The 141,565-nt window shown below is 48.6% G+C and overlaps 2 protein-coding genes and 1 long non-coding RNA gene across 7 annotated transcripts; all 3 read left to right on the top strand.

The window, feature by feature from the left end:
• The first annotated feature begins 9,456 nt into the window (after positions 1-9,456).
• On the top strand, positions 9,457-10,897 carry LOC127693767 (uncharacterized). Its single transcript, XR_007979752.1, has 3 exons — positions 9,457-9,928; positions 10,114-10,257; positions 10,649-10,897. It is a non-coding gene; the product is annotated as an uncharacterized LOC127693767 (long non-coding RNA).
• A 605-nt stretch (positions 10,898-11,502) lies between these two features.
• Vezf1 (vascular endothelial zinc finger 1) lies at positions 11,503-28,062 on the top strand. 3 transcript variants are annotated; one of them, XM_052194878.1, is made up of 6 exons: positions 11,503-11,857; positions 16,121-16,815; positions 17,744-17,807; positions 19,519-19,720; positions 21,653-21,796; positions 22,602-24,757. In XM_052194878.1, exons 1-6 carry the CDS (start codon positions 11,825-11,827, stop codon positions 22,613-22,615), a joined length of 1,152 nt encoding a protein of 383 aa, XP_052050838.1. In that variant the 5' UTR covers positions 11,503-11,824; the 3' UTR covers positions 22,616-24,757. The 3 variants fall into 3 exon arrangements, with proteins under 3 accessions (XP_052050838.1, XP_052050836.1, XP_052050837.1); XM_052194876.1 differs by lacking the exon at positions 22,602-24,757 and adding an exon at positions 24,766-28,062 and having other exon boundaries at positions 11,504-11,857; XM_052194877.1 differs by lacking the exon at positions 22,602-24,757 and adding an exon at positions 24,766-28,062 and having other exon boundaries at positions 11,507-11,857; positions 19,537-19,720.
• A 15,189-nt stretch (positions 28,063-43,251) lies between these two features.
• Positions 43,252-136,089, top strand: Cuedc1 (CUE domain containing 1). 3 transcript variants are annotated; one of them, XM_052196195.1, is made up of 11 exons: positions 43,252-43,355; positions 113,274-113,898; positions 119,533-119,660; positions 125,053-125,179; positions 125,814-126,006; positions 127,531-127,614; positions 129,585-129,656; positions 130,547-130,640; positions 131,276-131,334; positions 132,320-132,390; positions 134,478-136,089. In XM_052196195.1, the coding sequence occupies exons 2-10, from the start codon at positions 113,545-113,547 to the stop codon at positions 132,385-132,387; spliced, it is 1,179 nt and encodes a 392-aa protein (XP_052052155.1). In that variant the 5' UTR covers positions 43,252-43,355; positions 113,274-113,544; the 3' UTR covers positions 132,388-132,390; positions 134,478-136,089. The 3 variants fall into 3 exon arrangements, with proteins under 3 accessions (XP_052052155.1, XP_052052154.1, XP_052052156.1); XM_052196194.1 differs by lacking the exon at positions 43,252-43,355 and adding an exon at positions 43,660-43,914; XM_052196196.1 differs by lacking the exon at positions 43,252-43,355 and adding an exon at positions 44,267-44,329.
• The last annotated feature ends 5,476 nt before the right edge of the window (positions 136,090-141,565 follow it).

The raw sequence follows: 141,565 nt of genomic DNA, 5'->3' as shown, positions 1-141,565 counted from the left end.
AACCACTGAGTCATCTCTCCAGCCTACCTTTCCTTTTTTTTTTAATCACTGTTAAATCATGCCCCTTTGACATGTGAATGCTAACCTTAGGCTTTGATTTTGTGGATCACTTATTTCATACATCTTCCCCATTACTAGTCTTAAATGCTTCAAAACATTTTTTCCTTTTTGTTTGTTTTGGTTTTTTGAGACAGGGTTTGTCTGTATAATCTTGGCTGTCCTGGTACTCAGCTGTAGATTAGGTTCGACTCCAAATAGAGATCCACCTGCCTCTGTTTCCCAAGTGCTGGCATTAAAGGTTTGTGCCACCTCTGCCTGGCTGGTTCTTCAAATCTTAATGGTCCTCATGAGTTCAGCACAGGTTATTGTTGATCTTTAAAAATCAGCAAGCTAAACAAAGCCTTTGCAATTAGAAATAAAAAAAATAATTTATGTGCATGAGTGCTTTGCATGCATGTCTCTGTACCACATGCGCTGTGTCTGTGAAGGCCAGAAGCAGGTGTAAGATCCACTGGGACTAAAGTTACATGTGAGCCTCCATGTGTATGCAGGAAATCAAACCCAGATAACTCTGGAAGAACACCGTACTTTAAACTGCTGATCCATTTCTAGCACTTGCTAAACACTTGCAAGTGGCTCAGCAGTTAAGAGCACTGACTGCTCTTCCAGAGGTACTAAGTTCAATTCACAGCAACCACATGGTGGCTCACAACCGTCTATAATGAAATCCAATGCCCTCTTCTGGTGTCTCTAAAGACAGCTACAGTGTACTCGTGTAAATAAATCTTAAAAAAAAAAAAAAAAGGAAATTGCACTGTCTAAAAGCTAAGTAATATTAAGTCTTATTTTTCTCATTTCCCCCAAGTTTGATTCTTACAGAGGAAGCCTAAATACAGCCTTGTGAATTTAGTGGCCCTTGGAATCCTTGCAGATTCTTCAGTATTTTTCTCTTTGTTGGACTTGAATAGATATTTTTACAGCAATTCATACATTAAACATACAAGGTTGTATTGGGGTTGGAAAACTCTTACTTCAGGATCCTGGCACTAGTCTTCAGGCTAATAGAACAAGAACAAACCGGCAGTTAACTCAAAGCCACACAACCCAGAATATAGACATTTAACTCCTCACACTCAAATCTCCACAGCAGCCCATTCCTTAAACATTCTTCCATCTGACTGGAAAGATGGGTCAGTGGTCAAGCGCACTTAATGCTCTTCCAGAGGACCTGCATTTACCTGTAACTCTACCTCCACCTCCACCTGAGACCCTCTTATGGCATACACAAAAGGCAGAGCTTTATACAAAATTCAGATGAAACCACAACTAAGTGGAGTGTAAGGCATGGTTGGTAGCAGTAGATGAGAGAACTCAAAGATGGGTCTTTTGAGTTCTGGAACAGACCAATCTACATGGTGATGTTCAGGATCACAGTGAGCTTCTTAAATCACTATCCCTGGATTAGTTAATAGCTGAAGAATATTTGAAGAATTTTCTGAGCTAATGGTATTCCTGCTTTTTGCCAGTTAATTATGACATATATTCATTAAGTGCATTTTCTTTAGATTACTCTAGTTTTCATGGGTATTTGCTCTTTGCCAGCTATGAAGCTCTTGGAGGCCTGTTTTGGGTGTCTCTTTAAAATATTTTTTATGTATATCAATGTTTTGCCTCTGTGCGATGTATGTGTGTCACATGCATGCTTGTTGGAATCCCTGGAACTGGAGGTCCTGTCCTAGAGTCATGGATGGTTTTGAGTAAGACCTATATTTTAAATTTCTTCATTTCTTCCAAGATGTCCAGTTATACCAGTAGGCACAACAGTAAATAGGGATATATTTACAAAATCTGAGGCAAATGGCGTGCTTAGTTAGATCTGAGATGCATGTTTTCCTCTGGTCAGAATGGGCTTGTTTCCAGAGTAGTAGCCTCAGGGTCATGTTCTTATCTTTTTTTTTTTTTTAAAGATTTATTTATTATATGTAAGTACACTGTAGCTATGTTCAAAAACTGCAGAAAAGGGTGTCAGATCTCATTACGGATGGTTGTGAGCCACGATGTGGTTGCTGGGAATTGAACTCAGGACCTTTGGAAAAGCAGTCAGTGCTCTTCATCCCTGAGCCATCTCTTCAGCCCTCTTGTTATCTTTTTAATAGGAAAATGGATAGGATGGATAAATGATATTCCTTGTGGTTGATTTTTGTTTTGATTCTATATAGGGTTTCATAACCCAGTTTAAGTCCAGCCTTAAACTCTACCTATATCCATTTCCCGAATGATAGGAACATGAGACATGGACAGTCAAACCTGGATTTAATGACTTTTTTTGTCATTTAATTTTTTCACTTAAATACTGTCTAACTTCATTTTGGAGTTTGAAGAAACAACACTCAAGATGTTAAAGATAGTAGAGCCAAAACAATCCAGGTCTTCTGCTTACTGCAAGCTCTCTTTCTAGCCCTTTCCCTCTCTTCCCTTCCCAGTCTCCCTCCCCCTTCTCTAGACCTCCCTTCCAAAAGGGAGTTTCTTCCAAAGTAATTGAAATGAATACCACCTGTAATATCTACTTAATACCACCAGGGTGTCCCATGGTGCTGTCTGATCTGTGTTCTCAGCCCTGGCCTTGGCCCAGAGCCCAGCTCCAAGACAGTGAAATGCTTGACTTCCTGGCTTTACAGTGTGCAGTGTACAGACAGTTCAGGAAAACCTTTGCCCTTTTCTGGCCCCATGGAAGGACAACAAGTCATTCAGAGGTTGGACTAAGCCAGCCAGCCACTCAGTAACTAGGCAGCAGCCCTATAAAAGCAATAGGATGCCAAAGAACCCGCCAATGGTAAATGTCAAAAGATCCCTACTTGGTGTTTTTCTTTATGATAGGGTCTTCTGCTGTCTAGCCTGATCTCAAATTTGCTGTGTGATTGAAAATAACTTTGTATCTTTCTGCCTCCTCCCCTCAAGTGCTAGGATTACAGGGACTAGAGACTACCATGCTCAGTTTGTGTGGTACTGGGAGTGGAACCAGGACTCTTAAGATGTTAAGCAAACATTCTACCAAGTGAGCTACATCCCCAGCTTCTACACTGATTGACTATACACTAAAGTTTAGTAAATAGATCTACAAAAGCAAACCCAAGGTGTTTTTTAATTTTTTTAAAAGTTGTATTGTTTTTTGGTTTGGTTTGGTTTTTTTGAGACAGGATTTCTCTGTATAGCCCTGGCTGTCCTGGACCTAGCTCTGTAGACCAGTCTGGCCTCTTAAGTTAGAAAGATCTTGCCAGGCGGTGGTGGCACTCACTTGTAATCCCAGCACTCTGGGAGGCAGAGGCAGGCAGATCTCTGAGTTCAAGGCCAGCCTGGTCTACAGAGTAAGTTCCAGGACAGCCAGGGCTACACAGAGAAACCCTGTATCGAAAAAACCAAAAAGAAAAAAAAAAATCTGCCTGCCTCTGCAAGTGCTGGGATTGGAGGCCTGTGTCACCATTGTCCATTCCAAAATTGAATTGTTATCATTTGAGATAGGTGAGTTTTTAAGTTGGTATGTTGAACTTGGCAATTTTCAGTATGCAGTCAAAATTTTTACATTCTATATCCTACAACTGATTAAAATTTATATCACGGAAGGTTGTCCTTGAGATGCCCTGACTAGCCGTTCAAAATGTTCAGTGCGGGTTTTTCTATTTTGAATTCTGATCATAGCCTTATTGGGGACTTTGTCTAAACAATTTCTTTTTAAATGATACTTTGAGGGCTGGGTGACTCTTCAAGCTGCTGGGAGAGACTGTCTGAGCATGCTGTTGTTGTGATATGCTGGAGTAACGTCTCTTCTTGAGTTCCCTTAAATGTGTTTCTGCCCCAAAACACTTCAACACATTGTTAGTGCTTTTGGTTTTGTTCTAAGTTTTATTTGATTTTATGTGTATGGATATTTTTGCCTGCTTGTGTGTCTGCATTGTGTGCGTGCCTGATGCCTGAAGAGACCAGGAAGGTGTCTGTCATATTCCCTGCCACTAGCTTTGTAGACAGTTGTGAGCAAGATACAGGTTCTAAGATTTGAACCTCAGTCCTCTGAAGTTCTCATGAAGTTCTCTGCCAGTGCTCTTAGCTGCTGAGCCATCTCTCCAGCCCATTTTAATTTTTTATTACATTATATGTATATGTGCCATAGTGTAAGTATGGAAAGTCAGACAGCTAGTGCAGTTTTCTCCTCTATTCTCAATGGGAGCCCTAGGGATAAGACTTGGGCTGTCACACTTAGCAAAAACAGTACCTTTACCTACTGAGCTGGCCCTGCCCCAACCTCACACACGCCCTGCCCTTTTTTCAATTCTGGGGATCAAGCAAAATTTCTTATCTATGCTAAACAACTGTTGGATCTCTCCCAGCTATGAACCTCCCATCTTATCACTGGTCAGGTTAGCTTGAATTTTCAGTTCTCTGATGAGAAGATTAGTCAGATCATATGAGATGGGTTGTAGTACTTTTTTTGGGGGGGGGGGGCGTTTGAGACAGGGTTTCTCTGTAGTCCTGAACGTCCCGGAACAGTATTTTATTTTTTTTTTAAGACTAGTTCTCTTATATAGTCCTGCCTGTCCTGGAACTCACTATGTAGACCAGGCTGGCTTCAGACTCACAAAGATCTGCCTGCCTTTGCTTCCCAAGTGCTGGGATTAAATACCTGTGCTACCCAGGTATATGCCTAGCTTATATGGAGGTTTTAAGAGAGCAGAGTAATTGTTTCATTGAAATAGAGTTGTGTATTGAACATATATGGGGGCTTTCTCAGGTGTTAGCATTAGTTTTATTAAGTATATATATGTAGGTGGTCATTGACAAATTTCTCCAAATTACCAATTCTAACACATAAGAAATTTCACGGGCTGGAGAGATGGCTCAGCGGTTAAGAGCACTGACTGCTCTTCCAAAGGTCCTGAGTTCAAATCCCAGCAACCACATGGTGACTCACAACCACCCATAACGAGATCTGACGCCCTCTTCTGGAGTGTTTGAAAACAGCTAGTGTACTTACATATAATAATAAATCTTTAAAAAAATTTTTTCACTAAGGGGTGTTTTCCATTCCAAACTATATAGTTTAATTAATTTGAAATAGTTTTCATATAAGGAGCATAACTACATTGTGACATTCTTATCTAAAGTGAATGCAAAGAAAAAGCAGAAATAATGTGTATCACAAAGCTAGCAGTGGGCTTTTACATGTAATGCACAGGAAGCATTTGCAGTGCCTTGGGTTGACAACTATCTGTTCCCTGTGCTTTCAGTGCTGAATGAAATTGGGGAAAAAGTGAAAGGAGAGGTGGGAAGGAAAAGGAAGTTGGGTAAAAACAGCTATAAGGTAAGGAAGGCCTTACATAGATTATAAAACAGAAGCAGAGGGCTAGATCAGGCCCTGAGACTAGATAGCTAATTAACTTCTGTCAATTGAGAAGCACCTGTATACTTTGAGACAATAGGTACTTCAAAAGCAATAGCTAGTCTTCTCTGTGTACCATAGTAGCTAGTTCGTTGAGTCAAAAGCTATCCTATCCTAGAATTTCTTCAGACTGAGCAGAGAGCCTGTTGCCAATGTTCACACAAACTGAGGATCAAATATTTTGACAACAGCAGGTACACATTTTCAATTTAAAGATTAAATGGGGTGGGGGTGAATGCTGAGTACAGCTTCTGTCACTGTGTAGCAATAGCTACTACACCTGCCCTCTCATATCATTTATGACTGAACTGGATAACAAAATGTAGTAGCTTATAGTTCAGAGACTTATGGTCAAGCTTTTTCAAGATTTATTTTTATGAGTGCTCTATCTGCATATATGCCTGCATTCCAGAAGAGGGCATCAGATCCCAGTATAGATGGTTGTGAGCTACCACATGGTTGTTGGAACTGAACTCAGGACTTCTGGAAGAACAATGCTCTTAGCCACTGAGTTATCTCCAGCCCCAGAAACAATTTTTTTTCTTAAGATTTATTTATGAGTACAGTGTAGCTGTCTTCAGACACACCAGAAGAGGGCATCAGATTCTATTACAGATGGTTGTGAGCCACCATGTGGATGCTGGGAATTGAACTCAGGGTCTTTGGAAGAGCAAGCAGTCAGTGTGCTCTTAACAGCTGAGCCATCTCCCCAGAAACATTCTTAATTCTGGGGAGTTAATTCCCACTTTTGGAATTCCGCCCCCCTCTCCAGTCAGGGTTTCTCTGTATAGCCCTGGCTGTCCTGGAACTCACTCTGTAGACCAGGCTGGCCTTGAACTCAGAAATTCATCTGCCTCTGCCTCCCAGAGTGCTGGGATTACAGGCTTGCGCCACCACCACCTGGCTCACTTCTGGAATTCTTAATTCTGAGGAGTTAATTCCCACTTCTGGAAGCTGAGCCAGATCTTAGGTTTACCTGGTTTTCTGATACCCTCAGTTGGCTTGTTTTCTAGATCAGAAATAACTTTCAGATCCTAATCTGACTAGTCTTCTGATGTCACATCAGGACTTAGGTTGCCGCTGTTCACTTCTTTAACCCAGAAAGAGAACTTGCATAGGTTCCTCAACACTGTTTTCATGATTCCCTGTTTCTTTCACTACCAAAAATTGAGGGACAACTTACCTCAGCAGAATGAAAATTTAATTGGCTCAGTAGAAGAGAAACTGAAGAGGACTGTTGAAGTAAAGGCTGTTCACTAAAAAGCTTGGTTTTATTCCACTTTTATAGAAACATTCGGAGAGGCATTACAATTAGTAAAAATCTTTATATGTGAATAGCTTTTTTAGATTGGTGGCACAATACTGATTAATTTCATGTTATTCTCAGTATATTTGGTGTAGAAGCAATAGCCACTGAGAAGGGTTCCATCTCTAAGCAACTTTGAAGGTTTTGATAACAACTTTGTGGTTTAATCAATCCCACCAGTTTGTAGGACAGTTATATCATCCATTGCTCTAGGGACCTAGGGCATCTAAGGGCAGTGAGGAACAGGTGTCCAAAGGAGAAATGTTGGTGCCCTAATGTGTTTTCCAGATATATTGAATTTCACTCAGTGTATTTTTGACCTGTCTTAGTTTCTTTCCTGCTGTGACCTATGCTATTTTGCTTGTGTTCAGTATTCCTTTTTGCTTACTGTTGCTTACTGAGGATTAAATCTAGGTCTTATCACATAGTAGGCAAGTGCTCTTTTTTGGGGGAGTGGGTTTTGTTTTTTTTCCAAGAGAATAGGGTTTCTCTGTGTAGCCCCCACTGCCCTGGAAATCACTCTGTAGACTATGCTGGCTCCAAGCAGAGACTCACCTGTCTCTGCCTCCCAAGTGCTTGTATCAAAGGCATGTGTTACCACTGCCTAGCTTAGAGAAGAACTCTACTGAGTTATATCCCCAGCCCTTATTTGTTGGACATTGTATCATCCAGGAATAAAATGGAAGCTCGCATTTTGACATAAATGCTTTATTGGTGAAAGTGACAGGTATGTTGTTGACTTTTGACAGTCAAAAAGTTAAGGTGATGTGTTTCTGTGACCTTAGACTCAGTTTTTGAAGTCTTCTTCTTCTTCTTTTTTTTTTTTTTTTTGTTTGTTTTTTTTGAGACAGGGTTTCTCTGTGTAGTCCTGGCTATCCTGGAACTCACTCTGTAGACCAGGCTGGCCTTGAACTCAGAAATCCACCTGCCTCTGCCTCCCAAGTGCTGGGATTACAGGTGTGCGCCACCACACCCAGCTAGTTTTTGAAGTCTTGAGTCATGACCTTTGTAAAAAATTTTAATTAACTTTTAATTAAGTTCTCTCAAATTCCAGCTGGACTCTACTAGACATGTGAGTAGATTTGTTCCTTGTGACTATTCCAGCTGTCAAGGAACTTAAATAGGTATTCAGGAATAAAGAAATCTTTATTGTTTCCCTTGCCAGTTAAAACAGACAACTAGCAATGACACTTTAGAGTGGTTATCCAGTAGAAGGGGAGGAGAGTACTTCTGTCCTTCCAGGCAAGCCTTCCCTTTTTTTCTGGCAGGGGTACACTTTCTTTCATGGTTTTGTTAAGGCTGATGTTGAGGAGGGACAATTCTTTATGGCCAGTACTTTTTGGTCCTCCCTCTCTCCCTCCCTCCCTCCCTCCCTCCACCCCTCCACCCCTTAAGCAGCCCTGGCTGAGCTGCACTCACTCTGTCACCCAGGTTAGTTTCAAACACTCAACAATATTCTTTCCCTGGCCTCCCATGTAGAGCAATTGTAGATCTGTGCCTTTCTTTTTCTCTTCCTTTTTTCTTTTTTCCTTTTTTGTTTTTGTTTTGTTTTGTTGGTTTTTTTGTTTTGTTTTGTTTTTTGGTTTTTTTTTTTTTTTTTTTTTGGATTTGGGTTTTTTTTCCGAGAGACAGGTTTCTCTGTATAGCCCTGGCTCTCCTGGAGCTCACTCTGTAGACCAGGCTGGTCTCGAACTCAGAAATCTGCCTGCCTCTGCCTCCCAGAGTGCTGGGATTACAGGCGTGCGTCACCACCGCCCAGCTTCTTTTCTATTTTTTTGAGACAGGGTCTCTACCTCTGTCAAGATGATAAGAGAGAACCTGCCTCTTTCAGAGTAAGTTGGAAGACTAATGAATTGGCTGAGTTTGCATGTTCAAATTTTCAGGCCCAAATTTAACCACTGAACCAGTAAAAATATTTACCTTGCATTTGTTACATTTAGGAGTATTCTAGGAATTTTCTACATACATTTTTCATTTAGTCTAGAGGTTGCCCTCATGGGATAGGTATTTTGTTCTCATTGTTTAGAATTGGGTGGGTGACAGGTTATATAGCTTCAGGTGAAAGGGGAATCTATCTGAACAGGGTGAATTTGGAAGCTGACTTGTTTGGGATGGATGCAGATAAAATTGTTGGTTTGTTTCTGTAGACACTGAAGAGTTCAGATTCTTAGTCTGAAAGTAATACCATTGATACATTCACTGAAAGCTGATTTTAATGTATTATATGCAGACATTTGTTATCTTGACTGAACTTCAGTATAAGGTCTGTGGAAATAGGACTTAAGGGGGACTTGTTTTGTTTGTTTTAAAATATTCTCCTAAAGATAGAAATTCCCATTCTAAGGATGGATTCCCTGATCATGCTTGGCTTGATTATATCCCTGTAACAGTTGAATCTGGTTGTTTTGAGTACATGTTCTGAACTTTAAAATACTTTTCCTTAATAAAAATATCTAATATTTAAACTCATTAAATTCATAAAAGCGTTGGAACTGAAGAGATGGCTGAGACGGCTCAGTGATTAAGAGTACATACTACTCTTGTAGAGGACCTAGATTCAGTTTCCAACATTCACATGGCAGTTCACAACCACTTGTAACTCCAGTCTTGGGATTTAACACCAGCTTCTGACTTCTTTGGGAATCTGCTTTAAAACACACACACACACACACACACACACACACACACACTCACTCACACACACACACATTCACACACATTAAAAGTACAACTTAAACTTTTAAATTTCATTTTAAGGCAAAATTTTGGGGAACAACCAGGAATTCTGGTTTTACCTTATAGATAGAGATGTAATTAGCCATTTCACCTAAAATCCTAGCTCTTCTGTACGATAACTTAACTGTTTTCATTTGACCTCTACTTCCTGTTTATGGGGAAACCACTACTGATAGGTGCTATGAGAAAAACTGGGGAAGGGGTTTCTGGATCCCAAAATAAGTATAAGAAATCTTACAGTATTAGCATAAGAATCATACTTATTAATTATTAGTTTTTATAATCCTGAAGTTTCATTTTGATTGCAGTTTGAAAGAGCTGCTAAAAAGAAGTGGCTATACATTGGAGGAGAGAGCAAACATACATAGAGACCTTGAAGGTGAATCTTCTAAGGCAGGGAAGAAGCAGAGACTTGTATCCATTGAATCAAAATACAAGAACATAATATGTCCAAGGTCAGAGCAAGAACATATTTTGTCTTGTTCCTCGGGTTTGCAATTTAGTTCTTTCCTTAGTTTACATGTATATGTAAACATAAGCTTCCTGAAACATCAAATGAGACTGACAGACACAGGGGACATGTAGCAGTTTAGCTCAAGGATATATCAGAAACTCATTTTCTGTCCCCCTCCTGTCTTAGGATGACCAGTTCTCTGGTGGTTACTGCTACTGATCCATCCAAACTGCTGGACTTCTCCTTCATTCCCAAGGTCTTCAGGCAGTATCTAATGGGAAGTCAGCTCTAAAAGGAACCAGACCATCATTTCCTGGCCCTTTTATTCTGGTGACTGATGGAAGAATGGGAGGGAAATATATTTGTTTAATGGTTGGGAAAACATCAAATTACCATACCTCTTTAGTTTCTATTCCCATAGAATTTTGCAACTATGCTATTTGGATCCGCCATTCATAGATATATGTATATATGTATATATTGGAGGAAATTGAAGATATGTCTTTTATTAGAACTGTCTGGAGGGTATAAGTCATTTTGAAATATGTTGAAGCTCTGAAATAATGTGCCCATCTGAGTTTTTCAAAACATAAAAATACCATAGAGCCATCTGAGTTTTTCAAAACATAAAAATACCATAGAGCCTGCCCCCTCATTTCGCCACCACAGATTTCTTGGACTAGATACATGTTTAATAATAGCTTGTCTCTGATATTCACAGTAACTACCTCTATGTGAGGAAAGGATAGAAAACATTCAAGACATCATCATACGGGCTTACGATCTACAGATTCCAACCAGTAGCAGTGGCTGGCTCCTTCACAGAAGACTGGGAACTGCAAACAGGCTGGGGTCACCTCAGTGACATCTGACGCTGTCCAACCAGAAGTCTGACTTGTGTGCGTGTGCTGCAGGAATTGAAAAATGTACTAAAAGACTAAAATATTTCGTCTCTATACTTTCTCGTTTGTTTTTATTGTTTGTTTTTAATCCTGCCGGGAGAGGGGTTTTCACGTAGAATTTCCTATATCTGGAATGAAAGGGAAGGATGGGGAAGCACGGTCCCGTCACCCAAGAATAACCCAGTAATGACATCTGAACGCGTGGGAAGTGTTTCCCTCCACACTAGGAGGATCTAAGGCTGTACCCTAGTGGAATTCCCTGCTCAAATCGGAAGACCACGAAAAGGGCGATGGCAATATCATAGCAAGAGCGGTGAGGGCTTAGCTTGTCAGGAATGAAAACACCCGAAGGTAGGGAGCACTAGAAGCCAGCATCCCCCTAGTTCGTAGGTGGAAGCTGTGATGTGCTTGACCGACTGAAAAGCCAGGTGACCAACCGGAGCTCTGACTGCCGCTGGGGGTATGAGAGGGACGCGACGCCGCTGGGCACAAGTCAAGAGTCACGAGAGGCAGCCCAGCTGTGCCCAGCGGGCCAGCGCCAGACCCTGGCGTCCTCCATCTTCTCTCCTGAGCTCCCCCTGCTCCAGCTGCCTGAGCCACGGACCGCAGCATCACACACCCCCGCGGGGGGGGACGCCGCGCCCCATCCCCGCCCCCGGCCCCACCCCAGCCCCCGCGCGGGCGCCCTGACCCCACCGCCCGCGGGCACTGGCTGAGCTCCGAGGCGGCGCGCCGACAGCGGGGACGCCCGGAGGGGGTCCGAGCGTCTGGGGGCGGCGGCGGCCGGGCCGGGGCTCCCCCCCCGCCCGCGCTCGCCGCCGCGGTGGTGCGTCCCGGAGGTTACCGGAAGTGGCCGCGCTCGGCGCTGCCATGTTGAGGAGCCGCCGCTGCCGCTGCCGCCGCCGCCGCCGCCGCCGCTTTGTTGTCGCCTCCTCCGCCTGAGGAGGCTCCCCGAGCGGGGGGAGTGGGGAGGAGGGGGGTCGGCCGCCGCAGCCATGGAGGCCAACTGGACCGCGTTCCTGTTCCAGGTACTGGGGGCCCCGGGGGGGCCGGGGGGCCAGGGGGGCCGGGCCGGGCTCGGGCGGGCGCTCCTCCCCTCCCGGCTCCGCTCTCCGGCCCGGCCTTAATCCCCCTTTGTTTTTCCGCCCGCCCGCTCCGGCGGAGCCCGGCCGCTGAGGTGAAAGGAGGCGGCCTCGCGGGGTGCAGGGGAGAAGCAGGCCTCGGGGTGAACCCGGGCCCCCCCAAGCACACACGCACACACACACCCTTCCCTCCCGCCCCGAAGGGGAAGGGAGGAGGCCGGCCGCTGTCACCACCCCGCGGCCCAGAGAAAGGAGGGCGCCGGGCCGCTGTGCAGCGCTAGCCGCTCGGCCACTGCGCGCCCGACCGGGGCCGCGCGGCGCGGCGAGGGGGTCTCTGGGTCCCGCTCCGAGTCCCCATCCATCTTTCGCTCGCGCTTTTCGCGTCACCGCTCTTTTTGTGTGTGTGCTTGTGTGTTGACTTTCTGACCCTCCTCCCACATCCCGCGAATAGCGGGTATCTCTGGCTTCGCCGCCACTCCCCCTTCTCGCCGCCCCCCTCGGTGTACCCTACGGGGGTGTTGCGAGCGTGGTTCCCCTCTGCAAACTTTTCTCTGTTCCTAGCCCAAGTCCTAGGCGAGCCCTGGCAGCTGGTCCCCTCGCCTCTGTCCAGCTCCTGCCATCCCATTGAGCTTGGGGAATCCCCGCGCCAGCGGGGCCGGGCGGGGGCGGGGAGCGGCGGGGGCCGGGACTCCTGCAGGCCCGACCTTCCCCGGAGCGCGTCTCGCCAGTCTCACTCCGCGGCCCGCTCGAACGTTAGCTCCGGCCCAGTGGGCATCGGGAAGCGGAGAGGGAGCGCAAAGTCGGCTTACAAAGCCCCCAGATGAGTCACTCGTGGAGTGTGTGTGTTGGGGGTGGGGGGGGGTCTTCGCTTCTTCTTCTTCTTTTTTTTTCTTTTTGCCAGAAACTTCAAAGCTAGTGTTAGCCGGATACTTCAGCCATACTCTTCCCCTGCCACTTTAATGCGGGACCCCTGTTTGGAACTTTTTCCCCCCTGCTTCCTTTCTGTTTGCAAATGCATTGATGATCAATAGAGATGAGCACACGCAGAAACTTCAGAACTGAAGGGTAGGAAGCTAGTTTTCAAAATGTGTCCTTCCCGCCCCCCCCCCCCCCTCTTTTGAGTTTTCCTAAATACTTCGTGGAATTCCAAACGGATAGTTTGGGCGCTTGAGACTTTTGGAAATGCAGAATCTTCAAAAGATTATACTCTCAGCATCTGGTCCCATCCCGGTGGAGTTAATATAGGGATTTGGAGAATTTAAAATTACCCATTGTGTAATCTGGCTTGTCCTATTAAGACATATTTCAAATGTGGGCATTTTTATTTTAAGTAATTATTGGAATAAATGGGCTTACTAAAGTTGGAAATTTTTAGGATTTTACAACTCCTGATTGTAATTTACAACTCCTGTATTGTGATGAGCTTGTTAATAAAGTGATGGTCAACTTCAAAATGTATTGGCAAAGAAATACAGAACTAGCTGGCATGGGGGTTAGCGCAAAGATGGCAAGTGCTTTCTTTAGAAGAAGCTTAAAAATGCTCCTTTTACAGTAAAGGACTGATGAGCTTTAGACTTAGTTTAAACAATATTAGACTGGGGATCTGTAAACTTGATGGAGGCTGAAGAAAGCAAGTCCTTGATGTGAAGGAGAAACCGATAGTTCATCTTTGGAAAGTTAGTTGAAAGATCCTAGAAAATAGTTTTAAAAGGTATTTAAACTATTCTTTTCTGGATAAAGCTAATGCCAACCTATTAATTTTTTTTACACCTGATGAGGAGATGTGAAAGCTCATATTTAATCCTGGAAATGCTGTGTGTGCTGTGAGAGTCTTTGAAGAGCTGAAATTTAGAGCTGAGGACTGTGAGTAAAGAAAGCCCTTGGTATGGAAAGGTAGCATAGACACACAGTCTAGTTCTCAGTGACCTCCACCGGGGAACTGCAGAGTTAAACTCTTTGTCTCAGAGCACCATGTTGAATTTATATCTTTAAGCAAATTTTAATAACCTGCCTGCTTACCAGATAACATGGCGGGAAGTGAAAGTGTAGCTCTTAACATATTTGATGGATGATTCGTACAGGACATTCAGAGATGACTCACCGATGCTAATTCGTTTCAGTACAGAATCTTTTACCCTCTGGCAACGGAGAGTTCATGGTTCCACATCCTACCACCCTGGGTGATGAAATAACATTTCTGGTTTTGTTGTTGTTCAGTTGGCTTTGTTTTGCTTTGTTTGTTTGTTTGTTTGTTTGTTTGCCAGTCCCAGAGAAAGGAAAGCTTGGGCAGGGCGAGAGCTGTGCACTTGAGTTAGAAGATGAAATTCACACTTTGATGTGATGATGCTAGTCCAATAAAAGCTTACTGAGAACTTATTCTTCACTGAAAGGCAGGCCATGGTTTTTATTTAACTCTCCCTCAGAGAACAAGTTGAGGGAAATTCTTAGCCAGTGGGGAAGTGTGGTCTCCTAGCACTCTTTAGAGACTGACTCTCCCAGTGGCTCTAGGGCATTTTACTCCCGACTCGGACCTGGTGTGGCCCTCGTGAGTGAGCATCAGTTATGGATGCTGTAAACCAGTTTGGACCGCACTGACGTCTGAATTGGTGGATGACAGGAATTTCTTTTAGTATTCCATCCTACTAATGGTTGTTTAGAATTGAAAAATAGCTCAAATGTTATAAGTTTGAACTTTGTCCAGAAGATTTGCATTCCGCAGCGTCTGATCTGTTAGCCTTTGAAATTGTATATCCTGAGCTAGCTTCGGCTCTTAACTGTTTGCAGTCTGTGTGGAAACTTGGGTATCCTGCTTAGCTTGAAAAAAAGAGTGAGATCAGAGACCAAATTCTGCTATCTCCTGGGTGGGTAGACCCCACGATCTAAGTGCCGCACAAATTAAATGGGAATGAGCTATAATTGAGCAACCTATTAGCTACAGTTTCTCAGCATCATTCTAGAGCTTGGAAGACATTTAAGTCAAAATTGTTCAATTCAGACCACTACCTTTGGACACCTTGCCTCCTGACCTTTTCGGGAGACTGGTTCCGGGCACAGCCTCTGACCTCTCATTAAGTGAATTCATGGGGTAGATATTCCTGACAGTCAGAGGAGGAGCCCTGCCAGCCTCCTTGGCATTTGCTGTTTTGTTTTCTGTGTCTTTAATCAACTTAGCTAATCAAGTGACTAATCAAGAGTATGAAGATAAGAAAAACTGAAGTGCCAAAGATGCTGGAATAGGCTCTTCCTCAATGTTATATGCTTAAAGTATGTGGGACTTTTAGCTTTATCCTTTTAGGATTATAAAACTCAAGTATGGGAGCCTGGGTTCACTGTCAAGCATTTAAAAAATAATGTTGGTAAAGAACAACATATTAGGGAGTTCTATTTCAAGAACTTTTCCCATAATTTTCTAAAATTTCCGAACAGTGGTCTGGCTCCAGTCTTGAAGTAGAGGAGCACATCATGACAGCATGTATCTAATTCAAGCCAGTGGTGTGCTTGGGTTTTCTTTTACTAGTGTTGGTTAAGGACGCAAACTCTAGTGGAGGATGCATGATCGGAGAAACTGGCAGGTGTTTGTTACCTTCCCGGATGCCTTCCCCCGATAAATGGCAGTTTTCATTTCTGCAGCAGCTTTCTAAGCAAACATAGTGGCTGGCATGTGTCTTCACCCAGCTCCTTTCATTGCTTAGCAGTCCCTTTCTCAGTCACTAGTTCTCTTCGTATAGAGAAGGAGAGCCTTGCTGCTTTTTCTGTCCTGAGTAACAGACAGTAGATGATTGTGTTAGTCATATACAGAGTTTGTATGCTGATGCAATCTCAGGGACTGTTAAATACTTAATCTGGCATTTCTTTTTCTTTTTTCTTTTTTGACAAGTTATTTAAACTTGGTTTCTGTATTGACAGTCAAAATGCACAGTGGTTTCATCAACTAACATGTTCCTCCTGAGCCAGGGCACTGTATACTTTAGTCAGCTGTTTGAAGGTACGATTGCTGTCAGCAGTGTAGATGCAAAACCATTTGATCAGCTGCAATTTTCATTGTTTTGTACCCAGAGCTCTTGAGAGTCTCTGCAGCTCTGTTGCAGAGAACAAGAGAACAGCTCATAGGCTCCTGGATTGTCACTTCTGTTCTCCTGTCTGGAGCGTGTTGAATGGTTAAGGTCACTGTGGAGACTCAAATTCTCAAGTGTAAATGTTTGGTTTTAGGCCCACGAAGCATCCCATCACCAACAGCAGGCAGCACAGAACAGCTTGCTGCCCCTCCTGAGTTCTGCTGTGGAGCCCCCTGATCAGAAACCGTTGCTTCCAATACCAATTACTCAGAAACCTCAGGCTGCACCAGAAACATTAAAGGATGCCATTGGGATTAAAAAAGAAAAACCCAAAACTTCGTTTGTGTGCACTTACTGCAGTAAAGCATTCAGGGACAGCTATCACCTGAGGCGCCATCAGTCCTGCCACACAGGGATCAAGTTGGTGTCTCGGGCAAAGAAAACCCCCACCACGGTGGTTCCCCTTATCTCCACCATTGCTGGGGACAGCAGCCGAACTTCGTTGGTTTCAACTATTGCAGGCATCTTGTCAACAGTCACTACATCTTCCTCGGGCACCAACCCCAGCAGCAGCTCCAGTACCACAGCAATGCCTGTGCCCCAGTCTGTCAAGAAACCCAGTAAGCCTGTCAAGAAGAACCACGCCTGTGAGATGTGTGGGAAGGCCTTCCGGGATGTGTACCACCTCAATCGGCACAAGCTTTCCCATTCGGACGAAAAGCCCTTTGAGTGTCCTATTTGTAATCAGCGCTTCAAGAGGAAGGACCGGATGACTTACCATGTGAGGTCTCATGAAGGAGGCATCACCAAACCCTACACTTGTAGTGTTTGTGGGAAAGGCTTCTCAAGGTACTGCATTTTGCTTTGGTTTTTCTTTATGGTATTTGCTTCAGTTTGTGTCTGTGATCAAGGCTTTTGTGAAAAGATGCATGAGCAGGTCTGCATTGTTAGAGGAGGTTGCTGATCAGTATTATGTGCTTAGGCCTAACTCTGGTTTGGTGTGATTGACAAGTGGAGACACAGCATTTAACCTGTTACACCATTTAAGGAGTTACTTTGGTAGTTCCAGGCCTTCATTTGGCACGTGATTTCTTATAACTCTAATTATCCCACCAGCATTTAGTTCCATTGGAGAATTGGATATAAGGATCACTATGCAAATCAAAGAAACTTTCCTGTTAGTTGGGATGACCTTGGATTTTCTTTTTTGCTTATATTTAGTTATTATATATACAGTATTCTGTTTACACTTATGCCTTCAGGCCAGAAGAAGGCACCAGATCTCATTATAGATGGTTATGACCCCCTATGTGGTTGCTGGGAATCGAACTCAGGGCCCCTGGAAGAGCAGCCAATGCTCTCAACCTCTGGGCCATCTCTCCAGCCTGACCTTGGATATTCTTAATGCAGCTTTTAGGAGCATCATCCTCTACTGTGCCCCCACCTTCCCCATTTTTTTATGTGTGTATTATTTCATTAAAGAGAAGCTATTAGAGTTGACACAGTGATAGTTACTCCTGATATTGGAACTAAAACGTTGAATGTTTGTGATTGTAAAGAATCAGGACTTAGTATAATCTGAAGAAAAATAACAGGTGAGGGATTAAGGTTTGTGTTTGTGATGTGAGAGGTAAGGAGATTTGCACTGAGGGCTGAGGGAGTTGGTAATTCTTGCTTTCTGCAGACTGTTCCCTGTAGTCTGCCAGAGAGCAGTGTCACATAAGTAGCATTCTCTCTGAGGGCTCCATTACATCTTCTGTTTGAAACTCTTTTACAGGCCTGACCACCTAAGCTGTCATGTAAAACATGTGCATTCAACAGAAAGACCCTTCAAATGCCAAGTAAGAGTTAAAATGACTTATCCTCACATAGCACTTGGTGCACATTATCCAACAAGTCGCAGCTAGCCAGTCTTCAAGTCACTGATTGGAGTGAATGTGGGTCATTGGAATTCTAGTTTTATAATATGTATGACAGTATATTTTTATAATAAAAGATGTTTTTAAAACATAAGTAGCCGGGCGGTGGTAGCGCATGCCTGTAATCCCAGCACTCTGGGAGGCAGAGGCAGGTGGATCTCTGAGTTCAAGGCCAACCTGGTCTACAGAATGAGTTCCAGGACAGCCAGGGCTATACAGAGAAACCCTGTCTTCAAAAAACCAAATCCAAAAAACCAAAAAAAAAAAAAAACAAAAAAAAACCCTAAAAACAGAAAAAAACAAAAAGCATAAGTATATTGTTTTGTGCAGCTACATTTTGTGTAGCTCCCTTTCCTTAAGCAATGGCAATTTTTGGTGTTAGAGGGGAAATATTTTTTGTAAATAAAAGTGTATGTGTATATACCCAAGTGTATGATTGTGTACCATATGTGTGCAGAAGCCCGAGTAGGTTAGAAGAAGGTATCAAATCTCCTGGAATTAGAGTCACAAATGCTTGTGAACCACTGCGTGGATGCTAGTAACTGAATTTAGGTCCTTCACAAGAGCAGGCAATGCTCTTAACTGCTGAGCCGTGTTGTCAGCCCCTTTTGTAATTTTTTTTAAGATTTTTTTTTATGTTATGCATATGAATATTTGCCCTATATATACTTATATCTGCACCATGTGCATGCCTGATGCCCAAACAGGGCAAAAGAAGTTGTCAGATCCCCTGGAACTGGAGTTAAAGATGCTTGTGAGCCACCATGTGAGTGCTGGACGCTAAATCTGGGTCCTCTGCAAGAGCAGCCACTGTTAAACTACAGCCATCTCTCCAGCCAAAGAAGGGGATCATTTTATAGTGCATTTTCTGTTATCACTGGGATAACTGTGTTTTCTGGATTTTTGTATGCTGTTACCAAGTTGGAAAATTAAAAAATATATATTTAGATTAGTGATTTTATTTGATATAAATTGTGATAATGAAAAAGCTAAGAATTTTGCTAAATCAAATGACTGTTCTAGGCATTCCTGATCTTAGACTGTTGCTGGACGTTGTTTAGTTTGCCTTTCAGTTGTTCGTTAATAACTGGTTTTATTAAGTAACTGACTTGAATTCTAAGAAAAATCTAACTGGAGGAAGGATGCAGGTGCCATTGAGTGCGTACTAGCCGTGAATCGGGCTCTTAATCTGCCAGGATCTCTGTGATCGCTGTTAGCCCTGTTCCCTGAGACGTCAGATAGGCTAACTGCCTTGTTCAGGATTGCACCGCTTAGTGATTTGTGCAACTCAGTTTAAATCCAGACTTTTTGTTTTGTATTGTTTTGTCCTTGCAGTGCTCTGAATTGAACCCACGAAGCAGGTACTCTATCACAGAGCCCCACCTCCAGCCCTAAATCTAGGTTTAACTGAGTGTGGGCCTCATGTCTTTTCACTTCTCTGTGTTGCTGTTTTCTTCCTCCAAATAGAAGCATCTAAAATTCACCAGATGTTTTAGTATGCTCTGTGATTCTCAGTAACACATGCAATGAAAATTATACTAGTTCAGCCAGCTTGCTGATATGGGTAGGGGTAATGTGTAAAATATACGTACTTTAAAATGAGTTGAACAGGATAGTCTATATTTAAAAAAAGTTTTCCTCCCTCATGCAGACGTGCACTGCTGCCTTTGCCACCAAAGACAGACTACGGACACACATGGTGCGCCACGAAGGCAAGGTGTCGTGTAACATCTGTGGGAAGCTCTTGAGTGCAGCGTATATCACCAGCCACTTAAAGACACATGGGCAGAGCCAAAGCATCAATTGTAACACGTGTAAACAAGGCATCAGCAAAAGTAGGTGATGCTTCAGATTGTTTTGCATTTCATATTGATGAAAGTCTAGGGTTTTTTCGATATATCAAAGATAATTGTGACTGTGCTGTCAGGACTGTATTAATATTTCTCTCATTTCCTCCTATCACCAAAATAGCGTTGGAGAGAGCACATTGGTGTTGGAACAGTGCTTTAAATGCATACACACAAACAACAGTGTACACTCTCCATTCATACTTGTCTACTACTAATTACACCACGGAGCAGAATTTCCTCCAGCTGTTTTCAGTGTGGTTGTTTGAGGCTTGATAAGAGCTCTGGTGCTTAGAATGGCAGCATCTGGAAAGTGTGGTCTTCACACCTGTATTCCTCGAGCATGGGAGGTGGGGGCAGGAGTATCAGAAGTCCAGAAGCAGAGCTCATTATAGAGTTCATTTGAGGCCAGTCTGAGCTACGTGAGATTGTATCCTAAAATAATAAGTATAATTTAATATAATAATAATAAACAAGCCAAGGCTGATGGCACATACTTAGAATCCTAGCACTTGGGAGATGGAATTTGGAGGATCAGGAGTTCAAAGCTAGCATTACCAACAAAGACAATTTGAGACCAGCCTGGGCTACATGAAACCTTTTGTCAAAACATGCATGTGCTCACGCATGTGGGGGTGCATATCGTAACATTTGAGGGTCTGAATATTTGGCTTGCCTTAAATTCAGAATAGAAGACAAAATATTCCTGAGACTTATGGATAAAATTTAATACTTAATTTACCCAACTTTTTATTTTAAAAATTTCCCTAACCACTAGAAAGTTACTTTCATAATTCTGTATACTATTACATGTGTATTTCATGCAATAGAAATGCCATATTCTATAGATAAATATTCATGAGTGGCTTAAATAAATTGGAAGGTTTAATATGTGTCTTGTTTTATGTTTTTGTAGCCTTGGCTGACTTGGAACTCAGAGATCTGCCTTCCTCTGCCTCCCAAGTACTAGTGGTAAAGGTGTGTGCCACACCTGGCTGATTTTAATGTGCTTTAGTCTCATAACTTGTGCACCTTTGTGAGTATATGGGGTTCATTATCTAGCATGCTATACTTTATGAAAATTTACTTTTAATGTGTGTCTTTGTAATAAATATGTTTAATAGATTATTAATTATTGGACCCATGCTAACATCCAACTTCCTTTTTCAAAGATAATTCCTTTTTAATATAGCTAAGAATTATTTTCTTTCTTATAGTAGTTTTCTCTAGTTCTATAGACTATTGGAAATGATATTTAGTGGGTGTACACACACACATCCCATAGTGCAAGTATGGGATCAGAGGGGATGTTGGGAATTTGGTTCTCTCCTTCTACCATAAATCCCAGGGATTGAGGTCCTCAGGCTTGGTGCCAGGTGCCTTTACCCACTGAGCCATCTTGTTGGCCTTAGTTTCCTGATTTTCAGTGAACTTATTTGTCTTGCTTGATATTGATAGAAGCGGGGGAAATACACTCTATTAAGAGCTGTTGGTTAAATGACAGTGGTTACAGAGGCACAGGAAGTCGAAGCATGTGGGCTTAAGAGTGTTTGTTAGGTTTTGGAACAGTCTTAATGATATAGTCTTGGCTGGCCTAGAGCTCACAATGTAGATCATCAGATTGGTTGAGAACTCAGAGATCGATCTGCCTCTGCCTCTGCTTCTGCCTTTGCCTCTGCCTCTGCCTCTGCCTCTGCCTCCTGAGTCCTGGGGTTAAAAGTGTGCCACCATGCCTGGCTTGGGTTTCTTTGCTGTTGTTTTTGACAGGATCCCATGCTCAGCATGGAACCCAGGCCTTCCTGCATGTTAGCTAAGCACTGGTACAGTTGACCTAGATCTCTGGCTCCTAGGTTTGGATTTGAAAATGTGTCTACACTTTTTCAAGGTAAACACAATGTCTGTGCTTTGTCTTTGGAATAGCATGCATGAGTGAGGAGACCAGCAATCAGAAGCAGCAGCAGCAACAGCAGCAGCAGCAGCAGCAGCAACATGTGACGAGCTGGCCAGGGAAGCAGGTAGAGACACTGAGACTGTGGGAAGAAGCTGTCAAAGCAAGAAAGAAAGGTAAGAAGGGGCTTCCAGTGCTCTAGGTGTGGCTCAAAAAGTGTTAAATTTAGTTTTCCAGGTAACGGAAGTGGGGGTGGGGGTACAACAGTGTAGGGATCTAACTTCACAATGCTGCTTTACTAGACAGTGTTTAGTACAGTCTAGTTATTGGCAACAGAGCTTCCATTTAGGACTGTTTACTGGGAAATGTCCTCAGTGCTTCCTGCCTTGTTCTTCCTGTGGATTTATTTTTTGTTAGATATACAGTCAGAGCTAGGTGCCTCCCCCCCATTTTGTTTTGAGACAGGGTCTCTCTCTTTCTAGGCCTGACTGTCCTGGGACTCTGTATGTAAACTAAGCAGGCCTTAAAATCACAGAGCCAGGCCTGCCTTGCCTCCCAAGTGGTGGGATTAAAGGCATGTACCACGATGCCCATTATGGGCTCCTTTTTAATTTTTAGAATATTCCCACTTTTTGAGGTGAATGAGCTATTCTTGTATAAGTTCATTTTTTCATAGCTGATAATTTACTTCAGTGATTACTTGGTGCATAATTCAGACCTTACTGTCTTGTTATCTTTTCTCTTGGCTTTTGATCTCTCCTTTAGACCTTTGAAGGGCTGGCCCTACCTTAACATGTCTGCACCTCTGATGTTGAGCACTTTATATACAAGTTGGGAATAATGATGATTGTGTGGTACTTGAAAGTAATATTGTTAAGGATATTTTCACTAGAGAAGGAGTCAAAGTGTTTGGAGTCTTAGTAAGAGGTTGCTGGAGGGCGGGGCACAGCTCAGTGGTAAACATCTCCCTTCTGTGTACAGTACCAAAAGTTTGATCCTCTAGAGTGAAAAGAAGACTGGAGGGGAGGCAGGGAAGTGGCACCCGAGACAGAACATGAGAAGAGATGAGAAGAGCCTCAGCAATGGCGCCGTCACCCGGGAAGCAGAAAGCCGTGTGCCTTCTCCCAGCCCACTCCACGCACACTGTGTGCCTGGTGCATCTCAGTCTGTTCTGTTTGCCTTGCACAATAAGACTTGTTCAGCTCATCTTCCGACCTGCATTGAACAGAATGCCATTGTCTTCCTGTTTGTAGCTGGGGTTGCTCTCTGTTAGTCATACCACACTTTGGGAGAGAGGGGACTGCTATATTGAAAAGCTAATGAAAATCTAAACATAAATCAGAAATGTCACTTCACTTTTTTGTTTGTTTTTGGTTTTTTGAGACAGGGTCTCACTGTATAGCCCTAGTTGTCCTGGAGCTCCCTGTATAGACTAGGCTAGCCTCAAATCCAGAGATCCACATCTAGCCAGAAGTGTCCTTTAAATATTATACCTGAATAAATTTTAAATTCCCAAACCTGGATAAAAATCAGATAATCATTGAGGAAACTTTAGTTTTATAAATTTTCCAGACTCCAGACTCCATTTCAATTTCTCTATTGACTATCCCAGCAATCTATTTTTTTTTTTTTTAAAAAAAATGAAGCCTCCCTTGCTGGTTTCCATTGTGAGTCTTGTGTGGCAACTCCTGATGTGTAGTGTGAAGCATACAGATAAGTCCAACCAACCACAGAGGACTGCTCACTGACATGAAGTGGTTTGACTGTGCATGGCTCCGGCTGTAGATTTGAACAGCTGTTTAAGGTCTGTTGCCTTACTGCCATTTTACAGCATATTGATAGGTGGCACTGTGTTTTCTTGAGGGGAGGGAAAGGAACTGTCACCTTCTAGTTTTTTTTTTAATTAAGATTTATTATGTTTGTATATGAATGTTTTGCCTGAATGTATGCCTACGTACCATGTGCTTGCCTGATGCCAGCAGAAGCCAGAATAGGCTTCAGAGCCTCTGGACCTGGAGTTACAGATTGTTCTGAGCCACCATGTAGGTGCTGATAGAACCCAGGTTGCCTGCAAAAGTAACATGTACTCTTAACTGCTGAGCCAGCTCGCCAACCCCAGGAATCTTTTAAAGAACTATTTAGGCCTTGCTGGGTAATGAGGACCAGGGTCCTCAGCATGCTGCAGGACTTCCTTGCTTTACTTAGTCCAACTTGGTGTGCTTAGTGGTGTGTGTGATGTGTACAGTTAGATGATACCGGGCATGAAATGGATCATTATATCAGCATTCGAAGGAAACGGAAGTGGGGGTGTGAAGGAAAGATGATAGTACTGAGTAGGCGCTTTTCTCGTAATATAAGAAGCTTTATAAATTAGGCGTGGTGGTACTTTACTCCCAACCCTGGAGAGGCAGAGGCAGGTAGAAGATCTCTGTAAGTTTGAGCCTAGCCTGGTCTACATAGCCAGTTCCAGACCAGCAGAGGCTACATAGACCCTGCCTCGAAAAGAAAAGAAACATTACAAACTACATTGTTTAACTTAGTTTTCCTCTGAGCCAGACACACACTGAAATAGTGTTCATCATGCTTTATCCATTTTTAAAACCTCAACAGAATGTGGCTTTACATCTAAGGAGCCCTAAACATGTTGTGTGCATGAGTACACCTCTGCTAGGTACAGTGTGCCTTCTGACACCTCACTGCACAGCTCTGGGTAGACAAGCAAGTGTAGACTGCCCTGCTGGTGGTTGACTCTTCACAGGAAAGGCTTTAGAACTCAGGAGACTTGCATGAAAGAAGTGAGAACATTTAGCCCTACTTAAAATCTCTGCTCCCCAGAATGCCTTGCAGAAGTTACCTGATCCTCTCAGCATCTCTGGGAGGTAGGTAAGTAAATCTGAACTGAAGTCAAAAGCTGAGGGCTAAACAAGTCGCTCAGATCTTCCCAGGCGTCAGAGAAGAGATCCATGTAGTGGGGTCCCTGGTCCAGGATGTGCTCAGGACAGCCTCGCTTTGTATTTGATCACTTGGTAGAAACTGTGATTTGATTGATTAAATGTTCTTTTTAATTAAGAGAAATTAGTTTAGAAGCTGAATTTTGCTTATAGCTTTGAGAGTCTAAAGTCCCCCTTTTGTCTTCTCCTTTTAGAAGCTGCCAACCTGTGCCAAACCTCCACGGCTGCTACGACACCTGTGACTCTCACTACTCCATTCAATATAACGTCCTCTGTGTCGTCTGGGACTATGTCAAACCCGGTCACAGTGGCAGCTGCAGTGAGCATGAGAAGTCCAGTAAATGTTTCAAGTGCAGTTAATATAACCAGCCCAATGAACATAGGGCATCCCGTAACCATAACCAGCCCCTTATCCATGACCTCTCCCTTAACGCTCACTACCCCAGTCAACCTCCCCACCCCCGTGACTGCCCCCGTGAATATAGCACACCCTGTCACCATCACATCTCCAATGAACCTGCCCACTCCTATGACATTAGCTGCTCCTCTCAATATAGCAATGAGGCCTGTAGAAAGTATGCCTTTCTTGCCCCAAGCTTTGCCTACGTCACCGCCTTGGTAAACAGTATTATAAAGTCAAAATTTGGATTAAAGTAAATATTTACCAGCAACTTACCTTTAGTTGATTAAAGCAAAAAGCAGACTATGAAATTGGGAGGTTTTATTATGTTAGTTAATAAGAGTGTAGTAGCTCCAATTTTGCTGGGGTTGTTCAAAGTAGGGTATATATGTAACTTATCACTGGACCACTTTAGTTTAATCAGAAACCCCTTTAGCTGACAGCATTGCTTAAACAGGATAGCAGCTGGCAAGGTGAAATGCCAGAATTAAAACCAATCATAAACCCATTTCAAAATAAAAGAGCATTATTTGTTTTTATTATTGTTTTTAATACAACAGAATCATTTTATTGTAAACACTAGCAGAGTTCTTCCCTCTGTACAAGGTGGATGGGTCTAACCTGGAGTTCTAAACCCACAGACCGGGAGCTAGCTAGTGTAGCATTGTCTGTGCTTTTGTTTGTATGAGTGAATAGAGGCATTGATATAATAAAATGCATTTCAGAGAATATGCATTTTACCTTTGGGAATATGTTAATTTCAGGCAGCATTCCCTATGGGAAAGGTGATACCAGCTCTGATATGCAAAGCATATGATAATTTATCATTCTAACTTCAACATTTAATAGGGATTGTGACCTGATATTTGGAGATGTAAATATTGCTCAGCATATTAATCCTGGATATAGCATTGTAGTTGACTTTTTAAAAAAAAAAAAAACAACAAAAACTTAAAAAAAAAAATCCAACAAATTGTGTTTTGATGAGAAAAGGCCGCAGCTGACTGAGGAGAAGTCAGGTGTGCACGCAGCAGGCTCCTAATGGGTTAGTGGATCCTGTTCAGGAGTAGTGACAACTTCGGAACAGTTTAAAACTATTGCTTTAAATTGGAAGACATTGGAGGCACTGGGATGTGATATGCCCCCCTCTCTCCCAATCAGCGTCTGTTGATGTTTCAACAGGCACAGATGTGTTAGATGCTCCCTAGAGTTTATGTCTTATATTAAATTGTATACAGTTTTTATTCTAACCACTAACTAGGTAGTATGCCCCTTCAGAACAAGCAGAGTGTATCTTTTCCCCCTCCTTCTGTTTAATCAAGTATTGTGCAGATTTGTTCAACTTTGTAAATATGGACATCACTTTTTTTTCCTTTGGGAAAAAAAAAACACTTGTATCCGCTTTCTGGAGTTTTCAGGGAGGCAGCTGTCTGCATGCTCCATGGGAACCCTGCAATGATCGTGCACGTTGAGACATGTGCTTTTTGTTTCGTAGTGGGATGCTTTATCCCTGTACATACGGTAGAAACCAAAAGCTAGGGAAACAGATAAATACACCATCATGCCACACTTCATGTTTTCAGGGCGTTGTGTTAGAGGAGTTCATTCAAACCGAGAGGCTGTAACTGTGTTTTATATTGCAATATGCTTTGGGTCTTTTTCATTTTTAATCTTGCAGTTAAGAGATATGGAAATGAGTTTTAGCCTTGCAGAATGTATGCAGGACTGTCACACAAGATGACTTCCGTTTGTTTATACCCCACTGTGTCAATACAAACATCAAATACCATACGTCTGAGACAGATTTCCTACATCAGGGACAGGTATCTGTGTGTCATTATACAAAACAGTTCTAGGGGGATGAACTACATAGTAAAAAAAAAATTAAAATAAATAGTACCTAGTGTAAAATAATTTTATAAATGATCTTTTGTACTTTAGGACATTAAATTGTACAACTTTTGTATATATAAAGCTTAGGAACTTTCTGTTTAGCAGGAAGGCAACACATTCCTACACTTTTAATGTATATGTTTGTTATAATGTCCATGTAAACATGCCCTATGTTTGTGCCTTTTAATTAGTTTGTCTCAATAAACAAAATGTAGAGAAAAATATGTAGCTATGACTTTGTTACAACAGTTCTTATCCACAGTTGAAAAATGGTTTGTTTTTAAGTGTAGATCATTGTGTGTGAGCGCCTGCAAGGGCTCATGGGGGAAGGCCTAGGAATGGCACTGCTGAGACCCAGGAGGGCAGTGGTCACATGTGGAGGAAACCCTCGTTTCCTGGCATGTGCTCTGCCCGCTGGGCTTTGTCATCTGTGTGCTGGCAGTCATGGTCCTTATGGTCAGACAACCCAGGCCTCCTCCAGTGGCCAGGAGCAGTCCTCAGAGTGGGTGGGTGTGGGCCCTTCCCCCAGGCTATGGCGTGGTCATAAGATCCTGAAAGTATTAGTTCTTACAGAAAAAAAAAAAAGATATATACTAGAAATGATTGTTTTACCAATTCATTGTAAACAGGGGTGAGTCTTCACTGTATGACTTCAGTTAAGTGCTGTTTTGTATGCATACTTTCTTAAGCTTGTCTGCAATAATAAAGCCACGTTGTGTCTTCTCTGGGGAGGGAGAGAGTTGAGGCAGGATGGGTGAAGGTAGGGCCGAGGGGGCACAAATAGGCCGTGTGGTGACATCCTCCTGTGTCTTGGAACTGAAACTGAGTTGTGATGCTGACGAACAGATTCAACCGTGTGTCGAACGCACCAACGGCCACCGTTCTCCAGAGAGGCAGAGTATGCCCCCCTCCTGGTTGTAACCCGGTGGAGACCTTTCCTTTATCAGAGTGGCAGCTAAACAGTTGTATTAGATAATCTTCAAATCTGACATCCAGCCTGTTGTGCTTGCTCTAGGGCTCGCTGCTTGGCCTGCATCTGCCTTTTACTGTGTATTCATTTCCCTCCTAAGGTGTGTTCCTAACGAAGGTCTCTATGTACGCGGATGATGATTTACCTGTCAATACCAGCACTGTATTACTAACATGCAAAATACTGCAGATTTATTTTGACAAATTAAAGTTAACCAGTCACAACTGTTATGATGGATTACTTAATGCCACAGAAGCGTCCTCAGTTCACTGTGACAGTAGAAAGTTATTGAAGTTATTACTTCCCCAGGCGTGCGCCTCCTTCCCAGGTATATACTTCCTGTTCCTGGGCTGGGAAGGGAGGGCTGGTTAGTACCTGGTGCCACAGAAAAGGACGGGTGGAAAGGCACCAGACTACAGAAGGGAATACCCCTGCCACCCAGCTCCACTAAGAACTAACAACAAGCCAGGCAATGGTAAACGTCTGTAAAGCCTGGGGGATGTGTGTGGTTAAGGCAGATGTGACAAGTGCCCACAGGACAATATCACCAAGTAGCAAATCAAGATTCTTGACACTTCATTCTGACCTCCAGATTTCCTGTGATGGTTGTTTTAGTCTCCTTATTGATTCTGAATACAGCTAGAGGAATCATGTTCCTTGTAATATGATTTTTTTGGGGGAATAAGGGAACTTTCACTGAGTTGCTAGTTGATCCAGCCCCATATGTCTGTTTCTGTTCTTCAGGGGCCTCATAATTTGGTCCTCTGGAGAAACCTGAGGTCAGGATATAGAGGGTAGAGGTTTGCACCTCATTATCCTCAAGGACTACTGGACAGAAGGTGTGATCAGTCCTTGGGTCGACCCAGCTTCCTGTCCATTTCTTCTCTAAAGTGTTTTATAGCCTCAGAGCTTACTGTTCACACCCATATGGGTCTGTGAATCTTACCTCTGGCCTGGCCCCGCAGGTGCTGAGTTTGCAAAGTAGAGTTCCTCAGGGCTGAATGCTGAGTGAACCTGGGGAGTAGAGCCCAGTTTCTCTTAGTAAACACCTCTGAGCACCTAAGGTGGGTCCAAAGGACCCAAGTTCGATTCCCAGCACCTGCCTGTGGAAGCTCACAGCTGCCTTTGACTCCAGCTCTAGGGCACCGATACCCCTGGCCTCTGGGAACACCCGTACTCAAGAGCACATGCTCACACACAGACAAATACACGTGCATATAATTAAAAATAATTAAAACTTAAAAACACTTTTAAAAAAGAGAATGGGGCCATTCATAATAGGTGGGTCTTTCTACTTGGGCATAATCAGGATAGTCCCCTCCCAGACATGCATAGCGACCTATCCCCCAGATGATTCTAGATCCTGCCAAGTTGGTAAGTGACATTAGTTACAGACCTAACTCAATTTTGATCTAAGTGAATATAAAATGCTTAGCACGAGGCCTGATACAGAGGGTGGGACCTCGAAGACTTTATTTGATATATAAGGTTGTCTTGCCTGCGTGTATGTTTGTACATATGTGTGCCTAGTGCCCTCGGTGGCTCTCACCACTGACCATTTGCAACTGGAGTCACAGTTGATAGACTCTGTATGGGTTCTGGGAATGGAACCTGAGTTCAATGGAGGAACAGAAGAGCTCTTAGCTGCTGAGCCATCTCAGCACCTAGAACCTATCTTTACCTAGGCCTCTTGCTTGGCTTTTGTTTGGGCGATGCTGGGCATCGAGCCACATACATCGTGATCAAGCACTCTGCACTGAGTTACACGGCCAGCCTCTGATTTCCTGCCTCCTTTATGAGGATATCAATTGGGGCACTGGACTGTCATTCAGCCCCATCTCAGGAATGAGAAAATCGGAGGGAAGACATGTTGGGAAAGCTACCAGTTGGAGATTAGCTTGATATGTGGCCTAGGGGTTCATGCTAGAATCCTGAAAGAACCAAGAGGCCAGGAGACAGGCTATGTGCCTGTCTGGGTATGGTGCATCTTGGGGAGGAATTCCTTTCTCCCTCCCCTTCCCACTTTCTATCCTGTCCACGGGAGGTACTGGGGTACAGGTCTCTTGAACAATCCCATTCTGGGGAACAGCAGTTTCTCCCCTTCTTCCCAAGAAGAAAGGGAGCGCCCCCACCTTTTCAGGTAGGATGAAGGAGGGGGCTGCAGCCTTTTAGACCAGTGGTTCTCAACCTGTGAATCAAGACCCTTGTGACAATCCACCCTCCAAAAATATTTACATTACGAGTTATAACAGTAGCAAAATTGCAGTTATGAAGTAGCAACGAAAGTAATTGTATGGTTGGGGGTCACCCTAACATGAAGAACTGTATTAAAGGGTCGCAGCATTAGGAAGCTTGAGAAACCACTGTTTCAGACCCTCTTACTCCTGAGGCAGTTTCCGCTCTCCTAGGATGCCCTGGGTACAGTGCAATAGGCAAATGCGGCGTTGCCATGGCTGCAGCAGTTCAGGTTTAGCGTTCTCTGCCTGCACCTTTGGTTTAATCTACTTTGCTGGCTTCTCTGCGGCTTCCAGGCCTCTTTCTCCCTAGAACTGAATGCCAGGGCGGTGGGGGAGGGGCACCAGGCCAACAAACAACTCTTTCGGAGCGTCAGCCCCGCCCTGCCTAGAACATCTCTGAGCTGGGATTGGCTGAGGTATACTGAGCCCTGATTGGTTGGTTTTATCCTCTTGCTCATTCACAGATTGCGGGCAACTGCGTCTACAGAAGCTTGTATGTGGAAAGCTACATCGCTTCTACACTTAGTAAGATGGTTTGTAATCATATCACGTAGACAGGCAAAATTCAATGCAATGGTTTCCCAAATCCAGCGCTAGCTCTTCTGAGGATGGCTGGCTGAGTGAGTTTATGTTTCTTACTTCCAAATCCTTTGAGAGCAAACTAGGAACCAGCCTGGGAGAAGGTTGGAGGAGCACGGTTTGCAACCCAGACAAGAGCATGGCTTGTCAGGGAAGGTCGACTGCGAGGCTACCCTTGCACCCCCTTTGCCAGCGACATCTATACTTACCACGCCTCCTTCCTTTAACTACACTGTTCCATATGCTCGGAATGCTTTTCCTTCCCATTTATCTGTTTTTATAACGCGGCTAAATGTTTTTGCTCCTTTGGAACTCACTCCTTACCCCAAACCCCAGAGACAAAGATGATGCAGAGTTTATGCAAAAACAAAACAAAACAAAAAAGTAAAACAGGGGTGACGTGTTTTCAAATTTACAGCAAACACCTATATGCCTTTTACCCAGCATTACAGAATTAATATTCTTCCTTATGCTCAATCGCCACGGATCTTTTACTTTTTTATTTTTATTGACTTTCTTTTTTCTTTTTTACTACTTTTTATGTAGACCTGGCCTGGTCTGGCTTAGAACTTGCTATGTAAACTTCCTTGGCTTTGACTCATAGATATCCCCCTGTTCCTCCTGCCTTCTGGGCGCTGGGATCAAGGCCTGAAACACCACAGAGGGCTCTTCTAACTTTTGTTTGTTAGCTTGTTGTTGCTGTGGACTTTCCAGGTTTTATACATCATAGCTGTGACCTGTAAAGACCTCTCTATATGTTTCCAAACACTTTTGTACCACAGCTTAGGCATTAACTTCACACATTTATGGGAAGTTATACTTTCATTTTTTTTTTTTTTTTTGATTTGGTTTTTTCGAGACAGGGTTTCTCTGTGTAGCCCTGGCTGTCCTGGAACTCACTCTGTAGACCAGGCTGGCCTTGAACTCAGAAATCCGCCTGCCTCTGCCTCCCAGAGTGCTGGGATTACAGGCGTGCGCCACCACCGCCCGGCCTATACTTTCATTTAATCAGCCACTCGTATTCCTTTTTTTTTTTTTTTTTTTTTTTTTTTTTTTTTTTGGTGATGGTTAATTTCATGGTCAACTTGACCGAACACAGTGTTGACAAAGCACACCATTGGGTTCTGTGAGGAAGTTTCAGAGAATGACTCTGAATAGGGATGGTATCATCCTTTGAGCTGGAGACCTCAACTGAATAAAGGGAGGAAGCCAGATGAGTCCTGTCGCTACTTTCTTCTCTGCTTGTTGGTCCGTAGACAAGCGGCCGTGATGGACTGTGATCCTCCGAACTGTGAGCCCCTTCCTTGGAGTTGCTTTTTACAGGTATTTGATCACAGCAAAGATATAAATAACTAATGTACCTTTTTTCCTCCAGCACACTACATATTATATAGCTGATATTTTAAAAAGATACAGACTCCAGACCCCTGTGGGGCTGGAATGATAGCTCAGTAGTTAAGAACACTGATTTTTCCAGAGGATCTGGGTTCAATTCCCAGCACTCATATGGCAGCTCATGACCACCTGTAACTTCAGTTCCAGGAATCCAATGCCCCCTTCTGGTGTCAGTGGGCAACATGCATGCACATGGTACATGGACACACATGCAGACCCAACACCAATACACAGAAAAAAATTAAAATATATATGTGCACAGACCTCTGCCTTGTTTTTGTTTTTACTTGAAAGTTTTTCATTTGTGTCTGCTTGGTATTGTCTCATGACATTCTGCAAGGGCAATGTCCCCAGGGTGTCACATCTGAAAGCACAAAATGTCCCTCTGACCCACAGAGATAATATTAATTCTGATAGAATGCCTACCTAGTTTCTTCTCTCTCCCTCCTTCCTCCCCTCTCTCCCCACAACTAACATACAGTGATAGGGGTGTCCATTAGGACTATCGGAAACTCCTATTCTTCCTCTGGGCTTCCATCTGAAGCGCATGAATTGGCTTAATTCAGTCTTTACCATAGTAGGCCAGGCATCTCTGCACAAGGAAGTAAGGAAGAGACTGATTGTGGTACACATGCCTGTAATCCCAACACTTGGGAATAGGAAGCAGTTAGATGAAAGCACTAATCCAGGATGCACATGCAAATGAATCAGTGCTCTCCCTCCTCCTCCTCCTCCTCCTCCTCCTCCTCCTCCTCCTCCTCCTCCTTCTCCCAGTCTCAGCTCCTCCAGGCTGACTCCAGACCTTCCCCAGAGGACTAGCTGCGGGAATTCGACACTTTTCTAGCCAACAGACTTGAACTGTGCTGTGGAGGAGCAAGCCCTGTAAGTTAAGTGTGGAGGCTACTGAGGGGCTGGTTCCCAGGACCCCCGTCCTGTCATCTCCTTGGGGTCCTTTTGTCCCCAAAGGACTTAGTATTACCTCAGGAAGAGGAGGCTCTCTCTCTCTTTCTCTCTTTCTCTCTTCTCTCTCTCTCTCTCTCTCTCTCTCTCTCTCTCTCTCTCTCTCTCTCTCTCTCTCTCTCTCTCTCTCTCTCTCTCCCCTTTTCCCCCTCTCCCTCCTCTCCCTCCTCCATCTCCAGTCTTGCTCTCCAGCCCTGACTGGCCTCAAACTATGAGCCATCATACCTGACTGGTTTGTCTTATGAAGAACTACCTGCTGAAGGAGCGCTCCCTTGGGCACTCACTGCTTTGGAACTATGTCGGACAACCTAAGTGAGGCTCTTACACAAAAGAAAAAGACATTTGCCAAGTGGTGGTGGCACATGCCTTTAGTCCCAGCACTCAGGAGACAGAGGCAGGTAGATCTCTGAGTTTGAGGCTAGCCTGATCTACAAAGCTAGTTTCAGGACAGCTAGTGCTTCACAGAGAATTCCTGTCTCAAAAAATAAAACAAACTAAAAAGGATAAGGCATTCCCCCTCCCCATTTCTATTAGTGCTCAAGGGCCAATGAGAGCATCGGGAAGCAAGAATTGGAAGGAAGGAACTTTCCTCCAGGGTGTCATAATCTCTGTGGTACCCATTCCAAGTCTCAGTCAAGAATGTTCATCCGCCCACCCACCGTCACTCTATTTTCTCTCCTCTCTCTGTCTCTCTTTCTCCCTCTGTCTCTCCCTGTCTCTGTGTGTCTGTGTCTGTGTCTGTCTCTCTCTCTCTCTCTCTCTCTCTCCCCCTCTCTCTCTCTCTCTCTCTCTGTGTGTGTGTGTGTTTCTCCCTCCATTCCTCCCTTCTTCCCTCCCTCCTTCCCCATGTTCTCATGTACCTCAGACTGGCCTCAAATTCTCTAAATAGCCAAGGATCACCTTGAATATTCTTTCTCAGAACAAAATAAGAACGGCAAAAAGCAGAACAGGCATCCGTTGTTGACTTATCGCGAGCAGTAAGCTACCCAGCCCGACTACCCATGACTGTGCTAAAAAAGCAGCAACTGATTTAACCTCTTTGTGCCCAGCCTCCTTGTCTGTGAAACGGGGATGATGGTGGTGGCTGCAGCAGGTCCCTGAGCGGTGAGTCACCATGTGGTGGCCAGCTCAGAAGCTCTGTGTGCTTGCTATGAGTGTTATCAGCAGAAGCGCAGTGAGGTGCTGGGCTCTGGAGTCCGGATGAGTCTGGATCTTTCTCTAGGACTTCAGAAGACTTAGTTGATTTCCCTGTATCTCAGTTCCCTCATCTGTCATGTCTGACAAGCTTTTTCCCTGAAGATTAATTAGCATATGCCAAAGTGCTTAAAACAAAGCCAGACACACTGTAAATGTTCCAGAAACATCAGGACCATCAAGATGGCTTAAAGTTTACTTTTGACTTCCACATACACACTGTGAACCACATCCATGTAGGTGCTCACTTACGCTAACACACATGCACACACACGATAGATAGACAAATGTAATTTTAAAAGCTTTTTCAAAAGGAAAATGAGAGGTTATTCTCCACTATTCCTACTAATATTCCAAGCTATTGAGATGGAACTGTCTATCCCCTTTGCCATTTATAGATTATAAAAACAGAGCCAGGGCAGGAGAGATGGCTCAGTAGTTAAGAGTGCTGGCTGTTCTTCCAAAGGACCTGGGTTCAATTCCCAGAACCCACATGGAAGCTCACAACTGTCTGTAACCCCAGTTCTAGGGGGTCTGATGCCTTTATACAGACATACATGAAGGCAAAATACCAATGCAAAGGAAATAAAAATAAATAAATCATTTAAAAATATTTGATGACTGAATGAATGATAGAAAAGGAGGCCAAGCCCCTCACCGAGGAGGTGGTTCAGCAGAGCTTCACCTGTGCCTTGGCCTGGCCGTCATTTCATCTTCATTATGTTCTGGGTGACTAGATGGAATTCAGGAGGTATAAACCAGGCAGAACCTCCCCACCCACAGGACCAGCAAGTTCTCTTGAATCTGTGAATTACTTGTAGCAAATTCTTGCCTCCACGTTGGTGTAGCTACCTGGTATGGGGCCTCATTGCCTTAGCTCATGATGTCTTCAGGAAAGTTAGAGTGAAAATTCCTGTCAATTTAAAATTCTTCTTTAAAAGCCCTGGGTGCCCCATCCACACCGGCTATAGAATTGGTCCTTTGTTCCACATTCTAGACCATTCCCCATTGTCACATCCTCCTAAGGCTTCCCAGTGTGCTTTGATATTCACCAACCATCTGCCTTACAGACCTCTTTGCTGCTATCTCCTCCACCCCCCTACATGTCATCCACCCACATCAAACCAGCGCACACACTCACTGGTCATCAGCTGTTCCCTAACCTCTCTTCCTCGCTTCCCCTACTCATGTTATACACAGATCAGAGATACTCCCATGTCCATTCAGTCATTTCTGTCTCTCAAGGCTTAGCTAGCACCTCTGAGGTACCCTCCTTGGACACCCCCCACCCCCCACCCCCCCCACCCCGCTAACCACTTCCTCCCCGTGCCCCCCCACAGATATGCATGTCAGATGTCATCAAGTGACATACACTTTGTGGTATTAGTTACCAGTTCCTTCATAGCTGCCTTTCCTGTAGACTTAGTTGCAGCATCAGGGAGGAAGTACTACATATTTTTCATCTTTGGAGTCTCAGTGGGGGCATATGTGAGAAACACAGAAGTGGTTATGAACTCAGTTAAAAGCATTCTATGGTAAAGATAATCATTCAGGAACTAGGGATGTGGCTCATTTGGTATGGTACTTGCCAAGCAGGGATGAAGCACCGAATTCTGACGTGATGCTGCAGACATATAATCCTACACTGAGGATGCTGAGACAGAATGATCAGAAGTTCAAGGTTGGAGCTGGAAAGATAGCTCAGTGGTTAAGAGCATTGTCTGTTCTTTCAGAGGACATGGCAGCTCACAATTGTCTGTAACTCTAGTTCCAGGGGATCCAATAACCTCACAAAGACATACATGCAGACAAAATAACCAATGTACATAAAAATAAATAAACCATTAACCAAAAAATAAAATTAAAAGTATGTTAAAGCCATGCCTAGTGATATGCACCTATAATCCCGGTGCCTGGGAAAATGGAGGCAGGAAGATTGTTGTGACTTGCTAGTCTTGTCTTTTGTGTTTATAACTAACTAGAAGAAACCAAATGGGATCATCTTGCAGTGAATCTTTTGAAGCATCTTTCACAAAACATTAGATCAGAATGTTCTAGACACTAAACACAGTCCGAAAACAACTTTAATGGTTACATGGGATTCCTCATGTATGCTCAATCACCCCCAGGTTTTACTGAGAACTATCTGGACAGCTTGTGTGCAGGAAGGCGGAACCCAGGGCCATCAGATTGGTTGCCACTCAGTACAAAAGCACAAGGCTTTGTTGTCAGGACAAACCAGGCACGTCTTGGGGCTGGAGAGGTGGTAATGGTTAAGAGCGCTTCTCTTCTATAGAATGTGAGTTTAGTTCCTAGCACCTTCGCTGGATGACTTTTGGTTGCTCGCATCCATCTGTAACTTCAGCTCCATGAGAACTGACAGCCTTGTCTGCTCTCTAAGTAACTCCATTCCCATGTGGCACATACTCACACAGAAACACAAAACTAAAATGAACAACTGACTAACTAAATATTAGGAAAACAAAACAAAACAAAACACACACACACAAAAACTGGTTATGTCCTGTGCACCAAGAAGTTATTCCTGAGCCAGGCAAGGTGTCACATGTGCCTTTAATGCCAGCATTAGAAGGCAATCAAACTCTGTGAGTTAGAGACCAATCAAAGCTATATAGTGAGATCTGCCTTAAAAAAAAAAAAAAAGTCAAGTTAGACATGGTAGCATCAATACTCAGTTGGTGGACATCTGAATTCCAGCCCAGCCTGGTTTATAGTTGAGTTCCAGAACAACTAAATAAACAAATAAATAAATAAGTGAGTAAGTAAAATCAAGAAACAATAGAGATGTAGAGACCCAAAGAGGGGTTGGTCCTGAGGCTGGAGAGATGACTCACTGGTCAAGAGCCAACGTGGCTCTTCCTGAGGAGCAGTCAGCTCACAACTGCCTGTAACTCCATCTCCAGGGAGACCAGCGCCTGTGGTCTCCAGAGGCATCAGCATTCACGTGCACATACACATCCAGGAACATAATTAAAAATAGTAAAATAGATCTCTTTTAAAAGTTGGTCCTTAGGTGAATAGTTTCCATGTCTTACAGGCTTGGCAGGCCAGTGGCCAGGGAGGGATAGCAACGTTCCCCTCTTTCTGGGAACTCTGAGGAAACTGATACACTGCCACTGGGCTGTCCCATCTCTAGGCTGCCTAGCTGGATGCAGGGACTACCAGGGAGGAATGGGACTTACAGGAGGAGATGGTGAAACTCTTGGGGTGTTTCTCCAGAATTAGAATAGTAATCTAAACCAGTAATCCATTTAGTTATCATCCCCTAAAAGGGACAGTGTCCTCCACCTTGTTTTTAGACACTGCTTCTCTGATTCAAATCCTCAAGTGATGTCACCGATGATTTATGTCTCCTTTAGTTTCTCCATTAAATCAGCCAAGCTGTAGAAAGAGATGGGATTATCCAAGTGACCAAGTGGTCATACATACCCTCCTCACCCCCATCCCCACGCTCCGGCCTTGTTAATGTCTTTGGTGGTGCTAGGAGGAAGGGAGGGTCTCATGGTGGCCGGGATGATACAGTCACTTTCAAAGCCACAACTGCTTGTTCTTGTGCAATAAATCCTGATGGTGAAGCATCCTGTCTTCCCCGGAGCCCAGCTGTTGGGCAACAGCTGTCCATCAGCCTCATGCATAATGATAACATGCATAATGATATATGCCTCAGTGGCCTGAGCTTAGCATGGACAGAGTCTAGACAGAGGCTCCCATCACCCCCTGTTGCAGTATGGGAGCTGCAAGCATCCACAGCTGGTTCTAGCACAGGTAGGTGGGTCGGAGTAGGAGAGGGAGGGGAATAGTTGAAAGGCACACTGGGAAGACCTTACATCAGGAAGGTTAATTTGGATGCTCAGTTTACCAGGTTCCAGTCAATGATGGTGGTTTTTGACTGTGACATATCACACCTCTGTGTATCTCTTAGGATGCTCCCTGAGAAGACAAGCGCACACAGTGGTGACTGAAGAGAAAGACCCACCCTCCATGTAGCCCAGGTCAAGGTGAAGTCTGAGGGAAAAGAATGCATGCTAGCCTTTCCTTCTCTCTGAGCAGTGTCCCTGCTGCTGAGCCCAGACACCGGCATCACAGGCCTTTCAACATGGATTCAGGTTAATCTCCCCAGAGATTTCGGTTTACATCCTCAGGACTACTGTGGCATCCCACTTCTGGGTCTGAGCAATTGCTGGGTTCTTGGTTTCTCTAGCGTGCAGACTGCCATTTTTGGATTACCCAATTCCTATCATGTAAATCAACCTAATAAATCCCCCCTTTTAAATTATTTATCTTACTTTTATTTTTTTGCACTTTCAAGTCAGTGTTTCTCCATGTAGCCCTGGCTGTCCTAGAACTCACTCTGTAGATCAGGGATCCACCTGCTTCTGCCTTCCAATGCTGGGTTTAAAGGTGTGAGCCAGCACCTTGGCTGTGAATCCCCTTTTATGATATGTTATATAATACATAATAATCCACACACTTGCTCTATTGGCCCCGTGCATCTTAGCCTGTAGGTCACAGCCCTAGATTGGGTTGTATAACTGAATATGAAAGTTGCAAAATATTTGGAAATGGTAAAAGGTTTCTGAATGCACAGTGACCCAAAATTAATTTGAAATTAAACACTCAATGAACCTGAGTTTTCCTGGCAGCATTCACGCATGTTGTATCCATGCTTCACCAGAGGCTTTGTTCTGAACATACAACACACATGTTTTACACCACCAATTCCACTGCAGAAGAAAACAACAAAAACCAAAGCCAGCTAATGCGTCCAGAAACACATTGGCTGGAATTCAAGTCTCTTAGAGTTGCAGCATTTTTAATATATGCAAAGTTTCCTGTTTGTTCTTTTTTTTTTTTTATAGAAACAAAGTAATTTAATTATAGAAAACAAAGAGTTTTAATTTGTCACTCCCCTGCATGGATCAAATTATTGTGATTTGTTAGAGTTTGACTTTTAAAATTGCTGTTTGAGTTGCTGACTTGACTTTCATAGAAAGTATTAAGTGACCCTAGGCAGAGTGGCACCAGCCTGGCCTTTAATCCCAGCACTCAGCAGGCAGAAGTGGGTGGATCCCTGTGTGTTTGAGGTAGGTCTGGTCTACACAATGAATTTCAGAACAGCTAGTGTTATGCAGTTAAGACCCTGTCTCAAGAAAACTTAAGTGAATTTTTGCTTGGGATTAGAACAGATTCCAGGTTTTTTAAAAATTTTTTTTTATTTTTATTTTTGATTTTTTGATTTTTCAAGACAAGGTTTCTCTGTATAGCTCTGGCTGTCCTGGAACTCACTCTGTAGACCAGGCTGGTCTCAAACTGAGAAATCCTCCTGCCTCTGCCTTCCAAGTGCCAGGATTAAAGGCATGCACCATCACTGCCCTGCTCCAGAAAATTTTGAAATGGCCCTAAACATACCTTGTCAACCTGTACTCTGTATTTATTTAAATCTGTTCTCAGCATTGATGGTCATAAACTCAATATATCAAATCTGAAAGCAACTCTGGAAGATGCCCTGCAGCCTGCAGTAGCAAATATTCAGCCAAGATTTGATTGTTCCTGTAAAAACAAACAAGCACGTGCATTTCATTAGTGTACAATTTTGATTTCACCTTTAAGAAATGGTAAAAGTGCCGGGCGGTGGTGGCGCACGCCTGTAATCCCAGTATTCTGGGAGGCAGAGGCAGGCAGATTTCTGAGTTCGAGGCCAGCCTGGTCTCCAGAGTGAGTTCCAGGACAGCCAGGGCTACACACAGAGAAACCCTGTCTTGAAAAAAACAAAACGAAAAAGAAGAAGAAGGAGAAGAAGAAGAAGAAGAAGGAGAAGGAGAAGAAGGAGAAGGAGAAGGAGAAGGAGTCAAGAGTTTAAGAAGTCTTGTTCTAGGGAGCCTTCACTAACACGGAGTCCACCATCAACCTACCTGTTGCTTTGCAGGCTCTAATGAGGCGACACATTGTGGCAGGAGAGGGAGGTCAGCACAACTACTCATCTCCTGGATGGAGAGGGAAAGAGAGGAGGACTGGGATCTAGGCATCACTATCCTCTTTGAGGTCATGGAAAGAGTATTCACTGGATCCCACTTCCTGATCTCCATGACCTCCTAACTATGCTAACATGGTAGGGACCAAGGTTTCACACAGAGGCCTTTGGGCAGCACTCCAGATCCGAACTGGAGCAGAGTTTAAATTTTACCCTCTACAGGGTTTGAATTTGCTTGGCTCAGGGGGTGACACTATTGGAGGTGTGGCCTTGATGGAGTAGGTGTGGCCTTGTTGGAGGAAGTGTCTTCCTCTGGGTGTAGGCCTTAAGACCCTCTGCCTAGCTGCTTGTCTTCTTCTGCTTGCCTTTGGAACAAGATGTTGAACTCTCAGCTCCTCCTGCACCATGCCTGCCTGGAGGCTGCCATGCTCCCACCTTAATGATAATGGAATGAACCTCTGAACTTGTAAGCCAGCCCCAATTCTATGTTGTCTTTATAACAGTTGCCTTGGGTGCCTGTTCACAGCAGTAAAACCCTAACTAAGACACCCTCCGAGGATTGGGGCATCACCAGTCATACTCAGCAGGGAGAATCACCAACTCTATGCTTCAGAACAACAGTCTGCCAAGTGCTGTTCTGTATGTTTCAGAATGTGTGGACTAATTACATTCTCACCATGGTCCTTTGAAGTAAATGAGTCGGGGCTGGAGAGATGACTCAATAGTTAACAGCACTGGATGCTCTTCCAGAGGACCTGGGTTTGATTCTCAGCATCTACATAGTGGCTGACAACCATCTGTCACTCCAGTTCCAGGGGATCTGGTGCTCTCTTTAGGTAATTGTGTGCACATACACAATTTATGCAGGCAAAGCACCCAAATACATTAAATGAAGTAGAACTAGACCTTAATTGGCATAAGTAAGGAAACTGAGGCACAGAGAGTTAAGTGCCTAGCCCAAAGTCATGTAGCAGGTTGAAGAAGACCTGAGGGTTGGTGCCCACTGGAAACTATTAACCTATGTGAACCTAGAAAGTAGTTTGTTGGAAGAGCGAGAAGGAACTGGGTGCTGGAGAAAGCTGCTGAGGAAGTGTGGGGGAAGTCGGGGAAAGCCTTGTGGAATGGGCAATCTGTGGGGTGGGAGTCATTTCAAAGAAGCCTCAATAGCGTCTGGGGCTGCATCAGAGCCAAGAAGTGGGGTGAGCAGGAGGTTCATGGGTTTAGACAACCAGGTGCCTGCCAGGGCCTCCCACTGAGTATAGCTCCTGGGATGACCGGGGAAGAAGGCCAGACCACAGGAAAGAAAAGCTAGACCGAGTCTGGAACAAGTGAGAGATGTGTGTCTCCATTTTAGAGGAAGTCTATTTCGAATGAGAAGACGATGTTACTAGGGCGATGGCTTGTGGGCAGGGCAGGATCGGGACAGGATTTGTTTAAAAGGGGGCATCTTGAAGCGTTGGTAGGCTTGAAGCAGAGAGGGGGCGGTGCAAAAAAAGAAGGATTGGAGTCCTCTGAAGTAGGCAGGAAGTTTGGCTAGAGAGCAGAAGGGGTCTCTCACCAGCTGCGGAGAGCAGGGAACATGGGCTGGAGCCAGGCAGCAGCTGTGGGAAGAAGTAGAGGAAAGGGAAGATTGGATGGCTACAGCTGGAAAGCGATAGAATACCCGGAAGGGGGAGAGCAGGGACTGAGCTGGTTAGCCTCCCTGCCAGGTGGTGTTTAGATGAGGGAGGAATGGTTTTGAGTTTGTCCTTAGCCTCCATGAGATCTCCAAGGGACGTGCTGCTGGAGACCTGAGGCAGGCAGCAGATAGGAGGAACTGGGCTGCAGGAGAGACCTGGCCTGAGCCTCCGGTGCTCAGGAGAAGCAGTAGGAATGAGTGAAGTTTCTTTGTGTACGAGAAGCAGAAGGGGGCGGGGCGGGGGCGGGGGCGGGACTGAGAAGAAGCTTCTGGGATCGACCCCAAAGGAGAAGGACATTAGCGAAGCCCCCAAACAGGGTGCTTCTGCGGTGCCCATCAGAGCGACTAGCTGGCTTTGCTAATGACTTTAACGAAAATACATTTTACAAGCAACCCAGAGGCACGCAAAACAGGAAAATCTCCATATTGGCGGCCCTCACCCCAACTCCAAATCCTGAAATGTCCAAGTGGCTGGAACAGATTAGAGAAAGATTCTGCCAATAAGCAGAAAAGTGACAGGTGAAGTTAACACTATAGTATAAGGTGACAAACTCGATACCATCATCAGGCTTTACTGGCCGAGAGGATAAATCCTGAGCGCTTGGTGACAGCGCAGAGTCAGCAGCCACATCGGAGCACTCCAGATTCAGAGTCTTTAACATGGGGTCTAGGAACCAACTCCTGGTAGTTTGAGGTTCCCGAAAATCGGATGAAGGGGCAAGGGGCCTGAGGGGAACAAGAGATTCTCAGAGGTGGGCTTTCTCTCAGGGTATCCTCAGATTCTACCTTGCTGAAGAAATTACCCTTGACATGCAAATGATGGAAACTCTGAGGCCTTGGTTTGTGGTTTTTACCATCAGATGTTTCTTGGGTGAGCATGCCCAGCCTTCTCAGCAAAGCTTGCAGATTGCGAGCCTTCAGAAGAGGAGAGGGCTGTTTGTAGGGCTACACACACACACACACACACACACACACACACACTCCTCCACACTGGGCAGACTCTTCCAGTGGGACGGTTTAGATTATTCATCCGATGTCGCTGATTTGACCTTCATCCTCTTTTGATTCCCTCCCAGGTAGCTCCACTTCAAAGGAGGTCTTGGTAATCATCCCTCTCTGTTCCCTCTTCTCATCTCCAAATTAGTGCACAAAACCAAACCACTTAGAAAATTAGCCAAAGTTGATCGACCGTTTATTAAACCGTTTGTGGAATCCCTATCGAGGCTCAGAAGCCTTGAAGTAATGGCGAATGTTGGGTGGAGATAAGATGTTAGTGGGTGGTAACTAGAGGGTTGAACCGGCTGTGACTTTGATTTCCCTCATCAACTCCACAATCCTCTGCCTTCGATATTAGACTTTATTTCCTGTATCCTAACTCCACAGAGCTGCCACTTCCCCCACACTCCTGGTGTCCCACGGCCCAGAGGATCGTGCACCTTCTGCGGCCCTCACTTGGGGCTCCTGGTATATGTCTGCAAACTCTCAGGTCAGCCTTGCGTTTAGGTCCCCCCACTTTCCCAAACCTCCCATGTCTCGGGTCTCTTTGCTTTAACAACCTCTTAAGATGCTCCCCAAGTCGGCAGAGCCCAAACGCACCGCACCCGGCCATAAAGGGAAGATCACCGGTCCTCAAGAGGAGCGGTCCGTGTGGGAATGCACAGAGGAGGCTGTCACAATGTCCTTAGATGCCCTTTGCCCCTTATCCCTTGCAACCGCATTGGCCTCGCGATCGCTATTCCTGCTTCCCGTCCTGGGGAGAGGGTCTGGGGGTGTCGCAGCCTGCGCCCTGCCGCGCGCGCAGCCCCGCTCCTCCCCGCGCGGCCCCACTTGTGGCCCCGCCGGCAGCTTCGCAGGGACAGCTGCATTTCTCGCCGCCCGCCGCTAGGAAGCCGGCCTCGCCTCGCTTTCTCCGCCTCCCGGCGCCCAGCCGCGCCGCCGCGCCACCGAGCCGGGCCCGCCGCCGCCGCCGCCGCCGTGGGACCGTGCCCCTCCCCCGCTGCCGGGCCCCAGCGGCCCCGCGGGAGCGGACGCGCGTGCGGTGCTCGGTAAGACCCCGATTCGCTCTCGCCGCCCCCAGCGCGAGCTCGCGGGCGCCGCGCTCCACCCCGGCCCGGTGGCCCCACCTTCCCCGGGAGCATCGCCGAGGCGCGGCCGCGAGGGCCGGGCCGTCGCGAGTTTGAGTCCTCGCTCCGTGGCCACGGCTGCCCGGGAGCCTGCGGCAGGTCCCCGGCCGCCCTCCCTCCGCGGATGCCCGCCTCGTCCCCGGTCCTGGGTGCAGGGGGCGTGCGGAGCCCGGGACCGCGATCCGAGGGGTGGTCGGCGGCCAGCCGGCGCCGCGAGATAGGGACTCGAGGCCTTGGGCAGCCTGCTCGTCCGGGGTCTCTGCTCCCTGGTTCCCTGCTTTGTGTGGACACCCTCCCGGCTTCGCCCCGGCTTGGGGGCGCAGCCTGAATGGCGATGGTGAGGCGGGGGCCTGGGCTAGGAGCTGAACTCCTTTTAGGGGGAGGGGAGAATCGTTTCCTGCTCCCGCCGTGGTCACCGGTCGGCTCAGCCTTTTCTGGTCCCACCCGGTCCCCTGGGAGCTGCGTCTCTCTGCGACCCGGCTGGAGAAAGTTCAGAATGCGCTGTCCCCGCCCCTGCTCCCCCCCCCCCCCGCCCCTCGGACTCTAAGTGCCTGGGGCGCTGAGCTCCAGGGGGCCGGGGCTTGCCTTTATTCCTTCCGCACTCTTGGTTTTCTCCCTGAATGGTTGGTGGCTTTGCCCCCCAGCGTGGGCTTGTCCGTTTTCTCTCCTTAATAAAAAGTTTTAGCTTCAAGAAATTTATACTGCTATTAAATTCCTGAAGAGGGTGTTTTAGGAAGAGAGATTTTACATTTCCTTTATTTGTTTATTTGCTTATTGTAAGAATAGAGGCTGGGGGATAATTGGGAGTATAGTGATGAGACATCCTAGAGGTGATGTTGGATAGAAGACCATATGCCTTGCTCTTCACCTGTTCCTCAGGTGGCCTGAAACCTGGGAAATACACCTTGCAACACCCTGAGCCACCTAGCCTGGGAGAAGGGGGTTCTGGAGTTGCTCTGGGCCTCCCAGCCCTGATGTTCTTTACAGGCGATGGAGTTCACTCGCTGTTTGAAGGAAGTGTGTGATACTAGGAGCCTCCTTATAGTTGTCATCTCATTATGAAGTTTGGCCCCTGCTGGATCAAATGTGAAGCGGGACCTCCGTTTGAATGGAAGGTGGTACCTTTGTGCCTTTGACTTGGGCCACCAGAGGTTCGTCCAGTAGGGTTAGTTTGGAAATCGCCCGTCCACGCTTTCCTGCTGGACAGAGCAGGAGATAAGGAAACAGCTGGGTAAAGTCTTGAAAAGCAGAGGCTCTGGGTGCTTAGGGTAGCTCAGGGCTGGTGAGAGGTGGAGAAGGCCAAGTCTGAGAGATGGACCAAGGGCCTCTTTGGGATCTGGTGAAAGCTATACCCTAACCACGCTCCCCAACATGCACAGTGCTGGATCCATTCATGTGCACTGCCAGAGGGGTGATAACCCTTGGAACTAGGGTTCTAATTAAGACCCCCGTGCTAGAGTTTTCGATCTAATTTAGGTCTTTTGGAGCAGATTCCGCTTTTGTGCCTAGTTTGTACATAATCCCAGAGGGCCCAAAGTAGAAATATTGTGAGGTTCTTTCTCATGCCACTTTGAACTTGTGGCCATGGAGACCTGGAAGCTCTGGCCCGGCTCCCAGCTCCCTCCAGTTAGCTAGAGGACAGGGGCAATTGAGGTGGCCATTCTCCCAGGACTGAGTTTGCTGTGTGTTTGGTGGGGAGGCCCTCAGCAACTGTATTAGGACCATGGGGCTATTGAATTTGAGGGAAACAAAAGGACAAGTGCGGGTAAGTATAGGAGACATTTTCAGGAGCCCCTGTTTGTCTTAGGAACATGAGGGGCCTTGAGGAGAGCATTCGTAAGTGTGGAAGGAAGCCTTGGAACAGATTTTTCCCAAGAAAACAATCTGGGTATTTGCAGTTCTTTCCATATCTTGAGACTTCAGAACATACGTGGAGGACAGACAAGCCACTGGGGGTTCATTCCCTGTACAGTCCCAGAGATGGCGGTTCTCCTATCCTTACCCATAATGCTCTGGATGCTGTGCTGCTGTGCAGGTGTCTGCTCATCTACACCTGCTTGGGATCTGGGGGAACCCAGGAGCTTCCGTGCCAGACTCATCTGCCTCAGCACTGAGAAGTCTTTCTTAGGTTCCCACGACCTCTAATGGACCAGAGCACCCGAATGTCCCTTTAATGATGCTGCTAATGTTGTCTTTAAAGTCAGTCACAATCAGTAAATGCAGAAACAAGGCTTGGAAATGGAACTCACATCTCAGAAAATGAGGCAACAATGGCAGTTTTGGTTTGAGTGTGATAAGCCGTTCTGACTCCATGGGTCTAACCTGCAACCCACCGCACCCCCTGCCATCCAGCTCATGGGGAGTTCTCTTTAGCTAGTGAGTACGGGGCTTGGTGTGCAGAACCATCCATTCTTTCCTTCAGAGTTCCCTAAAGTCACCCCGCTGTTACTAAGCAACAGAACTGAGAATTTCTCAGAGCCTTGGGCTCACCTCTGACCAGGAAAGGTAAGCTGGAGCAGGAGGAGCTGGGGTTTGCTGCCTCCTGCATCATGACAAGTAACAGTTAGATCTAAGGACCCAAAATAACTGTGGTCTAGCAGTCCCTGATATGGGAGTTGGAAGATGTCTTGGTGGCATGCAAGGCTCTTGTGACAGGGTTCACCTTCTCTTGTGGCCAGGACTTACCTTTCTGCTGAAGCTCTCTCTCTGGCTGTCAGATATTGGTGGGTGGACTCAAGATGTGAATTGCTTTGGCTGCTCTGCTGTCAAATCTTCTCTGCTTTCAGCCACCCAGAAATACTGCTAATGTGCCAGAGCAATGCAAGAAAACAGCTAAAGCTCTCATCTTCAAAAGAAGCCACGGGGCTGGATGCAGCTCAGTTGGTAGAGTGGTAGTGTACTTTCCTAGCATGCGCAAAACCCGGGGTTCAACCCCCAGCATCCTATAAACTGGGTATAGTGGCATAAGCTTGTCACCCAAGCCCTGGGGACACGAAGGCAAAGGGACCAGAAGTTCAAGGCCATCCTTGGCTACAAAGAGAGTTTGAGACCTGCCTGGGTTATGTTAGACCCTGTCTCAAAAAAGTTAAAAAATAAAAACAAAACCATTCATAAATATAGCTAGGAGGTGGTGGCAGCACATGTCTTTAATTCCAGTGCTCAGGAGGCAGAAGCAGGTGTATCTTCAGGTTCAAGGGCAGCCTGGTCTACAGAGTAAGTTTCAGGACAGCCAGGGCTACACAGAGAAATCATGTTTTGAAAAACCAAAACCAGCCAGGCAGTGGTGGCGCACTCCTGTAATCCCAGCACTCTGGTAGGCAGAGGCAGGTGAATTTCTGAGTTCTAGGCCAGCCTGGTCTACAGAGTGAGTTCCAGGGCAGCCAGGGCTATACAGAGAAACCCTGTCTTAAAAAAAATAAAAAATAAAAAAATAAAAAAGGAAGAAGAAAGAAAGAAAGAAAGAAAAAGAAAAACCAAACCAAGCCAAACCCCAAATCCCCAAACCAAAGCAAACCATAAATCCATTTATAAGCAATAGATGGAGGAATTGCTTGGGAACATAACCCCCTTCTTTAAACACACACACACACACACACACACACACACACACACACACACACACATGGCACTGCTTTTCTATTGGGGGGGCTGTCCAGGGTCTTCAAGGAGTTCTTAGCTGGATACGGATGTCTAACCTGTTCTTCAGGAAGCAATCGAGCCATTTTTATGCCCATTTCTACTAAGAAATCTTCATGGTTTGGTTTTGTGGTGCTGGAAGTTGGGTTCAGGGCTTTGCCCATGCTCTCCCGCTGAGTTCCACCCCTAGCACCATGGCTTACAGGGTTCCCAGTACTTACTTAGACGTCCCTGCGGGGTTCTCGATCTGACTCTGAAGCTTTTATAAGTGCTTCTGCATCTCGTTCTTAGAAGATGTTGGAGGATGTCTCACATTTGCACCAGACAGAATGAGTTCCTTTGCTAGTTACTGTTATTTCTGCACGTGAGCTCAAGCGCTCCGATACTTACTGCTAAGGAAATAATCTTTGGTCAAAACTGTAGAGGCTGGGACAGATGTGGTGTTAGGGGAGGGGACAGTAAGTGGAGGCGATTGGTTGCCGAAATGTCAGAGTGAGATAGGAAGCACGAAATGACTCGGTAGGGTTGAGTGGCTTTTCTTTTAATGTCAGTGTTGGTCCCGAGGGACAAGGCACCTAGTGAGGGCGTGGCAAGTTTGGAGTGGAGTGGAGTGGCTAGAAAGATTTTCCTTTCTATGAAGGAAGAAGCATGGGGACTGGGAATATGGTATAGTGGATAAAGGTCTGCACACACACACGTACACACATATGTACACACACATACACACACACACACACACACACACACACACACACACACGAGTAAAAACAGAATCTCACTCCACCAAGAAGCCAATCCTTCCCATGGTCAGATGTGCTCTTTTTGTTTGTTTGACAGTCTCGCTCTATAGCCTTCAGTGGTCTGGAACTTGCTATGTAGACCAGGCTGGCCTCAAACTCAGATATCCACCTGCTTCTGCTTGATGGGGTGTATGAGCCTTCATTTTATGTGTCTGAGTGTTTTAGCTCATGAACACTACTGTGCCCCTGGAACTACAGTTATGGATATTTGTGAGCTATCTTGTGGGTGTCATGAGCGGAAATTCGGTCCTCTGCAAAAGCAACAATTGCTTTTAACTCCCGAGCCATCCCTTTAGCCCATGCTGTGTGTTCTTAATTCTCGGGCTGGAAAGATGGCTCAGAGGTTAGGAGTACTAGCTTTCTCATGAGACCCTGTGAGGTGACATTCATTTCTCAGGTGAAGAAATAGAGACCTGAGAGGTAGCAAGAGGCTAAGTAACATGCCTGAGGCCAGGTATCTCAGAGTGGCAGAGGCGGGGAAGGTGGGGGTAAGGTCACTGTGCTGTACTCAAGGTCTGCCAATGTGGTGGCTAGTCACTGGACTAGGTCTGGTAGGTTCTGCTCAATAAGTTCTGCTAAGAGCTGCTGGCCAGGCGAGCCAGTCAGGCCTGACCCAGGACACAAAGCTCACCAAGGCAGCCCTGGCCTCAAGAGGCCTGCAGTCCAGGACAAACAGTCCAGTGTTTCAGTCAGCCTGACAAGGACTGTGAGGCTGTGAGGAGATGAGACTTGAGGCCAGGGGTGTAGCTCAGGGGCCAACTGCTGATGTGAAGCCAGAAGAACCCACGCCCAGCCCCCATAAAAATGAAAACGAGGTGAAACACTGAAGAAAGGGGTAATTGCCGGCCAGAAGAGCTCCTGGAGCAGACAAGGCTTGTTGGGGGAGGGGACTTTTGAGGGGAGTTCGGGTAAGCGGCAATTGTCTTCCAGGCACTGGATCTGGCCCCAGCATGTTCCTGCTCTGAGATGCTAGTACAGCCCTGTGGCTGACCTGTGGCATGTGAGACATGTTAGGTGTTTTTTTTGGTTTTGTTTTTGATACTGTAACATCTTTGCCAGGTGAGGCAGGAGCCCTGTAGTGTTGTCAGCTTCCTAGATACATGGATATGTTTTTTTGTCTTTGTGGTTTTTGTTTTGTTTCTTATTTTTGGTTGTTATTTATTTATTTTGTTTTTAAATTTTATTTATGAGTATACTGTTGCTCTCTTCAGACACACCAGAAGAGGGCATTGGATCCCATTACAGATGGTTGTAAGCCACCATGTGGTTGCTGGGAATTGAAGCCAGGACCTCTGGAAGAGCAGTTGGTGCTCTTAACCACTGAGCTATCTCTTTAGCCCTTTTGTTGTTATTTTTGAGACAGTATCTCATTTTAGCCCAGGTTGACCTGAAACTTACTGTAGACTTACTATAGACTTACTTACTAGACTGGGCTTGAAGACACTCTTCCCAACTCCGCCTCCAGAGTGTTGGGATTATACAAGTAAACTACTATGCCAAGCTTGAATTTATTTTATTATATTATTTATTTATTTATTTATTTATTTATTTATTTTTGAGGCATAGTCTCACTTTGTAGACTAGGCTGTCCTGGAACTTACTCTGTGGCCTAGGCTGGGCCTCAAACTCCTTTTACCTCTTTCCTGCCCTAATGTGTTGGGCTTATAGACATTAGCCACCTCACCTGACTGCTTTTTGTGGCTTTTCTTTTTAATGCTTATTTTTATTTATGTGTACGGATGTTTTGCCTGCATGTATGTTGGTGCACCACATTCGTGCCTGCCACCTGCGGATGCCAAAAGAGGGCCTTCTAGTCCTTGGAACTGGAGTTATAGATGGTTGTTAGCAACCATGTGGGTACTGGAACTTAATCATGGAAGACCTGCCAGAGCTTGTAGCTTCTGGGCTGTTTCTCCAGGCTGGTTTTTGTGGTCTTCAATAGCTAAACAACAGTCACTTCTCATAATGCCTTCAGCGAACACACCGAAGAGACAGCCGCCGTCTTACAAGCTTTGAGGCTAAGAACACAGCTATTCACTAGACAGAGGACCAGAGGTGATTCAAGTTGTGGGGGAGGGGTAACCTGAAGAAGGTAGAGGGAGGATGCTCCAGATAAGCTGTAATGAGCAAGAAAAGTGACTCATTGGAGCAGAGGGGAACGCCCCTCCCCCCCCACCCCCCCCCCACCCCCCCCCACCCCCGCCTCCGAAGGGCTTAAGAAATAGGAGCAAGATTCGTTTATCTTTGTGGTTTAAGAAGTTCATCTGCAGACAGGAAGATGAAGTGGAGGTCCCTAGAGGTCCTTGTCTGCTCAGTGATAGAGGGATGAAAACTGGAATTTTTGAGGTAGAAGATTGCTCAAATCTGGCTTAACTTCTCCTTGTGCTGTGGAGTCGTTGAAGACTGCTGCGTGACAGAGGGCAGTCTGTCCATGGACTTAGAGTCAAGACATAAAGCCTACGTGCTCAGCAACTGGAACCCGTGCCCTGCCTGCATCCCTGCGACGGGCATGCTCTCTGGGAGTGACCTGCAGCCACACAGGGTGGAGTCCAAGCCTTGGGAGAGAGGCGAGGAAGCCGGAAGTAACTGGACATTTGTCAGTTTCTATTCAAAAGAGTTTCACTTGAGGCTTCTGGGTTATCGACTTCACTTTCTAGTCAGCTCGCTGAGCTCTGCAGAGAGACAGGGGTCCTCAGTAAACCCTGTAGAAGGAATGAGCAAACAGTAGCTAATCCAAGTTAATTCTCTGTGACCACGTATTTGCTGGGCCTGTGGTACAATCCCTTCATGATTGCTCCCACTGGCAGAAAGGGATCCTGATAGACTGAGGGGAGAGGGCAGGGTTAACAAAGCGCATCTGGAGAGCCTTCTCAAAATGCATAATTCTTCCAAAGATCATCAAGGGCAGGCATGCTCACTTATTACGGCTTTTCCCCTCCCCCACCCCCCGCCTCAAACATAAAAAGGCTTCAACGTTTAGGGAAAACATGTGTTATGACCATCTCAGCACACTTAACAAGATAGCTGCAGAAGTCCCAGAAGAAAACAGGCACAGTGGTGCACGCCTTTAATCCCAGCTCTTGGAAGGCAGAGGCAAGTGGATGGATTTCTGTGAGTTTGAGGCCAGCCTGGTCTATGTAGTGAATTCCAGGACTGTCAGAGCTTAATCAATCAAGGAGGCATGGTGGTGGGAGTCTGTAATCCATGCTAGGGGCAGCATAGCCACCTATAACTACAACTACAGGTCAGATGCCTCTGACCTACACACACACACACACACACACTGATTTAAGCAGGGCTGGAGAGATGGCTCAGCAGTTAGAGCTTTGCCTTCTCCACAGCTGGATTAGGAGCTTTGTTCAGGCACAGATGCTTTGTGGTTGTGTAGGGTGACCAGGCACAACCACAGATGTGGTTGTGTAGGGTGACCAGGCACGGGAAATGAGTTCACTTGGTTTGGGTCTGAGATTGGTTTCAGTTCCAGGCTGCACCAGGAGCTGAGTGCTGTGAGAGTCAGGGAGAGGCCCACGGGGAGGGGATTTCCCTGTTGTCTGTGTATAGAAGTGACGAGGTGGGTGGTCAGAGGACTCCTGGGCTGAGCAGGAGAAAGAGGTGAATCTGAGATGCAGCCAGAAAGGAGCAATGAGTGACTGGAACCCCCACAATTGGTGTGGGGGGTTAATCAGGCATATGACGATATATGTGCAGGTCAGAACCCCACGTTGTAAGACAAGAAAGCCACAGGCTTAGGCCAGAGGGAAATCTTACTCACAAATGACCTGGGTGAGGTAGCTTCCCCACAAGCAGGTGGAAAAAGCAAGCTCAGCATGGTAAAAGGTCAATTACATCTTGTTCTGGCGGGCATCCTTAAGACTAGCCTCTTCTGGTCTACAGAGATGGCCCAGCAATGAACAGTTCTCCAGAGAACCCAATTCCCAACTCCTGTGTCAGATGGCAGCTGCAACTGTAGCTGCAGGCAAATCTGATTCACTCCTCTAGCCTCCGAGGACACACATGTGGCATGCTATCACACACACACACTGGACATACCACACACACACACACACACACACATACACCTGAGATATACACACACACACATTTTGTAAAGATTATGTATTTTATGTGTATGATTGTTTGCCTAATGGATATATGTGTACCCCATCTGCTTAATGCCCTTGGACATAAGAGGACATTAGATTCCCTCAAACTGGAGTCAGTTGTGAGCGGCTGTGTAGGAGCGATCTTGGGTCCTCTGCAAGAGCAGAAAATGCTCTTTAACTGATGAACCATCTCTCTGGCCCCTACAAATCCTTTTTTTTAAAAGAACTTTTTAAAGATTTGTTTTATTTGTATGTATGTTTGCACATACAAATGTGTGTATGTATGTGTACTATATGTGTGCAGGGGTCCTTAGAGGAGAAAAGATCGAATCCCTTGGAGCTGGAGAAGGAGCTGTTTATAAGCCACTGTGTGAGTCCTCTGAAAGAGCAGTACATGCTCCTAACCTCTGTTCCATCTCCCTAAGCTTTGAATTTAAAAAAAACAAAAAACAAAAAACAAAAAACAAAGGAAGGGGACCAACCCTTCCGTGGAACACAGTGACACACGCATACCTGTAGTCCTAATTCTCAGGAGGCTGATTAGTCTGAAGCCATTCTGGGCTGTAGGGTGAACTGCTGTCATGAACAAATGTGACTAGCCTCTGATTTTCTTGCATTTGACTCTCTGTATAAGAAAAGGCGAGCACATGTCGAAGGGCTTGCAGACCTGTGCATGCTGCGGATCCTCTGAGACCTGAGCTGACAATTTTTCCAAGACAGTTTGGGGGCCAGCCTGGTGCTTTCATAGAGGCAGGCCATCATTACCCTCGGAAGTCAGAGGTTTTCCTCCTGCCTGGTTCTGGGTGAGGCATACACAGATGTTTTTGTCCATCTTAGTTATAACATCCTGCATTTGATCTTTCACCTTTTTCTTGAGACAGGGTTTCTCTGCGTAGCCCTGACTATCCTGGAACTTGTCCTGTAGACCAGGCTGGCCTCAAACTCAGAGGCCTATCTGCCTCTGCTGCCCAAGTGCTGGGATTAAAGGCATATGCCACCATCTGTTTCTTTCTTTCTTTCCTTCCTTCCTTCCTTCCTTCCTTCCTTCCTTCCTTCCTTCCTTCCTTCCTTCCTTCCTTTTCTCTCTCTCTCTCTGACTTTAATCAGGATTTTAAAGTTTAATCAGGATTGCTAGCATGAGCTGTGTGTGTGTGTGCCAGAGCACAGGCAGCTTCCCAGTGGCTACACCACTGAAGAAAATGACTCTTGCCCAGTCACCATTAACACCCACAGCTCCTCAGCTCGTGCTGAGCCACCTCAGTCTTGAAGTACAAGGGAAGCTTGTGACAGAGTATGCACAGAAGCCTTCTGCTAGGTGTTGACAGTGGACCTGGAAGGCGTGGCTGGACCCCTTTGCTAGATCCGGTGAGACCTGGGTCATGAGGGTGTCCTGTGTTTAGATCGTTTTTTCTCCACACACACCGTTGACCAGCATTTAGAGGTTTCACCAGATTCTTTGCCTCTGCTGGGAAGTTTGGAGGTTCATTGAGTTCACCTCAGACTGGGCAGATTCCACAGCAGAAGCAGCAGGGCAGCCTTTTGAGCATCAGGGAAATGCCCCTGTAGTTAGCTTACTCTGAACCCAGGGTGAAGACAGTGCAGATGTTTTCAGAAATATATGGGTTTGGCAGATGTGCATTTGTGAGAGACCATGCCTACACAAACGTTTCCCAAGTGATTTATGCTGACCTTTTACAGAATTGCTGACAGCCGGGGACCCTCCCGAGAGAGTCTGAGACATCGTGGAAGCTAGTTTGGGCCCTGGCCTTGAGTTGTCTTGTCACTTTTGGAGGGTGGCATCCGTTCCCTGAGGATTCTCGGGAGCAGTTTTCCTAGAATATGAAAAAGAACAGAAATTAATTTTGTTTGGCAAGCCACACATCACTCCCTCGAGACGCCCACTCCTTTCTGGGGCCTCGAGACTGGAAACTGGCTTTTCATGCGGTGCATGAGACCGCTCAGATCTCCCTGCCAGGAAGAAGGAGCACATTAGTGCAGCGGAGTTCCGAGCGTGCAGATTGGCGTGCACAGCCCTTGGGCTCCCGAGTAGCTAGCTGGATTTCAGGCCTGGCCACTAGGTTCAGCTCTGGTGTATTGTTTTTTCCACAACAGCAAATGATTGTCAAACAGAAGTAGAATTAACATCTCCTGTGGCACAGGTCTACAACCACATTTGTTGTATGCTTACTGGAAACCAGGAAGCTTTCTACCCATGTTGGAGTCCTACTGTACTTATTATTATTTTATTATTTACTAGAGGAGATAGTATTGTTATCAAGATTTATTTAGAGAGACTCTGTGTGTGTGTGCATGTGTGTGCGAACACATACATGTGCACTTGCATATGAACCTTGGCATGGATGTGGAGGTCAGAGGATAATTAGTTAGGAGTTGCTTTTCTCCTTTCCCCTTGGTGGCCTTCTGTTGCTTTCTTTTGAGCTAGGGTCTTTTGTTTTTGCCAATTTTTAGCCCATCTTGAAGTCAGAATGTAGGATTACCTCTGTCTGGCTTTTTTTTTTTTTTTAATGTCTGATCCAGGGATCCAACTCTTGCCTTCAGGCTTTAGGGGTAAGAGCTTTTACCTGCTGGGCTCCAGAAGGTCACTGAAGGTTAAATTAACTTATCTAAAGTTATCTCCCTAGGTAGTTGAGAAGGTGGGATTTGAACTCAAAAAGCCCCTGCTGGGTCTGTATACATCACCGGGGTGCTTTGTCATGCAACTGTGCTGGGGCTCTTCCTAGAGTTGAGGAAGGGATAAACTGAACCTGGGGCAGATTAAGTGTTCAGATCCTAAGTGTTTAGCACTAGGAGGATGGAGGAGCTGAGCGGCGTAGGAGAACTGTTTTTGAGTTCTGAGGAAACAGCTGTTTCTAAGTTTGGGATCGGCTGAGGAGATTGTGCAGGGACAGAGAAGGGCCCTTGTCAAGTAGTTTTTTACTCACTGCCGAGAGGGGTTGCACCCCTAGAGGTTTAAGACCCACCCATCTCCCTCCCCCGATGGTTCTGTATTTGGAAGCCTGTCTTTAAACTGGAGTTAGCACAGCTTCCGTGGTAAACTGCCAGAAACAGTGGGTTCTTGAGACAGGAAAGGAATGATGGTCAGGACATGTAGGTGACAAGCCACGGAAGAGCTTGTGTCCAGTGGATGGAGGGCTGGGAACACAGATGACTTCTCTTTCCTTAAGAGTTGATTTAATAATAGAATGAATCATCCTGTTAGTTTTTGTCCTTGAAAAGAAAGAGTTCTGGTGATGGTGCTTGATTGAAGCCAGAAACCGGCTGTGTCTGTCCCTTAGACAGATGTCTAGGCCTTGGCGACCCCTGGCCAGGATGCAGGCCCTCCAGAGGCATTGGAAGGGCCCTTCACTTCTTGCTGTTACTGCTCTTAGTGGTACCATCTCCTGGTGGGGTTCTGAGACCCTGGGCCTTAGAGAAAGGGATAGAGTGTCATTAGAAGTGAATGACCAGGCCTGGAAAGATGGCTCCTATTAGGAGCCACACACCAAACAGCCAGGGGTCAAAAAACAAAACAAGGCTGGAGAGCTAGTTCATCGGTTAAGAACACTTGTTACTCTTACAAAGGACCTGTCTTTAGGACCCAGCATCCACATGCTGGCTCTCAACCATCCATAACTCCAGATCTAGGGGATCCAGAGCCTTCTGACTTCCACAGCCGCCACATATAACGGGCAGAACGCTCACATATATAAAATTTAAAAAATGAAATACCATGAGATAAGAACAAAAAATAGCCCCGCGTGATGGCACACTCCTGATCCCAGCATTTGGGAGGCCGAGACAGACTCTGTGAACTTCAGGTCAACTCATACTAAATAGTAGAAACCTGTCTCAGAAACAAAAACAAGCCAGGCATGGCGACATGGATTTATAATCTCGGACCTGGGGAAGTAGAGGGTCCCTAGGGCTTGTTAGCAAGCTTCTGCCAGTGAGGGAGCTCGGCTCAGTATGGATAAAAAGTAGCCGGCAGTGGTGGAGCATGCCTTTAAACCCACAATTGTGAGATCACAATGATAGTTATGTTGAAGATGTTGGTATAAAAAAATCATCCTACCATGAATTCTATAACCTTTGCCTGTAAGCAAAGCCCAAGGCTCAATCCTCAATACTAGAAAAAAATCATTCTAAATGTTTAAAACTAGACAATGGAAAAATAGTTTTGACTTTCTGGGACATGAACAGCCCCCATCCCTGCCGATGGAGGCAGCAGACCCCTTCTGCGTTAGTGCCGGATTCCCTGGGCTGTCTGTGGGGACATGCTGTTCTCTCAGACTCCGGCTGCCAGCCTTCCACTGTCCTGCCTGGCCTGTCATCGGCTGTGGGAGGCTGAAGAGCACATCCTGTTCTGAGCCACTCTCTGTGACCTCTTGGTGGAATGCTGACCTGTGACCTCACCCCAGACTCAGAGCTGAGAGAGGCACCCCCACTCCCCCCCAGGGAATGACAAAGGTGCCCAGGCGGAGACCTGAGCATCCCGTGAGAAAGCCCAGAGGTTTAGGAACACTAGCAGTGTGGTTCTGTCTGCAGACTCCGGCGGCTGGTCACACATTTCCCAAAGTGCTTTTTTTCCCCCTCCGTGTGTCCCATTTGCCTCTGCTTCCTTCCTGTCCCCAATCCAGCAGCAGTGGCCACTTCCATCTGGAAGAAGACCTGCTCTGTTCAGACATTTTTACTTATATAATTCAATTTAGTTCTTACACCAACCGGTGGCCAGGGACTGCTGTCCTTTTGTATATGGGAACTGAAGTTGGCAGGTGGAATTTGTTCAAGTAACACACCTACTTTCTGGGTGGAATTTTGCTTGCTTGAGTTTTTGCTTTATTTGTTTGTTTATTCATTTATTTTGTTTCGGTTTGCTTGCTTGTTTATTTTGAGACTAGGTCTCTATGTAGCCCTGGCTGTCCTAGAACTTGTTGTATAGACCAGGCCGTTCTCTAAGTTAACTCACAGAGATCCACCTGCCTCCCTGTCTCCTGAGTACTGGTATTAAAGAGGTGTACCACCGGGGCTGGTTTAGGGCTTTGAGTATGACATAGGAACACACCCCTGGCCCCTTGACTCACACTCTTATTATAATGAATGTCAAACGTAAACAGAATATCAATACAATGAATTAATTCTCTGGTTCCCACCACCAAGCCCTGACGTACACCTTTGGGTCAGCTAGAAGAAGGTCCCCTTCCTCAGGGTCCTCAGCCTGGTAAGCGGATGGTGGGCTGTATTCCAGCCCTCTCTGTCCCTCCGGCTGGGCATTTTGTGCTGTGAACAGCCCATGTAACTGTATATGACAACCCTGCCTAAGAGTCTTTCTTCTCAACTTGCTTTTGGCCTAACAAAAAGCACCGACAGCCAGACACCTGGCAGAGTGTTGATTGCGATGATCAGTGCTTTGCTAAGTGGGACGCAGGGAGATAAACTCAGACGTTGGGGATTTGTCCACTTGGTAGTAAGTCAGGAGACCATTCCAGAGGAGGCTGCTTATATACAGAGGAGGGAGGAGACAGATGAACTGTGTCCTGCTGCTCCCACTTCCTGCCGCCCTCCTGAGGTCTCCAGGATGCCCCCTCCCCCCCCACACACGGATGCTTCCCCTTCCCTCCTGTGCCTGCGGGACAAGGGAGGGAGGTGCTTGTCTGGGGCCACCACAGTCCATCCTGGGCTGGCAGAAGGAAGTAGGTGGAGCCCAAGGTGTGAAAACCCAGTGTGAACTGCTGCTTGGCAGCTACCCTCCTGGAGTTCCTCACTGGAACACTCTCTGCCCCCAGGGCGGGCGGCTAGCTTGTCTGAGGCTTTGCTTAGCCAGGGGCTGGGTGGGAGCTCTACTTTTGCACCTGAGAGCTGGTTCTTTGAGTCCCAAGCAGGCCCTGGGAGTCATCAGATGTGGGGCTTCTTCAGGGTAGTTAGTGTGTGTGTGTGTGTGTGTGTGTGTGTTTCACTGCTGTGTTCTTGGCTATGTCCAGCGCCATACCTGATATTAGTGGGCAAATACTCTTCAGACAGTTGTATGTTATACAATTAATGTTACCCAGCATCCCATGGAACACCCATGGAACAGAGAAATGTGTCAGAGAGTCTAGGCTGCTGCTTCATGCATCTGACTGCATCTCAAGGATAACCAAATTCTGACGTCCAGTGGCTTGACACAGTTGAGGTGTAGGATTGTTGTTGCTTTTTGAAATAGTGTCTGTCTATGTAACCCTGCCTCTCCTGGAAATTGCTAAGTAGATCAGGCTGGCTTCTAACTCACCTTCTTTCTGCCTCTCAAGTGCTGGGATTAAATGCACTGGGAGCCACCACATCTAGCAGTGAATTTTGCTCATGGAGAATCTGATGTGCCTGAAGTAGTCTTGACTTGTGACAACTCTGTCTAGAACCTGGGACCTTCTAGGTGGTGGCAGGAGCAGAAGGGGGAGGAAGAACCATTTATTTAGTAGGCAGAGGCAGGTGGATATCTGCAAGTTCAAGGCTAGCTTAGTCTACATGGAGAGTTTTAGGCCAGACTGGACTACACAGTGAGACTTTGTCCTCTCCTCCCCATTTCTAAAAAACATTTACTCATTGTATCTGTATGTGCGTGTGTGTTACAGCACTCTCACCTGCTCAGATATCTCAGGCTTTTGCTTTGTTTTTGAGACAGCCTTGCCATGCATCCCAGCCTGACCTGGAACTCACTCTTTGCCCAAGACTGGTCTGGAACCCTTGACCCTCCGCCTTCAGTCTCTGAAGCAGCTAAGGTTAGAGGCAGGCACCACACCTGTCCTGTTACTTCTATTCATGCTTCTCTGACCAGAGCTGGTCAGGTAGCATGGGGAGATGGAAAGGGAGAGGGACAAAGGGTTATCTTCAGCTTCCAAGGGACAGATTTCTATATTCCCATCACCGGTGGTAGGTCTACGGAAGTGCCTCTGGCTGAGTTGCTTGCCTAGTCACTGTGTTTTTACTTGGACAGAAAGAGAACACCTGCTACTCAGGCCCAGAAAGGAGGTGGGAGATAGCATTGAAGAGATGGTCACATGGCAGGGCTGTTAACAATGGCAGAATGACTTGTTGGCATTGACATTCATTTACGAATGTCATGTCTGGAACCCTTTTCTTATCTGTGTAGGGGAATGGTAAGACCATCTGCCTTGGTTCAGACTCCCCTGAGTGTAAGGAACAGAGCTATGGAAGCCATGGGAGAACTGAGGAACTGAGAGCAGGGAGCACAGCCTGCCTCTCAGGTGCCTGGGAGAACAGGTGCCTCTGCCTGCTGGATGGCCCTGCTTTTGTGAATGTGAATTTGGCATCATAGTTTCTTGGTTCTCAAATATATCCCCCTCTTTCTAGTAACCAGAGAGCAAACAGTACCTGGACCTTAAATCAAATATGTTCCTGGGGGAAGAATCTAATCGACTCACGTGAGTCTGCCTCCTGCTGCTCCAACCAGTTATGATTTGTAGACATGGTCATATGGCACCCATATCACTACAGGATTTTTCCTTATGAATGGGCGTGGAGGCAATGCTCACAGTAGAGACATGAACTGGGGACGTACTCAGAAGCATGCCAGACTTACCTCCTTGGACCAGGTTGAATAGGATTGGTTGGATGATATCTGGCAGAAAGACGAGAGAACGCTAAGGGACCATGCCAGTGTGAGCTGGTATGTTGAATTGGGACCTCACTGAGAACCTTGGGACACTGCACTATCCGAACAGGGGCATGGGTAGGTCTATAACACTATGCGATAGAACTGAAAAGTCTTGGTCAAGGCTTGGGAGCTGTTTGTGGGAAGACCGTGGAACAGGATGTGGGGTCAGGTGCCCGGGGCCAGTCAGGTTACTGCTGGAGGAGTTGAGGCAGGTTTATAGGCTACTGGATCATAACCGTATAAAACAGAGAGCAAATGTGTATCTCTTCCCTACATAAACACAGCTGCTTCTGTGGTTAAAGTGGTGTCCCCAGGAGAGGATGCAGGTCCAGATTTAGAGCTCTGGTCCTTGTCCCTACTCTACCCCAACTTGCTGTGTACCTGTAAGGACATTGTCTCAGCCCTTTGGGGGCTTGCTTTGCTCGTTAAAGACTGTGTGAGCATTTTTATACCAAGAGGGTGAAAACTGAACAGCTAGGTTTGGGTCCTTGTTCTTCACTTGCTGGTGATGTGACCTGGGCAGACTTCCTAATGGCCAGTGTTTCCTCCCCTCCTGTGGGGGGCATTGTGAGGATCTCCGGAAATGGGTGCTCAGTGAGACATTAATGTTATTATTAGAAACCAAGGCCACAGGGCTAGCGATATAGCTTGGCTGGGAGAGTGCTTCCCTACTGTGTACAAATTTCTAGGCTTGATCCTCACAATCAAAACCCTACATACGTGGGGAGGTGGAGGCAGGAGTTCAATCAAGTTCACAATCTTCGTCTCTATGGGGAGTTCCGGCATGGTATATAAGATAGCCTATCCGGGAGAGAGATTACAAGAGAAGGGGGAGAACTGGGCAGTGGTGGCGCACGCCTTTAATCCTAGGTTTTAGAAAGCAGAAGCAGGCAGATTTCTGAGTTCGAGGCCAGCCTGGTCTATAGAGTGAATTCCAGGACAGCCAGGGCTACAGAGAAACCCTGTCTCGAGAAACCAGAGGGGGGGAGGGAAGAAACCGGGGAGGGGAGGGGAGGGGAGAGGAAGGGAGGGGAGAGGAGGGGAGGGGAGAGGAAGGAAAACTGAGACCAATTCCAGGACAGGTGTAGAGCCTCAGACTTGGGAGCTGGGGCAGGAGCAGTAGCAGAGGAACGGAGAGACTGTCACAGAGGCAGCCTGGGCCTCTCAGAGGCTATGAGTGAGGATCTTCCTATTAATCCGGCCCCGTCTGGGGTGTTAGTGCTGGGGTGGACACTGCCTCGGTCTCAGGAGCCAACTCCAGCCACCTGTCATCCCAAGCCTCATCCCTTTCCCTGCTACTGCCATGGAGCCTACATGATGGATCTCAGGGATGACTCTGCAGAATTCTGCAAGTTTTAGGCTCTTTCTTTCCATCCTGGGTCAGGTATATGAGGTCTCCTGCTGAACTTGAGAGCATTTCTTTTTTGAAATGCAGAGCTCACAGTTTTTGTTTATGTTATTGGTGTTTGTTTGTTTGTTTGTTCAGACAGGGTTTCACTGTGTAGGCTTAGCTGTCCTGGAACTCACTCTATTGAGTAAGGCTGTCCTCGAACTCACAGAGTTGCCTCTGCCTCTGCCTCCTGAGTGCCAGGCTTAAAGGCGTGTGTACCACTGCCTTTTTATTTATTTATTTTTTTTGGAAAGGGGATTTTGTTTTAGATGAGGCCCTTTGGACCACAGAGCAGTTTAAAGTCAAAAGTATGTTAGGCCTCTGCTTCTGATGCAGTCTCTAAGGGCAGAGCTAGTCTCTGGCCACTTGTACTATCAAGAACCCCATAGAGCCCACAGAGCCCTGTCCCCTTTCCTCATTGCCTTTGTCCTCCTCCGGTCCCTGAAGTCTCCAGCAGCAAGCTCTGTGGCTGCCAGGTCCAGACTGAGCCCCAGGACAGCCCCTCCCTTTCCTCCCTCAGCAGCTGGGGCCTGGCCTCCACCCATCTCTCTTGGATCCAGGCCCCAGTGATAATGAATTACATAAATAAGTCATTCCCATTAGCAACACAGCCAGGCTCTGGCCCAGGAGGCAGGGCAGGTCCTGAGGCAGTAAGTATGGCTCTGGCAAGCTGTCCCTCAGCAAGGTGGCTCTAAGCCCTGATGTTTCTGGGCTGATGTCTTAGGGAGGGGCTTCAATCCTCTGGTCCCTTCCGGTGTTAGGTTTTCAGTCTAGAGGTTCCCCCAATTATGTCCTTCCAACAGCCGTAGGGACTCAGGACAGGTATGTTTCACAATAGTTGGCCCCCTAGACGGGGTTAGAGGTGGGGTGTCTGGTGGCTTCAGCTGCTCTTCTGGGCCTGCCTGGGCTTGGCTGACAAAGGTGCACAGTGACCATGGCAACCCTTGTCTGCAGGCAGCCCCAGGCAAACACTGGCTTTCAAAGGGGGCCTTGTTCCCAGTGGGAGCCTTTTGGTTTGCTGGGCCTTTCAGACCTGGGAGGAAAGGGAAGGGGGGCGTGTTTAGGCGGTGCCTGGGAGGAGAGGACACTCCTACCTCTCCTCACCCCCTTGCCCTGGCCCCAAGCGTATTTCCTGGAGGCCACTGTTTTCAGACCTGCTGCTGGAGAATGAAAGGAAGAGTGAACAGGAGAGTGCGCCCAGTCTCCAGGCAACGGGCTGTCTGTGCAGTTGAAAGGAGGGAGGGGAGCCATACGCCACCTTACTGAGGGAAGTCCTGTGCTGATGGCGCCAAGCTGGCAGCCATGGCCACCTAAGCAGATTCTTTGTTGGGTATCAAATGTGTAACCTGTGTAACCTGGAGCCTGGAGGTAGCTCTGTTGGTAGCCTAGCTGCCTAACACACAAAAAGTTTAATACCCAGCATAGCATAGAAGTTGGGTGTGGTGGCACACATGTGTTATATCAGAACTGGGGAGGTAAAGGCAGGAGGAGGCTCAGCATTCCAAGATCATCACTGGCTACTTAGGGTGTGAGAAGGAAAAGAAAGTTGGGCTTCAAGGGGGTTGGAGAGAAAATGAGAGGAGAAGAGAAGAGAAGAGAGGGAAGAGACAAGAAAGAGGCACTAAAGTATTCATCAAATGTAAGGCGACTACACTGCCAGTCTATACTCTGGTGCCAGTGTGCCACTGCCAGTGGATTTAGGGGAAATGCTGATCATTGGCTTTGCTGTCTTTGCCGGCTTGGGGGGGGGGCGGCTCAGTTCCAGAATTCTCCCCTTTCACAATTTATCATTATACTCCTCATATATAAAAAACAGGAAGGCTGGAGCCAAAGAGATGGCTCAACGGTTAAGAGCACCAACTGCTCTTTGAAAGGTCTTGAGTTCAAATCCTAGCATTCACATAGCAGCCCACAATTGTCTGTAACTCCAATATCTGATGCTATCACATGACATACATGCAAGCAAAACACCAATGCTCATAAAATAAAGGTAAATAAAACAAAACAAAAAACAAAACAAAAACCCAGGAAAGCTGTCACGTCTGTCATTTGTTCCCAAGCCACTGTTAGTCTGAGGATGCGGCATTCAGCCCAGTGATCTACAGCTCATTGCTGGCCCTGAGGTGCCTGCCTTCCGGGTCTGGTGCGAGTGTGGCGAGTCTGGGAAAAGAGTGCTTATGGCCATTCTCACACACCCAGGAAAGCAGGGTCGTCTCACTCAGGGCCAGACACTGGGACCAAGGTCTGGCAGCCTGATTCTACTCCTCCACATCTCTGTCACCTCCTCCCTTTGTGACTCTTCTTTGTCGTGTGAATTAACTGGCCAAATTCACGTCGTTTAAAGGGCCTTCATCAGCTGGGGTTGGGGTGGAAGGCACTCATGAACTTTCCAAATTTTTCTTTCTTTCTTTCTTTCTTTTTTTTAAAGATTTATTTATTATTATATGTAAGTACACTGTAACTGTCTTCAGACACTTGAGCAGAGGGCGTCAAATCTTACTACAGATGGTTGTGAGCCACCGGGTGATTGCTAGGATTTGAACTCAGGACCTTTGGAGAACAGTCAGTGCTCTTAACCACTGAGCCATCTCTCCAGCCCCCAAACTTTTTTTTTTGGTAAGCATAAACTAAGAGGTTTCAGCTAGTAGTTTCTGCTAGCATCAACTTGCAGCAATTCTCCTGCCTCAGCCTCCCTAGGGCTGGGATTTTAGGCCCAGTGCCTGGATGAGATACACACCTAGGATTGAGGACCATCCTTCCAGTGCACTGGGTCACAAGTGCGGACAGTTTTGCCTTCGAGGAAACACGGGCGTGTTCCGCGTCATTTTTGGTTGCTCCACTTTGCAGAAAGGGGCACTACTGGCATCTGCGGCTGGAGGTGAGGATTGCTGTTAGATGACTTCCACTGTAGAAGACCGCCTCGTCCAATGGGGAGCGATGTGGCTTCAAGTAGTGTCCGGGATTGAGAACTGCTGTAGTGATTGGTTCAGGCCTGGAGAGGAAAGGATGTGGAAGAGTCAGGAGGGGCATTGTGTAGGATGCTGTGCACTTCCGGCTCTGGAGGTGGCATGATGCCATTGGGTTTCTCAGACAGAGGAGTCACCCGAGATCCCAAGGAGGTTTCCAGCCTGGTGCTCCCGGGACCTGGATGGGTGTCTTCTTGAGACATCTTCAGCTGGGAACTTTAAGTCCTCTCTACTGTGTTTGCTTGGCATGTCTGTAATCTCATGGATTCTCAGGCAAGTTCCCATCCTCACCCTTTGCGGATGTAATTAAAGGAGCTCTACTTAGGCACTCCCGTCACCAAAGGCAGAGTCTCATCCAGCTGTTGTCCTCTAAGTCTGTGTCTTTGTGAGAGTTACTGCCCAGAAACTCACTCTTTTCTGGCCCCAAGTGAGCCTGTCTCAGGTAAAGACCATGTGACCATCCTATCTTTAGCATCTCCCACCCTGCCCCCAATCTTTACTTTGAACAAGGGAGTGAATCTTCTGAATGAATGGGGGACCCTTTAACTGCAAACTGCCTGTTTAATGAACCCCTCCCTTCGATCTGTTGCTGCTGCGTTAACTAGGTTGAATCCTGAACTCCTCACGCTCTAAGCAGGTGCTGTGCCCATCATTGGCATCCGTAGCCCATTTTTTTACTTTTGATTTTGAGGCAAACTCTAAGTTGTCCCAGGCTGGATTTGAACTTGTCATCTTGCTGCCTCAGCCTCCTGAGTAGCAGGTTCAACTCCTGTGCCATAGACTGGATTAGGAGACACTGGTGCCGCCTTGAAGGGCAGCCTCTATTGTCAAGAATCTCCAGGGACAACAGCAGATGCCAGGAGGGCCACCTGGGAAGGGGAGGGCATTCTGTTTGCAATTACTTGGCTGCTTGTGCTCTTTCTGCCTGCAGGAATTACCACAGAAGAATGGTTTCTACCCTCCTGCTTTGACCACAGCGTACCCCTTCCTCTGAGGCTTCCAGCTCTTAATTAGATTTCTTAGGTCTCATAGCAGATGTGAAATGTGAATATCTTTTTTTCCCCCGTTCTTTTTAAGTAAAAAAAAGTTGTGCCTAAATGTGTTTGAGCAGTTATCCTCATGGGCATGGCTGTCTGAGACGCAGCCGCTGTCTGGAACCTAGGAAGTAGGCATAGCATCTCACAAGGCCTCACCTTGTAGGCAGGCCTCGCACTGATACTCCTCTGAGTGGATTCCACTTTTTTGTCATCCCTCAAGCCCTTAAGGCAGAAAGGCTATGGTTTCTGCCATTAGGGGAAAAAGGGTCCCCGGTTATCCCAGGCTCAGCTTGGAGTTGGGGGAGGTGTTTTGTAAGAATTGCCCTTGAGCCACACCCAGTGCTGAAGCCTTCTGCTCTCTAAGAACCAGGGCAAGTGACAAGGCTGGTGCAGACCATTTACTACACCAGTTCACCATGAGGTGGAGTTCCCAGCACCAGGCTGTGGGGGCCTCTTTATACACATTCAGGTAGAGGGTGTGTGTGTGTGTGTGTGTGTGTGTGTGTGTGTGTGTGTTGGGGGGAAGGTTGTCTCAAGATAGGGTTTCTTCTGGCTGTCCTGGAACTCACTCTGTAGACCAGGCTGTCCTGGAACTCACAGAGATATGCCTGTCTCTGCCCTCTGAGTGTTGGGATTAAAGGTGTGCAGGTAGAGCCTTGATGCTGGAAGTCAGGTCTGCAGAAAGTGTCACTGACAGCGACTTCCCCTGGTTAGAAATGGGCATTGGGCACACCTTGGACACTGGAGTCACAGCAGAGTCTGAGAAAGCGTGGGAAACTGAGGAACTCCATTCTCATCTCTCTGTGCATTATTTTTTACACCTCCCGGCTTTGTAGAATGCTTTAAAGCCTGGATGCTCTGATTGTCTCAGTAGAAGGACTTGTTTCTTCAGTGAACATGACCAGTCTGTGCAAGCCTGACAACACCCAAACTGGTCTGTACTGTGTTGAGAGAGGGAAGTCTGCAGAGCAGATGCCTGGATGTTGTGGAATGTGAACTATCTAGAAAGGGTTTAATCCTCTCGACTTCCCTTCCCTGTTTGTAGACTCAGGGTTGAATCCTGGCGCTCGCTCGCTCGTTGTGTGTTCTCGGGAAGCCCTTGCTTGATCTTCACTTTTGTTGTCTTTAAATTGGTGATAGCAATGGCCCTGCCTCCTTTAAACGATTGCCATTTAAAAGGGGGGCAGGAAGAAAAAAAAGGACACAGATTCACTCTTAATAATCTTGGGTGTCAGGCGTTGACTCCTGACAGTTTGGGGCTGTCATTTTGTCACTGAGAAGGTGCAAGCAAAACCTTAGAGCAGACTGCAGACAACTTAGAACATGTTTTAAGTGCTGGGACGAAGCAAGGAACACGTGTAGAAAATCGATGCCCCAGGACCCAGCCGTTAACCCTTTCCCTCCTCTGTCAACCCTGTTCCTCCTCCGCCCACGGTGTATCCTGGATACCATCTCCCGAGCAGACTGGCTTCTCCATTAATTGCTTATGACTCTCACACTGCCAGCATGCCTCCCTTTCTGGAGCAACTCAGACTTTCTTTTTGGTTATTTCTTGAGCAAGAGGTGCAGTCAGATGTATGTTCTGGGGTATTCCCCATTGACATTTGGTTCTTAACTTTTCATTTTTTTTTTTTACGTATTTATTATTGTGTGTACATATACCACATGTGTGTGCATGGGGTCGGGTCTGCGGGCAGCTTTCAGCCGTTCCTTCCCCCACTGTGGCTTCTGGGAATCAAACCCAGGAGCCAAGCTTGTGCAGTGAGAGGGATTTTGTTTTTGTTTGTTTTTGTTTTTGTTTTTTTGAGACAGGTTTTCTCTGTGTGGCCCTGACTGTCCTGGAACTCACTCTGTAGACCAGGCTGGCCTCGAACTCAGGGATCTGCTTGTCTCTGATTCCCTGAGTGCTGGGATTAAAGACATATGCCACATGCCTGGTTGTGGTGAGTGTTTTTGGTTTTTGTTTGTTTGTTGTGTTTTTGTTTTTTGTTTTGTTTTGTTTTGTTGGATTTGGTTTTTCTCAAGACAGGGTTTTTCTGTATAGCCCTGGTTGTCCTGGAATTCACTCTGTAGACCAGGCTGGCCTCGAACTCAGAAATCCGCCTGCCTCTGCTCCCAGAGTGTGTGGTGAGTGTTTTTAACAGTTGAGCCATTTCACCAGCCCAGACCCTTAGTTCTTATAATGTTCCTGATCCTAGACCCCCTTTGATAATTTCAGTGCCATTATAGTTTGCTGGCTTTCTTTGATTATACAGTGCTGGAGCTTGAACTCAGAGCTTTGTGCAAGCTTTAGAAGCACTTTATCACACAGCCCCACCTCCAGTCCCTCTGACAGTAAAGAAATGTACACATGAATATGTGAAACCGTGCATCCAGCTTCACGGGAGACCAGGAGACCTGCCAGAGACCTCCCTAGCTCTTCATGGAGGGTTATAAGTCCCACCACACTTGTGCCTGCTCTCCAGCATGCATTTAGGGGCTCTTGGGAGGCAGTGGGGTGAAGTCCTCAGGCCCACGAGCCAAGTACTTGGCTTTGTATACTTCTTCCTCCGCTACTTGTTCCTCTCTCCCCATGTTAATAAACACCTTTTTGAGGTCATTATAGCAGGCTCATTTCCGGCTGAATGTGATTTGCTGGCTTGTTGACCTTGGGTACCGTTACCTACACTATCTAAGCTACAGGTTCCCCTACCCTCATTTGTAAGTTGACCTTCCTTGTGGCTGGAGAGATGGCTCATCAATTAACAGCACTGGCTGCTTTTCCAGAGGACCTAGACTCGATTCCCAGAACATGCACAGGGACTTGCAATGTCTATAACTCATTCCAGAGAATCCAGTGCCGTCTTCTGACTTTGGTAGGACTAGGCACACACATGGTACCCAGATACACATGCAGACAAAATACAAAATAAAATAAAAAAACTAAAAATGCTTCAACTGTAAGACTGACTATTTAGCTACAGAGGAAGCCCACTGTGGTAGCAGGAATGTGTTCGCCCTGTGCAGAACTACACGTTATTGGACCGTAGTGAACATCCAAGGCTCTCCTTCGGATGAGCGAGGAACAGTATCCTTGCCATATCTCTGGGAAATTGGAAGGGGATTAGATATCTATGTCCTCTAGACACCCTGCTTCTGCCTAGCTAGTCCACCGCTATTGGGTTTGGGTTTTTTCCTTCTAGATATGGAAATTCTTGTCTCTGGGGCTTCCCTAAGAGTAGCCTCTCAGCCCAGCGTGGGGAGGTAGAGGGAATCCTCAGTACAACCCAGAGGAGAAGGCATTGCTTTCCTTAATTGACTCTGCTTCTTCTGCTCCCAGGATTTCAGGTCTCTGCAGTTGGGGGTGGAGTGTTAAACTGTGGTCAGGGCAGTATCAAGATTGTGGCTGACTTCTGGGGACAGTGCAGAAAAGCCGGAAGTACCTTCAGGTGCCCCTGCTGCCCAGGCCCCTCCATCCCTTGTAGCTGAGCTGTGGACACCTAGCCTCACCCTTGTCTCAGCCCTGCACCCTCTCAAGCTTGTGAGTGAGATTGGTCAGAGTTAAAGAATTCCAAACATTGACCCCCCACTGGACCCTTAATTACATTAAGGCACAAAGTGGCAGTGCCAGCAGCGGATGGATTCTGATGGCTTCTGGCCGGCTGTCCCAGGAACAATTGAAGGTCTGTTCTCATGGCTTGTCTCTCCCAGCTGTGCCTCTTTTCATCTCCGCCTCATTCCCAGGGATGCAGGGGACCCGGCTTCCTTAGTCTCCCTGTCTCATTGGTTTTGTGTCTGCCTTTCCTTACCCTGGGGCCCCAGCAGGGAAGCCTCTCTGCCCATCCAGCTCTAAATCTGCTGTGTGCCCAGTGCTTTGGAAAGTCAGGTGGTTTGGTTTCTAATTTGTATATGGTCCTGAAGGGAAAGTAAAAGTCCCCACTTTGTTTGTTTACTTGTTTTGTTTTGTTTTGTTTTGGTTTTGGTTTTGGTTTTTTGACACAGGATTTCTCAGTGTAGCCCTGGTTGTCCTGGAACTTGCTCTGTCGACCAGGCTGGCCTGGAACTCAGAAATCTTCCTGCCTCTGTCTTTCAAGTGCTAGGATTAAAGGCGTGAGCCAGCACCATCCTGGATCCCCTATTTTATAATGACACCCCACAATCCATGGCACTTTCAATGTATTTATAATTTACTAGGTTTTAAAAGTGTAGTCTCCTACATTTTACCCCCCTCTGGTCTGTATTGATGTGGCAGCTGGGGTGGGGGCGGGGGGGGGTTCACAGTGTTTCAAGGGAGTGGTGGAGCTTGGGGAAGGAAAGGCAGAAGCTGGCAAGTCTCCTTTCCAGGCCAGTGTGTGAGAGGAGTGGGAGGCGGGGGTTGAGACAGGCTCTTACTATGTAGCCCAGGCTGACACCCAGTGATCTTTCTCTTACCTGTTTCCTTGGCTTTGGGAGTGTGGCCCTTTTAGTCCTTCCCGGTATCTTGTCAAAAATGTCTTGGAAAGAGGCCATCTCGTAGAACACTCTGATGACATCCTGAAGGATCTTCTAGAGAACTTGCTTTCACCACCAGTTTTTATTCTTTTGAAGATTAATTAAAATATAATTACATTACTTTACCACTTTTCTTTTCTTCCCTCCAACCCTTCCAATGACTGACCCCAGCCCCTCTCAAAATAATGGCTCCTTTCCTTTGGTTATTATTGTTACACACACACACACACACACACACACACACACACACAAATATATATAAATGCAACCTGCTGAGTCTATTTGGTGTGTTGCTTGTGTGTATATGAGTTGCTTGTGTGTATATGTGTATATGCTGATCACGTGTTATTAGATAACCAATCAGGGGGCTTATCCCTGAAACGAATTCACCTCTTAGCAGCCTTGAGTTACTTGGAGTTCTTTGTCTAGGGTGGAGACCCTGTGAAATCTCCCATTCTGATTCAGTGTGTTCATTGGTATTGGCCTTGTTCACTTCCTGTCTAAGCTGCTGTACTGCTGAGGTATAAAGGGTGTGGCTTGGTTGTCAGTTCTAAGAAACTCGATCTCCCAGCAGAGTTCCTGGTCCTCTGGCTCTCTGGCTCTTACCTTCTTCCCTCCCGTCTCTTCTGTGATGTTCCACAAGCCTTAGGTCCAGGAGCCGTAGTGCAGATGTGCCTGTTAGCGTTAGGATCCTCCTGCTTGGTTGATCTCTGCATCATGACCAGTTGTGGTTTTCATTGCAGAGAGAAGCTTCTTTGATCAGAATGAGAACTCCACTCTGTAGGTGTGAGGTTGTAGGGTGTGGTTAGGAATTATACTGGTCCAGGAAAGTGGTGGTAATAGGTTCTCCTCTAAGATTCATGACCTCATTAGCCTGGGGTAGCTGGCTAAGTTTCTAGTACCAGGTATGATTTCCCTCCTGTTGAGCAGGTGTTAGTCCAGTTAGATAGCTATGGGTTACTGCCTAGATGTGAGTGCTGCTATTGTGTATGTAGGCCATACCGCCACGTGGCCAGTATTGTGGTTTATAGGCAGCACAGGTTTATAGACTATTGATTTCTTCTCCCGCCTGGCAGCTTGCACACTGCCTTCTGAGAGTCTGTGAGCTAGACCACAGACAAGAGACTTTCTTTTTTCTTCAAGGTAGATCCAGCGTGATCCTTGTATCTGAGGTGTGTGGTGGCTTCAGCAGTAGGACCTTGCCTTCAACCTTTGAGAGGCGGCCAAAGAAAATAGCAACAGAAACCTCCGTTGTTTGGGGAGTCACTTGGGTTACCCTGACCAACAGCTTCAGTTGGAGTTTCTCATGCCAGGTCCTGGAGCTGTCATTAAGTAGTTTTTTGCTCTTGTGGGAAGCACTGTCAGCCCAGGTAGCACAACTTCAGTTATGCTACGTATACATGTATATTGCATACACTTATAGGTATTATATATATATTTTAGGTAAATATAAGGTGTGGCTCTTTGAAGCTTTATCTCAATCATCCTTAGTGTTATTTGTCCCTCGTCCCTCAGCACAGATGGTAATTTTTTTTTAATTAGAGTCTCATTATGCAACCCAGCCTGGCCTCGAACTCCTCCCCTACCCCTCTCTCTGCTTTTCTAGCCTTGAGGTTACAGGTGTGCACTGGTTGTCAAGAACCTCTGTTCCCCACTTCTCTACTTGACTTCATCCCCTCAGGACATCCCCTTTTTCTCACTCTAGGGACAACCCAGAGCAGCTACCCAGGTCTTTAAAATCTCAGGAAAGAAATTCTCTAGCCTCCCCATGATCCAAAGGCTCCTAACCTGGGCCCGAGCATAGACTCCTGTGATGAAGGTGGGAAGCTGGACCAGTTAGGTGAAGCTCAGGCTCCTCCGCTCCAGATAGGCCTCTTACTATCCCTGAGGCAGTCACAGGCATAGTGTGCAGGCCCCCAAGAATGTGTGTGGGGGTGTGGGCTAGGATCCCCTTTGTTGGCAATATCAGGTTTCTCTTAGGAGGTCCAGCCCCCATATTTAGACCTCATTGGAGACAGCTGCTGGAGTTTCTGGTCTTTTGACTTTGTTACTTCCTCACATTTGCAGATGACTGAGGGACCTGCCATTCTCACTAGCTGGGGCGTGTCCCCAGCAGGCCTTTAAGCCCCAGATGGTGAAACTTGTCTCTTTTATGTCCTTGTGCAGTGGCAGGCCTTTAGCCCCTGCCTAGGGCAAAGCACCTGACTACACTGTTGGTCAAGGAATCTTTTGGCAAACTCCTTTAGAGCCTTTGAAAAGGAACAGCAGGTCTCCTTTGTTCCTCTGAGAATTTCAGTGCCTCAGGAGCCTCCTGAGCTGTGTATCAGCGGAGCCTCAGGGCCTCCAAGCCTCTGCAGTGTCCTCTGTGCCCCTCAGCCCCCTGCTGTAGACAATTGCCTGGAGGTTGGTAGTGTCACAGCAGGTCTTAGCTGCTTTAAGTTAGAATGAGGTCTTCTTAGCCCTGAGCAGTTACGAGGCTCCTTAAGGAAAACACAGAAAATACTGCATTCTTCACCCGCTCATATGCTCATGTGTAGATACTAAAGCCACATTCGAAATGAGATGATATGGCTAAAATGTGTATCTGTGTCTTTATTTGTGTGTTCGGATGCCACGGATGAGTTTTGAAGCCAGGGGACAGCTTGGCAGTAGCAGTGTGTTCTCTCCTTCCACCACATGGGTTCCAGGAATCAAAATCAGGTCATCATGTTTGGCGGCAAGTGCCTTTACCCACTGAGCCATCTTGCTGGCCCAGGAATAGTTTTAATAACATCATTCTAGTGGCTGTAAAATCTTTGGTCCTAAGACTAGACCATTGCTTACCATTGACCTTTAACTTATCTTTACTTTAAGCTGCAGAATTTCACAGAGCGAAAGTTGGGAACCAACTGTTGGGTTCTATGGGTGTAATATTAATGTAGGACCCAGCTTTTTGCCAAAGGCCCTTCTTGGCAAGGTTCTAGGAAGAGGGGCCTGCTAAGGTACAGGGCTGGGATAGGAGTAAACTGAGACATACATTTACTTGTAGAAGCTTCTCACGACTTGGGTGATGGGGTACAAGTTCAGGTTGGCGGTGGGACCCATCAGCTCCTGTGGTGAGCCTCAGTTTCAGTCATGAGCCTGGCCCGCTGCTTAGGTACAAGGAACGTGGTGCTTTGCCTTGCTCCATAGTCTTTCTTGAACTATTGGGTGTTTTGGCTCTTACAGCCAAACACTTCCCCCAAAGACTCTTCAGTAACCATCCTAGGGTCACCCAGTGTTACTCACATGACCCAGAGCAGCTGTTCTCAACAGGTGGGTCCTGACCCCTTTAGGGGTCGCATAACGTAGATACCTACATTATGATTCATAACAGTAGCAAAATTACAGTTATAAAGTAGAAACGAAATCATTTTACAGTTGGGGATCACCAGCATGTGAGGAACTGTATTAAAGGGTTGCAGCATTAGGAGAGTTGAGGAACAGATCTAGAGGAAGCTGGCTGCTAGAAGCTACCTGGAGTGGGGGACCTTCAACAATAGATGGATACCTGCCTTATCTTTTAGTTATACTCAATGGTGATGATGGGGTTTTTTGTTTGTTTGTTTTTTAAGATTTGATTTATTTATTATATGTAGTATACTGTAGCTGTCTTCAGACACCAGAGGAGGGCATCAGATCTCATTATGGATGGTCGTCAGACACATGTGGTTGCTGAGATTTGAACTCAGGACCTTCGGAAGAACAGTCAGTGCTCTTAACCTCGGAGCCATCTCTCCGGTGATGATGTTTAACAGTGATTATAATAAGCCCCCTCCAGCTCTGTTGACGTCTATACACTTTTCCCTTTTCTTCTCTACTCCAGTGAGGCAGTAAACTCAGCCACTGAGAGATTTAAAAGCTTTGAGTAGCAATATATTAGAGGAGGAGGAATTGAACAGGATTGGATTCCATCGGGGCCTGCCCTGCGCAAGTCTCTTGTCACTGACTCCTGGAGCCTCAGGTTCCTCGTGTGTTCATGAAAACAGAGGTACCACATTGGGTGTAGAAATCAAATGAAAATATTTCTGTAAAGCTGCCAACCTAGGGTCACCCAGTGTTACTCACATCATCCAGAGCTGCTGTTCTCGACATGTGGGTCCTGACCCTTCTGTAAAGTATCCAGCTCAGTAAGGCTCATGGGTCAAAGTTCTTCTGGTTTTTGTTTGTTTATTTCAGACAGGGCCTTACTATACAGCCCTGGTTGTCCTGGAACTCTCTATGTAGACCAGGCTGGCCTTGAACTCACAGAGATCTATCTGCCTCTGCCTCCCAAGCACTGGGGGCAAAGGCATGCGCCCCTACGCCCAGGCCAGAGCAACCTTTCAGCTGTGTCTTCAGCAGATCTGCCCCAGGCAGGCAGCTTTCTTGCTTGGGAGGCTTCTGACTTTCTGGAGCTGCTATTCCTCCAGCTCTCTGTGGCTGGGACATCCTGCCAAGGCAGGCCATGGTCTCCACCCCACCCGACTCATCCAAGTGAAAGTAACCGGGGCTATTTCCCTCTCCCCCTGCTCTCTTGTTCTCTTGAGAAAGGCAACTCTTTATGAACACAGGGGAGAAGACTTACTGCTCATTTGCTGATGTCTCTGTGACCACATTTGTGGCCAAAAAGCCAACAGGAAGCCAAAGGCAGAGTCATCTGGGGACAAGCTTTCCTTCTCGGGATCTTTGAGCCTCAATCTGAGGTCATGTCCTTGGCTGCTTCTAGGAGGCATTACGTTTCCTGCCTGGCTGGGGAGAGCTGCGAGGTTGCAGAGGAGACAAACACTATAAGCTTTCTAGCCATCTGCCATGCCCTGGAGTTTAGGGGACCATTCCTCTGAGACTATGGGCCAGCTGCATGAGCATCTCCTTGGCCATAATTGGAAATGCTGAATCTTGCACCAAATGGACTGCGTCAGAACCTACATTCTAGGAAGACTCCCAGAAGGTTCAGGTAGATGTTAAAAGCTGAGAGGCTGAAGTGGACCACAGTTCTCGGCCATGAGTACACACCAGACCCTCCCACATTGCTTTTCAATATGTGCTGGTTTCCTAAGACCCATACTCATACCCTGAAAAAGGAGACAGTCTGGGCATTGGTATTAAAGAGAAAAAAATTCCGATGTGGAATGTGTATTTATAATCCCTGCACTGGGGGAGTAGAGGCAGGGTGGTCAGGACAAGAGCAGGGTTAGTGAGGTAGCTCAGTGGATAAAGGGATTCAGTTTGACAACCTGAGTTTAACCTGAGGTATCCGCCTGGTGGGAGGAGAGAACCAGCTCCTCTGACTTTCACACACGGGCTATAACATGCACACCTACACGACCACTACATGAATGCAAAATAAATAAATAATGTGATGTTTTACAAGGAGGAGTGGGAGAAGAAAGGACTTTGTGAGTGTGTGTGTGTAAGAGAGAGAGAGAGAGAGAGAGAGAGAAGGAGGAGGAGGAGGAGGTAGTATAGTAAAATATTCCTTAGGTAATTCCATTGCACACCTGGGCCAGGGACTGATGTCAACCTCTGCCTTTGGAAGACAGGAGAGTCGAGCTGCTGCCTGTGTTAAGCTCCTAATGTATACACAAAAAGATCTGTATTCTTGTCTGTCCTTTCCATTTCTTTCTTTCTTTCTTTCTTTCTTTCTTTCTTTCTTTCTTTCTTTCTTTCTTTTTTTTGGTTTTTTTTTTTTTTTTTTTTTTTTTTTTTTTTTTGAGACAGGGTTTCTCTGTGTAGCCCTGGCTGTCCTGGAACTCACTCTGTAGACCAGGCTGGCCTCGAACTTAGAAATCCACCTGCCTCTGCCTTCCAGAGTGCTGGGATTACCAGCGTGCACCACCACTGCCCGGCTTGTCATTTCCATTTCTAACCTGTAGAGTTTTCCTTGTCTTTATTTGAGACAATGGAGGCCCCAGGAGGGAAACTACACCAATCTGAGCTCCACAACGAGAAAGGGGAAACCAGGCATTAGCCATGGGGAACTGAACCTCAGGCATCAAGTCTACTGCTCCTAGTAGTTAGGGAACAATGTCAGTCAGAGATGTGGCCAACCCTCAAAACAGAACCTTGGAGGCAATGTGTAGAGCACACAGGAGATGGACCAAATGACTGGAGCTAGCCCGTTCCTGTAATGTTTTGAATCATGTCTATATCTAATATGTTTGTTTGGTTTGGTTTTTTGAGACAGGGTTTCACTGTGTAGCCCTGGCTGTCCTAGAACTCACTCTGTAAGATCAGGCTGGCCTCGAACTCAGAAATCCACTTCTCTCTGCCTCCTGAGAGCTGGGATCGAAGGCACGTACCACCACTGCCTATTCTGGTTTCTAAGGGTTGAAAATCTGCCTGACGCTCCCATGTAATCTGATTCCTGGTTACCCCAGTCCATGTACAGCTGTGAGGTATCTGTGCAGACAGAATGGAAATTGTGGGGATAAGTCTATGTCTGGTTTTATCCTTCCCCCTTCATCTCCCGTCTGTAAAGCACTTGGCTCCTGTATGTAAAACACTTGGTACCTTGTATGTAGTTTGAGGGGGCCGGTCATGCATCTCACCATTTTCTTGATCTCTGCGCGCTCACTGTGGAGCTGAAAAAGGGGCATAGACAATTCCTCTTCTCCAGCAGAGGAAGCAGGCCCCACAGCAAGTTAGGGGCAGAGCCTGGATTTGAACCCTTGTCTTTTGACTCGGAGCACGCTCGCTTCCCTTCTCATGACCTTGGTGAGGCCAGAAACTACCAACCTTTTTTTTTTTTTTAAAGTGTGGAAGTCATAAATATAGCCAATTTGTAGTGGTCTAAACTATTTTTTTATGTGAATGGGTATTTCACAGCATGCATGGCTGTGTACCATGTGCATAACTGGTGTCCTAGAAGGCCGGAAAAGGATGTCAGATCCCTGGGACTGAGTTACAGACTCAGAGCTGCCAGGTGGGTGCTGGGAATTGAACCTGGTTCCTCTGGAGGAGTAGCCAGTGCTCTTAACTGCGGAGCCATTTCTCCCTCCTGAATACATGAAAACACGCCTTTAATCCTAGCTCTCAGGAGGCAGAGGCAGGCAGATCTCTATGCAGTTAAGGCCAGCTTGGTCTCCATAGCGAGTAACAGGACAGCCAGGGATACTTAGAAAACCCCTGTCTCAACAACAACAACAACAACAACAACAACAACAACAACAATAGCAGCAGCAGCAGCAGCAACAACAACAAAACCATGTTTCTGTTGGTCATGATGGGCACGCCTATAATACCCAAACTCAAGAAGCTGGTGAAAGCAGGGAGATTGAGAGTTCAAGGCCTGCCAGGGCTACATAAGTAAGACCCTATCTCAAAAAGCAATCAATTGATAAACAAACATACAATGTGCTTTTATATCTAATCCTATCTTCAAGACACAACTGTGTAATTTTCATTTAAAATGCCAAATATGCCAGGCATGGCGGCACACACTTTTAATGCTAGCACTTGGGAAGCAGAGGCAGATGGATGGCTCTGAATTCAAGGCTAAGGCCAGCTTTGTCTACATAGTGAATTCTAGGGCAGCCCAGGCTACATCGTGAGACCTTGTTCAAGAAAAAAAAAAAAGCCGGCAGTAGTGGCGCACGCCTGTAATCCCAGCACTTGGGAGGCAGAAGTAGGCGGATTTCTGAGTTCGAGGCCAGCCTGGTCTACAGAATGAGTTTGGGGGGGGAGGAGGGGGGGGAAACAAATCCAAAAAAAAAAAAAAAAAGGGCAAGCCCTTGACCCTTCTCCCCACCCCCATCCCATCCCACTCCTCAGAGGAAACCGCCAGTGATCCCTTCTTAATCTCCTTTTGCATTTCATATGTGTCACTGTGGATCTTTTAAAGTTCTAATCCCTAGCCATCTTTCCTGATTTTATTGCCAGCTGTGTGTGTGTGTGTGTGTGTGTGTGTGTTTATGTGCCTAGAGAAAAGCAAACATTCTAATGTTACTTTAGCAAGATAAAAGCAGGATGGTTAACCAGCTGGATTGGCAGTTTACAGCAGTGAGTCTCCAGCTCCAGAGTTTGCTAAAGTCCAGTAGGTGTAGGTTTGGATTCGGTCCTGGAGTCCTGCTCTGCTAGGGAGTTGGTACAGATGTTGCTGGCTGGGGGCTACAGTGTGAGCGGGGAGGACTGTGGGCTCCTTCAGACCCACTGGGCCCTTAGCTGCTAGCTGAGGGGGCTAAGCAAGAACACAAGCTTTTTGTGCCTCTGAATTGGGAATTAGAATGACACCGGCGCCTGGGTGTGGTGGGTGTGGTGACACACGACTTTATCCCAGCACTAGGGAGGCAGAGACTAACCTGGGCTACAGAGTGAGTTCCAGGATAGCAAGGACAACACACAGAGAAACCTTATCCTGAAAAACCAAAAACAACAACAAAAGAGATCCCTGCCTTGGGAGCCACTGTGAAAACAAAATGAACCAAGGCCTGTGAGGCACTTAGTCCAGAGCCTGGCTCAATAAATATTAGTTATTAATATCGTCTAGAGACACGCAGCCTAAGTGGTCCAAGCGAAACAGAAAATGCTTGCTGGTTGGCTCCAGTTCGGGCTCCTTGTGATGATACACACCTCCGTTCTTCCTTTAAGGTCGTTGCCATCGCCATCTTTAGAAAGTTGACTGTTCCTTGTAGGACATTGTATTCATGCTCTTATGGGGAAACTGAGGCCCAGAAATGTTGAGAGACAACCACAACCACATCCTAAGAAGCCTCAAAACAAACATATACCCAGGTCTGGTGTTGGCTTTCTGCACAGCAGCTGTCTTCTTCAGACAGCTGTGCCCACACCCAGTGGGTCTGTTACAAGGAGCTATCTGCCTTCAGCATGGCTTTGGGGAAGGTCAGTAGACTCGGAACTGTTGTCCATCCCACACCTGTCAAACGAATTGTGAAAACCCATGGATGCCCCTCAGACTGAAAAATGTATCATAACTTTAAGCAGACTTCTATGCCATGTTCTTGAGTCGGGTGTATTTTTGTCAAATCCCAAGAGTGGCAGACTCAGCCCAGGAAGTGCTGGGAAGTGTATGCAGTCATTCCTAATTGCCAAACTAGATCTCACGGTGAGACCAGCCAAGCAAAGTCTAACTCCATTTTCACCGTTACTGTTCTGTGGGTGTATGTGTATGTACTAGATAGAGCACATGGGCCAAAGGTTAACCTTGATGTTATTCTTACGTGCTGTCTCTTCTTCTTCTTCTTCTTCTTCTTCTTCTTCTTCTTCTTCTTCTTCTTCTTCTTCTTCTTCTTCTTCTTCTTCTTCTTCTTCTTCTTCTTCTCCTTCTCCTTCTCCTTCTCCTTCTCCTTCTCCTTCTCCTTCTCCTTCTCCTTCTCCTTCTCCTTCTCCTTCTCCTTCTCCTTCTCCTTCTCCTCCTCCTCCTCCTCCTCCTCCTCCTCCTCCTCCTCTTCCTCCTCCTCCTTTTCTCCTCCTTTTCTCCTTCTCCTCCTCTCCTTCTCCTTTTCTCCTTCTCCTTCTCCTTCCTCCTCCTCCTCCTCCTCCTCCTCCTTCTCCTTTTCTCCTTCTCCTTTTCTCCTTCTCCTTCCTCCTCCTTCTTTTTCCTTTAATTTAGGACGGGATCTTTCACTGTGACCTGGAACTCTTGCTGATCAGGCTAGGCTGCCTGGCTAGTGGTGTCAGGGATGCACTGATCCTCTCAGCACTTGGATTGATTATAGACACACCTGGTGCTGTGTGTGTGTGTGTGTGTGTGTGTGTGTGTGTGTGAGAGAGAGAGAGAGAGAGAGAGAGAGAGAGACAGAGACAGAGACACAGAGACACAGAGACACAGAGAGAGACAGACAGAATCACAGAGACACACAGAGAGAGAATGAAAGAATTCAAGGAATTGAACCTGGGTCATCCTGCTTACAAGGCGAGCACTTTACCAACTGAGTCACTTCCCAGTCTCCCCAATGTCATTATTCAATGAAACCCTCTCTCGAAAAAAACAACAACAACAAAAAAAGAATTTTGTTAGCCAAATGTCCTTGGGTCAGGAATCCTTGCTTCCCAAGTCTACCTAAAAAACATGTGCTTAGATAAGCCACAAAGAACACACAGCCAGCCACCTTCTCTGGGTCCTAAGGACCCTCTGTCTCCCTGGGACTCCACCACCATAGGACAGCCTTCCTTCTATGCTTGTCTTTTTAGATGGGATTGGGTAGAGCATCTCGAGGGCAGATGCTGCAAGCTCAGATGGTGTACCACAGGAAAGACAACAGATAAAAATGGACACCCTGGAAGACAGGCGTGTATGTATCTGAACATCCCTGGGAGTCGCCAGGTTCTCCCACGGGTTCCTCAAATATTCCCAGTGGGACAATCATTCAACTCCAGTCCCAGAGATGCCACCTAAGTGTTTACCCTGCAAGGACCGACTACTCTGTGCCATCCGACGCTGAGGCCGCTGGGAAGGTTTGCTGAAGGAGCTGGGACTCACTCTTCTGACTCATGGCCCCGGCTGACAGCTTGGATGTGTGTCACACCTCATCTCCTCACCTTATAAGGATGTGCCCTTGCTACAGAGTGGCAAACTAAGCCCAGAATAGGAACGAATGTGGCCACAGAACAGCCAGGCTTCCCAAGGAAAGCACCACAGACACAGGTGCCTTGGGGCTGAGCTACAGAGCCTGTCCCCCAGTCCCTGCTCTGCCTCCACCTCAGTGTCTATTCCTTGGCTGCCCTCGCCCCTGGTCTCTGTTGAACGGGGCTGACTGGGCAGGCGTGAGGCAGGCCATTGTCCCCAGGCTCAGTAGCTGGGCAGAACTGAGTTTGAAGATTGGCTTTGCCTCTTGCCAGGCCCGTGACACATTCCTCTCCTCCCTCTGCCTGCTTCCTTCCCTCTTAGTAAATGAAGAGGATAATGGCTCCCTTGTGGGGTGGTGAAGAAGATGAGGGAGTCTAACAGTTCCTTAGTGCCTGGCTCGCACAGGATGCTCAGGGAATATTTTGGTTACTATCTTGGTTTCTATTCCCTGTAGGAATTATAGACAGGAAAAGACCGAGCTCTGTAACATCCTGGGGAGACTCTCCAGAGACAGGTTGGTAATCTGCTTTGTCTTCTGTGAGAAGTGGGCGCTTAGTGTGTGTCACCTGATAAACATCAAGGGCAAGCCAAAGGGGCTGGGACAAGGGCACAGCTGGTGCAGAGTTTGTGGGAGGACCTGAGTTCAGATTCCCCAACACCCACAGAAGCAGCAGGGCACAGTGTGCACCTGTAGTCCCAGCGCTGCATGGGTAGAGCAAGAACATCCCTGGAGTTTGCTTGTCTCCAGGTTGAGTGAGAGACTGTCTCAAAAAGTCAGGTGGAGAGTGATCTGGGACCTCTCCATACCCCCCCCCACACACACACACAGAGTGAGGGGGAGGCTGAGGCAGGGGGGGAGGGGAGAGAGGGTAAGCCCCCCCCCCCATCTGCTGAACATACACCTGGCATCTTTGTTTCAACCCCCCACATTTTGAGGACGTCTCAGGCTTCTTGTCCGTGTCTGTGGAGAGATGATGCCCGCCCGTTCCCCAGTTTCCCTCTTCATCTAACTGTAACAGCTTGAAGAGTGAATAGCCACACACCCCTCAGGATTCTCAGACACCTGCTGCCCCGCCTGTTGTTTTCTGTTGCTTCGTTTCTGTGATGTCCTCTGGTATTCTGTGGGCCTCTCCTGTGGGCAGATGTTTTATAAGCAGAGCCCTGTGCCCTCCTCCTGCCTTCACCCCGTGGATATTTTGCTACTGGAAGTTACTCCCTTAGTTTCTCCCTGTTCTTCAGAAGTTAGTCATGAGGCAGAGAGAAAGCCCGCCCTCCCCCCAACCTTTCTTTGCCTGGTGGTTTCCAGGAATTCCTTTGTCACGCAAAGAATCTCTTTGTAAGGAGAAGAATCTCTCACTTGGGATTTCTGTTCAGGTTTTTCTGAGGAGTCAGGGCCCGGCAGGCAGTTTGTTTGCCCAGGGGGACGGAATGGGGGGGGGCAAATGAAAGGGCTCCCCATGCGCTTCTAGATCTGCCGATCACCTTTCACGCTTCCGCTGTCTTCCTGTTGGGGCACTGGCCCGCCAACATCGATCACGCTGGCCCGGAAGGTGGTGACGGGCTTGTGTTTCTTGCACCGTGTTTTGTTCCTTTGCTTAGTCAATCGCGTCTCCATGGAAACAGGTGCAGCCTTTGTGTTGCTTTTGCTTTGGGTGAATCAATGCTCCCCCACTCCCTCTCCTCTTTGGGATCAAAGGGGAGGTGAACTCATCACAGCAACTGACAGGGGGCCTTGTGGTGGCCTGGGGAGCGGGGCAGGGATTAGTCTTCTAGTCGAGCATCCCCACAACCACAGCGTGGCTACTGCCCGGTCCACAGTCTGCCTTTCGCCTTTTGAGACCATCGGTATGCAGCAGGGTACGCCGGTGACTCATAAATGCTCTCCCTCCCGCCCCCCTTCCCAGGCTCTCTATCTCAGGGGCAGCTGCCGGCCACCTGGGGCGGGATCCTGAGTAGGGGGCAGCTTGCTGGCGCTAGCTCTGCTCCTTTGGTGTGACCTTGGAGGCAAGGCCTTTGACCTTTCTAGAGCTCGGCTTCTAAGAGATTGGAGAAGCTGAGAACTGGGGAGAAAGTCGGGCTTTTGGTAGCAGAACTGCATTTGCCCTAAAGAAAACCACATCTGGGCACGCAGTTTTAAAGCCAGCATCTTGATTAAAAGCCTATCCTCCCCACCCCCCACGGGCAACCTCCCCTCCCCTGCTGGTCCAGGGTGTTCTGTCTTCCCTGCTGATGACAACCTGTCAGAGGCCTTCTGTTCCGAGCTAAAGCTCACTGCTTTTGGATACCCAGGGCCTGCTTCGTGTCCTGAGGATCCTTTAGTGTTTCCGGCAGGGGCAGGCAGCCAGCAGGAAGGGGCCCCAAAGGGAGTTGTGAGCTTTCTACCTTAGCTGCTTGCCTGCCTGTCCTCTCTGTGTGGGTGTGGTGACCACCACTCACTATCCAACCGGTGCACATAGTAGGGTCTGCTTTTAGTAGGAAATCAGGTGCAAACTTCAATACAGTCCCAGTGGCGATTAAATCGGCAAACCCTGCCTTATTTGTTGAAAGAAGAAAAAGAAAGACTTCCTTTTAGTATTTAACCTCTTGGACCATCTGCTTGTTAAGTTTAGCAAAAGATGCATGTGACCTCGGATTTTGCATTGTTCAGAAGCCTCCCTTGAGACTGAAGGTGGGGCCACGTTGCCTGACGAGACCTCTAAATGGGCTCTGTGGTGAAGATTAAGTTATCCCTTGCCTGCCGAGTGGCCACTTGAAGCTGCGGCTTTCCCAGGTCTCTCCCGAGGAGTAAACTCGGCCCTCTAACATCTCTTCCGGAGTCTAACCTAAATCCTTTTTTATTTTGTTCCGTCCTTAGAAAGGGAGATAACAAAGAGTGAGTATCCTTCAGGCTTTCCTCAAAGACCAGGGAAATCTCTCCTCAGCCTTGGCCAAACACACCCAGTGTTTGAAGGCTGCCTCCTCGGTCTCTCTCCACCCAGTGTCTGAGTTTCCTGTTGGTTAAACAAGGAGAACAGTAGCTGCCTCGTCGGGCTGTTGTGGAAATCAAATAAAGACTGTGAGATGCACCTTGCCAAGTGCCTGGCATATGGTCCATTTTCAATTACGCCAGCAGAGTCTGAGGAGATTTTATTTCCTGCCTTTTATGCTGTGGAGACCTCCTGCATTTCCTCCCCTCCCCCTCCTTCTCCTGTCCTCCTCCTCCTCCTCCCCACCTCCTCCTTCTTGTCTTTTCAGCCTCTCCTGAGCAAGGCCTCTTGGGCCAAGGGACAGCTTCGGGCACCTAGAAAGGCCGAGAGGAGCCTCACCCCTCTGTTCTCCTCCAGGCTGGCATCTCTCAGCTGGCATAGCCTGGAATATCCCCTAGGCCTCCTTGATTTACTTGGGGGCTTCAGAGTGGGGATGAGTGTATGTAGGACATTCTGACTACCTTTCTAGTTGGCATCTGTGTGCCAGGGAGGGTGGTGATGATGATTCCTGCCCAAGAATTTTTGGGCATTGCTATCCTTTTTTATTTGTTTTGAGGTTGGGGTCTAATCTGTAGCCCAGGCTAGCCTGTAAGTCATCATGTAGCCTTGGTTGATTTTGAGCTGGCCAGGATGCTTCTACCTTAGCTGTTGTTGATAATGATGATTATATTTCCTAGATTGATTGATTTATTTATTATGGTGTGTATGAGTGTTTTGCTTGCATGTGTGTCTGGTGCCTGTGGAAGTCAGAAGAGGATGTTGGATCTCCTGGAACTGGAGTTATAGACGGTTGTAAGGTACCATGTGGGTGCTGGGAATCAAACCTGATTCCTCTGAAAGAACAAGTTCTGTTAACCACTGAGCTGTTTCTTTAGCTTCATTCATTTATTTACTTTGGTTTTGGAGATAGGGTTTCTCTGTGTAACCCCGACTGTCCTGGAACTTGCTCTGTAGACCAGGCTGGCCTCAGACTTCTGTTTGGTTTTGAAATCTGGAACTCATGTTGGTATGATTTATTTCCTGTGTATGCATGTGTGCCTGAGTCCATGTGTGTGCACCGTATGTGTGCCTGCTGCCCACAGAAGTCAGAAGAGGCACTGGGTCCCCTGGGACTGGAGTTACCCATGATTATGAGTCACATATGCATGCTGGAAACCAAACTCCATCCTCACCGGGAGCAGTGAGTGCTCTAACTACTGAGTTGTCTCTCCAGCCCTACCTGTGCTAAGTGCTAGTATTCCAGCACACACCACTGCGCCTGGCGTTTGTGTTTTAATCTCTCTTTTTTTTTCTACCAAAGGGAAAAGCTGTCACTCCATGTTTTGGCGTTACCAGTTTTTTAGTAATAAATATTAATAAATATTTGCATATAGTGAAACTCAGTCACAAAAATTGATAGTTGCCCAAGGTCTAGGAGAAACCAACCTGGCTCCCGGAATATAGTCTCTTTGGCCTGCTTAAAAATCTCACTTGGCAGAAGGCCTAAGGTTCTGAAGCCCAGGATGTGTGAAGAAGTGGGGCCCTGTCTACTCTTAGATGTCTGCAGCCTTTTGGTTGGGAGTCAGGGTTTTCTCTTCTCTTTTTAGTGAAGCCCGGGCCTGTGTCGCCTCAGCCATTGTTCCTGTTTGTTTTGCCTGCTTGCCTGGACATCTGTTCTGATAATGTTTGCTCATAAATCCTGTCCCCTAGTGCAGGGTGGCTTAGCCGAGGAACAGTGGAGTCTGAGGCCAGCAGCCAAGCCCTCACTATGGTTGCATGACCGTATGACCACAACTGTATGTGCTTGCTAATGGGTACCCACACCTGCGTCTCAGGCCGGGCAGGGGTGTGTGTGTGTGTGTGTGTGTGTGTGTGTGTGTGTCTCAGGGGCTGAGGATGGCTACATTCAGGAGGATTCTTCAGAGTGTTTTCTGTGGACTTCTGCCATAATTAGTGTTCTATAAAACTTGGTCTCCGCGAGGAAAGGGATTTTATTTACATATTACTTTATTTACCTCATTTTCTGGCTAGGTATTTTTGTGGTGGTGTTGGGGATCAAATCCAGGAGGGTTTCATGAGCTGCAGACTCAGGGAGGGATAGTGCAGGGACTCCCCTACCTAGAGGGTCAGCAGGAAGACTCATAAACAGACAAATGGTAAGGACAAAAAGAAATGGAGGAGAAACAGCGAATTAAAATGGATTTAAAACAAGTAACAGGCTGGGCAGTGGTGGTGCACGCCTGTAATCCCAGCACTCTGGGAGGCAGAGGTAGGCGGATTTCTGAGTTCGAGGCCAGCCTGGTCTACAGAGTGAGTTCCAGGACAGCCATGGCTATACAGAGAAACCCTGTCTTGAAAAAACCAAATCCAAAAAACAAAAAACAAAACAAAAAAACAAAACAAAACAAGTAACGGAGTTAGATGGTAATCCCAGCACTAGCACGGCAGAGATAGGAGAATTGTGAGTTCAAGAATAGCCTTTAACTATATAGTGAGTCAAAAGCTAGCCTGAGCTAAAGGTGACTCTGTGTCAAGCAAGCAAGTAAGAAAACAAACAGCTAGGCAAGGCGACCAGTTCTCTCCCTCCACCTTCCCCACAGGAAGGGAACATACTAACGGAATAACTACTCTGCCCTGGGCTGCACACTCGACAGACAAGTTCAGAGAGGTCAGTGGCCAAGGTGCGTGCACGCAGAGGGCTTGGGAGCAGCCGCAGCTCCACTTCCCTTCTCTCTTTTTAAAGATTAATTAATTAATTTGTTTTTTGCTTTGTGTGTAAGGGTACTTTGCTGGCATGTATGTGACCTGTGTACCACATGCATGCAGGACCCAAAGAAACCAGAAGAAGGCCTTGGATCCCCTAGGACTGGAGTTACAGATGGTTGTGAGCCACTGTGTGGGTGCTGGGAATTGAACCAGGGTCCTCTGGAAGAGCAGCTGGTGCTCTTGACCACTGAGCCGTTTCTTCAGCCCACGCAGTTGTGTTTCTTGGTGCAGGTAGTTACAAAGTGTTTGCTGTGTGATAATTCACTACACTTACATGTTTTTGCAGTTTTCGGTATCTAATTTTTTTTAAAGGTTGAGGGACTGGAAGTTGGCTCATGGGCTGGTGAGAGTTCAGAAGACATTGCCACCAAGCCTGATAACCTAGGTGTGATTCCGCCGACCTACTCTCTGACAGCCATATGCCTTCCATGACACATGCACATTGTTTTTACAGTTGAGGGCTGGGATGTAGCTCAGAGCTTGCCTACCATGCACAAAGCCTTGGGTTTGATCTCCAGCATCATGTAAACTGACTGTTATAATACAGACCTCTGATGCGAGCACTTGGAAAGTGGAGGCAGGAGGATCAAAATTCTCAGTGGCATAGTGGGTTCATGAGATCTCATGGGCTACTTGAGATCCTGCGTCGATTTCCAGAAAAAGTGAACTGAATAAGAAGCCTGCTCGGGATACATGGACAGAGCCAGACACCCAGGGTCTGTGTCTTCCCTTGTTACCACATTTAGTATGATGTCTCCCCAGCCTCAGCCCCCAATCTATTGCCAGCAGCAAATACACAGATTTATTGGCCAGCTGGATTGACTTTCAGGGCTAAGCTAAGACCAGCTGGGGAGGAAAGATGCTGTGGGGGGGTCCGGGGGGAGGGCAGCGGCGTGCATTAACTCAAATGGAGAAGTTCTCAAGATGGCTGGTTAAATGAGGGTGGAAATGGCCGGGGTGTAGAGCACTCAAGGGTGATGATGATGACAACGACGAAGACAACAGCGACAACAACGATAGATGTGTACGTGTGTGCTTTGCATGGATGGAAGAGTCTCAGTCACGCCCCTTCCATTTCCGTCAGTCTCCCTCTCCCTTCCTCTTCTCTGGTCAAAATATAGGACAACATACAGAGAGTTTTAAACATAGAGTTTAACAGAGTTGTTAAAAACCTCTTTACCTTCATTTACTTCTCCTGATCATAGGTTCCTTGGGTAGTGGTAGCCACAGTGGAAAATGCAGAGCCATGCCCAGACACTCCCAGGAGAGAGACAGTCGGGTACTAAGTACTTGATGGTACTAAGACATGTCCCCAACACCCACCTACCTGAGGCTAAGACATGTCTCCCATACCCACCTACCTAAGGCTAGCTGGACAGCATTTTCTGAGTCTCACATTTCTTCTTGGCTTCTGCTTCCCTCTGCCTAGGTGGAAGGTTCCTTACGAGTCAGTCAAAGCTTTGATCTAGGATGAGGCTGGGGTCACAGTGGTGGAAGGACACAGAAGGCAGGAAGCCTCCTCTTTTCTAGCTAACTAGCCATAGTCCTCTGTCTGCCCTGATAATTAGGATAGGTCACTTGCAGGTAGAGTACATCGAGGCTTTTGTCCAGGAGTTGGACTTTTCTCTGGGTTCTAGAGAAGGGCTGCCTGGTGGAACACCTGGCGGAAATGCCCTAGTGTGTGTGCTGGTCACCACGCTGGCAGTTTACTACAGGGATGTCAGCATCGTGTGAGAGCCAGAGGTCTCAGACAAGAAATGCTGGGAAGGTAGAAATCTCGAGAGGCAGAGACATGGAATCCGTGGAGTGCGTGCGCTGCTTGGGTAGACGGACTGACTGAGCCAGCAAGCTGTGGGTTCAAGTCAGAGAACTTACTATGATATGTAAGGTGGAGAGTGCACAAGGAAGCACTTGACATTAACTGTGGGCTTCCCCAGGCATGTGCACACACGTGAGCCCCCCCAACAATTACATACACCCCAGGCATGTGCACACACGTGAGCCCCCCATTACATATACCCCAGGCATGTGTACACACGTGAGTCCCCCCAATTACATACATCCCAGGCATGTGCACACATGTGAGTCCCCCCAATTACATACACCCCAGGCATGTGCACACACGTGAGCCCCCCCAATTACATACACCCCAGGCATGTAACACATGTGAGTCCCCCCCCCACAATCATACACACCTCAGGAATGTGCACATGAGCACCCCCACAATCATACACACCCCAGGCATGCGTACACACCTGAGCCCCCCACAATTACATATACCCCAGGCATGTGCACACATGTGAGCAGCCCTACAACCATACACACTTCAGGCATGTGCACACATGTGAGCCCCCTCATAATCATACCTCAGGCATGTGCACACATGTGAGCACCCCCACAATTATACACACCTCAGGCATGTGCACACATTTGAGCCTCCACACAATCATACATACACCACACACACACACACACACACACACACACAGGCAAAGCAAAGAAGTGGTTTGTGCACTGAGGAAGTGCAGGTTTGATCTCATTTAATTTAAATAAAAATGTCTTTTGCCACACTTGAGTAGTGACTAAGTTTCTGTCAAGGAAAGTTCTAAAGGTGGGTTTCTTAGAAGGCCATAGGATCATGCCAGAAATCTTTCAAAACTGTTGCTCTCCCCTTGTGCACGCTTACATATGCACGTATATACATGTGCATGCATGCGCACACTCACACGCACTTGCATGCACACACACAAGATCAAATGCTACCTGGCAACAGGATGCTCTAGATGCCGTGTCAATTTATAAATGTTCACGGTTGAAATCTTATCTCGAGTGATGCAGAGCTGCCACTGACCACAAGTGCCCCGCCTCCACCCGACTTCTTCTGGTCCTTGTGTGACAGAGATAAGCAAGTAGGAAACCAAGCTCCTGCAAGTCTGCCTTGGGCAGTCCCAGGCCTCAGGGCATAGCATCCCATTCCGGCAAGCCCAGGCTCCCTTACACATCCACCTCTAGGAAAGAGGGACCAGCATCCATTTATGATCGGCGACGGGTGTGCTTGTATGCCGCCCAGCCGTGAGAGCGAGCGCTCAGCCCCGCTGGCTGTTTGCTGCCATTTCTTATTGTGGATCCAAAGTTTTGGCCTTAAGTAAGAGAGATTTTGATCTGCAAGACACACCCAGCTTTTATAGACACGTGTGTGCGTGCGTGCGTGTGTGTGTGTGTGTGTGTGTGTGTGTGTGTGTGTGTTTGAGCGAGGCAGGTGGAGGGCAAGTGGCGGGGAGGGGGGTGTATGAGGTACAGACGAGCTGGCTTTTGATGGTTCTTCCCTGGACTTTACAAGTTCGTGATGGAATGAATGTGTACCCGTGCAGCGGGCCTGTGTCTCACCCTCAGGGTGGCATTCAACACGCCATCCGAGCTTGTCACACTCAGTATAAAGCAGGCTTTGTGTCAGATTTCTCTGCCCAGCTGTAAGCTAACATAAATATTCAGGGCTCATTCAAGGCATGTAGCACACTGGTGTCTGGAAGGTAGGTGTATGGAATGCGTTTATGACTTATGATATTTCCAGTCCTCAGTGGTTTATCAGGATGCGGCTCCAGCAGCGAGGAGCATCTGTATTTACCAGATGGGTCTTTTCTCTTAGTCTCCACCCCCACTTTCCCACGCCTAGAACCTGGACGCATTCCGCCATCCGTGTCCTCTGAGTGAGTGGTCCGTGCCGGTCACAGCAGCCTCTAGGTAGAAGCTTGTTCTCACAGACCAGGCCGTTGGCCCTTTACTTCCTATACTGGATTCTCCCTCCGTCCAAGGCTCCCAGATACATGCCTCCTTTTCTTGCATACAAACCTAACATCTCCCAGGATATCACATCCCATCAATCCTAAATGTCCAGGAAGTAACCCTGCATGCACTTCTGTCTCCCCCCAGCCCGGTGGCATGTACAACTCTGCAGGCCATGTGAAGAGTCCTCGTCAACAGGAGTGCCATTGTATCCCAGCCCACTCTATGCAGATGGCGACAGAGCCCCTCTGTGTTAGCCAGGATTTCCTGTGTGCTGATTGCTGTCTGAATGTTCCAAGTAGTGCTCCCTTGTGCTCCTGCTTCCCAGTCTACTGCTTCGAAAACCTACACATCACTCTACCCGAGGATACAGGGTGCACTTCTTTCTCTCTGGGTGTGTAAAATATAAATAATATAAATGTTATCATTTAATCTTAAAAACTAAATTATGTTGATTGTGTGTGTGTGTGTTGCCCCAAAAGTGTGTAGAGGACAACTTACAAGATCAGTTCTCTCCTTCTGTTATGTGGATCCTAGGATCAAACTCTTATCGACAGCCTTGACAAGTCCCTTTGTCCACCGAGATGTCACTCTGGGCCCTTGTTTGTTTGATTGTTGAGTTAGGTCTCATGCAGCCTAGGCTGGCCTCAAACTTTCATTATAGCTGAGGATGGCCCTCTGATCCTCCTGCTTGCCCTTCCTGTGCACTGAGATGACAGGTGTGTATCATTACACCTGGTTTGAACAGTGCTGGGGATAAACCCAGAGCTTCGTGCGTGTGCCATGCACTCTGCCCACCACGCTGCACGCCCGGCCTTGTAACCGTTTCCTAAGGCACAGCTCTAAGGCATTTAGTGCACTCCCTCTGTTGTGCAATCATCACTGCTGTCCATTTATAGAACCTTATCATTATCCAAAGAGCAACTCTGTGCGCAGTAGATAACTCCCCAGTCCCCAAGATCCGGAAAACCTCTGAGCTTGCCTGTTCTGGGCTTCTCATGGGAGTCAAGCTAATACTGTTTGTCTTTCAGGTCTGACTTATTTTATTTAACATATTTTCAAGGTTCATGGCTCATTCATATTATAGCATTCATCAGAATTTCTCTCTAGTTGAGTAATGCTCCATTATTGTTGTTGTGCATGTGTGTGAGAGAGTGAGTGTGTGTGCATGTATGTGTTACCTTTTGTTTATTCATTTGATGGTCACTTAAGTTGTTGCTGCCTGTAGGCTAGCATGGGCAATGCTTCTCTCAATACTGGTGTAATGACCTGTTTATACCCTAGTTTCAACTCTTTTGTAAGGATACCCATGAGCAGAATGACCGGACCACATGAGAATTCTGTTTTCCACTTTTTGAGGCTCCAGCAATTATTTTGGCACACCGAGCCATTTTATATTCCTACTGATACTGCATTTAATATTTTAAAATCTTTTTATACTATAGAAATAGCATGAGGAGCCTGGTGTGGTGGTGCACATCTGCGACTCCAGCTCTCACATAGTGGAAGGAGGAGGATCAGTTCAAGGATCAGTTGAGGTTTACCTCAGCTGCATAGCAAGTTTGAAGCCAGCCTGGGCTATCTGAGAATCTGTGTTAAAAATAAAAATTCCTGGCACACGCCTTAGGCGATCTCTTTGAGTTTGAGGCTAGCCTGGTCTACAAAGAGAATTCCAAGACAGGCAGGGCTGTTATACAGAGAAACCCTGTCTCAAACACACAAACAAAAATTAATGAATAAACTAAAAAATAAATCAAGGTAGTGGCCTTGTACCGCAGCGCCCGTTTGCTTTTGTCAGTTGCAGCCACTGAGAGATAAGAAGTGGGTGATTTCTGTTTACACACACGCTCTCCAGATTGCAGCCCATGTGGAGAACGTAGTGTCGGTTGAGCCTTGGACTGGAAGCCAGGATCCCAGAGCTACCTTCCCACAGTCTCAGCTTTTCTAAATTGTTCCCCTCCTGTTGCTTTAAGAAGCAGAGCTGTGAGCTCCCTCTCACTGGAGGGCCACCCACCTGGCCTTAGGAGGTTGACAGACAGGTCAGGCCACCTTCCCCTCTGGGAATACCAGGTTTCACTTCAACAAGGAACTCAGCCTGAGTGGGGAGATGAGCGGCAGGCTGGGGTGTGTGGGGGTGCAAACACGTTCGAGTGCACACAAACACCAGTGTGTGTGAAGCCGTCCACACCAGGCTAGGATAGTATTGGAGGGAAGGGTATTCACTATGATAGCTTAGAGGGGCCCCAAGGCACAGAGTCCCTTCACATGCTCAGCAAGACCTATTTAGGTCTGGCAAAAAGCCACCTGGGAAGCCAAGGCCCAGTCTTTTGCCAGCACCTTTCTCGGCAGAGCCCTGGGCAGCTGCTGGGAGAGAGGACACAGAGGCCTGGAAAATCCATAAACTGAGTAATCAGCCCCCGTGTCTTGGCCCCTTGACTCTGTTTATTGCTTCCTGCCCCGGAAAGCCCTTTACAAACACAGCCGCTTTGACGGGGGGTTGGGGGGGTGAGTGGGACCTGGTGGGTGGCCTGCTCATGCTGGGCGTCCAGAGTGCCCAAGGAACAGCGTCCCTAAACAAGCCGACTGATTGTTGCCTGTCCTTTGCTGCCACCCTGTAGATTCCGGGGAGCAGGGTAAGAGGATGGAGACAGATGAAAGGAGGGGTGCTAACTAAGAGAGCGGAGACCCTCAAAGAAAGGCAGCGCCCTAGAGAGCTTTTTATTTTGTCATTGACAGAGGCAGGGGTCTCACTTCTAATTTCCTTCAGGACTTCAGGGTTAAGCTCTGATGAGGGGTAGGCAGAAGTGGAATGGAGACTTCACTTTCTGGAGATCTTGCAAGGTGCAGTGGGGAGTGGGGGAGTGGGTGGCCCTTCCCTAGGGCCTGTGACCAGTCATGGTTTAAGCATCTATGGTGCTGGCTCAAAGTCAGCCTGAGACAGGATTTCATGTAATCCAGGCTGGCCTCGAACTTGCTATATAGCATGATTAGAAGCATGTACCACCATGCCCCACAGGAAGCCAGGCTTCTTATTGTTTACATTGCTTTTGTAAGAACAGTTTTTTTTTCCACCTTCTCCCTGGTAACTACATTCCTCCCCTCCCCACCTCCTTCCTCAGAATTCACTACATCTCATGTCTTTCCAACCAGGGCTGGTGGCTGAGATGTGATTCTGTAGGTTTTGTTGTTGTTTCTTTGTTAAAGGAATGTAGTTATTACATTTATTTCTCTCCTGTGTGTTCAGAGGCTGCAGGGAGGGGGCGGGGTGAGGAGAGCAGGACGGTGAGGACATGCTCTGGCACATGCTTGGTTGGGGGACAACTTTTGGGAGTTGGGAGTTGGCTGACTCTCTTTCCTTTCACCATGTTCAAGTCCCCAGGACTACGGAATTCAGATTGTCAGATTGTCAGATTGTCAGGTGCCTCTTGCTTGTGCTTCTTCTTCTTCTTCTTCTTCTTCTTCTTCTTCTTCTTCTTCTTCTTCTTCTTCTTCTTCTTCTTCTTCTTCTTCTTCTTCTTCCTCTTCTTCCTCTTCTTCCTCTTCTTCCTCTTCTTCTATTTCTTCTTCTTCCTCATCCTCCCCTTCCTCCTCCATTTCTTCTTTTTCTTCTTCCTCCTCCTCTTCCCCCTCTTTCCTTTCTTCTTCCTCTTCCTCCTCCCTTTCCTCCTCTTCCTCTTTGTCCTATTCCTCCTCCTTTTTCAAGTCAAGGTACTAAATAGCCCAGGCTAGTCTGAAACTTGATTTGTAGCTAAGAGTGATCTTGACCTCCCGATCCTCCTGCCTGCATCTTCCAAATGTAAGGCTCACAGGCATTTACCTCCACACCTGGTGGAAGTCTGACTCTGGAGAACAGCTGCAGCATTAGCAAGCTGCCTCAGTTGCAGTTCCAGGGCTGCCGATGCCTGTGAGGACTTTTGTGGATGTTTTTCTCTCATCTGAGAACAGGAAGGGGTGGGATGACACCTGTCTTCTTTAGGAATGCTGGTCCATAGGGAAGCAGCCTTCCCTCAAGTGGCTGAGGAGATACCTGCCAACTCTCAAATGCTGGCTCCTTCACACCACTGCTTCCAGAATCTTCCTTGTAATGCTGGCTTGACCTCCCTGACATAAAACCCTGCTTCCAGCCACTACTGAAGCCTCTCTGACTTAAAAAGTTTTGGAGTTGGCCTGGTCTGCACACACTTGTGCTATCCCGACACCTGCTTTGTATGTCCTGGGAACTGTGGTTTGCTTGTCCTTTTCTTTTTCTTACTTTGTCAGTGTTGGGGATCAAAGCCAGAACTTCTTACAGTGCACATGCAAGACAAGCTTTCTACACACAGCTACACTCCTTACCCTTGGCTTTTCGATGGGATTTCTTAATATCACTCAAGCTGGCCTTAGACTCCTGATCCGCATGGCTGTCTCTGCCTCTCCAGTGCTATGATTAGCCGTGTATGCCACCATGCCAGGCCTGCCTGTGTTTTAAAGGTGGCCCGTCTCTTCCAACTTCCACAGGGGATCTGTGTTTTGGTTGCGCAACTCTGAACATGCCCCACCCCCTTAACTCTTTTCTGAAAGTAAAATAGTATACAGCCCTTGCTCAAGAACAAAAGGCCCTCAGATTAGGCCTGCATGTTAATGATTTTCAACTGCAGCTACTTCCTCTTGCCTGGCCTCACTTGCACTGGCAGCGGGTGGAATGCGCCTGCATTAGTAATATGTGAGGAGAATCCAGACCGGAGCAGGGAGGCCCTGCTTCTGACACCAGAGCTTGGGATCATGGTGGCAGAAGTGCTTGCTAATGAGCTGGGACCCTTTTCTCATCCACCCCCCACCCCACCCTGTTCCCTACTCTTCTGCCGCAGCTGCACACTCAATGTCGTCCAGTCTAGCTTCTGCTCCAGGAGGACTGGAGGGGCGCTGTTGCCAGGTCACTCCTTGTGTCTAGCCCTCCTCTGCCAGTATCCTGTTTGCCCAAGGCAGGGATACAATTTTGTTATTTTAAGTAGGAGTATGAGATTCAGGGCGGAAACCTGACCTGGTCTCTCCCTGACTGTGAGACCTTAGAGAATTACCCTGCACCTCAGTTTCCCTATGTGCAAATAAAAGTTTCCAATTTTTAGGGTTACTATGAGGAGTTCCTGTGGCTAGCCTCGAGCCTGGCTGATGCAAAGGCTCATGGGCTTTCTTGTAGTTTTGCAAACTTTTAAGTGGTTTGTTCATGCAATACAGTCATTGAGGGTGATCAGCATGATCAGAATGGGAGTGATTTACTTTAGATTCCTTAAATCACAACATCGGCATAATATCTGTGGTATAAACCACAGATATTTCTTACTGTGGAAGTTGGGTTTCCATTTCATTCTCCTCTTTCCTATTTGTTCTTCCCTTTAGACAAATTTTTAAAGATTTATTTACATTTTTGCAAAATTATATCTGCATATAGGTATGTGCACAGGATTCCAGAGGCATTGGGTCACCTGGATTTGGAGTTGCGGGCTGTTGTAAACATCTGATGTTGGTGCCGGGAACCGAACTCAGGTCCTCTGTAAGAGCAGCAGCCTGTGCTCTTATCATCCCAGCCTTCCTGGCAGCCCCTTCCTGCTTTAATTATTTTGTGTGCACAGGCTCAGCACAGATGAAAGTCATATGAATCTGAATTCAGCCTCGTGGTGGACTGCGCTCTCTGACGGAGAAGCTCCGACACCCAGGAAGCTCTCAGTGTGTGTGTGCTATGTGTGGTTGAACGGGGAGGCAGGGTTATTGCTTATATCTGAACCAAGGAGGTGGAGTTTACAGTACACGACTGACTCAAGGAGGCGGGTTTAGCTAATGTTAGTAGGAATGGTCTCTACAGGGGTGCAGGCTTCAGGCCAGAAGTGGGCAGCAGGGGGAGAAAGCTCTGGCAGATGCTTTCAGCATTCCCACTTGGACCAGAGGACAGCTCGCCCTCCGGGGCCAGGGAGGCTTTGCCAGTTTCCCATAAGTCTGAGGCTTGGGTTGCTGACATGGCTGACTCTTGTCAACAGTTCACATCCCCTTATAATTTCACACACTCGGGCCTCCTCTGCTCCTCACCCAGCTCTGGTGATCCCTACAGCTACTCTGTTAAGGACTCATAGACTTGAAAAGTGGTCATTGTCCAGCAGTGTTTGATCACTAGCTGAATACAGTGTTCTCTCTCTCTCTCTCTCTCTCTCTCTCTCTCTCTCTCTCGCTCTCTCTCGCTCTCTCTCGCTCTCTCTCCCTCCCTCCCCCCCTCAGTGTGTGTGTGTGTGTGTGTGTGTGTATATATGTATTCATGCACATGGAAGCTAGGGGGCAGTGTAAAGGGTCATTTTGTTTTATTTTGTTTTTCACTGAACTGGATCTCACTAAGTACGGTGGACTAGCCAGTGAGCCCAGGGATCTACCTAGCCAGGTATTAGGATTATAACCACATGCTACACAGTTTTGAGGCAAGGTCTCTATGTAGCTCTGGCTGTCTTGAAACTATGTAGGACTCACAGAGATCTACCTGTCTCTGCCTCCCAAGTGCTGGGATTAAAGGTGTGAGTCATTATGCCTGGCTACAAAAATTGGGTTCTGGGGATCAAAGTCACTCCTCATGCTTGGAAGGCCACCATTTTACCAGCTCGGCCATCATCACAGCCCCTATATTGTGGGTATTCTGCTGCTGTTGTTTCTTTGTTTGAGACAGGTCTCAAACTTTCCACTTAGATGAGGCTGGCCTTGAACTTACTGAGGTCTGTCTCTGCCTTGAGTGCTGGGATTAAAGGCATGGGCCACCCACCATATCCTGTTTTAATGGTGACTATGAAGCGATTCAAGGACCAAGGAATGTCTTACTGCTTCTGGAAGGTTCTAACAGCTGCTAACTGCTCCTCATGCTGTCTTTCTAATGTCTGGATAACCTTGCAACCCATTTGTATTCTCTGCAGCTTAAGTTTGTCCTGTGCTAGGAGCAAACTCATGTCCACACGCCCCAGGCTGCCGCTTCCCATGAGACACAGAGCCTGTGCAAGTTGGGACTTGCGAAGCAATTTGGCAGCGAGTTTGTTTGATGACTTAGCCCAGGTGTGCAGACCCAATGTTTACAGAACCCTGGTTGGCTCTGGGCTGGAGCTGGAATGGAGAAAATAGATGTTCTGGGGAGGAGGGAGAGGGTGTGGATAATCCAAAAGCCATTTGTTTAGGGCTTGGAGCCAGAGATAAGCTGTTTCTGCAGATTTTCCTAAATCAACCAGACAGGAACTCTTTGTAATGAGCCTTCAATGTATGTTGACCTAATAATCCTCAACACTCACTCCGTACACATGTGAGCCATCTGGGCCCTCAGAGATGCTGGGGTGGGGGCAGGGCTCTCAGAGCTCACTCGGTCTTCCCTGACCATTTTCACGGGAGGTCTAAAGGGTAAATACACTTGCCCAAGGCTTCTTGGCTACTTCATGACGGAGCTAAAACTGGAATTCTGGTCTCCAAACTGCATCACCCTTTAAGACGGCGGTCCTGTGTGACCATCGATCAGAATGACGGGGAGTTGTGAAAACGCAGGGTCCCTGGACACACTCTCCCAGAGGTTGTGATTTAATAGCAGTGGAGAATGTGTTCTTAAGAAAGCTCCAGGGATGTCTGATGACAGTGAGTGCCACACTCTCTGCAGATGCTACCAGAATGTAGAAAGCATTTGCTTCCCAGGCTGTAGGAAGGCACATACACATTCCTTGAGGCCGGAGATGCAGTCAGTTCAGAAGGTGAATGCGGCAGGGGCAGAGCCAAGCTTTAGTTATTGATTTATTTAGCCAGTTTTGAGACAAGGTCTTACATGTTGGCCAGGCTGGCCTTGAAGTGCTATAGGTAGCTAAGGAAATTTTGAACTTTTAATCCTCCAGCCTCCACTTCTGTACTATTGGTAGTATAGGTAACACATCACCATGCCTGTTATGAAGTACGGAAGCTTAAGCTTGGGACTTTGGGGTTCCACACATACTAGGTAAGCATTTGATTGACTGAGTCATAGCACCAGCCCCTTGCCTGGCTTTAAAGCAGAATGCAGGCAGCCAAATTGTTAGGAGACTCCGAAGTCTCTTTTTTGCCCTGTGAGACGAGGCTGGTTAGAGTGTGCCAAGTTCTGGATGACTCGAAGCAGGCACCTGACTCAGTGTTCACATCTGTAAAATGGCTAGAGTGAGGTGCAAGGTCACAGTCTTTTGGCTACATTGTCTTGAGGATCCAATGGCAAGGTGTTTAAGGAAGGAAGGTCTGTCAAGCAGACATCCACTGATTGTTCTGGGTGGTGGGTGGTTTCTGGGCGTGGCTTCTGCTTCACACCGAGGAATTGCTATTGACGGATCTAGTGAAGGGACAGTGGTTCTGGTCCTGTGATGAAAATGTCCAGGTCCTTCTGACTCTGAGGCACTGGGATGCAGCAAGCTTCTGCAGAGGTGTCACTGTGGGCTGTCACTAGCACATGGTGTCTTTCCCTGGCCCTGATCCCCACCCTTGCCTCTGCATCCAAGGAGTTTTCAGTGGTCTGAGCAAACTCAGAAGACTGTTACTGTTACTCTTCATTTTCTGGAAGTAGAAGAGATTGAGGCTTCTGGGAAGCCAAGGAGGCTGGTTGAGAGACTCAGGGATGCCTGCCCCTTCTCTGACTATCAGTTTTGAGAGCTAGAACTACAAGCCCAGCTGACCCTAGGCCCTTCTCTACCGTCCTGCCAGGAGCTGGGCTTGCAGACTGTCAGTAAGCAGAGCCTTGGCTGGCAGGCCACTGGCTGCTTCTGCCAGTTCTACCCTGTCAGGTCAGCCTGACCCCACCAATGCTACAAACATGATAGACACAGATGGCAGCTGGGGGAAGGGGTTCCTGGGGGATTTGGAGGCCTCAGGTGGCCCTGCCATCAGTTTGGTGAAGGGAGAGTCGTGCAGAGCATCAGGAAGTAGGCAGGCTAGTGGTACCCATGGGTATATGTGTGTATAATTTCAAACCAGCCTCAGAGCAGGGTGAGGAGGGAAGCAGACCAAGTACCTGGGTTGAGTGAGAAAGGTCTGGGGGGGGGGGCAGAACCCGGAAGAGGGTGTCTGTCTGGGACGGTTGGCCTGGAATAAGCACGCAGCACGGCTTAGGTGCATTGCTGAGTGTGGCAATGAGCAAGAGCCTGTTAGCACACATGTGCCGTGAGCTGTATGTCAGAGGGAGCCGGAGTGTGTTTAGGGAGAGAGCCCTGGCTCGGGATGCTAAGGCTCTGTGTCCTGTCCCTTTAGTTACTACTCTTTGACTTTTGACCAGTTGTGCCTTCTAGAAGTGACCACATAAGGTTGCCATTCTTTTTGTGACCACAGGGACTTCAGAGTATGTGTGTGATGGGGTGACTGAGACTATGTGACGGGGAGTGATGCTGGGTGCTCCCAGCTGTAGAACAGGAGCCTATGACTACTAAACTATGGAGGGAGGAGTGCCAGTAGGGTCTGGGTGGGGGCCCAAGGAGAGCAGGGAGCAGCCACTGGCTGGGGAAGTAGCTGGCTTGTTCTCTAAACAATCCCATCAGCCATCTGTGCTGGGCCTCTCTGGGTGGAATTTCTGACGGTGTCCTGACTGGTGTGTGTGTGTGTGTGTGTGTGTGTGTGTGTGTCCCTCTCTGCTGCAGCTGCTGTCCGTTCCTTTGAAGTTCAGCCACTGGCCAGCCGCCCCGTTCCTCAGCCTAGCTTGTCATTCCTGAGCAGCCTAAGCAGTGTTTCTGAGCCTGAAAACCCTTCCCTGGAAGGCAAGCTCCCTGAGAGACAACCTCCTGTCTTGTTTCTTTCTTTTTCTTTTCTTTTCTTTAAAGATTTATTTATCATATGTGAGTACACTGTAGCTGTCTTTAGACACACCAGAAGAGGGTGTCAGATCTCATTTCAGATGGTTGTGAGCCACCATGTGGTTGCTGGGATTTGAACTCAGGACCTTTGGGAGAACAGTCAGTGCTCTTACCAGCTGAGCCATCTCACCAGCCCTCCTGTCTTAATGGCAGAAAGGCTGGGCCACCCAGGCTGGAATAATAATATTTGAGTTACCCTCACTTTACAAATTTCTCTGGGGTCCAGGTCTGGGCAGAGGAACTGTGGGTCCAGCTCCCTGAGGGCCACAGGATCACCCATCCTGAGGCATCTGTGCTTCACATAGTTCTGCTGCAAGGCTGGATTGGGCCCAAGATCACAAGCTGTCCCTGACTCTGCCCCTACTGTGTAGTTTTGAAGTATGCAGGGCTTATGCCAGCGCTACACCTAACCAGCCCATCATGAGTCCCCCTCAGAAGGCCCACCTAAGAGGTGTAGGTGTCCTTGGTTTACAGACTTGCTGAGAGGTCAGAGCCACCTAGACAGCCGCAGAAGCAGGATCTGCTACACCCACATTCTTTGGTCTCCTATTCCAACGCAACACAGGCGCCACCAATCACATCAGGCCCTCAAGGCCAGGTCCTGTCTCCACAATGCTGAGGACAGGGACACCCCACTGTCCACTGGGCCTTCATTTTCCCCTTGTTGTCCTCTACTAGGAATGAGCGGTCCCTAACCAAGGTTGGGGCAGAGGGGAAATGCATGATGGGAGTCCCAGAAGAGTGTCTGCCCAAGCATTCCCAGCAGGGAGAGCTGGTGGGGAGTCTAAAGCTGCCACTTTTTTGGAGGGTGGGGGTTGGTTGGTTGGTTGGTTTTTGTTTTTGTTTTGAGACAGTTTCTCTGTGTATCCCTGGCTGTCTTGGAACTTCCTCTGTAGACCAGGCTATCTTTGAACTCAGAGATCTGCCTGGCTCTGCCTCTGCCTCTGCCTTCCACGAGCTGGGATTAAAGGCATGTGCCACCATGCCCAGCTATGCCTGCCATTCTTAAAGGCCAACCTGCTCTGGGCTGGCTTTCTTCTTGAGACCTCTTCCTATTCTTGATGCCTTCTGTTGCTGTTTTATTTAGAGAGACAGACCGTGTGGGGAGGTAGATAGAACAGCTCAACCGGTACAGCCCTCATCTTACTGTGCAGGATGGTCAATCATCCCCAGCCTTGCATAACATGGGTGTGGCAGCACAGGTCTGTGATCCCAGCATTTAGAAGGTGAGGGTGAAGAGACCCTTAAGATCATCCTCCATTTATATATCAGGCTGGAGACAGCAAAACATGGACTTTGGGGTCAGACTGTTGATTCAGACTCTGATTCTGAGGCTGTGTGATCCTCTGTGAGTCAGTTAACCTGTCTGAGCTTCAGTTTCCTCATCTACAAAATGGGTAGAGTGATGGTTTCAGTGTGGTGACTTGATGAAATGAAGAGACAGATTTGAGCAAATGCCTGTCCATATCGTGTACTTATAGGTACTTGTATTATAATTATCAAAGAAGCAGCCCAAGAGGCCAGAATTGTGGTTCACTGACAGAGCACATGTTTATCCGGTCCGAGGTCCTGGGTTCAATTCCAGCATAAAAATAAATAACTGATGGCCATTGTGGATAATATGCACACTCAAAATGAACCAAGAAAATCACCGGTACTGCTAGTCTTGTGATATTCTTAGGGCCCCAGACATATTTTCAAATTAATAAATGAACGTGGATGAACATTCTGAAAATATAAAAAAAAAATCTTAAGAGCCCCCTGACCCTCTCCACACACATGTGCAGACATTCACCATCCCCAGCCTCTTCCATGGCATGCTGCAGTGTCACAACTAAACTCACGGATGATCTCACTACTCCTCTAAGTCTCGTGTAAAATAAAAAGAGACGTTGAAGGGATAGAGAGATGGCGCAGCGGTTATGAGCCCTGGCTGCTCTCCCAGAAGTCCTGCGTTCAAGTCCCAGTAACCACATGGTGGCTCACAACCATCTGTGATGGGATCTGATGTCCCTTTCTGGCATGCAGGTGTAGATTCGGACAGAGCATTATACCCTCATTTCGCCATCCTCCTACTGGAGGAAATTTCTACTAGTTCTGATCATCTGCTGTCCCATGACCACAAGGCTCAGCTTTCTGTCCATGTTAGGCCCAGGTTCAAACTGAAGTATAGGAACACTCCATAGCGGTGGAATTCATGAATCAGTGGGTGGAGCACAGGGTGCATCAGTGTGTCAAGTAGAGACATGGGATGGGACCTTCCGTGTTCCTGAGGCTCTCACCTGCTGTCCTGAACCGAGCATCCCCCACCTGCTCTTACACTGCCTGGTCTAGATTTTCCAGGCATGCTCAGTTGTAGAGGGCTGACTGAGGGATAGCCCCCGCCGCTATCCAGACGCCACAGCTCATCTGTAGACCTGCAGGCCCCTCTATTCAAACTGTTGGGCCTAGGCCAACATATGAGCTCACTCCTGGAGCCGGGCCAGCTTCCTGGGCCTGCACCTGAGCTGCTGGTGGCCCCTTCTCCAGGTCTGGGTCTGGACAGTTTCACTTGATTCCAGGCATGTTCACGTTCCTGCCAGTCCCTGGGGTGGAGGGAGGAGCAGCCCCTCTCCGCCCAATGAGGTTTCATCTCCTCAGCCCAAAGTTGAACTGTTGACTGTGTTGGCAGCATTTGTTGATAGAGAGAAAAACTGTTGTGGAAATATTCCCTAACCCGCCCAGGTTTTGGTACTAAACAGTCTGTTACTCAGGCAACTTGATAGCTTTGGTGGGTTGGGGAGTAGGAGCTTGGTGAGAAAACTGGGTTCTGTGAGCTTGCAGTTCTTCTGGATCTAAGTTCTTCACCTTGGGCCCACTCTTCCCTTGCTCCCTGGATGTGAACACTATTTTGTACCGGGAAGACCCTTCTCCGGCACGCCTCAGCTCTTCCAGGGTTAGTTTGTGCCCTAGGAGTCAGTGCTGCCCCCCAGTCTGGAGATCTTGCTGTGTGCGCCCTCTCTGCCCATTCTGTGATCCATGCCAGGGGACGGAGTGGCTCTCCAGCCTGACGGATGTTGTGTTGAATCTGGAATCAGACAGCTTGGGTTCAGATTTCAGCTTGGCCACTTAGCCATGTGACCTTGAGCAAGTGTTTGACTCTCTGTAGCTCACTTTTCTGTCTATACCATCGGAGAGGACGGGGGCAGGAGGGGGTATTTACTGCTTAGGGCTGCAGAAAGCGTGAAGCACATTGATACACATGAGGCCCTTTGCCCTGGTGAGGAAAGAGGCTCAGGCGGTGGGCATCAGTCATTGTGGCTACGACGCCATTATCATTTGTTAGAGACAAGGTCTCACTATGTAGCCCTGGCTGACCTGCAACTCACTATGTAGGTCAGGCTGGCCTTGAACTCACAGAGGTCTGCCCGATTCAGCCTTAGTGTTGAGATTGCAGGGTGTGAACTATGACACCTGGCCTTAAAAAAAAAAAGTATCTGATATTACATTGAATTTATTTTTTACTGTATGTATGTGTCCTTAAGCTCACCCAACCACACAGAGGAAGGTCAGAGGACAACCTGCAGAAATTAGTTTATTCCTATCATGTGGATCCTGGAGATGGGACTCGGGATGTTAGGGGTGGTGGTAGGTCCCTGTCCCCACTAAGCCACCTCAACTGGCCTTATTTTTTTTTAATTAATTTTTTTAAAAATTTTTTTCAAGACAGGGTTTCTCTGTGTAGCCCTGGCTGTCCTAGAACTCACTTTGTAGACTAGGCTGGCCTCGAACTCAGAAATCTACCTGCCTCTGCCTCCCAAGTGCTGGGATTAAAGGTGTGCACCACCATGCCCGGCCTCCCTGGCTTTATTTATTTATTTATTTATTTATTTATTTATTTATTTATTTATTTATGAGACAGGATTTTACTATGTAGACCAGGGTGGCCTTGAACTCACAGAGATTCTCCTGCCTTTGCCCCTCTGTACAAGGATTAAAGGCAAGCACCCCCTACCCCCACTCTTGTTTTCTGGTGTGATCCTGGCTTCTCCCCGTGTTAGCCCATTCAGCATTCCTCCTGGGCTTCCTTCCCGGTGTGAGCAGCCATGAGCTTAACACAGGAACTGGCTGCCTTATGAAGGTCGGTGGTGGTGGCGCTTCCTCGAGGTTGGAAGAGGGCTCGGACTCCTCAGGGCGCCTTTTATGGCTGCTGCGTGTCAGGGCAGGGATGAAGGATGGTGTCCTAGGGGCTGGCTGAGGATCTAGGGCCGGATCTGTCCGTGGGGGAGGGATCTTAGCTTCCTTTGGAGCCCTTTGCCCTGGTGCCTCATCCTCGCACGCATGTGGCTACAGACTTGGTCTGTTGATGCAAGAGAGGGGAGAGTCAGGGAGGGTTATCCTCACGAAACAAAACAGAGCCTCTTAGATAGAAGGTAGGGATGTAGAGGAGCTGGGCTGTGTGGTAGCCCTGGGTATGGCCTGCTTTCTTTCTTTCTTTCTTTCTTTCTTTCTTTCTTTCTTTCTTTCTTTCTTTCTTTCTTTCTTTCTTTCTTTCTTTCTTTCTTTCTTTCTTTGCTTCTTTTTTTCTTGGTTAGAATCTTCTTCTTCTTCTTCTTCTTCTTCTTCTTCTTCTTCTTCTTCTTCTTCTTCTTCTCCTTCTCCTCCTTCTCCTCTTCCTCCTCCTTCTTTTTGCTCTTCTTTTTATTAGATATTTTCTTTATTTATATTTCAAACGTTATCCCCTTTCCTCATTTCCCCTCCGAAATCCCCATCCCACCCCCTCCCCCTGCTCATTAACCCACCTGCTTCCCTGTCCGCATTCCCCTGTACTTGATGTCCGACAAGGCTATCCTCTGCTACACATTGGGTGTGGCCTTGCTTCTCACCTTGCTAGCTCTCTCGCCTGGAAACCATGTCTCTTTCTAGCAAAGAGTGTGGGAGTCTTTTCTCCCCCTTCAATCTATTTTTCTGTATGTGTATATGTGTATATGTGCACCTGTGTGTATACTGTGTTTATTATGCAGGTGCCCACAGGGACCAGATGAAGATTTTGGATTCCTTGGAACTGGAGTTTCAAGTGGTTGTGAGCCAGCTAATGGATGCTGGGAACTGAACTCTGGTCCTCTGCAAGAGCAGCAAACTCACTTAACTGCTGAGCCATCTCTACAGGACACGCCCCACCCCCTGTACTCCCCACTCCCCCGCCCCTTTCTTCTTACCCCCTCCAGCGCTTAGAAAAAATCCTCGTGTTTAACAGGTGAAAAAGAGATGACTAACAGAGAGGTAAGGGGCCAACCCTGGTCACACAACAGGGCGTGGCAACAGTGTTTTTCCCTCGGGTTGCCCGCCCCGCCCCCGCCCATGTCCAACCTGGCCTCTTGCTCCGTAGCTGCGCCAAGGTTAGAGACTGGGCACAGGTGTAGCTGCCCTGCAGCTCTGGGGGCTCTGGGACTGAGGCAGGCTTTGTTGTCGTCCCAGCAGCTGTGACCGTTGGGGCTGAGTATCCATTGAGCCGTTTCTGAGCCTTGGGCGGGAGCAGGAGGCTCGGCATTTAAAGGTCACCCGGCTTTTGAAGCTACAGCGACATTAATAGCTTGTGAAGAAAACAAGCCTGTGCAGGGGCCGGAGGACAAGGCGGCTCTGTCAGCGCTGCCCCTCCTCCCCAGGGTGCTTGGCCGCGCGCGCGCACACGCACACACATACAGGGTAGCTTCTGCCTCTTGTTCACCCACTTCCCTCTCCTCCCTTTCCAAGCCTCTTCACTTCTGAAGCCTTAGCCCTCGGCAGACTGCCCTGCACCCACCCCCACGGTGTCCGAGGTGACAATTGGATGAGGAGGCAGCTGCCGAGCCCAGCAGCTTCTCGGTTCACACCGCCTCACCCACTTAAGGTTTCCCGGGACTTAGCCACATGACCTCATTCTGACCCCTCCGGCCCTGGTATCCTGGAGTCTTGCTGAAGCAGTCAGCCTGGGCCCCCCTTCCCTTCCCGGTGGTCAGGGTACAGATGTCACCCTTCAGGTCTGATGGCTTGCCTCGAGGCTCTGCCACAGCACTGGCTGCACAGGGTTCCCAGTCCGGGTAGGCGCTGGAGGATAAAATGCTTTGGGTGGATTAATTCCATCTGCTGAGGAGTGTCTCTCCTGCCACCCCGATCCCCACCCCCACTCCTTTCTAAGATGCCTGTGCTATCCAGTGGCTCTTCTGTCCTCCAGTCAGTCCTGAGAGTGGGGGTGGGGCACAGCAAGGTCCTGGGAGGGCAGCTGCAAGCTTAGCCCTTTCCCAGGAGCCGCTGTGGCCTGGGCCCTGGGACACCACCTAGTGGCCTGGCCTGTTGGTGTCACTGGACTGTGCATGGCTCCTAGGCAAGAGTCCCTTAAGACTATTGCAGGTGGACCAGATGTTCCAAACGCGCTCCTCATTCTCGGACAGAGAGGAAGCCTGGGATAGATGGAGAGTGAGCTGATCTGGGATAGTTCCTCCCTTCCTTTCCAGAGCGAGAGAGAGCGAGAGAGAGAGAGAGAGAGAGAGAGAGAGAGCGAGAGAGAGAGAGAGAGAGAGAGAGAGAGAGAGAGAGAGAGAGAGAGAGAGAGAGAGAGCTGGCTCACAGCTTCATACCTCCTCCTGGGGTCTCAGGTTCTAACCCCCACATTTCTAGGTTGACCCTGTTCTGTTCTAGCTTGGGGAAAAATGCAGTCAAGTCAGTCAAGTCAGCAGTGGGAGAGGGACTGTCTCCTGACCTTCCTGACCCCTGGAGCTGACGGTGTCGCCATCAGAATTGCGTGCCAAGGAGAGAAGGCCCTGAAGACAGACAGAGAGAGCTTGTGGGGTCCAAGTGCCTGCTGAAGCACCCCGGCCTCAGTCACTCTGTCTGGGAAATGGGGTCACGGAGCCTCCTCCCTCTAGGCCTTGTAAGTTGCAGGGGAGTAGAAGAGCGGAGGAGAAAGCGCTTTAGATGGCCTGGCTTGGTGACCGTGTCCCTCCACTGGCTGCCTCTCTGCTTGTCCACCTAGCCAGCATGGGCTGACTGCACTGGGTACTTTGAGGACACTGGGGACTCCACACTGGATGGGGCAAATCTGTCCTTGAAAATGCTGATCTAGTGTGGAAGATGGTCACTGGCAAGTGCACTGTCTATGATGTTTGTGACAGAGGATAACAAAGCAGGGTAAAGGTCAAGGAAGGCAGGAAGACAGACTGAGTTGGCAGAGCAGGCCCCTGATAATGCAGCAGGGACCAGAAGGAAGGGAGAAAAGGTGCTGAGAGCGAGAGCCTGGGCCCGAAAGGAGAGCGTAGACTTGTTGGTAGAGGGATCTGCGCAAAATACTCAGGGTGGCCGGATGGCATGTGTCTACACGTGTCTACACGTGTCTCTGCAGGTGCACCTGTGGGCATACAGATGCCCCTTTGTCTTTCTCGTGTCCCGCTCTGGCTTTGAACTTGCTATGTAGCTGAGGATGACCTTGAAGCAATTGTTCCTCCTGCCTCCCTCTCCTGACTGTTGGGATTACAGCTGTGCGCCACCATGCCTGGCTTATGCAGTGTCATGGATTGAACCCAGGGCGTCCTGCATGTCACACAGGCACACGACTGACTGAGCCACATGCTTAGCTCCACACAGACACACTCGATGGCACAAATGCAAAGGGCCTTGTAGGCCACAGCGAAGCTCTGGGGTGTGGTCTAAGGACTAACAGCCAGGGACTTTGGAGGTAAGGAAAGACGTGTGGCCATAGCATGCAGTCCACAAGGAGGCAGGGAGGTAGCAGAGGGCAAGAAGCCACCAGGTCCCGAGGGACAGTGAAAACGGCAAGGAAGGTAGGGATTGATATGGGTTGAGTGGAGGGTATAACGGATACATCCCCCACCCCTCTCTTTCTTTTTTCTTTTTTTTTTTTTTTTTTTTTTTTGTTTTTCGAGACAGGGTTTCTCTCTGTAGCCCTGGCTGTCCTAGAACTCACTCTTTAGACCCCGAACTCAGAAATCCGACTGCTTCTGCCTCCTCAAGTGCTGGGATTAAAGGTGTGCACCACCACTGCCCGGTAAGGGATATGTTCTTAAAGATGATCTCAAGGCTTCAGCCTCAGCCATGAAGCTGATTGGGTATAGGTGGTGCATAGACAGGAGACACAGGCAGGAATGGACCAACCTACTCTGTCAGAGCTGCTGGTGGGCATCTGGGCATAGCTGTGGTATGGAGAGAATGGCTGGAGGAAACTCAAGAGCAGGAGTCAGCATGCAGCTGGCAGAAGATACTAAAGCCACAGGATTTCCTCAGGGGGTATAGCGTGAGGTACCGAGGCCTCAAACCAGGCCACCACAGCCTGTCCCAGCAGGGACTTCCTCCATCCTAGGAACCCATGTAAGTTCCACCTGAGCATCTCTCCCACATACACACTGCTTCTGCTAGAGAGCAAGATGAGGTTTGAAGTCCTGAAATCATTTTCCCAAGCCACACGGCCTTCGTCTTCCTAGGGTCACATGCGAGGCCCACCCCTCAGATTCCCAGGCTATCTGAACCCTAGTGCAGAGCTGGCCATCGTCTTCATGAACAGGCCTTCCTAAGGCAGGAGGCTGGCTGTTTTGACCTTGGGCAAGGCTGGCTGAGCCGCACTGGGGCAGCCTGCCCACCCACCTCCCTGGGCCGGGCTCCAAGTGACTCGGGCCTTGCAGCTCCTCAGACTCCGGTTGGAAGTTGGAAGCAGGCCGCTCTGGGCCTGGCTCTCCAGGCCCTGGGGGAGGACAGGTATGAAGTTTCTGCTTCCAGGTCCTGAGGTCACCCACACCCGTTTGCTCAGGGAGAGGTCTAACGGGCCCAGCAGGTTTGGTTCACCTCCTCTATCTCGGCTCATCAGGGATTACCTTCCTGATTTCCTGCCCATGTTAGCAGTGGGTTCAAAGAGGCGCCCTGCCCTCTTCAAGGTCACATAGCCAGGTCTGGGGCAGTGCCAGCAGGCCTCCCCACCCCTCCACCCCACCCCCGTTCTGTCTGGGTCATGTTTCCTTTGATGGAATGTCCTAAGCCCGGGCACACGTGGCTGCATTTCTCAGCCTCCTTGGCCCTCAGCCCCGCAAGCCTTACTTGGCATGTTAGCTCTCGGGAGGCAGGGATGCCGAGACAGTTTTTCTACCTACCCACTAGCTGTGTGGTTTTTGGACAAGTTATTGGACTTTTCTGAACCATTCCTACCGTTTATTACAAAGTGGAGATGGGCTGGAGAATTATAATAAAAATGAGGGGTGCTTTGGTAGAGGTGATAGGGGAAAGAGCCTCGTGTAAGTTCATATGCCCAGGTCATCTGCACGCCTCCTTTCTTTCATGCATTTTAAACCACTTTATTTATTTATTTATATTTATTTTGGAGCAGGGTTTGTTAGAAAAGGCAGTGTGACTTGGTGTGACTTCTTTTCCCTGCTGCTAGCATACCTCAGCCCTGGCCTCAGGCTGGTTCTAGCAAGGAACAGAAGGAACAATGGGAACCCCTACCTGATGCTAGTTACAGCAGCCTGGATGTCTCTGAGGCGTGCCTGTTCATCAGATCCGGTTTCCCCAGCTTCCTGTTTCTGAACTACTTTCTCCAAACCCACAGGGCTGCCTTGGCGGAAAGAGCTAGGCATTTCCACCGCTCACGCCATGTCCTTGAGCTCCTTTCTGCCTCTCCAACTGTTCTGATGTGGGGGCGCAGTTGCAGGGGCAGGTTTGGGTAGTCACCTGAACTGGGGTGTCTCCTGCTGCAGAGGCCTCAGGACCTGGCTTGTGCTGGGAGAATCCGTGTATCCTTTGGTGATCTGGAGGAATCCCTAGGTTGATAGCCAGGGTCTGGGAAAGAACCCCCGTAGCCTCCCTCTTTCCCTTCCTCGGCCCCACACTCCTGCCCCAGACTCACAGGCAGGCTGCGATACTCACACAGGCTGAGGGCCAGCTTGTTGCCTTTGCATGGAAACAGCAAAAACCCCTAGGAGCAGGGCCCTGGGAGACAAGGGAACAGGACCCCCCACAGAAGAATAAACAGTCAGTTCCAGAAGGCCTTCCAAGGGTGTCTCAACACTCAGAGACCCAGAACCCAAGGGACCTGTGAGAGGGGGTTCATGGGATAAATGGGAGCCCACTATTTTTCTTCTTTCTCCTCCTGGAGTTGCCCTTGGCAGAGCGACAAGCCTTGTCTCTAATCTTTCTGTCTGAATTACACTTGGGGCAGGGAGGTGGTGGCGTATTCTCAAGGGCCTTAACCAGAGCCTCTGACCCTATGTGTAATATCATCAGAGCTTGGCTTCTGGGGCCTGGTGGTCCAGAGGTTAGAGACTTGAGTGTAGGCCTCCGGAGTGGAGCACTCTTAACAGAATCACAGAATTGCCTCAGACTTCCTACTGCAGGGGTGGGCAGGAGGGGAGAGGAGGCCACATGCGTTTAGCAACCTTCTTGGACTCATTCTCACAACCAGATGCGTAGACTGATCATCGGAGCCACTCTTATTTCTCCTTGTGACATGACTTTGGCCTCCCTTGGCTGTGACTTGCTCCTCTGGGCAGGCAGGAAGTAGAGGGAGTGGGGTGGTAAATCCTGGTGCGTGTCACTCAGTCGACAAGCATGTAACGTGATGGGGTGCGTCTCTGTTCTGCTGTGGGACGACGCCCACGATGTGGCTTTAAGTAGATAAGTGTAATGGTACAGTAGAATTTATGGTTTAATTACATAGCAAAGTAAGCCCATGCACATGGCAGTATGTGCAAAGATCAGATAGATATCATACCTGCACAGGTATGGACACATGATCTTGAATGACTTCTCTCAGGGCAGGATGGGATTTCAGTGTCCATTAGCTATTCAAAACCCATATGCCTGTAATTTCCCACTTTCAAATCCAACCCATTAGGTGGGCACAGTGGTATATGATTATAATTTCAGCACTTGGATAGAGAAGGCAGGGAGATCAGGCGTTCAGGATCATCCTTAGCTGTAGTGAGTTCAAGGATAGCCTGGGCTACATGAGATCCTGACTTAAAAAACAAAAACGAAAATAAAAAAAACACCAGCAAGATGGCTCAGCAGGGTAAAGGTACTTCACTTACCAATAAGACTGGTGATTTGAGCCGGGTGGTGGTGGCACACGCCTGTGATCCCAGCACTCTGGGAGGCAGAGGTAGGCGGTTTTCTGAGTTCGAGGCCAGCCTGGTCTACAGAGTAAGTTCCAGGACAGCCAGGGCTACACAGAGAAACCCTGTCTCGAAAAAAAGTTCTAAAAGTCCAATCCAATCCAGTCCCCTGGAAATGGGCAGGCACTTAAGAATATTATGTCTGCCAGGTGGCGGCGGTGGCGTGGCACGTGCCTTTAGTTCCAGCACTTGGGAAGTAGAGGTAGGTGGTAGATCTCTGTGAGCTCAAGGCCAGCCTGGTCTATAGAGAGAGTTCTAGGACTGCCAGGGTTACATGAAGAAACCCTCTCTTGAAAAAACAACAAACAAACAAAAGAATGTTCATGTTCTTTTGAAGAAAGAGAGAAAGTTAGGGGCTCGGACCGCAGTGTCGTAGGTACTTGAAGCCTCTTCCTGAGTGTGAGATCTGACCTGAAGGTGTCTATCGTTGATAGCACTGATGGATCTCCCCTCCTGGGCAGGGTGGCCTCCCCACTACCACATCATCCCTGCCTCCCTCTGACCCTATCTTTTCCATCACGACAGTCAGTGCACAGCCTCTCTGAGTGTGACAAGGATTTGCTCACGAGACAGTTTCTCCATCCTAGACATTTCTCCATGGGAAGCCGTGGCTCCCATCCTAGAAAACAGAGACTAGGTTTGCATTTGGCTCTTCAGGCTTAAGAATGCCCTCAGAGGAGCTGCTTGTGCCAGTGTCGTGGTAAGGAGGCAGAGGACATGTGAGGTTGGGGACGGTGGGGCCTACCGGGTGATGGGGACAGTGAACCTCGCATTGTTCTACAAGTTGCTGTGCTGTGCTGACTCAGTCTTGGGATAAGATGGAGAAAGTCAGAGTCAGATTTTGTTTGTTTGTTGTCTAATGTGTATTGCTTTTCATTGCAGTGTGTGTGTGTGTGTGTGTTTGTGTGTGTGTGTGGACAATGTGTAGGAGTCAGTTGTCTCCCTCCGCCATGAGGATCCCAGGGATAAACCCTGATCATCGGCTTTGCGGCCAGCGCTCTTACCCGCTGAGCCATCCCACTGGCCGCAGGCTTTGGCTCTTTAAGACAAGTTCTCTAGCCCACGCTGACCCAAAACTTCAAGGACGACCTCAAACTCCTAATCCCCTGGTGTCTGCTTCCAGAGAGCTGGGAGTGCTGGCCTTCCACGCATGCCTCACCAGGTCAGGTTTTATTCTGTGGTGGGAATCAAAGCAAGGGCTTCATGTGTGTGAGGTAAACACTTCACCCAGCGAACTGCACCCCAGTCCCGGACAGAGTGCTTCCAGACACTGCGCTGTCTCCTTTGTCTACACTACCAGTGACATCACCTTGGTTACCATTTCCATGCCTGGCCCTGAGAGGGCTGGGTGGCCTTCTATGGTAGATTCCAGACCCTGATCACGTTTGATTTACAATCCCATCTGTGCACATCCTTGTGCTAGCCTTGGGGACCAGCTAGGTTAACTGTGGCAGGGAACTGGGTCTGAGATGAAACATGGAGAAGACAGGATTCCTCAGGACAGGTGTGAGAAACACAGCGTGGTGGTGTACGCCTGTAATCCCAGCCCTCGGAAGGCTGATTCAGGACTGTGGAAGGCTGAGGCAGGGGGATTAAGAGTTCAAGACAAGCCATGCAATGGTGGCACATACCTTTGATTCCCAGCACTCAGGAGGCAGAGGCAAATGAATCTCTGTAAGTTGGAGGCCAGCCTGGTCTACAGAGGGAGTTTAAGGACAGCCTCGGCTACACTTTGAGTTTGAAGTCAATGTGAGCTAGATGAGACCCTATCTCAAAACAACAACAATGAAAACAAAATAAAGAAAAATAAAAAGAATATATATGTATGCATGTGTATATATGCACATATGTATATATATGTATATTTACATATTAACATGCTTATCATGCACAAAGTTCCAGATTCTTTTTTTTTTTTTTTTTGGTTATTTTGGATTTGGTTTTTTCAAGACAGGGTTTTCTCTGTATAGCCCTGGCTGTCCTGGAACTCACTCTGTAGACCAGGGTGGCCTCGAACTCAGAAATCCGCCTGCCTCTGCCTCCCAGAGTGCTGGGATTACAGGCTGTGCTACCACCGCCCGGCTAAAGTTCCAGATTCCATCCCCAGCACCAAACTAGGGAGAACCGAGAGAAGCTAGATCTCTCTAGACTAGGTTGGGCTCACTCATTTCCAAACCACCACTAAAGAGTTCAGGTTAGTTTGCTTCATTCAGATCCTGACTCTGTCCCTCCTTTCAGGTGACACCATCAGTCCATCGCAGCCCCCTGTGCCAGGATGACTCGAGGATGTGGATGATCTGCAGTCCATCTAAAGGCTGGCTGAGGTCCGCATGCCGCCGCCACCCTGGTCCCTGTCCCCTAGCCCGGGCTGTGCATTCCAGCCAGGAGGAAGCACAGGAGTGAGTCTTCTGAGCCTGTGGAGCAAGCAAGTGGCCGACGACGACGGAGGGACCCAGGGCCAGCGGCTTCTCGGCTTGTTGGAAACATTCTTCCGCAGCGGTTCAGCAAGATGACCAGCCTGTTTCGCAGGAGCAGCAGCGGCAGCGGCGGCGGTGGCGGCGGCGGTGGGGCCACCGGGGCTCGCGGGGCGGGGACCGGGGCTGGGGATGGCAGCGCGGCCCCTCAGGAGCTCAACAACAGCCGGCCGGCCCGCCAGGTGCGCCGCCTTGAGTTCAACCAGGCCATGGACGACTTCAAGACTATGTTTCCTAACATGGACTACGACATCATTGAGTGTGTGCTGCGTGCCAACAGCGGCGCGGTGGATGCCACCATAGACCAGCTGTTACAGATGAACCTGGAGGCGGGTGGCGGCAGCACCTATGAGGACAGCTCGGACTCGGAGGACAGCATCCCACCAGAGGTAGAGGAGGGCAGGGACAGTTCACCACCTATAGTAGTCCAGCCTCTCTTAGCAGCTCTGGATTGCTACCAGCTACAGCCACACCAGAAAAGTGAGGGATGGAGATGGGTGGGGTGGGAGGGGTAGAGGGATGGGGGGAATAGCTGGCTTCTAACCAACAAGCATCTCCCCTTAGGAAACTTAAGATCAGGCAGTAACTAATATGATGGGTAGCATTCATGCACTCATTCAACAAACACCCAAGAAACAAGCACCTACTCAGTGGTATGCTAGGGATAGTACAAGACCCTGGCTAAAGTCATGAGAATTAAGGCTTATTTAAAATGCAGGTACATAAGCCCCACTCCAACATTCTGACCCCTTAGTTCTAAGCCTAAAGTTTCCAGTGTGTATTTTTTAAGAAAGACCTTTTGGTTTTTCAAGACAGGGTTTCACTGTGTAGCCCTGGCTATCCTGGAACTTGCTCTGTAGACCAGGCAGGCCTTGGACTCACCGAGATCTGTCTGCCTCTGCCTCCTGAGTGCTGGGGTTAAAGTTGTGTGCCACTGTTGTGGGCTGCCCTGGTGCTGTTTGTATTGTGGTGTTAATTCTGTTTCCTCAAGAGAGGCTGCCCTGATGAGGAATGGATCACGTATTCAGATGATCTCATGTGAGCCTTATTCTAACTGGTCACATTAAGGCTAGAGCCTGTGATTGGACAATGGAAGGGAAAGGTGGGGCTGGAGGTCTTAGGGAGTGGAAGAAGGAAGGGAAAGGATGGAGGAAGAGGAGGAGGAAGAAAGATGGAGCAGGACCACTTGGTCTGGACAAGCCACAAGTAACAAGGGAGCTCGTAATGGGGGAATAGATTAGTGTAGTGGTGGATCTGCCCAGCCTAGGCATACAGCTTATAAATATAAAAACTGGGTTGTGTGTTTTTTACATGGGCTTATTGAGGTTGGAGATTTCCTACAACATGCCACTATTCACAGTAGCTCTGAACAGCAGAGTATCACCTTAGCCAGCCAAACCAGACAGTGTTTTCGGAACTCACAGGCTAGCGTGGATTGCAGCCGTGAGTTAGACCAGAGTAGGAGAGACACGAGCAAAGGAGAGACATAGCCAGAGCAGAGAAAGGAGGTGACATGGCCCCAGGACCACCTGTCAGGAGTCCACAGAGGAGGCGAGAGACCAGTAAGGTTGGTCGTACTCTTCTTCTCCACTTAGAAGAGTGGGGGAGCACCCCTATGGATGGGGAGCCGGGGATGACTGCAGAGTGAAGAGGGTCTGGGAGGAGTATTTCAGAATTGTCAGCTCCAGCCTACAGACCCACGTAAACAGGAAGCCATTCCAAGGGTGGAGGGCACTGCCAGTCACAGTTAACAAGGCCACCACTTGTGGGGAGCTGGTTTTCTCCAATTGTACTCAAGAGTTCTGTGCCCAGCCAGCCTCCAACCTAGAAACACGTGCAGTTCTCAGGGCAGATGGGTGAGCTATGCAATCAGGGTAAGAGCCGTGGACGAGACAAGGACCCGCAGATAGGAACCAACTCCTGCTCTTTTCTCTGTAATCCTGAGGGTTCAACCCAAGGGTTCATACATGCCCTGCAATCCCTCTGTCTCGAGTCATACACCCCCAACCCTCTTTTTACATAGAATTTCCCTATGTGGAAAACAACAAACAAGCAAACAAACAAAAAACCAAAAAAAACACAGAGACTCATGCTTACTCTGTAGCTCAGGCAGACCTTGGACTTTCCATCCTCCTGCCTCAGTCCCTCAGGTAGCTGGGGTGACAAGCGTGCCTAGCCAGGCCCAGCTGAATTCCACTCTCTGCAGAGTCCAGCCTGTGCTGGGCATTTCCGCTGCTTCAGAAACACATCTCTTCTGTTTCTCAAACTCCATGAGAGTAGTCAGTCACCCTTGTTTACACGAGGACTCTGGACCAGGTTTTACTGCAGAGCCCGGCCCCCTTGGTCCTCCCCTCTTCCCCTCTTAGTGAGGGCTTCTAGGATTCTCTCTCCATGGAGAAGCTGTGTTGACAACAGTGACTTGTGCCAGCCTGGTGTTTTCTCTCCAAGCACATGGAGGTACAAGGGGAATGTTTGCAGTGAGTTTGCACTAGTGCATGCGTGTGCATATGTGTGTAAGCCAGAGACAAGTTTAGGGTGTTTTTCCCACGGAGCCAGCTACCTTGGTTTTAGGGGCAGAATCTCATGCTAATTAGCAAGGGTGACTAGCTAAGGTGCTGCAGGGATCATTACTGGCCACATCCCTGGACTGGCATCACTAGTGGGGACTAACAGCTTTTTTCTTTTCTTTTTTTTTTTTTTTTCTTTTTTCTTTTTTTTTTTTTTTTGGCTTTTTGGCTTTGTTTTTTTCTAGACAGGGTTTCTCTGTGTAGCCCTGGCTGTCCTGGAGCGCACTCTGTAGATCAGGTTGGCCTCGAACTCAGAAATCTGCCTGCCTCTGCCTCCCAGAATCCTGGGATTATAGGCGTGCGCCACCACCACTTGGCTTTTGTTTTTGTTTTTGTTTTGACTATCAGCTTTTTATACAGGTGCCATGTATTGAACCCAAGACCTTGTGTGGCAAACAGCGACTGAGCCATCTCCTCAGTCTCGTTGACAGTGTCTGCACAGCTTTCTGTCACCTCTTCCTCCATCAAACACCCCTTTGACCTGCCTGGATTAGTCAGTGGCGAGAACACTGGAAAATCCAGACTCTTCTTGTGGAAAGGAGGCGTGAGCTCATGTGCATGTGTGCGCATGTGGGTGCATTCTTACTGTGTGAGCCAGGACGGTCCCCACATGCTTTGCCTCTCTATGGTCCTGCTGGGCCTGACAGTCTGGCAGGCAGGGCGTTTCCTGCTTTGCCCACAGCGCCCGTGGCATCACAGACCTCTGCAAGGCTTCCTCAGCCCGGGCGCAGCCATCCTGTGCTGCACTTCTGCTCTCCAGCCGGCTGCTGTCCACGCCGAGCCCCTCCTGGGCCATCCTTGGCTCTCTCTCTCCCAACCCCCCCCCCCCCCCTTTGGAGGCCTGCCTGGGCCCATCAGCAGGCAGCTCCCCAGCCAGTGCGAAGCGCAAGCGGCAGAAAATTTATGAGGAACAATAAGAATGACAATGACTGCTGACTGGAAAAAGGCCCGGTCTCTAGAGGCCAACGGATGGTAGGCTGGCTCAAGGGCTATCCTTGTCACAGATAAATGGCCCAGAATCTGCCTCCCTCCCAGCCTCCAGAACACCTGGCCAGCACCCATCACCCAGTGAGTTAGGCTAGGACCACAGAACCTTTAGAGCCAGAAAAGCTCCTTGTGGCTAGAGATATGGGAGGTGGGCAGAACGATGCTGGGGTCCCTCTCTGGGACTACAGATTTTCCCTTCTGGTGCTGGCCTGCCTACCACCTGCCTCCTCCCCACGATCGATCAAGCATTCCTCTCTAGAGGCTGTTTGCTGCTCCAGGAAGCTGCTTTCTAGTGTACAAGCACAGGGCCGGCCTGCCTCCCTGGGCTCCTTGAGTCTTGGGGGGGGGCACACCACAGATCAGGAGAACCCCATGGAATTCTCCCTGTCACCAAGCCAGGCCTGGACCCCGTCCCTCAGAGCCAAGGGTTGTCAGAAATGGGGGTCTGTGGGCTGCGGGAGGAAGCAGCCAGTCTTCTGGGTACCTGAAGATCTTGCTGAGCACCTCCTGTATGAGACAACAGGGTGTCACCAGGAGCCCATTCCTCACACCATCCCCCACCCCGCATCCTTTCCCTTCCTGGTGGAATGTGGGGTGAGCAGTGCAGAGGCCTGACCAGCGAGGCGGCCTCATTCTTCTTCTACAGAAGCATCTGTTTAAATACTTTCTGCCTCACAGGAAAGAACACGCATTCCAGGGCGGGAGCCTCCTTGGGTCAGGCTGGCGTGCAGAGCTTTGCAGTGTGTGTGTGTGTGTGTGTGTGTGTGTGTGTGTGTGTGTGTGTGTGCTCACCGCCAGAGAGCCTCTGCAGCCTCCTCGTTCTGAGCGCAGCTGGGCTAGGGGCAGATATATCCATGGAATCTAGCCTGGTAGAAAGCAGAGACACAGCTTTAAGGGTGTCTTCCACAAACCCAGGGTTCAAGTGGGGCTGGGGACTTAGGGTCTGAGTCAGTCAGGGCCTCTGAGCCCTTCCCAGGTTCTTTGGTCTCTGAGAAAGTGGGAACAAAGCTGTGGGGGAGGGGTGGGTTGAGGTGTGTGCCGGGGATCTGCCCAGATGCCTCTTGGGGGCAGATTCATACACACCAGATCACAGGAATTTGGCTTCACCCTATCTTTGACCTTTCCCTGCCCTGCTTTCTCAGTGAAGAGAAAAGGGCCCAGAGGGACAGGAGGAAACTGGGTTGTTCACTCCAGCATCTTACTTAGCAGGCTGCCTGAGGGAAGGGCGTGACTGTGAAGCCCACGGTCCATGTTGAAGATTCCAATCTAGAGCCAGTGAGTGGTTTTGCCATGTTACTTAACCAGACCTCAGCCTCGCAGGGCCTGTTATCTGATTCTCAGCAGACAGGGCAGGAGGATCAGAAGTAGTATGTCCTGCGGTCCTTTGAGCTGTGACACGGCTGTTACCATCTTAGAACAGCTCTGACTTCCTATGCCAGCTCTTCAGCAAGCTTGGGCCTGTTCCCTCATGGAAGGCAGGGAGGGGCATTAGAGGGTCACCTGGGATCTTAGCCCCTCCCTCTCTCCTAGAGCCACCTCCCAACGGTATGCATTTTTGCTCCAGCTGCAGATTTTTGAGAGATGCTGGGGTATTCAAGAGGTTAGCTAACTCAGGGGCTCTGAGGAGCTTTCAGGGGGTTGTTACTCATGCTGGGCTGGGCCTTTTGGCGATCAACTGTTGGGGGGCTCCTACTTTGGGTGAGATCCCGTCATTGGTGTTCTCTCTCCCTCACATCTTCCCAAGAGAAGTAATGAGACAGGTTCAAGGCCAGCCAGGGCAACTTACTTTTCAGAATAAAAGTAAAAAGAACTGGCCTGTACCTCAGTGGTAGAGCTCTTGCATATATGTGTGTGAGACTCTGCGATCAATTCCAGGTACCACAAAACAAATTAAACACACTCAGGCCTTAATTCTCTCATCCATAAAATGGGCCTTCACTTGCCAGACTGGGGTTAAGAGATGGGGAAGTGAGCCGAAGGTGGGTGTGGGTGATGTCCTCGTCAGAGAAGAGTAGAGAGGGCCCGGGTCTCAGGTGTGTAGTCCAGGGAGGTTTCATAGTGTGTACACACCACGTGAGAGGTACCCAGATCCCTAAACCTCTTCCACAGGCCCCAGAGTCCCGGCACCTCCTCCCATCCCTGCCAACCCTTGCCGTCTCTCTCATCCACCCTGGGTTTGTTTTGCTGCTCTGGAGCACTGCTTGGGTAGACACAGCTGCCATGAGCAATCCTTTGAGGCAGTGCGTTGTCCTGTCTGCTAAGTATAACTGAGGGGTCCTGGTAGCCACGTCTTAGAGTTAATACATAAGGCTGGCATCGCCAGAGCTCCCAGCCGCAATGTGCAAAACTCCTTAGGACACGTTCTCGTGCATACTCGGTTTCATCCGAATGCCACTGAGGTTCAAGGGTGGGTTATTAAAATCCCAAACTAATAATTGTTACTATGACTCTTTGTTGTCTCTGACTTAGATCCTGGAAAGGAGTCTGGAGCCCGAGAGCTCTGAGGAAGAGCCCCCGCCTGTGTACTCACCGCCAGCGTACCACATGCACGTATTCGACAGGCCTTACCTGGCGGCTCCTCCAACTCCACCTCCCCGGTGAGAGGCCATTTTTTGTCTCAGAGGGCAGTGGGTAGAGACGGAGAGAGGAGTTGGGGTTGTATAAACTGCAGTGGGAAATTGACCGCCCCCTCCAGACATTATTCTACTAACTGCAGACTTGTACTTGTGGCAAGGGACATTCTCACAGGACACCTGAGAGAACTTTCAAAACTTCAACGCTGTGGGACCGGGGAAATGGCTCTCAGTAGGCAGAGAGCTTGTTGCACAAGCATGGGGGCCTGGGCTTGAATTCCTAGCCCTGTACATGACATGAAAAACTAGGCACAGCATGCTACATCTGTAGCAACAATAGCTGGAGTTGCAGAGACAGGCAGATCCCTGGCTGATTTAGCCAGTCAGTAAGTTCCAGGTTCAATGCAAAATGACCCTAAAAATAAAGAGAAAGGCTAGAAAGATGTCTGTCTCTAAAGTGCCTGCAGAGCAAACATGAGGACCCATGAGTTTGGAACCCACGTAAAACGTTGGCCGTAGCAGCATATGCCTATGAGATACAGTTAATTAAATATGGTACAGCCTCCGGGTTCTTGGAATGTGTAATCAAGGGAGAGGCAGGGTAGGAAGATGAGCTCATGAAATATTGTACTGACCCTTCCCTGCCCCCGGACACATTAGTAATTAATCACTATGCTGTCTCCTACTGAAGGGAGATGAACCTCAGAATCCCTCCCAACCCAGCACCCCCAGGTAGCCATCAGTCAGTCACCAGTGGGATGACTGTCACCCCTGAGCTAGTGATGTTGAGAGGATTTTTAAGCAATGTGAAGATGTGTCTTTTTTGGGATTAGTTTGATGACTGGAGACAGGAGAGTGGACAGCAAGGACCCCAGAGACTTGTCTCAGCTTTGAAACTCTTGTTATTTGGAAGCTTAAGATGAAGCTAGCACCGGTGGGGTCCGTTGTAAGATGAAGCTAGCGCCGGTGGGGTCTGTCATATGCACACAGTGCTTGCTTTCTGGATTCCACGTTTGGCAGACGCCTAGCTGTGGTTGCTTTGTCCTGGAGCTGCTGTTTGTTAGATGACATGCGTGGTGAGAGGAAATGATACAAGGGGGGCCTGCTACAGTGATCCCCCCAATTCTAGGGATATTTATTTATTTATTTATTTATTTATTTATTATATGTAAGTATGCTGTAGCTGTCTTTAGACACACCAGAAGAGGGTATCAGATTTCATTACGGATGGTTGTGAGCCACCATGTGGTTGCTGGGATTTGAACTCAGGACCTTTGGAAGAACAGTCAGTGCCCTTAACCTCTGAGTCATCTCACCAGTCCCCATCTAGACATCATAAGAGCCCCAGAACAGTGACAGTGGGGAACCTAGAGAGCCAGTAAGAGCAGCTGCCACTTGCCCAGCACCCTTCAAATGCCAGAGACGGCCATGGTCCTTTACGGCCATGGTCCTTTACTCGGCGACTTTAAGTGGTATGCAGTACAGTCACCCAGTTCATAGCCGACAAAGCTGAGCCTCAGAGGGTTACTGCTGTCCCCATGGTCAAGGCTGGGGTGTGAACCCAGGTCATCTGACTGGGTTTTCATAGCTATGTCCTCTCCTCCCTGATGAGGAATCAGACTGTAGCTTAGGGAGCTGAGAGGCTGGACAGTTAGCTGGGTGGGATGGAGGTCCCTCCACTGACTTCCAGGTCCAGGAGATGCAGGCTGGGGAGTGGGAGTTAGAGGCTTTGGTGAGACTGCCAGAGAGGTCACACCCGTGGCAGCTTACTGAGATCAGAGCTAAACGATTTTCCTTTGACTCCCCTACCCCCCCACCCCCCACTCAGACAAGGTTTCTTTGTACAGCCTTGCCTGTCCTAGAACTAGCTAAGTAGACCAGGCTGGCCCAGAACTCACAAAGATCCATCTGCCTCTGCCTCCTGACTGCCGGGATTAAAGCCACCACCAAGCTTGACTTCTGTGTCGTTGCTGTTTTAATCTTTGGCTTAGTCAGGGTTTCTGTTCCTACATCATGACCAAGAAGCAAGTTGGGAAGGAAAGGGTTTATTCAGCTTACACTTCCACACTGCTGTTCATCACTAAAAGAAGTCAGGACTGGAACTCAAGCAGGTCAGGAAGCAGGAGCTGGTGCAGAAGCTATGGGGAGATGTTCCATATTGGCTTGCTTCCCCTGGCTTGCTCAGCTTGCTTTCTTATAGAACCCAAGACTACCAGCCCAGAGATGGCACCACCCTTAAGGGGCCCTCCCCCCTTGATCACTAATTGAGAAAATGCCCCACAGCTATATCTCATGGAGGCGCTTCCCCAACTGAAGCTCCTTTCTCTGTGATAACTCCAGCCTGTGTCAAGTTGACACACAAAACCAGCCAGTACAATCCTCTATTTCATTTATGTTGCTGTGATAAAATACCCGAAGGCAAGGACTTGATTGAGGAAAGGCTTTTTTGGCTCATGGTATGAGGGGGATTTTTCGTTCATTATGGCCAGAAAGGTGTGGCAGAGTAGAGGGCAGGGCCTCGGGTCTTTTACATCACCGTACATCAGGAAGCAGAGAGAGCTGGTCTAGAGCCAGAGGCAGGTCAACCTTCCAGGCCTGCCCCTAGTGACGTAGATCCCGCCCGTTAAGAGTGCCATAACTTCCCAAAGCAGTGCTGTAGCGGAGACCAGGGGTTCAACCATACACACCTGTGGGGGACATTGAGGACCAAACTATAATATTTAGTCCAAAGTACTTAAATATTTTCAATTACAGTGTGTGTGTGTGTGTGTGTGGCTTGTCCTCTAGCCCCCTCTCCTGTAGATCAGAATTTAGGGGAACCACAAACACAGGGGCCCAGAAGCTGCTGCCCAAGCAATGGCCTGATAGCTACACCTCCTTACTTTAATGAAACTGAGGACAGGAAATGGTATATGCACAGGAAAAGCAGGGAGAGGGGGCCATCTCGAGGAGCTCCTGCACGTATGTATAGTTAGTTCATCAGAGTGAATGGAGAGGAACAGAGGTTAGTCACAGGGGCTCTGAGGAGCTCCCAAAGAGCGCACTCCTTACCCTGCAACTACAGAGACTACATCACGGCAGTGCGCTGGCAGACTGGTATTCTAAAAATCTTTGGCTGCTGAGGGTTAGATTTGAGAGGGGCTAGTGGTCTGGTCCCTTTTCATCACTATGTCTCTCGGATGAGCGTGGTGACAGGACAGAGTTTCAGAGTTCAGGTACTGTCCTGCTGGGTTCAAAGAGGCAGGGCCATCCATCCCAGAGAAACAAACCTGGAATGCTAGGATCCTTTGCCTCGGTTTTGCCTGAATGCTGCTGCTATGTGACCTGTGACAGGGTTTGGCCCACGTGAACTGCACGTCAAGACTCCACTAAAATGCACTCTGGGAAAGGCACATGTCTGAAATCCTTCCCAGCCAGGTGGTCCAAGATCCTAAGATCCTGTGGGGTAAGCGTGAGGTCATCACCTACTTCAGCTTGAAATTCTAGTCTAAGGATTCCAGGGGCTCAGCGCCTGAAGATCCTCTTGGCCTCAGTCTCCATACCCCTCCCCCATGAGCTCTTCCCTTCATCTGCCTGAGGCCCCTCCACAGGCCGCCTGCTGTTTTTGTGTGGAAATTGTTTTACCTCAACAGCTCATTTCTCCCATTCCTTTCTAACCATAATGGAGTTGCTGGACTGTCTGTGCTGGGCTGGCCCCCTGCTGCTGAGGATGACTTCACCCCAGGGCTTGGAGGAGGATGACTGGTGGACTTTCCAGGACCCGTGCCCAGCAGCCTGGGGGAAACTCTGGAAGAAAAGGAATTCTCCCCATGTCAGCCCTCACCCTGTGGGCATCCTAGAAATACAAAGCTAGAAGGGTCTTGGTCAGAGTTTGGGCTTTCCCTGGGCAGCCATCCTGGGTGGCTTCCAGATATAACTGAGTTGGGATGCTTACCTTGCCCCAAACGAAGCCTAGACAAGCCTTCTTCCATTATGGCTGGAAGTGGTGTCTGTGGGATTGACAGATGGGCCTTGGGAGGGAAGCAGAACTTGGGGCAGGGACATAAGTAGCAGAGCAGTTTGGTGATCTAGCCTTGGGTTCCCCTGCAGGCGCCTCTCTGGATATTATCCCTGTGTGTCTCTGGCTGCGAGCTGAGCTCCCCCTAGCACTTAGCAGCTGGTTATCCGTCTGCTGCTGCCCCCGCCCTCCCCTCAGCCCTCCCCTCATACCCACCGGGCCACCAGCCCAAAATAGAAAAGGAAAGGAAGTTATTTCCACAAGTTAGCGGCAGACGGAAAAGCTCCCCTCCAGTGAGGGGGCGGAGGGATTCCTGGAGCTGGAGGCCAAATCAAAGCCAGGCTGAGCCCAGCATGGCCCCCACCACCCCCAGCCGCCTGCCTTCACCATGTGTCATTTCCCTGATTCAGCAGGACACGTGTCCTGCGGTTGCCACGCAGCAGGCTGCTGAGGAGTCCTGGAGCTCCTGGCCCAGCTCCAGGCTTCCTTCAGGCCCGGACTTGGGATAGAGCCTGGGGTCAGGGCGGCCAGGCCCTTCCCTTCTTCCTCTCCTGTCCTGGCTGCTTGGCACAGGCACACTTTGTCTGGGAAGAGAGGCCCCATTTAACCTCTTAGAAACTAGAACCTAACTCTGGCCTCCATCAATTCAAACAGCACTTCACACGGAGGTGTGTGTGTGTGTGTGTGTGTGTGTGTGTGTGTGTGTGTCCCAGTATCTGAGCAGAACTTCAGCAAGGTCTAGATTTTGTAACAAAGTACCAGGGACTCCTCAATGCTCCCTACTCCTTGGTGACTGTAGTTGAGCCAGGATGGGAACTCAGATCTGCTTATTTGTCCCGGAATCTTGGGGGGCTCCTTTCCTCAACAAACAAGGGCAGCTGGGACTGTTGGCAAGCTACCTGCCTGCTGTTGGGGGGTGGGGGTGTTATCTATTATTTAACAACAGTTCAGCATTATGCCAGCTAGGGACATAGCACAGAAGTGTCTGACCCTACCCCTCGTCCCCAGTCTGTAGGGAACATTCATAAAGTCTGTATGTAAATCCACAACACTGACATTTGCAGCAGGGACACTGAGTGACAGAAACGTGGCCTAAGCCCGAGGCCAAAGCTGGGGAAAGCAGATCTGACTAAGGAAAGCCCCAGAGAGGAGAGAGAGAGAGAGAGAGAGAGAGAGAGAGAGAGAGAGAGAGAGAGAGAGAGAGAGAGAGATCCCCACTGCTCCTGGCCTGGCTGCCTTCCTTCTTGGTCCGCCCTTTCCCTCAACCAGCAGAATGCATGCCTGTACCTTTGTTCTGAAGGCAGTGTGGGCACTGGACACTCTGAGTAAGGTCTCCATTTGCCCAAGGGCCTGTGATGGGCCAACAGAGCTATGGCTCAGCCTGACTACTCCCTGCTCTCCTTATGTCCCATCCCCCAGGATTGATGTCCTGGGCTCCGGACAACCTGCAAGCCAGAGGCGCTACAGAAACTGGAACCCACCCCTGCTGGGCAACCTCCCAGATGACTTCCTCCGGATCCTGCCCCAGCAGATGGACAGCGTTCAGGTAAGAGGCTGCCCTCAGACCTCCACGCCTGGCCTACCTACCTGCCTGTCCAGCATCTCTCCTGGGCTATGTCATGGCCTGTGCCAGCGAGTTTTACATCTTGGTTTTCAAGCTCAGGCTGGGCTGCTTCTGTGGATTAGAATTTGTAAGGAAAGAAAGGTGGGACCCACAGCCTCGCCTCAGGTCTGGCCTGGCTCGCTGGCTGCAGCCATCACCTCAGGCTGGAGGGAGGGAAATGGGGTAGCTCATGGTGGGGTTGCTGCTTCCCTCTCCGTAGAAGCTTCTTTCAGAAGGTTCCCCTGCTGGTGGGGCATGCAACTGGTGCAGAGCAAAGTGTGAGACTGGGAGGCCATGCATGGGTGGTTGAGCTGTTTGCAAATTGATTTTCAGGATGATTCAGGTTCCAGAAGAAGGAATGAGGTGGCCCTAGGTTGGGAGGAGAAGTCCTTTTGATGTCCTTCCTGCTTCTGCTGCATGGGCAGTTCTGAGCTATCCAGTGACTTCTGGCTAGTGGCTGGGTCCCACTGGGAGGGGGGGACTACACGGCGGGGCCGGAGGATTCTGGGAGAGCACACCTGCACGTATAGCTGTACATGGATTTGAGTAGATGATGTGTATGCTCCCTCTTCCTCAGGGTCACCCCGGGGGCTCCAAGCCCATGAGTGGAGAGGGAGGCCCCCCTCCGGCGCCAGGGCCCATGGCCTGCGACCAGGACGGCCGCTGGAAACAGTACCTGGAGGATGAGAGAGTCGCCCTCTTCCTGCAAAATGAGGAATTCATGAAGGAGCTGCAGAGGAACCGGGACTTCCTCCTCGCGCTGGAGAGAGGTGGGCGCCTAGCCTCACCATGCAAGAAGAGAATGACACGGGCAGGAGCCTCAGGCCTCGGGAGGCGTTGTCCTGGATGCCAGCAAGCCAGACACTTTCTAACCTGCTTAAGCTTGGCCCTCCCTGGGTCATGCAGAGCTCCAGGTTTCAGTGGGGCCTGGGAACACCAGAGAACCCAGAGGAAGAAGGGTGTGGTCTTCTCCTCTGCCTTGCATCTCTGTTAGAGCTCAGCATTAGCCTAGGCTTGGGCCACAGGGGGGTGGGGGAGGGGAATGCTGCCTTTCCCACCCACCTCTAGCTACAAGGCAGGGGCACCATGTCTTGAGCCCTGGGAACAAGCTTCATAGGTGCCAGAATAGGAGGCTTACTGAACGGAGGAGGTTAGAAAAGGATATTTGCGTGATCTTTGGATGGGCCGCCCTGCTGCTTTCCTTTTGAGGTAGGGTTTGGAGACAGGGCTGAGGAGGTGGTCTTGTAAAGGTCACAGAGGGAAGGAGGGAGGGAGGAGGGATGGGAAGGAGGGAGGAAGGGAGGAAGGGAAGGAAGAGGGATGGGAGGGAGTCTGAGGTGTTGGGAAAGAAGGGAGCAAGTTGTGCTGCTGGCATGTTGGGCTGGAGGAAGCAGGCCCACAGGCAGGATAAAAATCACATGTGGCTAGAGCCAGACAGTGGGTGTTCACACCTTTAAACCCAGCACTCAGGAGGTAGAGGCCAGCCTGGACTACAGATAGAGTTCCAGGACAGCCAGGGCTATACAGAGAAACCTTGCGTAGAAAAACAGAACAAGGGTTGGGAGAGATGGCTCAGCGGTTAAGAGCACTGACTGCTCTCTGGAAGCCCTGAGTTCAAATCCCAGTCCAGCAACCACATGGTGGCTCACAACCATCTGTAATGAGTCTGAAGCCCTCTTCTGTGGTGTCTGAAGACAGCTACAGTGTACTTACGTATAAATAAATCTTTTTAAAAAAGAAAAGAAAAAACATAACAAAACAAACAAAAAAGAGAGAGGCTTGGCTGTGCGTGCAGCTGATACCTGCCAACCCAGCGCTGAGGACATGGAGGAAGGAGAACATGAGCTCCAAGAGATCCGGGGCTCCATAGCAAGACCCCAAAATAACACAATCAGATAGGTCTGGAGTCTCGGAAGCTGCTGCTTTCCGACATTACAGCATTGCAAATGCTTATCAGGTAGTTGTTTCTAGTGTCACAAGTTCTTCAAGTGTGTGTGTGTGTGTTTATGTGTGTGAGTGTGTGTGTGTGAGTGTGTGTGAGTGTGTGTGTGAGTGTGTGAGAGTGTGTGTGGTGTGTGTGTGTGTGAGTGTGTGTGGTGTGTGTGTGAGTGAGTGTGTGTGAGTGTGTGTGTGTGTATGAGTGTGTGTGTGAGTGTGTGTGTGTGTGTGAGTGTGTGTGTGTGTGTGTGTGTATTCATGAATCCACTTCTAGGGATTCACCCTTCTGCAGCCTTCAGTGTGTCCCCAGGCACCCTGGAGCTCACTTCCCTGATAGAATCTGTCTCCTTTTCCAGACCGATTGAAATATGAATCCCAGAAATCCAAATCCAGCAATGTGGCTGTTGGAAATGACGGTGGCTTTCCCTCCTCTGTCCCAGGTAAGCTTTCTGTCCTGACAGAGAGTCTGAGGGGCTCAGTGGTCCCACACTCCAACTTTATCTTCAGTATTAAGAACTTAGGGGTAGGATGAGGAAACAGACCAAGGGTGGGATCCAGGGCCCCTCAGCCAGCAAGAAGGGAGGCCTCCTGTGGAGTGAGATAGCCCCTTCACTGTGGAGTGAGATATCCCCTTCACTGAGTGGTCCTGGGTTCTTGCTGTCTTGGGAGCGGCAGGTTACCTACCACAGGCTGGCTGACCTTCCAACTATTTCTGGATCTTGGACTACCAGAGGACACACCAACCGAATCATGTAATATCTCTTGATAGCAACAGAGAGTGGGAAGGCCATAGATTCTTGTGAGGTTTGGCTTAATGAGGCTTAATGCCTAATTAGTACGCCGGCAAAGGCAAGACATACATGTTGACTGTATCCAGCCCACAGCGAGAGCAAGGTTAATCCGGGAAGGCGCATTCACTTAAGTGGCTGAGGGCTGCCTGCCCTGAGACACGCACTGCTGGGGGGCGGAGGAGAGAAATTCTGAGCATGGAGAGCACGATGGTTCAACAAGAACTGCCAGGGATGGCTGGAGAGATGGCTCAACGGTTAAGAGCGGTGGTTGCGTTTCCAGATGTCCTGAGGTTATTTCCTAGCACACACATGTTGGCTCACAACCATCTATAACGGGGATCAGGTGCCCTCTTCTGTCATGCAGGCACAGATGCAGATAGAATACTCATAAGTATAAACAAATAAATCTTAAAATTCATTAAAAAAAAAAAGAGGGCCAGAGAAGCGGGGTTTACAGTCCCTCTCCTGACTGCCTCCCCAACTTATTTCAGACTACCTGTGACTTCCCTCCAGTGCCAGCAGCACTGGGGCTGACAGGCCAGAGGGTGAGTGACTGTATTGCTAGGATTAGACTGTAGCAGGGCTGAGGTTGGGAGCGTGAACAGAGCCTCTGTGTCCATCCTTGGCTCCTGGACCCTGGATCCTGGATCAGCTTCTGCCGTCACCCCCATGTCCATATTTTAAAAGGCTCGGCAGCTTTTCCCCAGGAGCAGACCCTCCATCCCACAGCTGATCCGGGAAGGCAGGAACAGAAGGGTAAGGTGCCCCACTAATAATCCCAGCTCAGAGAAAGAAAATCCCATAGAACTGATTCAAAAGTGAGCGGCCAGGAGCTTAGGCTTCGCCAGATGTTCAGCTGGGAATTTTCTCAGAGCTTCTTGTCCTTGATCCCAAATTAACGAGGGACCCTGGAGCTGCCGAGCTGGATCAGAGTGACTGAAAGGGAAGTTAGCAGGCAAGGTGACTCGGAATGAGCCAAGTTGCAGGATGGCAGATGAAGGCCGCCCCCACCCCCACCTCCAGACACCCACGCACGTGCTCACACACAGGGCGGCTCACTGCGTCCTGACTCCACCCCACGGCTGAGCCCTGTTCTCATTCCTGTTCAGCGTCTGCGAGGCATTCTTGACCACCTGTCCTTTCTGCTTCAGTTCATCAGAGTTAGGATGCACAGAGGGTCACGACGGTGCCGGTGAAGGGGTAACATTCTGCTCTGGGTGCAGGAGAAGGCTGATAGGCAGTCTGAGGGGATTTCCATGTTGTAGATCTCCCCCAACCAGCTCATTTCAAACCACCATCATGACTTTGAGGCTATGGGACTGCTAGGGAAGCTAGAACCCAAGACCAGCGATTTCTCACACGTGCAGCAGATCTTAAGACCACCCTCGTTTTCTCCGAAGAGGAAAATGCACCTTGCAAGTACTCTTGCAACTTGCCGGAAACTCCGATGGTTAGGAAGAAGCCTGCACCTTTTCTGTAATAAAAGAACAGACAGAAACATGGAGGGCGACCCTCCAACCGACTTCCCTAGGACCTTAGCCAGTTGCTTACCCTCTTTCTTAGTGGGACCTCAGAGACCCAACGGACCTAGCCCCTCAGCAGGTGTCTCTTTCTTCCAGGAACCAGTGATACCAACCCCACTGTGTCAGAAGATGCCTTATTCAGGGACAAGTTGAAACACATGGGGAAATGTGAGTCCTGTTCCTTGTCCCCTCCTTGTCCCCCACCCCCTTGTCCCAGCTTTCTGGGGGCAGGCCCTGTGGCCTCATGAGAGGGAGGGAGCGCCCCCTCCCCTGAAGATTTTTAATGCTATTATTGACTCTTGGCGAACTCGGGTGACATTTTAATCACAGGCTAGCTCCTCAGCCTTCCTGCCTTACTTTATTCCGCAGCTGAGTCTGGAGACAAATTAAGTTTAAATCCTCTTGAGCCAGCTGTCTGTAGGAAAATAATGTGTGTCAGTGTTCACATTCTCTGGGGCGTGAGGGCTTGGCCGAGGCAGGAGTCACTGGCTGAGTCTGCTTTCTGTGGGAATGGCAGACATTTTGGGACAGGAGAACCTCGTCCCAATGCCCGCTTTTTTTTTTTTTTTTTTTTTTTTTTTTTTTGTCATCCTTTCCTTTTTCAGTCTCATAGACCCATCACCAGTGGGAATGAGGCTGGATCCTTTCAAGGTTTTTATTTCAGGGAAAATTTCCGATGACTCATGGAAATCCTAGGACCAACTGTGGAGGTGGCTGGGGAGGGGCGGGAAGGCCGTGGCAGCCAGCGCGGGAGAGCAAGCCAGGAGCCGCGGTTGTCCGCCCCTTAGGGAAGGAGTGCCCGGACCTGGCTTGCTCGTTCCGGAGGCCTGCTGCTGTGTACTTGACTAGTGGTGGCCTGTGCTGCCCCCGGAGGCCGACCTGGGATGGCGCACTTGCTCCCTAGGTGGCACTGGTGTCTGCAATCCCTGTCACTTTCCTCTTCCCAGTCCCCACCCAAGGGGCCTGGTGCTGCCCTGGCTGTCCCCAGACCTGGAGGGAAGCCATCTGATGCTCCGGCTTTCTGGAGCATGAAGGGCTCACGAGTCTCTCTGCCCCAGCCACGCGCAGGAAGCTGTTTGAACTCGCCCGAGCCTTCTCTGAGAAGACCAAAATGAGGAAGTCCAAGAAGAAACATTTACCGAAGCTTCAGTCGTATCCTTCTGCTTGGCCCTGGGTGGGCTGGGGAGGGGAGCGCAGGCAGCAGTGATGGAGACCCCTGCGGAACCTTTCTCGGGAGTGGGATGTGGCTCTGGGGCCGCCCCTCCTCTGTGAACCAGGAAACCCCGTCATCATCTCCTGTGTTCCTTTCCCCGGGACACTGTCCTTCCTGTGCCTTCTCCACTTTTGGCCTTGAGTCATCTGTATTTTGGGAGAAAAACATCATCCTCCCATTGAAAACACGGAGTCTTCCCCTAATTTTGCTAGTTGAACGGGTTCATGGGTCCCTGCAGCTGCGTCTCCAGAAGCCTGCTTTTTTCCACTTCTGGCTTTTTAAATGAAAAGATGTTTCCCTGCCTTCATACCAAAGTTCTTATCTGTGCTTATCCAACAGGGCCCAAGGAGAACGGGATGGGGGTGGGGGTAGTCACTCTCCCTGTCAGTATTGATGGGAGCAGAGTGAGGGGGTCTGGAAGGGCATCCTTATGCAGTTTGGGGACAAGACGGATAGCAGAAACCTCTGAGGTTGGTGGGTTAGCAGGACACAGCACAGCACGGGCAAGACTGAACAAGCTGTGACGACACCCATTCATTCATCTCTGGGAGAGTTTTCCTGAACAGCCCGGCAGGCTGGGGGCTGCTGCGTCCACAGCCAACCTTCTGGATGACGTGGAGGGCCATGCTTATGGTGAGGCAGGGCAGAGAACACTGAGCTCCCAGCTGCTTGGGATGGGTGACCCTTCAAGAGGAGGTCCTGGGTGTTTACTCTTCAGCAAGGGAACATTCAGTCTGAGGAACTTGTCAGGGGTCAGCAGGCAGGTGGCCCACAGGAATGTGGTCCCTTGCCATGAGGTGCACACAATGCCACCCAGGGTGGCAGGCACTGTGCCTGGAGAATGGTCTCTAGGGAATGAGGGATAGACTGGCAGGCCTCATACACGGACAACCATAATTTAGAAAGGTTCAGTCTGGTATGCAGCAGTGGTGCATGCCTTTAATCCCAGCGCTTGGGAGGCAGAGGCAGAGGCAGAGGCAGAGGCAGAGGCAGAGGCAGAGGCAGAGGCAGAGGCAGAGGCAGAGGCAGAGGCAGAGGCAGAGGCAGAGGCAGACAGATCTCTGTGATTTCAAGGCCGGCCTGGTCTACAGAGCAAGTTCCAGGACAGCCAGGGACACATAGAAAAACCTTGTCTTGAAAAACCAGAAGAAATAAAAGTAAAAAAAGAAAAGAAAGAAGGGAAAAAGAAAGAAAGCTTCAGTCTAAAGGCCTTGAACTTTTTAATCCAGTCCTTTCCAAAGGTCATAAGGGGCCAAAAGATCTCTCTAGGCCAACTGTGGGTGAACCTTAAACATTAGGCTCTTAAAGTGTCAGGAGACACCAGATACAAAGACTAGAGGGCCATGGGGATCTTCTGAATGGTCCACCACCCCTATCCTATTTGATAGATTAAAAAAACAAACCCAGACCAGGGTAAGACTTGACCAAGGCCTCAGAGCTCAGTGGTAGAGCCAGGCCAGCACCCTTTGCCTCTCTTACCGTACCCACATACTGCTGCTTGGGGTGTCATGGCTCAAGCAGAGGGACAGAGGTGAGGCAGCTGCCCTGCCCGGCCTGGGGACGGGCCCACATGAGGGCCTGCAGGGTGGAAGATGAGGCCTTTCCCTTTGCCTTTCAGAGGAAGACTTCCGGGGAAGGAGGCAGGAGGTGCCTAAGGTGGAAGCGGCCCTACGGGAAGGACAGTAAGAGGTAAGGCTTGGGACCACCGCTTCCAGGGGCAGCTCGGGCAAAGGCCCAAAGGCCCGTCACCCATCATGTGTCCTCCAAGGATCCAGGGGGGCTGGGCTGGAACACCAAGTAACAGTGACCCTTGCTTATTTCTCTTGTGGCAGGGCACATGGTTTCTCCCTGAAAAGCCAGTGTGTGTGTGTGTGTGTGTGTGTATGTAGGTGTGTGTATTATAGTCTTACGTAACCCCACTACCTTTGCACTGGTTACACAAATGAGACTGGCTTTGAACTTCAGACCCTCCTGTCTCCACTTCCCAAGTACTGGGCTCACAAACTTGCTGTGTCACACCTGGCTTTTGTACTTTTAAGAATTTGGTTATTCATTTATTTGACAGACAACAATCACACCTGCCTTTGACAGGTGCCCTGAACAGAAAACCAAATCAGTTTTTGACCTTGAATAGTTTGCAGCCCCCACCGACAAGACTTTTCCAGGACACACAGTGAATATTACGAGGAGAACGTAAGACACACTGTGGTTGCAGAACTGTGTTCAGTTCCCTGCCTAGGCTGGATGGTCAGGGAATCTGCTGGAGGTCGGGAGATAGTCCCTGGAATGGCTGCTTCTGTCTGGAGCCTCAGGGCTGGGCTGCCTCTCCTCCAGTCTCCTTGTCTCCTCGGTAAACTCATCTGGAGGATGGCTAGGGAATGCCAGCATCTCCTGCAGAAACAAGGCGTTGTGCCTGCGCCTCTCCCGGCGCCTCATCCCAGTGAGAAGCTGCCTGCCCGTCCACCTGCTTCACCTGCCCAGCTGCTGCCGGCCCCCAGCGCTCAACATCTTTTAGGCTTGAGCTGTGGAGGAACAGATGTTCTTCCTATGGTAGTTGTGATATAACCCAGGTGACAGAGGGCGTGGTCAGCAAATGCAGGCGCCGCCCTCCCCCATCGTGTCCTGCTCCACACTTTTCTTTCTTTAGCTCTCTTCTGTGCTCCCCTGGATTTCCTCATCCACAGAGCTGCACCCCAGCAAGGGCAGCCAGGGAACCCCCCCCCCCGCCCCATCTCCCATCCCACTGGTCCCCAGGGAAAAGGTGTTCCTCCTGAAGCCACCTCATCTTAGAACGTGCTGGTTACTTTTGAGCTTCCAGCCTGTTCCCCCTCAAACCAGATTGTCCTGTATCTGCTGCAGACTGACAGCCTCCAGAAAGGGACTGGATCAATGCCTTATTCGTTGCTCTGCCTCTGACTCTCTTCAGCCTTCTCCCTTCCCTCTCAAAGGGCCCAGCTTTTCTCTTTCACGAGAGCTGCTCTTCCAGATCCATTGGGTCCCTGCGGCCCTCTCTGGTCTTTACAGTGTGTCTATCTGTCCTGTCAGCTTACTGCAAGCCCATCTCTCCTCCCTGCTTTCTTCTTCCCAGCTTTTCCCTTCTGTCTTGACAGATTCTCACCCCTGTCTCCATTGCCCTACCTGGTAATCCTTTTACTAACCCTTACCCCTGCCTTTTTGGTATTTTTCTAGACAGTGTTTCTTTGTGTGGCTCTGGTTGTCCTGGAGCTAGCTCTGTAGATCAGGCTGGCCTTGAACTCACAGAGATCAACATGCCTCTGCCTCCCGAGTGTTGGGATTAAGTGTGCCACCACCCCCCTGGCCGCCAAACACCACTTCTGTGCTTTTTTTTCCCCATGAGTCTTCTGAGCAAAAGTCATAAGAACTCAGTCTGATGTCTGAGGCTCACCGAATTCTAGCCTGGAATTCCTTTCCTGCCCCTTCAAGTCCTCTGACTTAGTGTAGCTCCTTGAGGCTACCGAGGACCCAGATGGGTGGGGTGGTCTCCCATCTGTGAGGCCTCCCCATGCAAAGGCTCCCTTTCCACTCCAGGCTCCCACTCCACGGCTAGCTGCTGAGGTCCCTGCAGCTGAGTGTGATCCAAAGCAGAGTTGATGTAGAACCTCGGGCAGAAGGAGGAGGTTCCCCACACTCTCCAGGAGCCAATGGCGGGGTGTGGGGGTGTGGGGTGTCTGTGGGGGTGGGGGTGTCTGTGGGGGGTGTGGGTGTGAACCAAGGAGCTCCGCTGATGAAAACTTCACATTCTCTCTGCTCCCCAGGCGCCGGCAGCATCACCTTGCCAGAGATGCTCCGACGGGGTGGGGGCAGCGAGAGAGCAGCGCCAGCGCCCTCCGGCTGCGGCCCAGACGGACGACGACGGTGCTTGTACACAAGGCTCAGGCTTCTCCAGCCACAGCCCAGCCCAGCCACTGCCGCTTTCCACAGGACTTAGAACTTTTCAGAGCTGCTTGTGATTGGAGGAGGGGCCTGGAGCCTTTGAGACAGCAGCCAGCCAGTCACAACCCCATTGGTGGTCTGACTCCTCTATAGGGAATGAGAAGAAATGCAGGAACCACCTCTCCTTTCCAAAAAAGAAAGAAAGAAAGAAAGAAAGAAAGAAAGAAAGAAAGAAAGAAAGAAAGAAAGAAAGAAAGAAAGAAAGAAAGAAAGAAAGAAAGAAAGAAAGAAAACAACAAAAGAGAAGAAAAAGAAAACCCCAAGGTTGCAGTTTAGGAACTGGCAAAATGACCCACGTGGAGGCTCTTTGGGCCTGAAGAGAGTTCTGCTTCTTTCCTATCTCTCCTGACCTGCCACAGTGGGGCTGATCTATACCCTCCCCCAACCCCCTGTGGCCTCCCCCCCCCCAGAGGTCTCCTGCACCTCAACCTTGCCAGGGACTGCTGACTCTTGGCTCCAACCCTGCACGGAACTCTGGACACTTTGGTCTCTTCGGGTCTAGCTTATAGGGCTGCTTCTATTAAGGGCTGGCTGTCACCTTCAGCAGCCTTCACTGGACCCAGCAGGGATGGGGAGGGTGACCCCGGAGCTGGAGGATTCAGTTTAGGCAGGGTCTTTAGTTTGGCCGAACACAGAAATTGGTTCTAAATTTACATCACAGTGGAGTACCTCAGCGACTGGACCAGTCCTGCTGTTTTGTAAGACGCTGGAGTTTCGGTGACCCCACATGAAAAGGTTCAGGCTGAAGTGCACGTTGCAGAGGCTGCCAGCCTGGGGCAGGGGAGTGGGGCGGCAAGCACCTAGAACAAGAACTTGCCGGGTACCTCAGGTGGAGAACCAGAAGGGATTTAAGGAACGGGCACCAACCACTGCCGCAGGACGGAGGCCACATCCGTGTCCCACTCGTCCCATGACCCAGGCACGCGCTGACCATTTAGAGAGATCTGGGAAACCTGGACGGGTGCGGGGGGGGGGGTCCTGGTTGAGAATGGGATCCGATGCTTGGGTGGTGGGGCTGCTAAGGACTGGCAGAAAACGGGAGCCCGGTGGGAATGGGACCGCAAACGCCTCAACTCCTGCGGGTCAGTCGAGCTTCCCCGGGCTCGCAAGAGCGGTGCACGCGGAGAGGGACCACGTCTGGAAGCGTGCGCAGCCAGTCCGGGTGCGGGTGGGGGGTGGGGATCACGTTGGCTCCGAGCCAGGTCTGTGACCCCGGGAAAGAAAGACAGCTCCCCCATCTCCTGGAGCCCCGGGAAGCTAAACTGAGCTCCACACGTGTCTGGGCCCTCCCTCCTCCAAGGCACTCGGTTGTGTGTGTGTGTGTGTGTGTGTGTCACTTTGTTATTTTTTCCCTCCAGTGTGTGGTTTCTCCCCCCCCCCCCCTTGGAGCTGTTTCATAGGAATTCCGGTAATAAAGACTTGGTGTTCTCTTGGTGCTCTGATGTGGCCGGCGGCGTGGGCTGGACCCTCCCTCCTTTTGCCTCTGCAGGGGAGAGGGTATGGCTTTTGGAGTCTTGCCTAATTCTTGGGCCACCTGCCTCGCTTTCCCCATCCTTGTCCCTTCCCCCGCCCCGCGCCCCTCCCCCCGCGCTCGGTTAACCCTCACTCTGGGTTGTTTCTAAAGTCCAAAAGGACTCAGGCGCCCTGCACACCGCCTTGGGTGGTGCACCTGCTGTCTGTGCGACTGCTGGCTTTGTCTAGCAAGCCTCCTTCCTCTTTGCCGCGGGGGCCGGGGTGGGGGGGAGAGAACCGCTTGCTGATAGCGGAGAAAAGTGGGTTGAGAAACCCAGACCGTTGCGAAAGCGTCACACCGTGCCTCCCGTACCTTAAACAACAAAGCAGGGATTAATGGTGGCTTCGGGCCGACCGGAGGCTCCTAGGTGTGCATCACAGAGGTGCGCACCTCACACTTACTTGAAAGGGAACGCAACGGTATCTTAGCTTCCTCAGTCCCCAACCCAGCTGGACTCCCTTTCACCTTCGCCTGGGCAGGGACAGGAGGCCAGCGACGGAAAGAGGAACCGGGCAATTCTCAAGGTTAAAATTCCTTGTGTGGCGCCAAAGGCCTTGTGACTTTTAATAGCACATGCTTCTTGTTCTGGGCTCAGAGTTTTCTGGACAAGGCTCTTTCCCCCAAGGAAAGGATTTCAAGCTAGGGATATAAACAACTGTCCCCGTCGTCCTTCCCTCGGGGTTCTTACTACCTGAACCCTAACAGGTGCATGTGGGCTGGCACAGCAGCATTCCTAAGTCAGGTGGTATGCTATACTAGGCAAACTAAGATTCTCTTTCTACTGTAGGTCAGTCAGTCATCAATATCCCGGAGCTATGCAGTACGGAAGGGAAGCTGTAGAACTGCCCGTGAGCTTGTAGAAATGCTTGCTTTCTAGGTTCTAGAGAGCTGGCTGATTGGCTAAGAGCACATACTGCCTGGAGAGGAACCAAGTTCAGTTCCCAGTCGCTAGCTACATCAAGGCAACGCCCAACTGCCAGTGACTCTAGCGCCAGTGGGTCTGATGCTCACTTCTGACAACACAGCTCACACACACACACACACACACACACACACATGTGCACGCATGCACACATAAACACTTATGCGTGTGCATACATAATTTTTAAATAAATTTTTTTTTTAAAAAGAAATGCTCCGTTCCAGGCCTTCTGAGTCAGAAACGGTGGAACCAAGCAATCTGTAGTTCCTATAGACGTTGGAATTTGGAACGCATGGTGTCAGACTACTACTCCCCAAATGCTTTTTCAAAATTCTTGTACATAGTACTCCAGACCAATTAAATCAAGTTTGTTTTTAAAGTGTCCTAGGAGGTTCCAATATGCAATCAAGTCAGACCCAGGGCTCCAGGTTTCAAGTGTCAAGTTGATCTTGCCCAATAACCACTTTCCAGTCAAGGAAATGACATTATTTTAAGTGACCTACCAAGATCACAGGGTTAGAGCCGAGTTAGGCTAGAAAAGGGGCCCCATCTGCCTCATTTGAAAGCTCCTTGCCTCTTCTGCTCCCTACTCCTCAAAGTGTGCTCCCTGCCCTGTGTGCCAGCACCCGCCAGCGCTTGTTAGAAATAAGATATTTATCTACCAGCCAGGAGGTGGTAGCACACCTTTCATTCCAGCACTGCCTCAGCACTGCCTCTGCCTCTGGAGTTCCAGGACAGCCACAGCTACACAGAGGAAACCCGCTCTTGAAAAGCCAAAATAAATAGGTTGTGATCCTAGCATATGTATCCGACAAGACCAATGGGGCAGCCACCATAGTCATCTGGCCATTTTCTACAATAATCTTTTGTCTGGTCAAAGAGAAAGCAAGTGTAGAGATCATGATATTTAGATGGGATAACAGATACAGGGATGATAGCGATTTGGATCGATTCCTGGCATCCAGCTATGGAGCAGTTTCCTGACCCTATTTGGAAAGACTGTTATCTGTGCGGACTTCTTGAACCTCGAATCTCCAGACGTAAGGGCTGCGATGGAAACGAACAGCAAGGGGAAGACAGAAACCCATGTTTAATCCAGTGAGGTAGAGCTTGGCTGCCAGAGTGGAGTCTCATTTTCTGGGATTGGGGACAAGGTGGGTGGTCTCGACATCCTCTGGAGCTTAACAGAGCACGGTCCTGTTAGGGTCGACATGTATGAAGAAGAGTCATTTTTAGGTGGAGGGATGAAGGGTTGAGGTGAGACAGGTGGACCCAATGAGAGAGTCCCTAAAGTTTACCAGCTGTAGGGGTCATGAGAATCACCTTAAAATGGCCCTGCCATTTGGGAGAGAGGGGTGAGGGCCGACGATCTGGAGGGGATAAGAGGACTTGGTCTCCAATGTTGACAGTGGACAGGAGACAGTTTGTGACTGTGGTAGATGGTGGTCAGCAAAGGTCCCATAGGAGAGAACAGAGGTGGCAAAGCAATGGGCTGAGTAGATGGTCTGAGAGGGGAGAGCATTTACGTGAAAGACCAGGAATTAGGACCAGATGTCCATCTGTGAGTTCAAAGAGATGAGGAGAGGTCACCCCGGGAGAGCTCATAGCCTGAAAAGAGCCAGAGGTAGGAGTTTTACCCAATCATGGTGAAGTTCCCCTGACAGCTTAGCAAGAGTGGTTTTTAAAGAGCGATTGGTTCTTTCCACCTTACCTGAAGATTGAGGGTGGTAGGGAATGAGGAAATGCCAGGGGATGTCTAGGGCTTTAGATAGGATTTGAGAAATCTGGGAAGTAAATTCAGGACCATTGTCTGACTGGAGGGAGGCTGGGACACCAAACCAGGAGATGATCTCTGGGAGGAGGAGATCAGAGACTGTTTGAGCCCTGTGGTTAGTTGTGGGAAATGCCTTTACCCACCTTGAGAAGGTATCCATCAAGGCCAGGAAGTACTTGGCACGTCTAACAGTGGGCATGTGGGTAAAATCCAGTTGCTAGTCAGTTCCAGGAAGGGAACCCCAAGCCTGATGGGTAAGAAAAGGGGTGCTACGATACCTCGAGTTGGAGTCTGACATCTGACAGATTTTGCAAGAAGCAGTGATAGATTTTAAGAAACTCAGATTTTAAGTCCTCTGGAAGCCGGGCAGTGGTGGGGTACACCTGTAATCCCAGCACTCTGGGAGGCAGAGGCAGGTGGATTTCTAAGTTGGAGGCCAGCCTGGTCTACAGAGTGAGTTCCAGGACAGCCAGGGCTCTACAGAGAAACCCTGTCTCTAAAAACCAAAATTAAAAAAAAAAAATGTCCTCTGGAGTAGGCTGTAGGTGGGTCTCGACAAAAGAAGACAACACTTGGCTGGCTGTTAGGATGAGAGTTGGTGAAGATAGGACAGAGTTTGGCGAGTGTTGCGGAGAAGGTGGGAATGTGGGTTGCAGTATAAGGATGTCCTGAGGAGGGTGAGATGAGTCCAGGCCCCCAAGGGCCTCAGCTCTAGCTGCCTCATCAGCTCGGTTGTTTCCCTTAGAGACAAGAGAGTCATCCGTCTGGTCTGGTGGGATCTGCAGCGGATGATCCCAACAGCTGTGGGGAGATGGGAGACCTTTAGCATGGCCAAAATGTGGTTGGCACTAGTTACTGATCCTCCTTTTGTGGTAAGTAACCCACGCTCCTTCCAGATAGCAGCGTGGGACAGGAGGATATGGAAAGCATATTTGGAATCTGTGTAGATGTCGAGGGATTGTCCCTGCACCAGTTGAAAGGCACAAGTAAGGGCTATTAGTTCAGCCTATTGATTGGTGGTGTGAGCAGGAAGGGCCTGTGCCTCCACCACCTCACCTCGGCGTCTGACACTATGGCATAGCCAGCTTTTCTAGTCCCTTCATATAGAAAGGAGCTTCCATCTGTGTACCAGGTATAGATGGCCAGAGGCAGTGTGCCCTCCTGTATGTGTGCAGGATGAGGTGGAAGTTCCTCTAAAGTCTCAGTGCCAGAGTGAGATAAGGAGTGGTTAATATTAGGTCGGGGAAGAAGATTGGAAATATGAAGAGGGGGGCATGATTGGAAGGTGAGTGTGGAGTCTTCTATTAGCACTACCTGAAGAGAAAGAACCCTGGAGGGAGGGAGAGTCTGCAAGCCTTTGTAAGTTAGGAGCTGTGACAGGTTATAAGAAGAGAGGACAGTTATAAGCGACCCTAAGGTTAGTTTTTTGACTCAGTGGCCGCTAAGGTATGAATACAAGGTGATAGATACTTCTGACCCCTCTGCTCTTCTCAATTTCCTGGATGGTTACATCTAGTTTTTTTTGACAAGCATACCACAGGTGCAAAAGAAGGTCCCAGTTGGTGACCTAAGACTCCAAGGGCAAATCCCTCCTCTTCAGCTACATAGAGAGAAAAAGGATGAGCCAGGTCAGGGAGATGTAAGGCTGGGGCCTTAAGGAGAGCCTGTTGGAGCCTCTGAAAGGGCTTGGTAACAGGTTTGAGAAGAGGTGGGGCCTAACGCTGCTTCATATAATGGGTGAGAAAGGAGGGGAAAGGAAGGAACCCAGGAACATAAAAAGCTGCCCTTCCTGGGAGTGATAAAATCTCTTCTTTTGTAGAAGGAACAGTTAGAGACTGAATCAGATTCTATCTAAGGCCTTGAGGGTTGGGGTAATTGTTAATCCCAAATAGGTGACCTGAGGAGTAGACAGTTGGACTTTAGAAGGTGAGACCCTGTAGCCTCGACTGGAAAGGAAATATAGAAGAGTAGAGAGAGGCATGAGCTTGGCTAATCTCTAGACAGGAGCTACAGAGGACATCATCTATGTAAAGTACAATCTTAGATTTAGGGAGAGATAAAGAGAGTAAGTCAGAAGCCAGGGCCTGGCCAAATACATGTGGGCTGTCCCGGAATCCCTGAGGTAGAACAGTCCAGGTAAGCTGGGTAGAAAAGTGGGTGTCAGGATCTGCCCAGGTAAAGGCAAATATGTTCTGTGACTGGGTGTCAAGAGGGATAGAGAAAAATACATCCTTAAGATCTAGGACTGAGGGACTGGAGAGATGGCTCAGTGGTTAAGAGCACTGATTGCTCTCCCAGAGGTCCTGAGTTCAATTCCCAGCAACCACATGGTGGCCCACAATCATCTATAATGGAATCTGATGCTCTCTTCTGGTATGTTTAAAGACAAACAAAAAACATCTAGGACCGAGAGATGGGAGGTTCCTGAGGGGATAGTGGGAAGAAGAGTGTAAGGGTTGGTTAGCCACCACAGGATGGAGGGGGGTCAGTGCAGAAATAATGCGTCTGGGGTCTTGAACCAGGTGATAGTTACCATTAGGTTTCTTAACTGCTAGTATGGGGGTGTTAAAGGGGGAAGAGGTGGGATGAAGGAGTTTTTTTTTCCTCAAGATGTCAGAAATGATAGGCTTAAGGCCCCCTGAGGCTCTGGAGAGAAAGAGGGAATTGAGCTTGGGTGATGTACCCAAGTACCTGGTAGAGT

Source organism: Apodemus sylvaticus, chromosome 10 (assembly GCF_947179515.1).
Source record: "Apodemus sylvaticus chromosome 10, mApoSyl1.1, whole genome shotgun sequence".
In the NCBI taxonomy this organism is placed as follows: Eukaryota; Metazoa; Chordata; class Mammalia; order Rodentia; family Muridae; genus Apodemus; species Apodemus sylvaticus.
This window is presented reverse-complemented; position numbering and strand designations above follow the sequence as displayed.

Bases quoted from the DNA above. Each gene is read 5' to 3' on its own strand.
- Cuedc1 (XM_052196195.1), top strand. From the start codon at position 113,545: ATGACCAGCCTGTTTCGCAGGAGCAGCAGCGGCAGCGGCGGCGGTGGC. The intron at 125,180-125,813 runs GTAAGAGGCTGC...CCTCTTCCTCAG, and splicing joins AGCAGATGGACAGCGTTCAG to GGTCACCCCGGGGGCTCCAA. The intron at 126,007-127,530 runs GTGGGCGCCTAG...CTCCTTTTCCAG, and splicing joins CCTCCTCGCGCTGGAGAGAG to ACCGATTGAAATATGAATCC.
- Vezf1 (XM_052194876.1), top strand. From the start codon at position 11,825: ATGGAGGCCAACTGGACCGCGTTCCTGTTCCAG. The intron at 17,808-19,518 runs GTAAGAGTTAAA...ATTTAAAAAAAG, and splicing joins AAAGACCCTTCAAATGCCAA to TTTTCCTCCCTCATGCAGAC. The intron at 19,721-21,652 runs GTAGGTGATGCT...TCTTTGGAATAG, and splicing joins TAAACAAGGCATCAGCAAAA to CATGCATGAGTGAGGAGACC.